Below are 144179 nucleotides of genomic sequence, written 5' to 3'. Positions count from 1 at the left end.
CTCTCAGCAATTATAGCCATGATGTTATGTGCTGTTTCCTTTTCTTGTGACTCCTTGAGAGTCACTAAGTCCAACATGGAGGAGTTCAGATATTGGTCAGGATCATCGTCAGGGACTTCTGACACTTGAGGAGTAAAACATCCTGAGTGTTCTTTGATGAGATCATAGGAGTGACTATACATAGGGTTTATCATAAATGGGAAAACTGTAGGAATAGAGGAGGAGTCAGGAGTGGGTAAGGTGGTAGAAGGCGTGAAATAGTGATGCTCTGGGATAATTTCAAGGATAATAACGAAGTGGGAGTTATGTTAATGTTGGGAGAATGAGACGATTGTTCGATCGCCATTAGATGAGTACTTGGTAAACGAGTAGAGAGAGATGAGGAGAAGATCTCAGCTATACAAAGGAGATGAAGGTTCATGAATTACTGTGAGAGAGAAAGGAAATTTTATTGGAAGAAGGGCTAATGATGAGTGGAGAGAGAGAGAAACAGGTTCTGAATAGTTCTGAAAACGGCGATAGGTTTGTAGGGAAGTGTTATCATGCAAAGGGGATGAAAGGATTTGAAAGACAAGACAAGATATGCAGACTTGAAAAGTCGGATGATGTGGCAACTGAGTTAATCTTGTTAAGCACAATTTCTTTTGTTTGAGAGGGCATACAGAATAAGCACATTACTACTAACCTAAGGTACATGAACCTGATGCCAGATCAAGTTTTTAAAAGGTTTTATCAACTCCTTTCTTTGCAGTTCATAACTGTACCTTTAGTTTTTATGATCATCATGTGTGTTTACCTACATCGGTATTGATGTGAGTTAGGTTTGGTCATAAAATACTTTAGCTTCCTTTACCTGACGGTGTCTTACATAGTCAACTGATGGGGAATCAGGTTCTTCATTAGACTTTTGTGACCCCATCTTCACCTTGATTGATCCTCAGAAGATGATCTCACTCTTCAATGTGCTTGATCCTCTTGTTTTTGAAATTCTTCTTCAGTTGTTGATGAGTCCATTGAGTTTTGTTTCCTTGTCTCCCAAAGGATGAGGCGTGAATCATGACAAGTGAACTATTCCAGAAGTGCTTTACCTTTCCATAGAAAAACCTGCATAGGTAACATCATCATATCCAACAGGATTAAAAGCACTGTCACCTGAGGGATAACACAAGACCAGGTCCTGAGTTCCTTTAAGGTATTTCAAACCTTTTGTGGGCAGTCTTCAAGTAAGATTCCTACCGACTTACACTTTGGATTCTATTTTGGAGTGGAGATACAGAAAGGAAAAAAATTACATGCTTATCTAACTCTGGAATAAAAGAGAGTGATTGACGTGTCACGCAAATGGGAGCCTCTAGTTTTCCAATTTGAGACAGAAGTTTGATTGAAGAGGGAGATTTGGAGGTTAATTTGATTTCCCCCACTTTGCTTTCTGCTACTTGTAGAGTGCCATCAGCTGCATCTCTACTCTTCCTTCAGCTTCAGTGGTAGTAGGTGACGTACCAGGTTCTTTGTGGGACGTGGAAGATGATATTGTGTTGTCTTTCGCTAGTCTCTTTCGTCTTACTCATTTTATCATCCTACCTGTTTGAAGCCTTAGATATTTCCCAGAGACTAGAGTTGGTTCATCATATTGATCATCACCGTTTCTTTCTTGGAAATAGAAGGTGTCTTGTTGAGTACCCTATAAGCACATCCTACCATTTTGTGTGCCCTTTGTTGGAGACTTTGAGGCCTTGTTTTGTGGATTGTACCCCAGAAGGATTCCTTCGCTCGTCCTTTTTGCATTGAGCTTCCCAACATGATCCTTCTTGTAGTCGAGAACATGGCATTTTCCTCCATTTGGCAACTCTTGGTGGGTTTTGATTCAGGAAGGACCTGATCCAACACCTGTTCTCCAAGTAGAAAGCAGTATTTTTTGCATTTGCCCAGAATTTCTTTGTGATTCCATAGTCGATGAGCATTGCCCATGCAGCATTTTCCAGTTCCGTTCTTTCTTTCAGCAATACAATTTTGTTGTGGAGTCCTTGATTGTTGAGAACTTGTGTGTGATCCCTTCTTCCCTCTCTTTCTTTGTATTGTAAACTCATGTTCAGGTGACACTTGAGTTTGGCAGATTACGGACCATGTCCTGCTAAGTTAATTTATTTGGAGGTGAGAAGCTTGCATATAACAATCCTTCATGCCAAGGTTGCAACTTCACTCATCTCATACCATGAGCTTGTGGAGATTCATAATTAATTCGGAGTGGATGTTCTTGTTTACTTTGTCCATTGAGACAACTTCGCTAGTTATCAGATTGGTGACTGTACTTTTCAGGCCATTCACATAGTACATATTCCCACTTGAGTGCCAAAAGAGCCTTTCCACCTTTTCATTCACTGAGAATGTACCCTTTACTTCCTTCTTAAGGATACATTCCCTTCCTGCAGAGCTTTCAGTGAGACAAGATTCATGATGTTTTCAGCTACGAGCTTTTAAGCATACACAGTCCATCACAGTCGCTTACTCTCACTGTTCCATGCTCATGCAAATTAAGGGTTAGATTTAGGAACCCAAACTAGTTTGGGTCCTTTGTTATGATAGGAAGGATGAACGAGGGCTTTCGAAGTCCATGCAGGCAACATCCGCTTTTTGCAAGTGGTACCTGGTCCTTTGTTAGTAGTCACTTCATCAGTAAACACTTTGTTTTTCTGAGTAAACTTATCCCTGGCCTGGAAATTTTCTTTAAAATGCCCATTGTTCCCACAGTGGGTATATAGCAAGTCATCAGGTACAATGACATACTTGTTGTGCGGGTTGTAGGGAGTTTTCTCCCTTTGGAACCCGATGCCCTGCTTGTTCCCAATGTTGTTGAGATACATGGTAGTGACAAAATCTGAGGACCAGGTCCACTTCAGAGATTTCTCAAGATTGTTTCTAACTTTCTCTAATTCAGCTTGAAGTTGCTGATTCCTCTCGAGCTCACTGCAGAGACTAGTTTTCACAATAGTTAACTCATTTTCAAGCATAATGTGTGTCTCACTCGTTACTTTCTTTCCTTTCCCAATACTTACATTCCTATGTTCTCTATTGAGTCCCTCAATGGTTTCCTCTAGATCAGTGAATATTACTAACAGGTCATCCCTTTCTTCTTCAATAGATGCAACCTTTTCTTCTAAGGTGTGCTTCTCATTGTTAAGGCCTTCTATTCTTTCTTTTAGATCAACAACTACTACTATCAGATCGTCTCTCTCATTTTCCACACTAGTTATTCTTTCATTCAAGTCTTCCTTTTCTTTTTCAAGATTAGCTATGGTCTCATTTAAGTCCACTACACAGACCACTAGAACATCTCTAGATTGCTCTGCCTCTCCTAGTTCTATGGTCAGGATCTCCTTATCGTTTATAAGGATATAATAGGCATCAATTAGGACATTAGATAAAGGCCTTATCTTCTTAGAAGAATAGGATTTTAGATTTCTCTGAATATCCCTGAAGTTTACCTCATCATCTTCATCGTCATCATCTAACTGAGCCATCAATGCGAATAGTGAATCGTACTTTGTTGCTTCAGTTTCCACTGCGATCATGGTACTGTTTTCTGCATCTGATTCCCTTTCGGATTTACTCGAGGATTCTCCCCAAGTAGCAAGAGCCTGCTTAACAATATTGTCTGCAGCACTTTTTCGATTGAATCTTTTATCTGTAATCAGGTTCCTTTTTCTTGCTTTGTCAGGATTTTGCTTGTATTGCTCCTGTTTCGCGAGTGGGTAGTCTTTGATGAAATGCCCTGACTTTCCACATCTGTGACAGAGATCGTTGTTCCTTGTTTTACTTGAACTACCCCACTTTGGTATACCACTATTTCTTCAAACCATCTTTTGAAATCTCTTAGTAAGATAGGCCATGTCACTATCTTCATCACTTGAATCACTGCTTTCAGCCTTAAGCACCAGGTTCTTTTCCTTATTGGGCTCTCTTCTTTCACTGTCTTTCTTTCTTTTCATCTCGTATGTCTTCAGATTAACAATCAACTCATCCATAGTCAGAGTCTGTAGATCTTTAGCTTCAGTGATGGCATTTACCTTACTTTCCCAAGACCCAGGTAGAACCCTGAGGATTTTCCTTACAATCTTGTTTCTGGGAATGAAATCTCCAAGTGAGTGAAGCTCATTTATGATGGAGGTGAATTTGGTTTGCAAATCTTGTATGGATTCATCATCCTTCATCTTGATGACATATTCAGTGGTGAGCGTGTCGATCTTGGATTGTTTGACTTGAGTAGGTCCTTCGTGTGCGGTTTGTAAAGCTTCCCATATTTCTTTGGCATTATCACAAGCTGATACTCTGTTGTACTCATCAGGTCCTTCGCCACACATCAAGATTTTCTTAGCACGATAGTTCTTTTCTACAGCTTTTGTGTCAATGTCATTGTACTCCTTTCTCCCTTTGGGCGCCATTGGTCCTGTTTCTTCAAACTTCTTCATAGGAACATGTGGACCATCACAAATGATGTCCCACAGTTTTGAATCTTTTTCCATCATAAAATCAGGCATTCGGGTCTTCCACCAGCCATAGTATTGACCATTGAATCTGGGAGGTCTATAGGTTGATTGTCCTTCTTAAAAGTTTGGTGCAGCAGCCATTGAGGATCCTTCTAGGTGTTAGCCTGATAGGAGAAACCTGCTCTGATACCAATTGTTAGTTTATATGAGTCCACCAAACTATAGGGTACCTGGTCATCTATGAGATGATGCTTAGAATGCAGTAAAGACTGAACATAAGAAGGCATGAGATTTTCTACGTGGAAAAATCCCACACAAGGGGATCAAAAACCACGAACTACTCTTGTAGGCTTTTAACTATACTAACTTGCAATCTCCCTATTACAAGCCATTTTGCAAAAACCCTATTGCAAAGACTTCAAATTAACTTGTGATGTAACCACCAAAAGCCACTCTATAACTATCCTAGTTACAAAGGCTTTAAACTTATGACTATCCCTAGTCACAACATAAACTCAGAAGTTTACAAATTTTGGTTTGTTCCTAAGACAACGTTTCTAAGAAAACAAACTAGGAATTACAATGAAGAACAAATAACAGGATTATAAGTCAACTACGAATGTACATAAACTCATTTAGAAATTGATCGATAGTGGAGTTGTCTTCTTGTTCTTGACACACCAGTGACTTCAATAGCGGATGAATGCTTTTTGTTTCTTGAGAGAATATCACTGAATGCACAAAGAATGTTGTGCCTTGAACCAGGTTGTTTTATCACAAAAGATTGCACAATGGATAGTGATGTCAACTCTTGGTGCACGCTTCTTCCGAATGAGAAGTGGTTGATGTATTGTCTGCACAACTACTTCTGGGCAGTTGCGTTCCAGCTAGATAGTAGACTTTGTACTTCTGTTAGGACATACCAACGGACCAGGTCCTAGTCATGTTCCTCTTCTGTGATAGTTTCTAGATGGTCACTTTCATCTACTATGTTCCAGTTGTGTAATTGACTTGTACTTTTGTCAGAGAACCCTAAGGGAGTAGGTCCCTGTTGTGTTTCTTTTTATATTGATTGCGTACAACTACTGAATTGTGCTTGTGTTGGAGAACTCTAATGGACTAGGTCACCAGGTCCCTATTGTGTTCCTCTCTATGGTCGTTCATCCATTCGCTGATTTTCAAACTTCGACCAGTTCACATGAAATGTATATCTAGGTTCTCTATCTAGTTCTTCGCGACAAGTTTGTTAGATCATCAAAATATAAAAAGAATTGTTTATCGTGAAAATGGTAACAACAATTAATTTTGTTGATGGGATTCTAAAATATGTGATCTATTCTCGAGCTAGTTGTTAGAGCAGTTGATGCTGATAATAAGGAGCTTAAAGATTAAATTCAAGCTAAAATAAGATAGTAATCGAACTGAGGGGCCTGTTGCCCGGGTATAAGTATGGTCGATGGGGGACCTCGGTGTCGACATCAGGGTTGAGCTCAAGCTATCGGGGATAGTCGGGGATGGGATAACAGTTGAGGATATAATTAAACAAGGCTCTTCACAGCAAATACTATGTTATATGATGAAGCACTAATAAGAAAGTAATGAATATCAAGGTGACTCCAGGCCAGTGAGAACGAAGAAGTTAGAAAGAAAAGAGAGAAAGAGATATTTTATTGCATTTATGGAGAAATGGAGTGACATCAGTTCGTTACAAGGTAGTGTGAGTCCCTTTTATATAGGAGGGGAACTCGGCTACAAGTAAGTGGAGATTAATTACAAAGTGTGGAGATGGGATGGCTTGACGCGATGCCTCAGTATAGGCTCTTTATAGGCCGGCCCTGCCAGACATAGTCGTGTGCCTTGGGAGCTTCCCCTTCTGTCCTGGCTTCGATCTTCATCTTCTCTGAGTCAGGCCTTGACGAGCCCCGAGTTAGGGAACTCGGTCGTGGCTTCCCATCCTCGGGGTCTCGAGGCGTTCTTCCGAAATGACTTGACAACGAGAAATCAAGTCCTCTGATTTTTTCGCATACAGATAGTCTCCGTATTTCCCATAACAAAGTGATGGGAAATGATTCTCACACTTGACTCCTCGAGCTTCTTACAGTGACGTCATACCGATGATGTGACTCATGGCATGAGTTTTATGATAACTGGGCATCCACGGGCTCGTGTATTTTTGACTTCATTCAATGCACTCCCGATTCCCACTCTCCGAGGTGAAGGTACCGCCGTCGATTCGGTTTTCCAAGGATGCATTAACTATGTTCGTCGGTAAATCTTTCAAGGCCTCGATGATTGTGTCGTAATCCCCTATAAATGGGGGTGTTTTGGCGTTGTTTTTCCTATCCCAGTGCCTTCTCTTGCTTGCTTGCCTATTCCTTCTTATCATTTTCTTCTATCCTTGAACATCATGCTTGGGGCTCATGGCCTCAAGGCTGTTTAGAGGAGCTCCATTAGATCATGTCGTGGCCCTTTATCGGGACTTCCCTTTGTCGAGCATAATCGCGCTGTCCCGCTATTGTTGTGGTTGTTGATATGCTAGACTTTGCTACTGCTATTGGCCCAAGGTGATGATGGACGGGGAGTCGGTTTCCACCTCATGTAGACAGTTGTTCGGATTATGCACCACTTCTCACTCTCCTACCCAGGCCCGGTGTGGCACTTTATCTCTAGGGTTTTTTCTTTCCCAAGGGATAAAGTAGCACTATCGGCCGTTGAGGCTGAGGCCTGCCAAATCTTCAACCTTTGGCTTAGGCGGGCCATGTCTCTTTTCTCCGCCTCCTCTGCATCCTCTCCTTTTCCTCTTCTTCATCTTCTCCGGTGGGGATCCCTTGGGGGATTGAGCTGGGAGCCTAGAGGAGGTGGCGGTAGAAGGAATCACCCTCGAGGGTCCGTGCTTGAGGGGACGATGCTCGAGGATGCTGATACCGAAGATGGATCTTCGAGGGCGGACCGGGCTCCCGGGTTTCATCACATGTACATCCTTCTATTCCTCCGCTTTAGGTGTAGACTTCTGTAATTGTATGTAATGACCCCTCGAGGGCTGTTGTACATGGATCTTTACGACTATGAATATATTCCATTGACTTCTGCTTTCGATTCTTGCTTTATAATTGCATGTTTTCATGCCCTTCGAGGCCTTTTGGATGTCTTCTTTTATTTGTCGGCCGTCGATATCTGACTTGGGCATCAGCGTTCAGTGTGATCCTCTGCTGATCAACATGGCTCTCTTTTGAACCCGTGGTCGTACCTCAGACCAATCCTAGATTGATTTGATAGGCCCGGGCTACCGGGGCCCTCCGAGTTGTATGGAGATAATATGCCGAATTTTGGGGCCTTCAAGGACGTTGATCTTGATGTAGATAGTCCCTTTAAAACGTATAGGATAGATTTCTGCTAAGGAGTTGCTTGTACTCAGTCGCTGCCTCGAACATTCGTGGAGCTTTTGTGATCGGAGCTTCCTGTGCTTGTTCCTCTTTTTAGAAAGGGGGAACCATGAGACCAGGTACTTGCCTTGCGTTGAGTGATGGCGTTGAAATCTTCCTAAAGTTCGACTTCTTTTGGGCGGGGATCCTCGAGATAGAATGCTGCCTCGAGATTGGAGATAGTACGGACGGTTCCTCAAGTCTTGGCTTCTCTTCGAAGGATGCTTCCTGGATCAGGTCCCACTCTATCGGTCTTTATCGAGGCTGTTGTCTTCCTGGGGCTCACTCTGGGTAGGAGAGTTGTCGCCGCTTCTTGCATATATGTGGGGTGGCTTTGGCTTCTTTGCAAGACCTCACTATTTTCCGGCAACTACCCTTCCGCTTTGGTATATGGTTCTTCATTTCCTCAGGCGCAAAAAGAGTTGGCACGCCCTTACTCTGATCTATTAGTTTTACTATAATCATGGCAAGCACTTCGGGGCCGACCCGACAGGGAGTGAAGAGTGCTGCTCCCGGCGCTCAGGAACAGCGGGAGTTCGCTCTGAAGACGGTGCCTTTGATAAGAGGGGACATCTGGAGATAGAGAGGAGATACCGTGGATGTAGCGAGGGGGTAGCGTTGCAGGTGCTTCCCCTGGATGAGAGTGTTACAGACTCTACTAATGGATTCTTGAGCATATACCTCTATCCTTTCGCATTTGGTCCCCTAGATAGGGTCGTGCTCGATTTTTGCTTGGAGTATTGGGTTACTTTGGTGCAGATACATCCGTCATTTTGGCGAGTGGTGCTGATGATGAGGTTCTTTACGGAGAAGGCTGGGCTTGAATTCATGCTTAGCCACCTCGTCAGGCTATACCGGCCCTTTCATCACCAGGGCCTACTGACCCTGAGGTGTCGTTCGTCCACACCCTTTTTAGTTGATGACAAAGAGGATGGGGATCGAGAGTGGGCTAGTTGGTTTATCCGGGTCCGGACGGTCGACATTATCCGTGTGGAGCTTTTGCCATTTCCCAAAGGGAGGAATTTCGCACGTGAAAGGAGCGTCTGGTGCCTTTTTAGATTTTTCCTAGAGCAAAAATTAGTTGAATAATAGCGTTTTCTCCTTTGTTGCAGCAACTTCATGGACTCTGTATGAGGTCCTTGACCTGCACGGCTGGCTCCGGAGGCTGGTGACCCATTCGACCTGTGATGAGCATCGGTGGCGAGCTGTATTCCATGCCAGATGGGGAGCGAAATACCAAGGTATACATGCATGTTGCCTTTGCTTTGGACTTCGTATATTTGAGGTAACATTTCCCTCCTTTCTTTTGTATCGTTTTTGCCATTTGTAGGTATTGGGCGGTTCTTAGGGATGATGCAGTGCTCTTCCGAAGGGGATAAAGAGGCGCCGACCTCTGAGCCGATGGACGATGGCGAAAAACGGGATTGGCACCCATAGTGTGATGGAGCTTTTAGTGGTGCTAAATGAGCTCGTGTTTTCAAGGAGAAGGCACTGTCCGAGTCTGCTGCTCCTGGAGTATCTGATTCCCGGTTGACAGCTCCTCCGAGTGAATATGCTTTTCCCGAGGTCGGTTCTTCTAGGGCCGAAGAGGCAGGATCGACAAGAGTATATTCTGACTTCGAGTAAGTTCGCCGGCTTCACTTTGTGGTGAGTTTAGGCGCAGTTTTCCTGTATTTCGCATCCTCCTCCCTCTATTGAACTTTTCTTGTGCAGGCCTATGATAGGCTTATGTCTGAGCTATTCTGTCAAGGGGACAGGCTTTAGAAAATTCGGAGCTCAAATTTTGAGAGCTATTAGATGGAGCAGGTAATTTTTTGCAGCTTGCGCTTTGCTCTCTTTGGCCCTAAAGGTTAGCCCCATTTTTGTTGTATTAGCTTCAGAAAAAGACGGAGGCTTTGGATTACCTCAAGGGCGACATCGACCGTGTCAAAGTTGCTTGTGGTGAGCTAAGGTCTTAGGTGCAAGCTCAAGCTTTAGAGGAGACATGCGCCTCAACCAAGGCACCTGCCTTCGAAGCCCAACTCTGCTTGGCTTGTGACAATGCCAATGTTCAAGTGGACATGATCGGGAAACTTGAATCTGATCTCTCAAAGACCAGGGCTGAGATAATTGATGCCCAGGCTGAAGTGGCACTAAGCCGAACCAAGGTTGATCAGGAGATGGCGATTCGTATGAAAGACATTGTGGATGTTCAAGCTGCACTAAAGCGAGCCCTCGACCGGGAAAAGAGGGTCGAAGAATATGTTCATTGCAGATACCGAAGAGAGGCACTCGAGGAGAGCGGTGCAAAGGGCTTCATTCTCTCGGAGGAATTGGCTCGAGCAAGGGCGGACGAGCGTGACACGCGGTCATTTTTTGCTGACGACGCGAAGAGCGAAACCGGAAAGTTGTGGCCCTTTGGAGCGGAGTGTAGATTTCACCATTTTCTTGCTTTGTATTTGATATATGTAGAGCATATCTGTAGATGGAGAGTGCACCTTTTTTGTGTATGTAAGATAAGAGGAAATTTGAAACTTTATTTCTTTTGCATCTCTTTCTGTTATTTCTTTCGACCAGGCGGGTTGGTTTCGGTGCTTGGCGGGATCCTTATAGGTTCGGAACCGATCAGACAAGCCCGGGAGTTTTCAAGCGCGATCCTTGATGCAAGTAGGTGTTGGGGCCTCTATGTTTTAGACAACTGCTTTTAGGCTCAATTTCTGAGTTAGGCCTTTATTTGAGCTTGCCTGTCCTTTTATTTTTTATGCCTGTTCAGGCGGATGGCGATTTTTCTCCTTTCTTGTCCTTGGGTATTTCATTGTTTCAGCTATTTTGGGCCCAGTCTCCGAATATCGTTGCGATTCGAGCCTTAATTGACCCTTGAGTTCTTTCCTGCCTATATGGGCGGACATTGGTGGTCTTCATTTCTCGCCCTCGAGCATTTTGTTGTTTCAACTATTTCGGGTCTAGTCTCCGAGTCGCGTTGCGATTTGAGTTTTAATTTGACCCTTAAATTCTTTGTTGCTGCATGGGCGGTCGACGATGGCCTTTTGTGTTTTTGGGTCGAAGTGACCTTACAGGCACGTGGCCCGGAGGCTCACTCGGCTAATTGATAGTGGCATTTATGTTGTGCCTTTAGGCATGTTGTAGTTTAACTATTTCGAGTCTAGTCTCCGAGTCGCGTGGCGACTCGAGCTCTAATTTGACCCTAAAGTTCTTTCCTACCTGCATGGGCGGGCAACGATGGCCTTTTGTGCCTCGGGTCGAAGTGACCTTACAGGCGCGTGGGCCGGAGGCTCACTTGGCTGGTTAATAGTGGCATTTATGTCGTGCCTTTAGGCATGTTGTAGGTTAACTATTTCGGGTCCAGTCTCCGAGTCGCATTGCAATTCGAGCTTTAATTGACCCTCAAGTATTTTCAGACCGGAGGTAGTGCCTCTTACGCTGTTTTGGTCATTGAGACCATTCAATATGTGGCCCGGAGGCTTGCATAGTTAACTATTTTGGATCCGGTCTCCGAATTGGGTTACTATTCGAGCTCATTTTAATTCTCAAGTTAACAATTTTATAGCTGGCGACAATGGCTCTTACGCTGTTTGGTCGTAGAGACATTTTAATATGTGGCCTGGAGGCTTGCTTAGCTGGCGACAATGGCTCTTACACTGTTTTTGCCCGTGGGCTTTTTGTAGCCTTTGTTTTCTGCTCGTTAGGGTCTTTTTGAAAGATTTTAACCTGACCCGTCGTCGATTCTGGAAGAACCTCGATTTCAAGTTGTTATCGGCAATGTTTCGAGCACCTCGGAAGGTTCAAAGCTCGTAGGCTGAGTAGGTCGAAGCCTTGTGATTTGGAGCTGACATGGTCGAAGCTCGGTTTTGCCTGTTGAGGTAAGCATATTTTAACCGGTTCTTTACGAAGTATATTCGAAGTAGTGGCCTGCGATTTTTGTTTAGCGACGGTCAGGCGTCCCCGAGTCATGTTTGTTTGGCTGTATCATCCATTTTGACCGTAGTCATATGTGTTTGGATGGAGCCATTTTGAACCCGAGTGATAGTTCAGGCGTCAACACTGAGGTATGCCTTTTCAAGATTCTTACAAATGCGACGTGTAGCCCAAACTTTGAGTTTTTCATGCTTGTTGAGGTCTTATAGTTTGTCATGCATGTTGAGGCCTTACAGTTTGTCATGCCTGTTGAGGTCTTACAGTTTTTGCAATGTAGAATAGATCTAGTTACGCCGAGTCTGCCCGCTAGGGGTCTTATATTTTGGGGTTTGCAAACGCGTGGCGATTGGCGATGAATGACAGTCTCCTAGTCATCAAATTTGTTTAAGCGTGAAGACTGCTTTTCTTGAGCTCGGAGTTGCCTTGTAGGGGCTTTATAAGCCCGGAGTTCCAACCCTGGGGTTGTGCAAGTGCCAAATTGTTGATGTTAAGTCTCTGAGTATTTCGGGATGCATTTGGTGGAGTGGTCCCCGTCGGGAGTATATTCGATATTCCTTTGTTTGGAGAATAAGATGCTAAAAACATGTTCTTTTATTCCTTGGTGTAATCATACATTGTTTCATTGTAGTGAGCTCGGCCCGCGCGGGCGTGGCTACTCGAACCATTTGATCTGGTAAAAAATTCCCGATTGGGTCATAGTCTGCTATTTACTGGTCCTCCCGAGGGGATGGTGCCCTTAGAAGAAGATTATTGCTTGTTGTTGGATTGTAGAAGAAGGCCTGCGACTTTATCGGATCCTCCTTTGGAGGTACATTGCTCCGCTAATAATCTTGCTGACGAGGTCCTCTTCGGGGCGAAAGCCCGATTGAGGGGAAAGGGCACGGCCGGCCCTTTTTCAAGGCCTATGGATCTCCGGGTAGAGTTAGAACTTTTGAATATCCTGGCCAGTTGTCTGCATACAGGTTAGTGAAAAAATAATGAGGGAGTAAAGCAGTTCTTCCTCACCGCGGGATGTGTAGGCGACATTTTCAAATTTGGTATGTTCCTACCCTTTAGAGGCATGAGTCATGATACAGCCCCCTGCTGTGTCTTATATGGCTTGGCCGAAGATGTGGTTTGCTTACCCTTTGATCCTTCCGAGGGTGGGGGCATTGATGCCAGCAATGCGCCAGATAGTGAAGAATTCCTCTTGTCGCGTATTGCTTTCTGTTGACTTATTTTAGTCCTGCCCTTTGTGAGGGGTTTTATTCTTTTGTCAAAATGGGGCCGATGCTACCCTAGGTTGGTGTGCCCGTGGTCGTCTGAATAAGACGCCTGTGCTTTGCGCTTCCTTTGATGGTACAGAGCTTGACGTCCCAGCCCCAGCTCAGATGGGCCGTATCAAGAGAATGGTCTTTGTGACGATTGTCATTCGTGATTCACTAGGGATTCGGGATATGGGAGAGATTTGGTTCGTTAGTCTGGACCGCCCCACTGACTTTGGTCCGACATCGTTATTCCACATGACCGAACCACCTGAATTCATGAACACATTTTTTATTCAAAATAGATCAAATGAGGGAGAGGGGTACCAATGCGTCAGTGTGATGCCGAGGCGGAGTCTCGGCGCCTTTTTCCCTAGATATAAGGGTGTTCTCCGAAATATTTCACTGGACTCGTTTTTCCCTGACGGCGAACATTTTCACTTTCCATTTTATGAGTCCTCGGAGGGTGTCGCCGCTTCTTCACTATCGTGGTAATACATCGTGGCTCGTTCGCTTCATCCTTCCCAATTGCCTTCCTCCCTTGGGGCTGGACTCGAGCCTGACCGCTCGATGGTACTCGGTGGTGATTTTTACTAAGCAGCACGGCAGTCGCCCTTCTGAGTTGGAGGTTATTTTTGATCCCGTGGCCGCGAACGCCCTGTGGTTCCCGCACCAGGTTATAGTTCTTTTGAAGGGGTATTGGTCGAATAGGTCTGAGTCGTTCGCCGTCCCTGGCTTCGCTTATGGTGATCAGGATGTTTGGCATGGCAATGTCGAAATCATACTCTGCTGGGCGGGGTTCCTCTGCCGGTTGTGCCTCGTCAGATCTAGTTCCACTGAAGATTCCTCGAGGACGTTGCCCTCGAACTGTTTCCCTACATTGCGAGGTAGGCTGCATTTTGTAGCGTTCCTCCCATTCGCAGCGCATGGATGGTACCTCCATCTGTTGGGTGTTAGTTTCTTTGTTGGGAGCCTGCTTGGGTATACCGGGCCCGTAGAGGCTCCCGGACGGTTGTCCATGGCCCTGATTTGTGGCCGGTGCCGGGTACGGACATTCGGCTAGGTCTCGGCTGGATATCTAACTAAGCGTTGTTTGAAAATACCTAGAGTCGTTGGGAATGCTTCGTTTGATCTTCGGGCAGAGGCCTGGATTGTCCAGTCATCCAAAACCTGGAGCGACCTCATTCGTCCTATCAGGGAATGAGAAGCGACTTCTTGTGGCATTTTACTCTCTCTTTGTTTGGCCTCAGGTGTGTCGGACTCTTCCGTTACTGCTTCGATGGTATCGGTGTATGCTCCCGTGGAGGGATCTTCTGATATGGTAAGCGAGTTTGTGAGGTCAGGCGCTAGGCTACAGTGCCACATCATGGTTTCTTTCGAGGGTGTTTCCCCGAACTTCTTCGATGGGACGGACTCGAACTCATCATTTTTAAGGTCGCTACCTTTTTCCGCGCATATGTAAGTGGTGGTGAACTCATCGGGATCCGAGGCCCTGTTGAACCTAGGGAGTTCCGACGTTCCGGACTTCCGTGAAGTAGGTTCCGGGACCGCTTCCCCAGACGAGAATTGTCGCATGAACCTCCATGAACCTGACTCGATCCTTTTGGAGAGATCCCCAAGCATATTCGCTACGGCGGGGTACTCGTTTGGCGCAGGAAGTTGTTTGCTGCGCTACTTTGCTGGTAGTCTTCGGATGGCTCTGAAGCTGAGCGATAGCCAACTGCTATGCCTGCAACATTTCAAAAATAACATGAAGGTTAACTTCTTGTTCTTCCCGGTCCGAGGTTTTTTTAGCTTCATATTGAATGCTCCCATCAATGTGCAAGGCCTCGTCGACCTGCTATGCGCCTCGCGAACCTGCGTCCACTAGAATTAGCCTAGATACGTTATCAAGGTTCCATGACGTCGTGCCAACCACTGGAATAGCCTCACCGTTTTCGCCGTGATTTTTGGGGTATTCTCTCTTGGCTTCGTTTACCGAGCCAAACATTATGACCTGAAATCAAGAGATCTTTGGACAAGAAAAAGTGTGAAAGGCAATGTGCATTTGTGCAATGAAACTAGCAAGAAAATAATCACTATTATTTTTAGCCCCACGGTAGGTGCCAAACTGTTTACTATGAAAATGGTAACAATAATTAAATTTGTAGATGGGATTCTAAAAATACGTGATCTATTCCCGAACTTGTTGTTAGAGCAGTTGATGATGATAATAAGGAGTTTAAAGATTAAATGCAAGCTAAAACAAGATAGTAATCGAATCGAGGGGCCTGCTGCCCGGGTATAAGTCTGGTCGTTGGGGGACCTCGGGGTCGACGTCAGGGTCGAGCTCAAGCTATCAGGGATAGTCGGGGATGGGATAACAGTTGAGGATATAATTAAATAAGGCTCTTCATGTCCAATACTAAGCTATACGATGAAGAACTAGTAAGAAAGCAATGAATATCAAGGTGGCATCGGGCCAGTGAGAATGAAGAGGTTAGAAAGAAAAGAGAGAGAGAGAGAGAGAGAGAGAGAGAGAGAGAGAGAGAGAGAGATATTATTGCACTTGTGGAGAAATGGAGCGACATCAGTCTTTTACAAGGTAGTGTGAGTCCCCTTTATATAGGAGGGGAACTCGGCTACAAGTACGTGGAGATTAATTACAAAGTATGGAGATGGGATGGCTTGACGCGATGCCTCAGCATAGGTTCTAGATAGGTCGACCCTGCCAGACTTAGCCGTGTGCCTTGGGAGCTTCCCCTTCTGTCTTGGTTTTGATCTCCATCTTCTCTAAGTCGGGACTCGATGAGACCCGAGGCCAGGAAATCGATCGTGGCTTCCCATCCTCGGGGACTCAAGGCGTTCTTCCAAAATGACATGATAGCGAGAAATCAAGTCCTCTCATTTTGCTGCGTACAAGCATAAAGCCAAGATATTGAAAACCCATCAACAATTAATGGCTCCCGAGCCAAGAAACCCTCGATGACTCGAGGACTGCCGCTGATTGCCACCCCCATCGACTTATCAAAACCCGAGGCCACAATATCTGTAAGACCTCAAGCAAGGCATGAACCATACTTGTACCAAGTAGCCAAAACTGTAAGACCTCAAAGGGATGTAAAACTTGTAAGATCTTACTAAAGGCATAAACGCTAACTTAAACTTAAGGCTATATAGACCCCTAAAAAGGCATACCCTCTATATAGACGCTGAAATTACTTCACTTGGGTACTGAAAGGCTCCGGCCAAAAACAAATGACTATGGTCACAAGGCTATACTAGCCAAACTAACACGACTCGGGGACGGCCGACCGTTGTTATAAAATCACAGACTTTCAATTACTTTGAAAATACTTCGAAAAGAACTAGTTAAACAGGCTACCCTCGACATAGGCAAAAGATCTTCGACCATGTCAGCTCCAAAATATAAGGCTTCAAGATGCTCAACCGCCAAGCCAAACCTCTCGAGGTGCTCGATCATCGCCATATAACGACTCACAATCGAGGTTTCTATCGAACCGTCGAAGAGAGAGGCAAACACAATTCCAAAAAGTCCTTAACGAGGGAAAAATAAAGCCTATATAAAAGATCATACCGACCCAATGCATAAGAGCCACTGTCGCCAGCCCATACAAAAGGTCGTACCGACCCAACGCGTAAGAGCCCAAGGGCCAGTCTTAAATTCAAAAACTTGAGGATCGAATGAGCTCGAGTCAATACCCGACTCGGAGACTGAACCGAAATAGTTAATTAAATATGCCTAAGAGCAAAAGCATAAGAGCTCAAATGCCGGTTTATACTAAAAGGTCGTACCGACCAAGCGTAAGATCCTACGGGCTAGCTCAATGAGCCCTATGGCCATAACACAAATCTGAGGGTTCCTTTTAACTCGATGACCAATTCATTTGGCTAAAAACAAAGCAAAGAGAAATGCATGAAAAATTAAACCGCAAGGCATCCTTTTATATATGTATGCGAAAAATACAAGCTCCATCTACAAATGTCCTTTGAAAGCACTATACGCAGAAAAGGAATGCCAATTCTACGTCCCCCTCGGGGACTATGGCCGGTCAGCCTCTTTCTCGCTATCTTCGACATCAGACAGGAGGAACTTAACATCATATTCTTTCGCTTTCGCCTACTTTATCTCTTCCGAAAGATCGAAGCCCCTGTAATGAATTTCCTCGAGGGTTTCCCTACGAGATTTACACCTCACGTACTATTTATTCCTACTCTCTAGGTCGAGAGCCCTCCTTAGCTCAGCACGAGCATCAGTAGCATCCCTAAAATAAGCAACCACCTTTTCTCAGCCTTAGTTCAGATTGTTAGCCTGGGCATTTATTAATTCGTCCTTCACCTTCAAGAGCTCGGACTTGAGACAAGGAATCATGTTCGTTCGGACCAAGCTATTCTCGTGAGCATGCAAAGTTGCACTTCGAGGGCGGAAGCTTTGGCCAAAGCATCCTTCTTAGCTGATATCTAGGTGTCCACCCGAGACTTTAGCCTAGCGCGCTTGAACTTGTCTTGACCAACTTCATTCCTAAGGCGTTCCAGGTCGTCCATCTTTTTTTGTAGCTAAAGTAAACAAAACATTAGCCTCGGAGGATAGAAGAAGAAACGCGCACTCCCATGAAACAGAAGTTACCTATTCCTCGAGGTAGCTTTTGTAGTTCATACTGTGACTTGCCTCATACTGCAAGTGTGCCAACTCGTCTTCCCTTTCATCGTAAAGAAGCCTGAGGGAGTTCTCCCCATCTACGGCTTTTCACAATCTGGCCTCACGACGAAGCAGCTCAGATTTGAGCTTGTTAAAAGCCTATGGAAGAGAAACGTGGTAATAAAGTGAAAATTACAAAACTTAAAACTAGTACGAACAACCAAAATCTACCTCCGAGTAAAGCCGCTGAGCTTTGTCGAGAGTTGAGCATAGATCTACTGGTCTGGCTCCATCTACCCCGGTAGAACTGCCCCGGTGTGGGATACGGTCGCCCATTATACACGCCCCTTGGCGTCGAACATCCCTCGAAGTGCCTTCGATGGGAGAAGAAGCCAGCGAAGAGAACCCTCATTCCTCGAAGTACATTCGATGGTAATGGAAGATGGCAATAAAGGAAGGACTGTTTTGCTAAAGGCTGAGACCTCGGGTGTTGCAGGTTCGGCTAATACGCCCTCTCCGAGCCTCTGGCTGGACTCATCTTGCTACAATCGCTGTCATCCTACAAAGGCCTTTTCTGCTTATTGTTATTATTATCCCTTGATCCTAAAGCCCGCTATCCTCCTTCCTAACCCAGAGGGCGTGATTCAGCTTCAAAAAACTCCCCAACACCTGCGATGGCAGAGTTAGTACGCAGAAAGAAAAAATGTCTTTCCAAAAAAATGGTGGGCGGGGGGAGGGGGGGGGGAGAGAGCAAATCACATAGCACATACCATGGTGTTTTGCCTCCCACCTATCCTTAGACAAAGCTCACCACTTACTCTCATTATAAGTTGAATGGGTCGCCAACTTTCGAAAGGTCGGGGACCTCGCACGACATCCATGAAATTGCTGCAGAAAGGGAAAGGAAGGCGCATTTAGGGAGCCTTCCTTCGCCATAATTAAAAACTAAAAGGGCACGAGTATACCACTTACGTGTAAAATTCCACCCCTTAGGAAATGGCAGAAACTCTACAGAAATAATATCGACAGTCCGTACTCTGATGAATCGGTTCATCCACCCCCGATCTCTGTCTTCTTCATCATTAACAATAAAAGGCATGGTGGATCGGCATTGTAGGTTTAGCTGACCTCGATGGTGAAAAGGCTGATACAGCCTGATGAGATTGCTAAGAGTGAATTCAAGCCCTGCTTTCTCCACAAAGAACCTCATCATCAATACTATCTGCCAAAATGATGGATGAATTTGCGCCAAGGTAACCTGGTACTTTCGATAGAAGTCGAGCACAGACCTATCAAAGGGGCCCAGCGTAAAAGGCTATGTGTACACGTTTAAAAACCCCTCGGCATAGTTCATTATGCTCTCTCACAGGGAAGGTACCCGCAATACTACCTTTTTCCCCATCCACAATCCTTCCTCGCCGACTCAAGGTGCTCCTTTCCTATTAAAGAAGTAAACTTCGAGGCGTACTCCCAATGAGCGCCATCCACAAAGACACCGACACCAATTGTGGTCGAATTCGTGTCTCCGACAATTGCACCCGCACCATTTGAGGTTGCAGTCTTGCCATCCAAGGCACATGTTCCATTCTAAGTGAGGATAGCCGCGCCGATTCCAGTGGCGATGTCTACCATGCCACCTTTCTATACAAATCATGTACCCTAGGACTATACAACCGAGGCGAGAAGGAAAGTCAAGGTTAGGATTGAAGAAACTGTCGCAGCACAAGGTATGACAAGAACTGGTAGAGTCTATACCCATGAACATCTAGCTGAATCAAGCAACCAGACCTCCAATCGGCCACCCCTCATTGAGGCAGGTTCAGAAGACCTTTGGAGAAAATATAGGCCAAGGAATATTCGGTCATAGACCATTTAAATAAGACGCCAACACAAATATCCATTCTCTCTTTGCTGCAAAATTCTGAGACGCACAATAATGCTTTGTTAAAGGTGCTAAATGAAGCATATGTACCGATAACATCACTAGCGGGGAAATGGCTAATATGGTAGGACAAGTGCTATAAAGCCATAAGATCACCTTTTATGAGGACGAGCTACCACCTGAAGGGCTGGGGCACAACAAAGCACTACACATCATCGTGCAATGCGAAGATTATTTCATCACCAGAATCCTGATCGATGGAGGTTCCAATCTTAACATTTGTTCACTGGTAACACTTAAGAAGTTGGGTAAAGGGCTGCATGAGATAAGGGATGGAGCAATCAATGTGAAAGCCTTTGATGGTTCTCAGAGGTCCACCATCAGTGAAATTAGTCTATGCTTGCAAGTGGGACCAACATGGTTCGAGGTTGATTTTCAAGTAATAGATGTACCAGCATCTTACAACTTGTTGTTGGGACAGCCATGGATTCATGCTACTGGGGCCATAGCATCAACGCTGCATTAGGCAGTAAAGTTTGAATGGAATCACCAGGAAGTGAACATTCACGGTGACGATAGCAACCCTATATACAGTCGCTAGACCATTACGACGATCGAAGGAAGAAGGAAGCTGGGTGGAGAACCTTACCACCACATTGAACGGGTCAATGCTATCGACAAAGACAAATGGTGGGACAGCAAAATCGAGAGTATACTAAGTTGGAGTGAGTACGAGCCGGGCAAAGGGCTCGGCAAGAACCTCCAAGGAATCTCTAAACACATAAAACTCAAGAAACATAGCACTACCTTCGGTTTGGGATATAAATACACCTGGGAAGAATTCAATAGCTGGTCGCCACTATGGCGTCGTCCTTACTACCCACTAAAGCAGCCAATACCACATCTAGAGCAGACCTTCTAACAGGCCGACATTATTTATGGGTCAGATGAAGAAGAAGCACTTGTAGCAGTGAAGAACTTGTTTCTAGAGGACATTGATATGGACTATTGCGTTATTATCAAGGAGGAGGGGGAGGAAGGCCCTTTCATATAGGCTGTGAGCAGAGGAATGCATCTCAAGAATTAGACCATCAGGACATCCAAAGCCTGACGAGCCTCGGGGTAGCAAGGCTAAAACAAGCATTATGCACCGTTTTATTTACTAAATAATTTTCTTTTTTGCATTTTTCAATTCCCACAATAAGATCTTCGATGTTCAAAACAGTTATTCAATTTATCAAAAGCATTTTTTTGATTATTCTGACAAATTAATATTTATTGCTATCATTTTCTCTCCTTGCTTTACCAATACAGCATTACTATTACTTGTCTTGATGAACCAATGATTGTGACATGTAATGAGACAACGCAACAAATGGACATGGATTCAGAGGAAGATGACATACTTGACGAGATTGTCAAAGAAGTTGAGAACTTTGAGAAAAGACCTAAGTCCAACCTAGACGAGACCAAAATTGTCAACCTGGGAGATGTAGAAAATGTCAAAGAAATGTGTATCAGCATTCACCTATTGCCATCATAGAAGAATACACAGAATTTCTAAAGGAGTATGAGGACATATTCGCCTAGTCGTATGATGACATGACTGGTCTGAGTATGTCTATTGTGGCTCACAAACTACCAACCGATCCATTGTGTCTACCAGTAAAGCAAAGGCTCAAAAAGTTCAAGCCTGATATGAGTTTCAAAATCAAGAAAGAAGTCACCAAGCAGATCAATGCTAAGGTTCTCAGGGTAGTAGAATACCCGACATGGTTAGCCAACATTGTGCTAGTGCCAAAGAAGGATGGAAAGGTCAGAGTCTGTTTCGACAACCGGGATCTCAATCGGGCCAGTCCGAAAGATGACTTCCCTTTGCCAAATATACACATCCTGATTGACAATTGCGCCAAGCATGAGCTACAATCATTCGTAGATTGCTTCTCTGATTATCATCAAATTTGGATGGATGAGGAAGATGCTGAGAAAATGGCTTTCATTATGTCGTGGGGAGTGTACTGTTACAAGATGATGCCATTCGGCCTGAAGAATGTATGGGCCACCTACATGAGGGCCATGACTACCATCTTCTATGATATGATACACAAGGAGATAGAGGTATATGTGGATGATGTTATTGTCAAATCCGAGAAGGCCACTGACCACATAAAAGATCTGAGGAAGTTCTTCAATAGACTGCGAAGATACAACCTGAAACTAAACCCCGCAAAATGCGCAATTGAGGTTCCTGCTGGGAAATTGCTTGGGTTTATTGTGAGCTGCCGAGGAATATAACTGGATTCATAGAAAGTTAAATCCATTCAAGAACTACCACCGCCAAAGAACAAGAAGAATGTGATGAGTTTCTTGGGAAGGCTTAACTACATCAGTCGATTCATAGCACAGTCTACAGTTATCTATGAGTCAATCTTTAAGATGTTATAGAAGGAAGCCGCCACCAAATGGACCGATGACTGCCGAAAGGCATTCAACAAAATCAAGGAGTACCTGTTAACACCACCAATCTTAGTCCCGCCCGAGCCAGGTAGACCCTTATTACTCTACCTTACAGTGTTAGATGGAGCTTTCAGCTGCATTCTAGGGCATCATGATGAAACAGAGAGGAAGGAACAAGCCATTTATTATCTCAGTAAGAAGTTCACCCCGTACGAGGCCCGGTATTCTCTATTGGAACGCACCTGTTGTGCTTTGACTTGGGTAGCTCAGAAGCTGAGACATTATTTCTATGCCTATACTACATATCTCATATCGAGAATGGATCTCTTGAAGTACATCTTTCAGAAGCCCATGCCCACTAGCAAGCTAGCCAAGTGGCAAATCCTGTTGAACGAGTTCAACATTGTTTACGTAACTCAAAAAGCGATCAAGGGACAGGCACTGACAGACCACCTTGCTGAAAACCTCGTAAATGGAGGATACGAACCCCTGAAAATGTATTTTCCTAATGAAGAGGTATCATTCATAGGAGAAGACATTGCGGAATCCTATGATGGTTGGAGAATGTTCTTTGATGGAGCAGCAAACTTCAAAGGAGTTGGTATAGGAGCAGTCCTAATATCGGAAACCGGTCAGCATTATCCGATGTCTACCAAACTTAGGTTACCCTGCACCAATAATATGGCCGAGTATGAAGCCTGCATCTTAGGACTCAAAATGGCCATTGACATGAACGTTCAAGAGCTGCTAGTGATTGGAGATTCAGACTTGCTTATACATCAAGTAGAGGAGAATGGATGACCAAGAACTCCAAGATACTCCTGTATCTACATCATGTACGGGAATTGAGAAAGAGGTTCACGAAGATGAAATTCCAGCATATTCCTAGAATCCAGAATGAGTTCGTCGATGCATTGGCTACCCTATCATCTATGATACAACATCCCGACAAGAATTTCATTGATCCCATTCCAGTGAAAATCCACAATCAACCAACTTACTTTGCCCATGTTGAAGAGGAAGTAGACGGAAAGCCTTGGTTTCATGATATCAAGGAATATTTCACAAATGAGAGTACTCAGAGCTTGCTAATCCTACTAAGAAGCGCACACTTCGGAGATTGTCACACCTCCTTTTTGCGCTTCCGCCCCGAAGGGTAAAATGCGCGAGGGGAGTTTTTCCAATTTAAGTGACAATATTCGAAATGGGATTATTTATTTAATTCAGAGTCGCCACTTGGGAAAGGTTTGGCTTTTGGTGTGTCCCAAGTCACCGGTTTATCTTGAATCCCAAATTGAGGAAAATATTCGACTTTCCAAATGAAGTCTGCGAACCAGAAATTCTAAGTAAGGAATTCTGTTGACCCGAGGGAAGGTGTTAGGCACCCCCGAACCCCGTGGTTCTAGCACGGTCGCTTAAATTGTTATAATGGCTAAATATCTGATTTAAATACATGTTGTGGCTTATGTGCTTTTATTAAGTTTAAACCGCTTTTATTATTATCATTTATTTTTATAGAATTGCAACGTCGTGAAAATACATCTCGAACCACGTCACAATCAATGCACCCGTAGTTGTTAACACATTTCGACTCCGTTGAGATTTGAATTTGGGTCACATAAATGCGCACCCGAATTTAAGAATGTAAATTAATTAAGTCGCGCCTAAAGAGTCTAATGCATTATTATCTTTGAGGAAGACCGTGAAATTCGCTAAACGGCTCGTCCCAAATTCTAAGTATTCTTAATATGTACATTTATGAGGGCCCGCAGTTTGTGCATTTTATTTGGCGAGGCGCAATTCATTTATTTTTTAAGGATATCCTAAAATGACTACATTTCTATTAAACTAGTCTCTAAAAAAGGGGGAAAAAATCCTAGTTCATTGCATGCTAAAGAAACGTGACAAATTAATGGCTAGATCAATACAAGTGTTAATAGAAAAGAATATTACAAAGATTGAAATTTTAAGCAAGACCGGGGTTAACAAGATGATACATTCGAATAAGATTAATTATCCTAGAACTAGGCTAACTCCACAAACCAATAATTACCTGGGACTATTTACAACTAAAATTACCCTTAATTATTGATGCTTATCCGCAAATCTATTAGATCTAAATGCTAAACCTTCTTTCTAAATTCATGCTTATTAGATTAATGCTCTTAAATTGTTACATCAATTCGTGCTCCCAAAAATGTAAACCTACTGATTCTATTAATAGCCGCTTTGTTTAATTGACGGGCCAATGCCAGTATTAATTACTACTTTACGTTATTGAGACTGTATTGAAGCAAAGAATCCAACAAGAGAGCTGACGTATATCGCTAATCAGTTGGTCTTAACTAACACAATATGAAAATTTTATGTGAGATACATATTTCTTAAAGTCAAACTGAACCGGGCCATAACAAATTTAAACAGTCCAAAGATCCGACAGGGTACATACAGACACCTATTAGATTATGCGTTATGCCATCATCGTCAGCTAAGTTAAACTAAATTGCTAAACACATGGTACACATCTAATCAATATAACAACATACTACTTAACAGTCCACATTGGTTCGGGTACGCCCCAATTTATACAAAACAAATACGATTAGAATGAGCCCAAGCAAATACGAACTAATTGAATCATTTTATCCTATTGCTACATCTTAAACACAGATATTGTGAAAGCAGGTGAACGTTTCATTTCTTTGTTTATTTCAACTCAACTTCCAATTCAAGCTTACATCAACCCATAGTTTCAGAAGTGTGTACCTGGAAACGTTTACAATTAAAGAGAAAAGAAGTCAGCAAAGCAGTAGCAGTACAGGCAATAGCAAAGGCAGCAGTTCCAACAGCACCAAATACCCCAGAAATATACTTAAAGGAGGCTCGAAGTGATTTGTGAAACCCGACAGCAACTAAACGAACCAAACCGACTCAATTGGACTTAAATTTTAGACCAAAACTGGACCAATAGATAGCCAATAGGTTCCAAAAATTGAAATCAGTCGAGCAGACCAATGTTAGCTAACTGGGACTTGACACTAACCCGGAAACTCACTGAAGTAGTGTTTTGTTGCTTTCGCTATCAACTATTTTCAAAGCCTCTCTTCGATGCTATGTGAACTCTATCTACTTCTTCCAACTCAACCCTCGCTCACTCTTTCTTCTCTTCTGTTTTTCAGTCTTTTTAGCTTGTGTATCTCTGTATCCCTGTGTATTCAGTGTATCTCTCTATGTCTATTTCTGTTTTTCTTCTTTCTGATTTTTCAGAACTCTTTTTGATTTTCAGAACTCTCTCCCTTTGAACTCTCTACTGTCTGCCCCCCCTTCAGCACTATTTTTTCTCCTCCTTTATAGAAGGAAAACTGCCCTTTTGACAGGCTGCCCAGGGTTTAAAATAAACCTTAAAGGCTGTCATCTCCACTTAGCCTTGTCTAGGCATGGGGTTTCTTCTATTTAAACTGCTGAAATTTAGAAAAGCAGTGGATACCCTGCTGTTCAGCAGGTTCCACTACCATTCTCATGTGCATCTTCAACCTTTTTATTATTAAACTCAGTTTACACCTGACTCCTCATCTGTAAAGATGTTAGCCAAGTTGTGTCTGCACTATGGATTATTCTAAAGGTTCAACCATACTCGAACTGGCAGTCCACTCAACTTATATTCTGAGATTCCATCAAAATTACAGCTATAACTAATCCTACAGTGGTTTCTGATTCAACTTAAAAGGCTAACATACAATGTAATCAGTTCTCAATTGATTTGAATAAGATTAAACCAACATGGGTCAAATTACTATCATTCCCAACTAAAGCTAATCGACGACGTATATGTGAATTACAATACGCATAATCAATAGCAAATGAATCCAAGTCAAACAACATTAACAGGTGGTTCAAATTGCACTGACAAAACAAAGGATTACCTTGGGGACTAATTAATCGACCAAAACTCATTCCAATCAATTATACAATTCAAACACATACGCTTATCAGTGAACAGACGAAAATTTCGACCAAATAAAAGGTCTGATTTGGAAAAACCAAAAGAACAAAGCGAAGGAATTGGAAATAGAATTATTCTAAACAATAGACGAACAACAAAAACAAACCAAAAACAATAGATCAAACAGAAAGGGAAAAAATACCTCGAGCAAACTAGGTGAAACGGGCATGAACTCAGATTCGACCTTTTTGAGGTCGAACGGACCTTAATCAAGTGTACTCAATAGAGAACACTTTGACTAAGGTCTATTAGACCCTCAAACCTATGTTAATTAGGACAAAATCCTGATTTCTGGATTTCTAGGGTTCTTGGGGCTCAGATTAAGGGTTCGGGTTTTCCTGGTTAGATTCGGACCAAACCAAGCCTGGTTTGGTCACGAGGGAGGTCAGGGGAGTGCCTGGTGTGAATCTGGTGTGGGTTGGTGTAGATCGGGATTTTGCTCGAACCTTCAAACAAAGATTCGAGGCGATGAGGAATGATTCGAGGCAAGGGGGTAACAGATCCGTGTTCAGGGTGGTGAGGTGTACTAGGGGTGTTAAGATGGTGGTCACCGGCATTGTTGCCGCCGGTTTTACGGTGAAGGGAAAGGGGGCGGCGCTAGGATTCTAAGGGATTTGGGGTTTGGGTGAGGGAGACGACCTAAGGGCAAGGGGGGGGGGTCTGGCTTAGGGCGCGGGGTGAAGGGATTGGGGTTATATAGTTAGAGGGACATTTGATCTGGACCGTTGGATCAAGAATGATCCACTGCCCAGATCCTTCACTGGGGTGAAACAGCGTCGTATGATTTAAGTGAGGCTGGGTCGGTCTCTGGGGTTAAGTGGGTCGGGTTAAATGAGGAGTAGTGGAGGCCGTAGGATTGAATGATATGGACGGCTCTGATTGAACACCCTTATATGGCGTCGTTTGGTTTTAAAACGGGAGTTGAATTGGACTGTTAGATATGTCAGATCAACGGTCCAGATCTGGTAGGCCTTGGACGACGTCGTTTGATGAGGCCGAACTGGACTGGGTCATGAAAAATATATTGGGCCTGATTCTTGGTCTCAATTTTAAGCCCAAGTCCGAATTCTTTTAATTTTAAACCCCTTTCTTTTCTTCTTTTAATTTCTAAAAATCCCAACTAAATTGTAAAATAAAACTATACAAACATTAAACAACAATTATCACACATATTAACATTTAATTAAAATAACATCACTTAATGACAACAAATAGAATAAAAGATGCATATTTTGTGATTTTCCTTTTAATAACCGAATTATGGTTAGATTAATTCCTAATAGTAGAACGATATCCTAAACTTACACACGACATATATTTTGTATTTTTGTTTGTTAAGACTAAATAAACACAGACAAAACCACAAATAACTACCAAAAATGCCACGTAAATTCCAAAAAATTGTACAGCAAGACCATTTGTTATTATTTTCGATTTCTTTTGGAGTAATTGTCGTGTAAACAAAAAATCACGTGCTCACAGCTGCCCCTCTTTGTCCGAAAACACGAAGAGTTTTCGGGAAAAGATAAAGTGAGCGGATATGAGCGATTTTGCCCATTGGACTACTCCGTGTGAAGCACATTTTGAAAGATTTGACCGAATCTTTGCTTCAAAGATTTCCTACATATCCTGGGCTAAACAGGAATCAGGTCAATGTAGTTCGGGAAACTTTGGTAGCTGGGGCTACCATGGGATTGCAATGCTTGTTGTTACTGCTGTTGCTGTTGCTACTGTTGCTTTACTGACCTGCCTTATTACAACCAAAAGGAAAATTGAAATTGAACTGACTACTTATGCCTGTCAATTGCTAGTTACAAGATTCCTATCTATAATTCTTTTGCAACTTAATCTTGGGTCTTAGCTGATTCTGCCTGTAGACTTCGATCTGAATCTTGATGCTTGCAAGTTGTAGGCGCCTGTTTATTTCTGCGGTATTGAGTGAGACGGGATTGGCGGAACTCGGGACTTTGATCAAATTTTGGAGCGACCCGCCGTTTGTTTGTTCCAGTATTTGGGGACATCTTCTCCTTTTGTCCTTTTCTTCTTTTCTTTATTCAAGATTGAGGCTCATCCCGTGGGTCATCTCGATCCATGCGCCTCGAGGTCAAACCTGCTGAGACAAACAAAACAAACGAACGAAATTTTTCTGCCCCAGTTTCACTAGGAAAATTTCGTGAGTTAATGGCAATAATAATCTACAGCACTGATGCGGGGATTTGAAAAATCCCTAGTCTACGAAGCGCAACTCAGGGATTGGAGCCCTAATGTCGGCTTAATAGAAAAACGCTCAGTTCAGGGATTGGAGCCCTAAATTGGGAGGATTGCCAGGTTATGTTGGAAACTGTCTGGGTTATGTCGGAAAGATTCATCGGGTTATGCCGGAAAAGGGAAAGAGTTCTCGGGTTATGCCGGAAAGATTCATCGGGTCATGCCGGAAAGATTCATCGGGTCATGCCGGGAAGATTCATCGGGTTATGCCGAGAAGATTCATCGGGTTATGCCGGAAAAGGTCCATGGGTTATGCCAGGAAGATTCATCGGGTTATGCCGGGGAAGTCATCGGGTTATGCCAAAAACGGTCCACGGGTTATGCCGAAAAAGTCATCGAGTTATGGTGGAAAAGGGAGAGAGTCCTCAGGTTATGCCGGGGAAATCATCCGGTTATGCCGGAAAAGGGAGAGAGTCCTCGGGTTATGCTGGGAAATCATTGGGTTATGCCGGAAAAGGGAAAGAGTCCTCGGGTTATGCCGGGGAAGTCATCGGGTTATGCCGGAAAAGGGAAAAAGTCCTCGGGTTATGCCGTGGAAGTCATCGAATTATGCCGGAAAAGGGAGAGAGTCCTTGGGTTATGCCGGGGAAATCATCGGGTTATGCCGGAAAAGGGAAAGAGTGCTCGGGTTATGCCGGGGAAGTCATCGGGTTATGCCGGAAAAGGGAGAGAGTCCTCGGGTTAAGCCGGGGAAATCATCGGGTTATGCCGGAAAAGGGAGAGAGTCCTCGGGTTATGCTGGGAAATCATCGGGTTATGCCGGAAAAGGGAAAGAGTCCTTGTGTTATGCAGGGGAAGTCATCGGGTTATGCCGGAAAAGGGAAAAAGTCCTCGGGTTATGCCGGGGAAGTTATCGGGGTTATGCCGGAAAAGGGAGAGAGTCCTCGGGTTATGCTGGGGAAATCATTGGGTTATGCCGGAAAAGGGAAAGAGTCCTCGGGTTATGCCGGGGAAGTCATCGGGTTATGCAGAAAAAGGGAAAGGGTCCTCGGGTTATGCCGGGGAAGTCATCGGGTTATGCCGGAAAAGGGAGAGAGTCCTCGGGTTATGCCGGGGAAGTCATCGGGTTATGCCAGAAAAGGGAAAAAGTCCTCGGGTTATGTCGGGGAAGTCATCGGGTTATGCCGGAAAAAGGAAAAGAATCCTCAGGTTATGCCGGGGAAATCATTTATCGGGTTATGCCGAAAAAGGGAGAGAGTCCTCGGGTTATGCTGGGGAAGTCATCGGGTTATGCCGGAAAAGGGAAAGAGTCCTCGGGTTAGGAAAAAAATGTAGGAAAGAATCGGGAGGAGACTTCCCTTTTGGGTTGATTATTGCAGCATAGCTATTTCTAATCTTTGCGCATTTCCTTTTGGCTGCACCTGCCTCTCGCAGGGTTGTACCTGCTTCCTGCTTAGTTCGTTTTGTATTGCAACTGCTTCAACTTCAAACAAAGGAAAATTGTTAGTTTGAAATTGTGGTCGGTTTTGTGGCTTTCATTGTTTTTCTTGGTCCCAAGCCTCATTTCTGTTGAGAAAATTCGCCATTGATTGGCTTCCAAGGCGACCTCCTTTAAAACTGATAGACTCAATATTTCAAGATTTCACGATGATTTGTGCGTGTAAGGCTCTGTTTCTTCTGTCTCAAACTCTGCTTGGGGATTTTGAGGTAATCAGACGTCACGATCAGTCGGGATTGGACTGACGCATCACTGAGGCCGGGTATGTTCTCCACCTCTTGCCAGACAGAGCCCTGTGAAACCGGTCCTGCCACCTTTTCTTTCTAGCATGTTTTGGGGCTTAGGGTTAAACCGAAAAGGAATCTAAAGAAAGGTAAACAAAGAGCGAGGAAATGAATTTAAAATAGAAGCGTCCTTTTCGGGGAAAAGAAAGATTTATCTGAGGTGCATGCTGGCTTTAAATTGACATGACCTGCTTTTTGGACTGGATGCCCGACTCTCATGAACCTACATTTTCTCACGAACCAAACGGATCTATGTTTCCAAACCAGGGAACCTTGCCAGAACCTGCTATGGTGAAATCCTCTATTCGGTCGACAGCGCCCTTTCCGAGTTTTCGCTAGCCGACCTCTCTCATTTCTCTTCTTACCGTCGCCTTATAGTGCTCGTCATGAGTTTTCACTAACAAGACTCTCTCATTTTGATTTCTCTGCTCGCCATCGCCTTATGGTGCCTGTAGGTTTTTACCAATAAGACTTTCTCATTTTATTTCTCTCATCTTGACTGCGTCAGATCCGAGCAACTGCGTCTTTTGATTTTGAAGAAACTTTTGCCGATTGATCGGAAGGACTTGCAACAGGTTTGGGGTCAAAAGAACTTGGATCGAATTAAAACTTTGGAACCGTCCAGGCGGGATTATCGCCGAATTATTATAATGCCTGCCCCAATTTAAATTTTTGGGGAAAAACTGGATTTTTGTTTTGGTGTGACTGAACCCCATAGAGAGGCTGCCTACGTATCCTTTCGGAATCAAGTCAAACGTAGTTCAGGAAAAATTTTATTTTTTTTAACTAGCACTTCCGGGTTCCAAAGAGGGTAATGAAAGAAAGGTAAACGGCTCAAAGGGTTAGCAAAAGGATTTGAGTGTTTGGGTAGCAGGAATGAAAGCCTTCGTCCTCTCAATTGTGCAAAAATATCGTCAGAGCAAGTTCAGACATAGTATCGTTTTACTGCATCCGCATTCACGGCTGTGTCGAGATCGTTTCCTTCAATATCACCTAGATATAATGCTCCCCTGGGCAATATCTTCCTGATGATGTATGGACCTTTCCAATTAGAAGCAAATTTTCCTTTCGCTTCCTGGTGATGTGGAAGAATGCGCCTTAACACCAGTTGACCTACTTCAAAATTCCTGGGTCGCACTTTCTTGTTGTAAGCACGGGCCATTCTTTGTTGGTACAACTGCCCGTGACAGACCGCAGCCATTCGCTTTTCATTAATCAGCGTTAACTGTTCTAAATGGGTTTTGACCCACTCACTGTCTTCAATTTCAGCTTCAACAATGATCCGGAGAGAAGGGATTTCTACCTCTGCCGGTATCACAGCCTCGGTCCCGTAACCCAACAAGTATGCGGTTGCCCCTACTGATGTGCGTATTGTAGTGCAATATCCCAGCAGGGCGAAAGGTAACTGCTCATGCCATTGTCTGGAACTCTGGGTTGTCTTCCTCAAAATATTCTTGATGTTTTTGTTCGCCGCTTCAACAACGTCGTTGGCCTTGGGCCGATAAGGAGTGGAATTCCTATGCGCTATTTTGAACTGTTCGCATACATCCCCCATCAAGTGACTATTCAGGTTTGCCGCATTATCTGTGATGATAGTTGCAGGAATACCAAAACAACAAATAAGATTTGAATGCACAAAATCCACTACAGCCTTTTTAGTGACCGACTTGAGAGTGACAGCCTCTACCCATTTCGTGAAGTAATCGATTGCAACCAATATAAATCTGTGTCCATTTGAGGCCTTCGGCTCGATAGGACCAATGACGTCCATGCCCCAAGCAACAAATGGCCAAGGTGCAGACATGGGATGCAGTTTTGTGGGAGGCGCATGAATCAAATCATCGTGCACCTGACACTGATGACACTTTCGAACGAAGCTAAAACAGTCCTTTTCCATGGTCATCCAGTAATAACCTGCTCGAAGGATTTTCTTTGCCAAAACATCCCATTCACGTGGGGCCCGCACACTCCTGCGTGTACTTCATGCATGATCCTTCCCGCCTCTTCGGCGTCAACACATCTTAGCAGATTGAGGTCCGGGGTCCTTTTATACAATAACTCGCCGCTCAAAAAGAAACCACCTGCATGCCGCCTAATGGTTCTCTTTTGATCTCCAGTAGCATGTTCGGGGTATTCTTGTGTCTTCAAGAACCTCTTGATATCATGGTACCATGGCTGTGTACACGATCCTGCCTCGATTACGTTGTAGTAACCGTGTCTTTCCCTGATTTGGATTTCCAAGGGATCGACGTGGGCGTTGCCTGGGTAGGGTAGCATTGAAGCCAAGGTAGCAAGTGCATCCGCTAGTTCGTTGTGACACCGCGGGATGTACCTGAACTCCATTGACTTGAAACGCTTGCTGAGGTCTTTCACGTGCTGTCGGTAATGAATAAGCTTGACATCCCGAGTTTCCCATTCACCTTGGGCTTGCCAGATAATCAGGTCGGAATCCCCCATAATCAATAAATCTTCAACATCCTGATCGATCGCCATATTCATGCCCATGATGCAGGCTTCATATTCAGTTGTATTGTTCATGCAAAAGAAACGAAGCCTAGCTGTAGCCGGATAATGTTGACCAGCAGGTGAGATCAAGATTGCCCCTATTCCTACACCTTTGGCGTTTACGGCCCCATCAAAGAACATCTTCCAAACATGAGCGTTTTCCGAGGTTACTTCTATGGTGTTGATTTCTTCATCCGGAAAATAAGTACTCAACGGTTGGTATTCCTCATCAACCGGGTTTTCGGCCAAATGATCCGCTAATGCCTGGGCCTTTATTGTCGTGCGGGTGACATAGACTATGTCAAATTCAGTAAGCAAGATTTGCCACTTGGCTAGTCTTCCAGTAGGCATCGGTTTCTGAAATATGTATTTCAGAGGATCCAACCTGCTTATGAGGTAAGTAGTGTGAGCTTGGAGATAATGTCTCAATTTTTGAGCAACCCATGTCAAAGCACAACACGTTCTTTCCAGCAGAGTGTACTTGGCCTCATAGCCGGTGAATTTCTTGCTCAAGTAGTAGATCGCCTGCTCTTTCTTTCCGGTTATGTCATGTTGACCGAGGACGCAACCAAAAGCATTTTCCAAGACTGTCAGATATAAGAACAGGGGTCTTTCTGGCTCTGGCGGGACCAAAACTGGGGGATTTAAAAGATATTCCTTGATCTTGTCAAAAGCTTCTTGACACTCAGCCGTCCATTTGATCGCTGCATCCTTCCTTAACAGCTTAAATATGGGTTCACACGTGCTAGTCAGCTGGGCAATGAATCGACTAATATAGTTTAACCTTCCCAACAGACTCATCACGTCTTTCTTCGTTCTTGGGGGAGGTAGATCTCTGATAGATTTTATCTTTGTTGGATCTAATTCGATACCTCTCCTGCTTACTATGAAACCCAAAAGCTTGCCTGATGGGACCCCGAAAGCGCATTTGGCTAGGTTCAGCTTCAAGTCATACTTCCTCAGTCTCTCGAAGAATTTCCTCAAATCTTGGATATGATTGTCCTGCGTCCTGGACTTGACTATCACGTCGTCCACATACACCTCTATTTCTTTATGCATCATGTCATGAAAAATGGCAGTCATGGCCCTCATGTAAGTTGCCCCAGCATTCTTCAGACCAAATGGCATAACCCGGTAACAATAAGTGCCCCATGGTGTAGTGAAAGAAGTCTTCTCGGCGTCTTCTTCATCCATCAACACCTGATGATACCCAGTGTAACAATCTACGAAAGACTGGATCTCATGTTTGGCGCAATTATCAACAAGGATGTGGATGTTGGGCAATGGCAAATTGTCTTTGGGACTCGCTCTGTTCAAATCTCGATAATCCACATATACCCGAGTCTTCCCATCTTTTTTCGGCACTGGAACTACATTCGCCAACCACGTGGTGTACTGTACTACCCGAATTACTCCCGTTTTCAGCTGCTTGGTGATTTCTTCTTTAATATTGTCACTGACATCAGTTTTGAACTTTCTTTGCTTTTGTTAAACTGGAGGACAATCAGGGTGAATTGGCAATTTATGCACCACTAGATCAACGCCTAATCCTGGTATGTCATCGTATGACCAAGCAAACACATCTTTAAATTCAAAAAGGAGTTGAATTATCGCGTCTCGCGTTCTCTCGTCCGTGTGAATGCTTATTTTGGTCTCTCGGATTTCCTCAGGAGTTCCCAAATTAACCGGTTCGGTGTTATTCAGATTTGGCTTAGGTTTGTTCTCAAAGTGTTCCAATTCTCGATTTATTTCCTTAAAAGCCTCTTCTTCATCGTATTCCATTTCTTGGTTCATTATTTCGCAGCTAGACTGCATGTTTGGATCTGGGCATGAAGTCCGCAAGCATGTCATGTTATTTAAAATCGCATTATTAGAACTGAAAGAAATAAAACAAAAAAAATAAAAAAATCAGAGAGAATAAATAAGATGAAAGATGAAATATTAATTTCATTTCATTGAATTTTGAAGATAATAGGGTTTACATCAGAATTTAAGGACAGGAAACTAAAAGGAAATCATTCGAGTTACACCCCAAAATAACTCGTGATGCAGAAAAGGTGGCAAGACTGGTCTACCAGGATTCCCGCTTGATCGGAAATGGAGTAGCCTTCCAGTTTTACAATTTGGCACCAGGCCCCATGTGAAGCACCTCAGCGGTGCTCGAGCCTTCCCCCGGCTGAACCATATGGGTTTCATACAGCATTTGCCTCATAACCCCACATATTTCTTCAATTTCCTCGGTCGTGAAGGTCTCATCCTCTCTTTCTTCAATGTACTTGGGTCTGACGAATGTTCTGTAAAGATGCGGAATTGGCTGAGATAGAACCCAACCATTGCTCTTCCGTTGGTTTGCCCACATTACGTCAGCTTCTTCGGCGTAAAAACCAACACCGAAGAACTTTTCGGTGGGAGGTAAGGTGATAGGCTTGGTGATACCTTGCAATGATGCCCCGAGTCCCTTCCCCGGTTTATAACCATGCCTGATCATTTCCTTGGCAACCATAACTGACGCTTTTGAGAGAAAAGGTTGAGGGTAAGGGCTTCCTTATTGGTCTGCGACCACAACCTCGAAAACATGATAGACTATGTGTTCACTACCCTCCTTAAGCTTCGAGGCATGGAACCGACGGGTCTCGATAAATTGAATGCTCATCCTCTCCGTGGACTATAATCTCTTGATTTTCATATACAAATTTTACCATCTGGTGGAGAGTAGAAGGTATGGCTTCCGCCGCATGAATCCAAGGCCTTCCTAGAAGGAAATTGTAAGAAGTATCCATATCTAGGACCTGAAAGGTCACCTCAAAATCCACAGGTCCAATAGTCAAAATCAAATCGATCTCGCCTAGGGTGTCCCTTTTGATGCCGTCAAAGGCATGAACACATACGCTGTTGGGCCTGATTCTCCCTGTCTCGATCTCCATTCTTTGTAGAGTCGAAAGGGGATAGATATCTACTCCGGACCCGCCATCCAGCATGACCCTCTTCACATAGTACCCTTCACATTTAACTGTTAGGTGGAGGGCCTTGTTGTGAGCGGCCCCTTCCGGGGGCAGATCATTTTTGCTGAAGGAAATCTGATTGATCATGAAGAATCTTTCTGCCATCCTCTCTACCTGTTCCATGGTAGTTTCAATTGGGACGTAAGCTTCGTTGAGGGTCTTGATCAACACTTTTTGATGCTCAGTTAAATACATTAATAGAGACAACAACGAGACCTGAGCGGGATACTTTCGGAGTTGGTCAATTATCTCATAGTCCGCAGTTTTCATTTTCCTGAAAAACTCTTCCGCTTCCTCGGCACTAACTGGTTTCTTGAGTGGGAAACGCCTCTTTGTAGAATCATTCAACTCCTCCATGTTGAGGTATTTCTCAGTTGGGTTAGTTTCATTTACTTCTCCCAGGATTTCTTTTCCTTTGTAGGTTACTACCGCCTTGTTATAATTCCACAGGACGGTAGTAGGATCTATCATGGGACTCTACGGCGCGCGTCCAATAATCACGGGCTCATTCAGCCTTGGTGAAATTATTGGCCCCCGTTCCGCATAGGTCCCTTTGGGCACATACATTTTAGATCCTTTGTTCGGCTCTAACCTTCTTGGAGGGCTCAATGTCACTTGTCCTTTCTTCGAACCTCAGGGGACATAAAGGACGACATCTTTCGAGGGTACTACCTCAGTTTTGGTTTCCACTGCTTTTTCTGTGTTTTGAGGGGGGTTTTACTCTTCTTGTCCCCCTTTTTTTGCTTTGCATACGTCTTGGGCTTTTTCTCAATGTCGACGATTGCAATGATGGCTTTCAAGACAGGATCAAACTCTTTATCTTCGCAGATCATCCCAATAATCGGTCCATTGTTATGAGCCGGTAACGAGTTGTTGGTCACATTAGGAATGTCTTCGTCCTTTAACACTATCCGCTTTTGTTCTATGAGGTTTTCAATAACCCTTTTCAAAGTCCAACAGCTCTCAGTGTCATGCCCTTCCACTCCAGAATGATAGGCACATCGGGCACCAGGTTGGTAAGAGGGTGACTCTGGGTTTTGCCTATTTGGGGGTACGGGTCGTAACAAACCCATTTGGACCAATTTAGGGAAAAGGTTGAAATATGACTCACCAATAGGTGTGAAGTCCATTTTCCTGGGCGGCTCTCGAGTGCGGGCGTTGTAGGGGAGATTATTTTGTGGAGGTCGGGGATTATACTAAGCTTGGTGAGAAGGTTGATTTCTTGGAAATTGAGCTCGCTTTTGGTGAAATTGTTGTTGTGGCCTAATATATGGTTGTGCATTCATTACTGTGTAGGGCCGAAGGTTCATATCATAGGCCACATCTTGATGGGGGTAGTAGTGTTGCGGGGCTCTTTCAGAGAAATGAAATCTGGACGGATGGGGTTTTCTTACACTCGAAGTTGCCATTGTTGCTTCTTCCTTCTTCTTTCGGTTTGCTCCTCCTCCAGACCCGCCTTGGATTGTTTGGGAGGTGGCTTTTATAGCAGACTGACTCAAGATTCGCCCTGTTTTTAACCCATTCTCCACCATTTCACCGATTTTGATGGCTTCAGCAAACGGTTTTCCCAATGCAAACATCATGTTTTGATAATAATCAGCCTCTTGGGCTTGAAGGAAAACACTGACCATTTCTGTTTCATCCATCGGAGGTTTGACTCTGGCCGCTTGTTCGCGCCATTTGACAGCATATTCTCGGAAGTTCTCTGAAGGTTTCTTCTTTAGATTCGACAATGAATTCCTGTCGGGGGCAATGTCGATGTTATATTGAAACTGCATGACAAAATCCCAAACCAAGTCGTCCCAAATGTGCCAACGAGATACTTCCTGATCCGTATACCATTCAGAAGCAATGCCGATCAAAGTTTCTCCAAAGTAAGCCATAAGAAGCTCTTCTTTTCCGCCCGCTCCCCGCAACTAGTTGCAGTACCTTTTGAGGTGGACTATGGGGTCCCCATGCCCGTCATATTTCTCAAACTATGGGGTTTTGAAACCCAAGGGCAGATGTACGTGCGGGAACATGCGCAGTTCAATGTAAGATACGCTCTTTTGCCCGCTCAGACCCTGTATATTTTAGAGAGTTTGATCCATGCTTCTCATTTTTCTAGTCATTTCCTCTTGTTCAGGTGTTTTATCGGCTTTCTTCTGCCCTGCGATAAACTCGTACCGAGACGGCTGAGGGTAAGCGTTGGTAGTGAACTGGCTAAGTTCCAATGGAAGAGGTGGTGCTTGAAATGTGAAGGATGATGAATCGAAGTTAGGCCTGGGTAAAACAGGTTGTGTCGTGGCTGAACAAGGTGGAGTAGTGAATATGTTTGAAGCCGCACCGAAAGCTAACACCTGGGGGCGAGACTCAGATGGTGTTCCAGCAAAGTACGCTGAGATGGTAGGAAATCCCAGTGGGGTATTTGGATAACTTATGGGGATGTTGGAGGTCCCACTTGCCCTATGAAAAAGCTTAGGGAATCCAGGGATCGCACTTGGCGGCTCTTTTCCATTGGCCCAGGCGTCCCACATTTCCATCATGCGGAGACGTAGAATTCTATTTTCCTCGACCGTTGCTGACTCAGGAGTTGGGATGGCTGAGATTGAACTTTCCTCCAAAATAGGAATCGTTGGCAGAGGAACTTCTGAAGACATTTTGACACTTCCTTTCGACCTTGTGAAGTATGTATGAACACTTCCTCTTGATTTAGCGCCGGGTGGCTGAACACTTCCTTTTGATCTCATGAAGTACGAATGTGAGGCCAGATTACCACAAAACCAAACCACTTTTCTAGGAACCTACTTATCAACGAACAAATGGTTAGTTTGAAATAAATAACAGACAGGTAATCTCACATTGGGGTGTAATGCACCTATACAGTTAGGTGAGTTTCTACATGCTTGCAACAAAGACATGCGTCATTCCGGCTTCTCTTTAGGCTTTCCTTTTATTTATCACCATTTTTTTATTATTATTATTATTTGCAGTTAAAAATGTGACCGAATCCGATGAGGATTGCCTTCGTATCACAATGTCGCGTGAATCAGATCATTATGTAGTTCAAAACAGATGAGTGTAAAAGAAGCACACATTTATTACTGAAACAATCTATTACAACCAAGTAAGTACAAGGGACTCAATCTAGTACAAGGGAAAATAACAAACCTTGAAAATAAGTACAAACTCAAACGGACTAATGCACCCTGATGCGAAAAGATGGACAGAAGATGCTAAGATACAGACTCGACCTATGAATGCATTAAGGTTTCGAAAATTGGTGCCCGCGGGGCATCGTTCGGCCTCGCCGCGGTCTTAGGTGTGAGATCCCTTTCAAGTTGTTCCAGCTCATGCATGGTCTGCTTGACATAAACCATCACTGCCGAGAGAATAGTAATGTTTGGTCATGTTTTCACACCGTAGACACCTTCTGATGATGGCATGGGCAATGGTCCTAATCTTATCCCTGGTTTGCCTCTTTTCTATAAACAGGCGTTTTATCTGATCACTGCATGTTTTTAACGCTTGAGAATCCTGCATATGCTGATTTTTCAGTTGCCGTACTTCTACCTCCATTTGGGCCGACAAGTCGTAATAGTGTCTGCTTTCAATTTGGAAATCCTCGGCCTGCTTAACTACTTTAACCTCAAGTGCAGTCACTTTTCTCTTCATGTTGGCAACATTTTTCTCGTGGTCGTGTTTCAATTGATTCAAGTATCGGCGATGCTTATCTGCTCTTGTTCCCCACTGTACTTTGAGCTCTGCCATGACGTTTTCAGACTCTTCTAAACCATCTCGCCATTCCCTGACTTCACTTCTCATCCCTTTTATCAACTGATCGACTCCTTGGTTGTTTATCAAGAGCCATTCTCAATTTATGGATTTGGGAACTAAGTTCTTTATTTTCTTGGGCCAATCTATTCTTTTTGCCTCGATCTGCAGCGACCTGCATACTGTTATTGAATTTCAGACTTTCAACCTGTTGTTTCAACTCACCGATCTCTGCCCGATAACCTTTCTCCTTTGCTAACCAGTTCCATTGCTCCTGGGATGACTCAGCGAAATCTTTGAGATGAGGTCTTTTAGCTGGTCTCTCGCAGGACATGTCACCTCTAAACCAAGTGTGATACCCCGGGGAAACTTCTCCTTTAGCTGTATCCAACACACAAGTGTTTGCCGTCAGATGTTGACACTCACTCCAGATCTGGCGAATTTCTTCTTCGGGGAACCGACCGTCTGGACTGATTTCAACCACTTGGGTACTCAAGTCTTCATCTTTTGACACTACTTGATACCTCCCAAGTTGCCTCAAAACCCGATACGGTGCATAGGGTTGGATGCTTTTAAGTCCCATCAACAGAAAATGGGGCCTGGTTTCCGGCATGTATATGATTTCCTCAATAGGCAGCCATCCGAGCGTCCACTGAATTTGGTTGGCAGTGAGAGTTCGGAAGAATGACGTCCAAGCTGTGACTCCCTCGGGCAGACTAACCCCTTTGATTCTTGTGTAGAATTCTCCAATACAAGTCTTCTCGGGCGAACCGTAACCCAAGAGCGGGGAGCGGTGGCACAAATGATCGGTCATCCATATTTGCAACAATAGGTTACATCCTTCGAAAAAGTCGTCCCCGGCTCGGCAAATAGTGAGAGCCCAGAATATGTCAGCTATAATCATAGGCGCCAGAGTACTCTTATCATGGGTGAGCAAGGTACTGACGACCCCAACTACTTTTAGATTGATGTTTCCGTCTTTCCTTGGGAACACTATAAGACCCCAAAAAGCTATCATAAAAGCTACCAGCCTGTATTCATCCCACTTTTGTCGGTTACCTCTACTTCATAGTTTGAAGTCTGGCTTATTGAACCCACCCACGTAGCCGTATCTAGCATATATGAGGCGGAGACTGCAGAAACCTTTTGCAAAATCTGCATGATGAAATGTTCGGGGTATTTTTAGGAAATCCAAAAACCGGTGTACAGTGACGGCCCTAGGTGCAATCAAGTACTTGAACCTTAGTGGATCTTCATCACTTCCGATGTATCCCACTATTTCTTCCAATGTCGGGGTGAGCTCAAAGTCTGAGAAATGAAATACATTGTGTGCCGAATCCCAGCAAGTGACCAACGATCTGATAACATCACCCCGAGGCTGGATGTCTAGTAAATCCGGGAGATCTTTCAGATACTTCTTTACTTTATGTTGCCTTTCCTTGCCTAGGTCATTACACCATAATCGCAACTCAAAAGGGATCTTGGTCATTATTGAAAAGGGTTTGTTTTGTATTGTGCTCATCCTGCACATTTATTAGGGTGGTTAAGCAAAATGATTTGACTAAAAATGATTTGACTATATTTTAGAAAGAAAGATCCGATTTTCGAACACGACCTTTCAGCACTTCGAGGATGAAGATTTTAAGGCTGTGAGGGTCAATCGATCAAAACTTTAAAAGATGATCGAAAGTGGCCGTTTATGCAAAGTCAGCCTTCCGTCGTCCCTTTCGGGAACATTCGGCTGTTTTTGACAACAACAACATCACTTGATTTATTTATGACTCTTTTTTTTTTCAGAATGGCGACCCGACATTGGGAACATGGCCTCGCAGACCCTCGGGGACGAGGATCCTAAGGCCATTGGGCAACTTGGTCAAAAAATTTTTTTAAAAAAATGACCAAAAATGGCTGTTTATGCATAGTCAGCCTTCCGGCGTCCCTTTTTGGAACATTTGGCTATTCTTGACAAAACGGCATCACCCGACTCATAAATTAAAATTCGAGCAGTTTGGCTATTTTTTGAAAAAAAGGGGAAGTTGGACCCGATGAGGGTTGCCTACGTATCTCACACCCTGTGAGAATCAAACCGGGGTAGTTCGGGCTTCATCAAGCGTAAAGTAAATAAACTAAACCCCTTCTGAATACAATCTTTTAAAGAAAGGAAAAAAATATTTTTTGGGATTTTTATATTTTTTTTTATTATTTTTTTATTTTTTTATTTTTTTGAAAAGAGATAAAGACTAAAGAAGATCTTTTTAAGGAAGTATTTGGACTATTAGTCTGAATTTATAAAAGAGACACTACAAAAGAAACAACATTTTTTCTTTGAATTTTTCCCTTCTTTTTTTTACTTTTAAATAAATATTTTTTTTTTGGGATTTTGAAAATGATTAAAGGAAATTTTTTTATATGTTTTTTTTTAAATAATAAATCAAACTAAAAGACAAAATGTTTTTTTCTTTTTTTTTTTTTTTAGAAAATTCTGGCGAGGTTTCGACACTACTTGGACATTGGTTTTATTTTTCAAAAATAGGTAATTATCTCCCTACGCTGCTATTTTTCTTTCCCCTTTTTTTTGTAATTTTTTTTTAGAAATCGGTCAGCATGCAGATCTGAAGCAAATAAATGCGCCAAACAAACGGGATGCAGCAGGATGGTCTTTTCATTTCAGGTTGTCTGTCCTAGACGGATCCAACCCCTGTGTTGAGTCCCCTATGTCAAATGCAACATGATGCAAATAAGCGTTCCTACTAGGGATCCGGCATGAGGTTTCATTATACTAGGTTTATAACCTGGGTATATGTTCTAGACTGTGTACCCGAGTGGACAACTCGAGTCGAGGAGGGGACAACTTACCGGGAACCAAAAGGCCATCCGACTTCGTAACTTGTCCGAGCCTCTTTTTTATTTCAGGGTATTGACACTAACAGAATAGGGAGTCTCAACCAGTAAGCACATCCCCGGAGGTGAAGAGAGAAGGGTTTCGGCACAGTTTATATACAGTTCAAATAATATCAAAGTGGTAAAAGACAACATTTAGCACGTTATGCCAAAACATGTAATAAAGATCATATAATAAAGCCAAATGTAACAATTATTCTAAGCTCGAATTCTTGAACCCTGAACCAGTGGTTCTGGGTTGCTATTCCCCAGCAGAGTCGCCAGAGCTGTCACACCTCCTTTTTGCGCTCCCGCCCCGAAGGGTAAAATGCGCGAGGGGAGTTTTTCCAATTTAAGTGACAATATTCGAAATGGGATTATTTATTTAATTCAGAGTCGCCACTTGGGAAAGGTTTGGCTTTTGGGTGTCCCAATTCACCGGTTTATCTTGAATCCCAAATCGAGGAAAATATTCGACTTTCCAAATGAAGTCTGCGAACCAGAAATTCTAAGTAAGGAATTTTGTTGACCCGAGGGAAGGTGTTAGGAACTCCCGAACCCCGTGGTTCTAGCACGGTCGCTTAAATTGTTATAATGGCTAAATATCTGATTTAAATACATGTTGTGACTTATGTGCTTTTATTTAGTTTAAACCGCTTTTATTATTATCATTTATTTTTATAGAATTGCAACGTCGTGAAAATGCATCTCGAACCACGTCACAATCAATGCACCCGTAGTTGTTAACACATTTCGACTCCGTTGAGATTTGAATTTGGGTCACATAAATGCGCACCCGAATTTAAGAATGTAATTTAATTAAGTCGCGCCTAAAGAGTCTAACGCATTATTATCTTTGAGGAAGACCGTGAAATTCGCTAAATGGCTCGTCCCAAATTCTAAGTATTTTTAATATGTACATTTATGAGGCCCCGCAGTTTGTGCATTTTATTTGGCAAAAAAGGGGAAAAAATCCTAGTTCATTGCATGCTAAAGAAACGTGACATATTAATGGCTAGATCAATACAAGTGTTAATGGAAAATAATATTACAAAGATTGAAATTTTAAGCAAGATCGGGGTTGACAAGATGATACATTCGAATAAGATTAATTATCCTAGAACTAGGCTAACTCCACAAACCAATAATTACCTGGGACTATTTACAACTAAAATTACCCTTAATTATTGATGACCTTCTTGCTAAATTCATGCTTATTAGATTAATGCTCTTAAATTGTTACATCGATTCGTGCTCCCAAAAATGTAAACCTACTGATTCTATTAATAGCCGCTTTGTTTAAATGACGGGCCAATGCCAGTATTAATTACTACTTTACGTTATTGAGACTGTATTGAAGCAAGGAATCCAACAAGAGAGCTGACGTATATCGCTAATCAGTTGGTCTTAACTAACACAATATGAAAATTTTATGTGAGATACATATTTCTTAAAGTCAAACTGAACCGGGCCATAACAAATTTAAACAGTCCAAAGATCCGACAGGGTACATACAGACACCTATTAGATTATGCGTTATGCCATCATCGTCAGCTAAGTTAAACTAAATTGCTAAACACATGGTACACATCTAATCAATATAACGACATACTACTTAACAGTCCACATTGGTTCGGGTACGCCCCAATTTATACAAAACAAATACGATTAGAATGAGCCCAAGCAAATACGAACTAATTGAATCATTTTATCCTATTGCTACATCTTAAACACAGATATTGTGAAAGCAGGTGAACGTTTCATTTCTTTTTTTATTTCAACTCAACTTCCAATTCAAGCTTACATCAACCCATAGTTTCAGAAGTGTGTACCTGGAAACGTTTACAATTGAAGAGAAAAGAAGTCAGCAAAGCCGCAGTAGTACAGGCAATAGCAAAGGCAGCAATTCCAACAGCACCAAATACCCCAGAAATATACTTAAAGGAGGCTCGAAGTGATTTGTGAAACCCGACAGCAACTAAACGAACCAAACCGACTCAATTGGACTTGAATTTTAGACCAAAACTGGACCAATAGATAGCCAATAGGTTCCAAAATTTGAAATCAGTCGAGCAGACCAATGTTAGCTAACTGGGACTTGACACTAACCCAGAAACTCACTGAAGTAGTGTTTTGTTGCTTTCGCTGTCAACTATTTACAAAGCCTCTCTTCGATGCTATGTGAACTCTATCTACTTCTTCCAACTCAACCCTCGCTCACTCTTTCTTCTCTTCTGTTTTTCAGTCTTTTAGCTTGTGTATCTCTGTATCCCTGTGTATTCAGTGTATCTCTCTATGTCTATTTCTGTTTTTCTTCTTTCTGATTTTTCAGAACTCTTTTTGATTTTTAGAACTTTCTCCCTTTGAACTCTCTACTGTCTGCCCCCCCCCCCCTTCAGCACTATTTTTTCTCCTCCTTTATAAAAGGAAAACTGCCCCTTTGACAGGCTGCCCAAGGTTTAAAATAAACCTTAAAGGCTGTCATCTCCACTTAGCCTTGTCTAGGTATGGGGTTTCTTCTATTTAAACTGCTGAAATTTAGAAAAGCAGTGGATACCCTACTGTTCAGCAGGTTCCACTACCATTCTCATGTGCATCTTCAACCTTTTTATTATTAAACTCAGTTTACACCTGACTCCTCATCTGTAAAGATGTCAGCCAAGGTGTGTTTGCACTATGGATTATTCTAAAGGTTCAACCATACTCGAACTGGCAGTCCACTCAACTTATATTCTGAGATTCCATCAAAATTACAGCTATAACTAATCCTACAGTGGTTTCTGATTCAACTTAAAAGGCTAACATACAATGTAATCAGTTCTCAACTGATTTGAATAAGACTAAACCAACAGGGGTCAAATTACTATCATTCCCAACTAAAGCTAATCGACGACATATATGTGAATTACAATACGCATAATCAATAGCAATTGAATCCAAGTCAAACAACATTAACAGGTGGTTCAAATTGCACTGAAAAAACAAAGGATTACCTTGGGGGCTAATTAATCGACCAAAACTCATTCCAATCAATTATACAGTTCAAACACATACGCTTATCAGTGAACAGACGAAAATTTCGACCAAATAAAAGGTCTGATTTGGAAAAACCAAAAGAACAAAGCGAAGGAATTGAAAATAGAATTATTCTAAACAATAGACAAACAACAAAAACAAACCAAAAACAATAGATCAAACAGAAAGGGAAAAAAATACCTCGAGCAAACTAGGTGAAAAGGGCCTGAACTCAGGTTCGACCTTTTTGAGGTCGAACGGACCTTAATCAAGTGTACTCAACAGAGAACACTTTGAATAAGGTCTATTAGACCCTCAAACCTCTGTTAATTAGGACAAAATCCTGATTTCTGGATTTCTAGGGTTCTTGGGGCTCAGATTAAGGGTTCGGGTTTTCCTGGTTAGATTCGGACCAAACCAAGCCTGGTTTGGTCACGAGGGAGGTCAGGGGAGTGCCTGGTGTGAATCTGGTGTGGGTTGGTGTAGATCTGGATTTTGCTCGAACCTTCAAACGAAGATTCGAGGCGATGGGGAATGATTCGAGGCAAGGGGGTAACAGATCCGTGTTCAGGGTGGTGAGGTGTATTAGGGGTGTTAAGATGGTGGTCACCGGCGTTGTTGCCGCCGGTTTTACGATGAAAGGAAAGAGGGGCGGCGCTAGGGTTCTAAGGGATTTGGGGTTTGGGTAAGGGAGACGACCTAAAGGTAAGGGGGTCTGGCTTAGGGTGCGGGGTGAAGGGATTTGGTTTATATAGTTAGGGGGACATTTGATCTGGACCGTTGGATCAAGAATGATCCACGACCCAGATCCTTCACTGGGGTGAAACGGCATCGTGTGATTTAAGTGAGGCTGGGTCGGTCTCTGGGGTTAAGTGGGTCGGGTTAAATGAGGAGTAGTGGAGGCCGTAGGATTGAATGAGATGGACGGCTCTGATTGAACACCCTTATACGACGTCGTTTGGTTTTAAAACGGGAGTTGAATTGGACCGTTAGATATGTCAGATCAACGGTCAAGATCTGGTAGGCCTTGGACGACGTCGTTTGATGAGGCCGAACTGGACTGGGTCATGAAAAATATATTGGGCCTGATTCTTGGTCTCAATTTTAAGCCCAAGTCCGAATTCTTTTAATTTTAAACCCCTTTCTTTTCTTCTTTTAATTTCTAAAAATCCCAACTAAATTGTAAAATAAAACTATACAAACATTAAACCACAATTATCATACATATTAACATTTAATTAAAATAACATCACTTAATGACAACAAATAGAATAAAAGATGCATATTTTGTGATTTTTCTTTTAATAACCGAATTATGGTTTGATTAATTCCTAATAGTAGAACGATATCCTAAACTTACACGCGACATATATTTTGTATTTTTGTTTGATAAGACTAAATAAACACGGACAAAACCACAAATAACTACCAAAAATGCCACGTAAATTCCAAAAAATTGTACAGCAAGACCATTTGTTATTATTTTCGATTTCTTTTGGAGTAATTGTCATGTAAACAAAAAATCACGTGCTCACAGAGATTATCCAACAACTTCTTTCATAGCGGAGGATGCTTGTATAAGAGGACTCCCGATTTAGGATTATTAAGATGTGTCGACGCAAAGGAAGCATCCAGGCTACTAGAGGAGATTCATGCTGGGACCTACGGTCTACATATGAATGGTTTTGTCTTAGCAAAGAAGATACTCCAGGCTAGCTACTTTAGGATGACTATGGAGGCGAACTGCATCCAATATGTCCAGAAATGCCACCGTTGTCAAATACATGCAGACATGATAAAGGTACCTCCAAGCGATCTTAACACAACAAGCTCACCGTGGCCATTCGCCGCCTGGGGAATGGACGTTATTGGACCAATCGAGCATGCTGCTTCCAATGGACACAAGTTTATCCTAGTAGCCATCGACAATTTAACCAAATGGGTCAAAGCAGCATCCTACAAAGTAGTGACTAAGAAAGTCATGGTAGACTTTGTCTGCGACCGCATTGTTTGTCGATTTGGAATTCCAGAGTCAATCGTTACTGATAATGGATCCAACCTCAACAGTGACTTGATGAAAGCTATGTGCGAAACCTTCAAGATCAAACACAAGAACTCCACAGCCTACAGACCTCAGATGAATGAAGTTGTAGAAGCCGCCTACAAGATATCAAGAAGATATTGAGGAAAATGATAAAGAATCACAGACAGTGGCACGAGCTATTATCATTTGCTCTATTATGGTATCGCACCATAGCCCGCACATTAATCGGGGCAACCCCATATATGCTGGTTTACGGTACATAGGCTGTCATTCTCGCTGAGGTAGAAATTCCTTCCCTAACGATCATACTAGAAGCTGAGCTCGATGACGCAGAGTGGGTAAAAAGTCGTTATGAGCAACTAGCCCTTATAGACGGAAAGAGAATGAATGCAGTCTGTCATGGTCAACTCTATCAGAACAGAATATCCATAGCCTTCAACAAAAGAGTCAAGCCAAGACAATTCATACTGGGGCAGCTGGTGTTAAAGAAAATTTTTCCGCATCAAGATGAATCCAAAGGGAAGTTCTCTCCTAACTGGCAGGGTCCATACATGGTTCGCTGGGTTTTGACAGGAGGATCCCTCATACTTGCAGAAATGGACGGGGGAAATCTGGCCAAAACCAATCAATTCAGATGCAGTCAAGCTTTACTATGTGTAATCATTATGCTTTTCTTATATGATGTAAATTGAACTACGCCTGACCTAATTCATGTTTAAGAGGGGATACATAGGCAGCCCTATGGGTTGGGTCACAATTCAATAAATTTCATTTCCCCCCCAATTGGAAACTGGGGCAGAATTTTAAGGAGGACCCTCAAAATTCTGAAGTAATTTCAGCAGATCGCCACACGAGCAACAATCAGAAACGTCAACCCATCAAACTGGGGCAGAATTTTGAGGAGGACCCTAAAAATTCCGTAGCAGGGGAGGTTGCAATGTCCTTAACTACGTCACAGTCATTGGTTCATCTAAAAGCTATTTTTAATTTATGTCATACTTTTACAAAATCATGCATGTTATTATTGAAACTTCTTTGTTTAGCAACACTACCCCAATAATACATACGGTATCACCAGATCAAAGCTGAACGATTCAGGCAAAGCCAGCAGGGATACGAGCTAACCTTCCCCCTTACAAAACTCACGATATTTCTTTGAATGCAGGCACTAGGATTGTGAAATCACTAGAAATACTGTACGCCCACGGGATAAACATTATTCAAAATACGATTCTCAGAACTGTTGCACTTACCAACATTTGCTATCAGCACAAACCAGTGATGTTCTATATGTCACAATGTTCCCAGTAATCACAACGCCGCAATCTACTATTAGCTAAAAAAAACTCTACTGTCATTTGTTATCTTATTTCTTGCATAAGGATACCATTCTGCCTTTCGAGGTTAAGCTCTACCTCCATCTGCATCTGCATTGCATAAGGCTGCTATTCTGCCTTCCAAACTGGATAAGGCTACCATTCTACCTTCAGAGGTTAAGCTCTACCTCCATCTATATCTGCATTGCATAAGGCTACTATTCTGCCTTCCAATGTGCATAAGGCTACTATTCTGCCTTCCAATGTGCATAAGGCTACCATTCTGCCTTCTGAGGTTAAGCTCTACCTCCATCTGCATCTGCATTGCATAAGGCTACTATTCTACCTTCCAATCTACATAAAGATATCATTATGCCTTCCAAGGTTAAGCTCTACCTCCATCTGCATTTGCATTGCATAAGGCTACTATTCTTCCTTCTAATCTGCATAAGGCTACCATTCTGCCTTCTAAGGTTAAGCTCTACCTCTATCTGAATGTACATTGCATAAGGCTACTATTCTGCCTTCCAATATGCATAAAGCTACCATTCTGCCTTTCGAGGTTAAGCTCTACCCCCATCAGCATCTGCATTGCATAAGGCTACTATTCTGCCTTCCAATGTGCATAAGGCTACCATTCTGCCTTATGAGGTTAAACTCTACCTCCATGTGCATCTACATTGCATAAGGCTACTATTCTGCCTTCCGAGGTTAAGCTCTACCTCCATCTGTATCTGCATTGCATAAGGCTACGATTCTGCCTTCCAAACTGCATAAAGCTACCATTCTTCCTTCCGAGGTTAAGCTCTACCTCCATCTGCATCTGCTTTGCATAAGGCTACTATTCAGCCTTCCAATTTTTATAAGGCTACCATTCTGCCTTTCGAGGTTAAGCTCTACCTCCATCTGCATCTACATTGCATAAGGCTACTATTTTGCCTTCCAATTTGCATAAGGCTACCATTCTGCCTTCCGAGGCTAAGCTCTGCCTCTAATTTTCTTCGAAACTTAGCGCTATCCCAAACATTATTTATCTCAATTCTCGTACGGGCTAAGTTCCGCCCTTCAATTCACAAGATTGGGATTTGTCTTGTCCACATCATACTACTGCATCCTTCATGTGCTGAAATATCGCCAACTCATCCAAAGGCGTCATCGTTCGGAGGCACCATCTTCATAGCCCGAGAACACCATATCATGGCCTGAGAATATCTTTCAATATTTTGCATATCATTATCCAAAAGCATCATAGTTCAGAGGCACCATCCTCATATCCCGAGAATATCATTTCATGGCCTGCAAATCCTGCATCAAACAACCCATGGCCCAGGACATCAAGATCTGAAGACGCCATTCCTAACCATCCAAAGACAACATTCATGGTCCGACGAGAATTTGCATCATGTTTAAATTTATGTACAGTATACGATTGTGTTGCTTGTATTTGTAGGTAATACGGCGAGCAACGACTATCCCAGCAGGAATGATCCCGCTCCAATTCCCACAAGCCATATCAAACCTAACCTTTCCCGTAAACCGTTCACTCACCCAGCCCTAGATGTTGCGTCCGTTCTTGAAATGGCTTCATCGGTATACTCCACCGATGGATCCTGAACTACATATGGACTGATTCCTGTAAAACCAAGGATATGTAGGCAACTCAGATAACAGGGTGCAGCCTAAACCTCTTCAAACCGTTTCGCTCGGTGAAAATTGACCATCATATCTTTACCCGACAACTCTTTCATCCTTCCCGGGTAAAGAGGGGCAGCTGTTGATACCCAATTTTTCCTCAAACTATTTTTAAATTTGCATATATACCTTCAAAATCGCTTTTTATAATAATTGGTATTTTTCCATAATTTTCCATATTATTAATTATTTTTTTAATTTATTCAGTATTTTATATCCAATAATTATTCATAAATTACATTACAAGTAATTTCAATGTATTTATTAGCTCAATATGTCATTTTTAATCCTATTAGGATTTAATTATTTCACAAATTAGCCAATTTGGCATTGTTTGGCTATAATTACAATGATTTTGCAATTATAGCCTAATTGTACACTTTATGCAATTTTGATTCAATAATCAGTCATTTTGCATTTTAAATATTAGTTAATTATCTTAATTTCACCTATTTAGCTTTAATTTCACTTTATCTAATTATTAGCTATTTTTATTAATTATTTATCTAATTTTGATGGGTATTTAACGATTTGCCATTCTTATTCAAATTATAGCCTAATTAAACATGGTCCTAATTAAATAACCCACTAGACCCAAGCCAATGCATCATACCACCCAGCCCAATCCCTCACTCAATCTGAACTGTTGATTAATTTCAATCAACGGTCCAGATCCCCCTTACCATAATTAAACCCTAAGACTACCCCCTCTCCCTCTCTCATTCTCTCTCAACCGGTCTATCTATCTCCCTCTCTCTATCTCTGGTTCTCTCTAGAACTTTCTCTTCTACCCTCCTCTCCGATGGACCCTGTCCACCTTTTTCGTCCACCTCCCTTGCCGGAAACCATGGCTTCTCATCATCTCCTGGCCTCTGCTTCACCCCACGCCGGTTTGACACTACCCTGAGGTCCTCAGGTGAACCTGGAGCGGTTGAACTCCTACCCATGGTCCTTCATGACATTTTTTGGCCATCTCTGGCCGTTCGAATAAGATCTATGACTTTTCCGGCTAAAACTAGTAACATTTTAAGGTTTTCTCATCTTCTCTGGTGTTACATCTCGCATTTTCGTACGTTAAAATTTCGTTTTTAGTTAACTGACGTAGACTCGGGGATGAGATCATCTTGATGTTAATGTACTTTCGTTATTACAACAAGTGATCAATAAGTGTTATGAAGGATAAAGGGGTATACGGATTAAAGAAAACAAGTTTTGTTGAAAGCGGTCAATTTGGAATAAAATATGGGTCGAGCGATAATACCCGATTATTATGAACTAGTACCATGCAAGGTACCATATGACCATGGTAGTATAATATAAAAAGTATATATAAAGTATTTTAAAAATAAATAAAATTATAAGTATTTGTGATAATTTTTAAATTATACGGGTAATTGGTTAATTACCGGGTAATGGGACATTACCCGGTTAACTAATAAGTGGATAAAAAATTAATAAAATAACCTACCCCTACCCCCACATGGCAGTGTGCCACCATTCAACATATGAGTCATAGTCATATGTGTTGCATGACAAAGTAACGTGTAAAGTTGAATTAGTCATTTAATAGAAAGACTTATTGACTTAAGATAAGTCTTGAATGATATAACATTTAAATATCCATTGGATACTTTTTGAATATATGAAAAACGAGAATCAGAAGCTTCAATTCATTCTTTGAATTGAAATCAGTACCTTAAAAACAGAAGCTTCAACAAAGTTTCAAAAAACATTGGAGTCAAGTGTTGGTTTAAAACCATTCTTTAGTTCAAAAAGCAAGAAACAAAAATGTTTTCTATCAAAATCTCAAGGAACCAAATTTATTATATTTTGTTCCAAAATTTTTAAGAACCAGAAACAAGTTTTCGTCCATGAATTTCTAAGGAGTTGAGGCAAATTTCGTTCAAATAATTCAAGAGACAGGTATGTTAAGGCCTTCCCTTCTTTCTTTTGGCATAGTCTAGATTATACGAAAGAAACGAGCAAATACACGGTTTCTATAAATTATTCTATTCGTAGAAATAGTAGGGGTGTCTATTTTCTTGATTCCCCATTAGAATTATTATTTCATTCTGTTCATGGGTCTCAGAATAATACGCAGTTGGAAAAATTTATCCAGAAGGAATATTGAGATTATTACGTATTTTTCATGCATTTCGTACATGTGCATTGACCCATGACTAGATGGCGTTATATATGCGTATATATGTAAATATATGTATATGGGATATGGAAAAAAGTTACGACGTTATATACGCACCCCTACCTGATCAGTTGGTATATGATGATGATATTGCCCACAGTGGCTAAAATATGATTCAAACGGCGTTATATACGCATATATATATGTATGTATTCAAACGGCGTTATATACGCGTATATATGTATATATATATATATATGTATATGGGATATGGAAAAGGTTATGCCATTATATACGCACCACCACCTGATCAGCTGGTATATGTTGATGATATTGCCCACAGTGGCCGAGATGATATGATGGGATGCCCCCAGTGGCTTGATGATATTATGTACACCATACCTATGCATGGCATGACATTTACACGCACGTGCATGATGTTATAAACGTTTCAGTATTTACAAAGTTATTCAAATTTAAAAATGTGTTTCAGTATTCCATGTTTCATCTATATCTTTTACGTACTAATTTTCATGCCTTACATACTCAGTACATTTTTCGTACTGACGCCCTATTTCACGGGGCCTGCATTTTATGCCCGCAGGTGCAGGTAGGCAAGCTAACGGTCCCCATTCTTAGGATCCCTGATCAGCGAGAGTTGGCGTGCTCCATTTGATCCGGAGCTGCTTTTGATATTGGTACGATACGTTTATACATATATATGTATATAAGTATGACGTGGCTCAGTCCCGTCTTTGTACAGTTATGTTTCTGTTAGAGGTCTGTAGACAGTATGTCTAGTTGGGTTCTATGTGGCCTTGTCAGCTTTTAGTTTTTGATGTATAGTTGTCTATAGCAGCCTTGTCGGCTCGCCCACTGTATTCTGCTTGTATACGTACATATGCCTTGATGGCAGGCTTCTTTCACGTATGTTAATTTTGTAATGCAGCAGATGTTATTCAGGTTCATATTTTAGACGCATGCTTAGGGGTGTTTGACAGGTAAGACTCAGGCGCCCGTTGCGGCCCATCGGTTTGGGTCGTGACAAAAGTGATATCAGAGTTGTTCTGTCCTAGGGTTGTCTACAGACCGTGTCTAGTAGAGTCTTGTTTATGGGTGTGTCGTGCACCACACTTATAAATAGGAGGCTACAGGACATATAGGATGTTATCCTCTCTTTTTATCTCAAGATCGTGCAATAAAGGAATTCTTGTTCCTAACGATACGTTATATTTTCAGCAATACCTCCAAAGAGTACAGCCGCCCAGAAGGGAAAGTTCGTGGCTAGTGAGACTACTAGTCGAGCACCACGAGTTACCAGGGCTCGGGGAGAATCTCATGGTGAGGTTCCATCTCAGACTTCACATACCCCACCTTTTCCATAAGAGTTCCGAAGGGCACCAGCTCCAGCACCCGCCCCTATACATTCAGCACCTCAGCAGGATACGCCGGGTCAGGAGATGAGAGATGTTGTTCAGTTATTGACTCGATTAGTAGCCGCACAGGCTCGGTGTCAGGAAGCAGGTATTGGTCACGCAGATAGGTCCGTGAGCGCAAGGGTTCGTGACTTTATTAATTTAGACCCTCTAGTATTCACTGGAGCAGACCCGAATGAGGACCCTTAGGTATTTATTGATAGAGTACAGAGGACGTTATGGGTAATGAAGGCCACTGAGACTGAGTCAGTTGAGCTAGCTTCCTATAGACTCCGAGATGTTGCAGTTAATTGGTACGAGTCTTGGGAATTGTCCAAAGGTGAGAATGCCCCTCCAGCAGTATGGCAGGGAAACATGAGTGTTCGGGAGTACTGTCTTAAGTTTGATTTGTTGTCTAGGTATGCTTCCACTATTGTATCTAAGATAGAGGATCGGATTTACCGGTTCGTGATGGAATTAGAGCCTTACTTGCTTAACCATTGTATGTCGGTTTCACTTCATCCACACATGGATATTTCTCGTATTCAGGCGTACGCTCAGTGTGTAGAGGAGCGTAAACAGAAACAGAGGGCCAATCGTGAGCATGATAGGGCCCAGAATAAAAGAGCGAGGTCTTCGGGTCCTTCTGGTGAGTTTCGAGATGGTCAGAGGCAGCAGTATTTGAGATATCCATCCCAGTCCTCGGCTAGCGCGCCCCCTCAGTTTGGAGGAAAGAGATTTGATCATTCTACATATTCAAGGCCTGGTCAGAATTTTAGGGCCTAAGGTTCTCAGTATAGGGGTAAGTCAAATCAGATGAGGCCACCCTTGCCACGATGTACTCAATGTGGTAAGCAGCATACCGGGTAGTGCCGTATGGGACTAGATGTTTGTTATACTTGTGGTTATCTGGGCCACATTATGAGGGATTGTCCGATGAGAGATGATACAAGCATAGCTCAGCCAGCGGGATCTGTGGCTGGATCGTCATCATTAGTACGCCCCCTAGGCAAAGTACCCAAGCACCAATGAGTCGTGGTAGAGGCAGAGGCGGAGCATCTAGCTCGATCAGCCCTCAGAACCGCATTTATGCATTGGCAGGACGACAGGACCAAGAGTCATCGCCTGATGTTGTTACAGGTATATTATCAGTCTCCTCCTACGATATATATGCACTAATTGATCCAGGTTCGACCTTATCAAACGTTACTCCGTTGATTGCTAGTAAGTTTGAAATAAAACCTAAATTAGTTAAACCTTTTGAGGTGTCTACACCTGTTGGGGACTCGGTGATAGCTAAGCAGGTATATAGGGGTTGTATAATAATAGTTCATGGTCGACCTACCGTAGCATACTTAATCGAGTTAGATATGGTATAATTTGATGTTATAATGGGTATGGATTGGTTGGCTTCTTGTCATGCCAATGTTGATTGTAGATCGAAGATAGTCCGATTTCAATTTCCGGGGGAGCCTATTTTGGAGTGGAAAGGTAACACGGCATCGCCGAGAGGTAGATTTATTTCCTATATCAAGGCAAGGAAGATGATCAGAAAGGGCTGTATTTATCACTTAGTTCGGGTTCAGGATATGGAAGTTGAGTCACCAACCATTTAGTCCATCCCTGTGGTAAATGAGTTTCCAGATACCTTCCCTGATGAACTTTCGGGTCTCCCGCCAGAGTGAGAAATTGAGTTTTCTATTGACCTACTACCAGATACTCACCCAATATCTATTCCTCCCTATAGAATGGCCCCCGCAGAGCTGAAAGAGTTGAAAGAGCAACTAAAGGACTTTCTTGAAAAAGGTTTTATCAGACCTAGTACGTCACCGTGGGGAGCACCTGTGTTGTTTGTAAGGAAGAAAGATGGTTCCTTAAGAATGTGTATTGATTATAGGCAACTGAATAAGGTGACGATCAAGAATAAGTACCCGCTCCCGAGGATTGATGACTTATTTGATCAGTTGCAAGGTTCCAAGTGGTTTTCAAAGATAGACTTGAGGTCCGGGTACCATCAAGTAAGGGTTAAGGATGAAGATATTCCGAAGATAGCATTCAGGAGTAGATATGGGCATTTTGAGTTTCGGGTTATGTCATTCGGTCTGACTAATGCCCAAGCAGTATTCATGGTTTTGATGAACCGTGTGTTCAGGACTTTCTTAGATCTGTTTGTAATTGTATTTATTGACGATATATTGGTATATGCTCGTTCAGAGGATGAGCATGCTGGTCATTTGCGTACGGTGCTCAGAGTCCTACAAGAAAGGAAGTTGTATGCAAAATTTTCTAAGTGTGAATTCTGGTTGAACTCTGTAACTTTCCTTGGGCATATCATTTCACGTGAAGGCATCCTAGTGGATACACAAAAGATTGAGGCAGTAAAGACTTGTCCTAGGCCCATAACACCAACAGAGGTTCGTAGTTTTCTTGGGTTGGCAGGATATTACAGGAGATTTGTGGAAGGATTTTCTTCCCTTTCAGCACCTTTAACAAAGTTGACTCAGAAGGGAGCAAAGTTTCAATGGATTGATTCTTGTGAATGGAGTTTCCAGGCATTAAAGGACAGGTTAACTTCAGCACCGGTTCTAATGCTTCTAGGAGGGACCGATGGTTATATTATCTATTGCGATGCTTCAGGCGTTGGATTGGGTTGTGTGCTGATGCAGCATGGTAAGGTTGTGGCTTATGCTTCTAGACAACTAAGAAAGCACGAGAAGAACTACCCGACCCACGATTTAGAGTTAGCTGCGGTGATTCATGCACTAAAGATGTGGAGGCACTACTTGTATGGCATTCATGTTGATATATCATAAGAGCCTCCAGTACATCTTCAAGCAAAGGGAATTGAATCTTCGTCAAAGGAGATAGTTGGAGCTACTTAAAGACTATGACGTTAATATTTAATACCATCCGGGGAAGGCAAACGTAGTTGCCAATACTCTCAGCCATAGATCTATAGGTAGCTTGTCGTATTTGCAGCTAGAAAAGAGGGGAATAGCCCATGAGGTTCATCAACTAGCTAGTCTTGGAGTTCAGTTACTGGACTCAGGTGACATTGGAATTACTCTTCAGGATACAACAACATCATCTTTAGTAACTGAAGTAAAGGAACGCCAGTACAAGGATCCTATGCTAATTAATTATAGAGATACCACTCTTCAGAAGGAGAAGACACAGTTTGTAATTACCGAAGATGGGGTCCTCAGATATCAAGGGCGATTATGTGTGCCTAATGTTGCAGGGTTGCGTCGGCAGGTTATGGGAGAAACTCATTAATCCCATTATTCTATCCATCCAGGAATGACAAAGATGTATCATGACATCAGAGAAATATATTGGTGGGACGGAATGAAAAAGGATATAGCAGAATTTGTTGCTCAGTGCCCTAACTGTCAGTAGATTAAGATCGAGCATCAAAAACCCGGTGGATTATTGCAGGTTAAGGAGATTCCGACTTGGAAATGAGAAATAATCAATATGGACTTTATCATAGGCTTACCTCGTACCTAGTGTAAGTTCGATTCAATATGGGTGATCGTTGATAGGCTCACAAAGTCAACCCATTTTCTGCCCGTTAGAACTACGTATTCCTCAGAAGATTATGTGAGGCTTTATATTAAGGAGATAGTACGACTGCATGGTGTACCTGTATCTATTATCTCAGATAGAGGAGCTCAATTTACAGCTACTTTTGGAGGTCCTTCCAAAAGAGATTGGGGACTCAAGTAAGTCTTAGTACAATATTTCATCCCCAGACAGACGGACAGGCTAAGCGTACTATTCAAACACTGGAGGATATGTTGCGAGCTTGTGTAATAGACTTCAAAGGTAGCTGGGATGGTCATCTGCCACTTATTGAGTTCGCATATAATAATATCTACCATTCCAGCATTCATATGGCTCCATACGAAGCTATTTACGGATGAAGTGTAGGTCGCCTATAGGGTGGTTCGACATTGGAGAATCTGGATTACACGGGCCATACCTGGTTCAGCAAGCCATAAAAAAAGTAAAGCTTATCCAGGATTGACTATTCACAGCTCAGAGTCGTCATAAGTTATATTCAGATGTGCGACGTCGAGATTTAGTGTTCGGGGCTGATGACTGGGTATTCTTGAAGGTGTTGCCTATGAAGGGTGTGATGAGATTTGGCAAAAAGGGTAAACTTAGCCCACGGTATATTGGGCCTTATAGGATTATTCAGCGAGTGGACCGAGTAGCTTATGAGTTAGAATTGCCCTTGGAATTGGAGTCTGTCCATCCAGTTTTTCACATATCTATGTTACAAAAGTGCATTGGCAATCCTAACCGAGTAGTGCCCACGAATTATGTACAGGTTACAGAGGACTTGTCATACGAGGAAATTCCGGTTGTCATTCTAGACCGACAAATCCGCAAGCTGCGGAATAAGGAGGGAGCCTCCGTGAAAGTGCTTTGGAGGAACAACAATGTAGAAGAAATGACTTGGGAGGCTGAGGAAGACATGAAGTCTGGATATCCCTACCTATTTAGTCTTCCAAAGAAGGGTCTAACTGAGACGTCATAACCTCAAGGTGCGTATATAAGTTTTTCTGTTAATAATTGTCGTTGTCCTGTGTATCGTTGAATTATTAAGCTTCTACAAAGAGAATTGGTAGTAGTGCTATGACCACGCCGACCCTGCCAAAGTTATGCAGATTAAGGGGAGTTGAACATTCGAGGACGAATGTTTCTAAGCGGGGAATGATGTTACATATCGCATTTTCGTAAGTTAAAATTTTGTTTTTAGTTAACCGATGTAGACTCGGGGATTAGATCATCTTGATGTTAACGTACTAATGTTATTATAACAAACGATAAATAAGTGTTATGAAGGATAAAGGGGTATACGGATTAAAGAAAACAAGTTTTGTTGAAAGCGGTCAATTTGGAATAAAATACGGGTTGAGCGATAATACCCGATTATTATGAAGTAGTACCATGCAAGGTACCATATGAAAACGGTAGTATAATATACAAAGTATATATAATGTTTTTTAAAAATAAATAAAATTTTAAGTAATTTGTGATAATGTTTAAATTATACGGGTAATTGGTTAATTACCGGGTAACGGGACATTACCCGGTTAACTAATAAGTGGATAAAAAATTAATAAAATAACCTACCCCTACCCCCACGTGGCAGTGTGCCGCCATTCAACATATGAGTCATAGTCATATGTGTTGCATGACAAAGTAACGTGTAAAGTTGAATTAGTCAGTTAATAGAAAAACTTATTGACTTAAGATAAGTCTTGAATGATATAACATTTAAAGATCCATTGGATACTTTCTGAAAGTAGGAAAAACAAGAATCATAAGCTTTAATTCATTCTTTGAATTGAAATCAATACCTTAAAAACAGAAGCTTCAACAAAGTTTCAAAAACATTGGAGTCAAGTGTTGGTTTAAAACCATTCTTTAGTTCAAAAAGCAAGAAACAGAAACGTTTTCTGTCAAAATCTCAAGGAACCAAATTTATTATATTTCGTTCCAGAATTTTTAAGAACCAGAAACAAGTTTTCGTCCATGAATTTCTAAGGAGTTGAGGCAAATTTCGTTCAAATAATTCAAGAGACAGGTATCTTAAGGCCTTCCCTTCTTTCTTTTGGCATGGTATAGATTATACGAAGGAAACGAGCAAATACACGGTTTCTATAAATTATTCTATTCATAGAAAAAGAGGGGTTTCTATATTCTTGATTCCCCATGAGAATTATTATTTCCTTCTATTCATGGGTCTCAGAATAATACGCAGTTGGAAAAATTTATCCGGAAGGAATATTGAGATTATTACGTATTTTTCATGCATTTCGTACATGTGCATTGACCCATTACCAGATGGCGTTATATACGCGTATATATGTAAATATATGTATATGGGATATGGAAAAAAGTTACGGCGTTATATATGCACCCCCACCTGATCAGTTGGTATATGATGATAATATTGCCCACAGTGGCTAAAATATGATTCAAACAGCGTTATATACGCGTATATATGTATGTATTCAAACGGCGTTATATACGCGTATATATGTATTTATATATATGTATATGGGATATGGAAAAGGTTATGGCATTATATATGCACCAACACCTGATCAGATGGTATGTGTTGATGATATTGTCCACAGTGGCCGAGATGATATGATGGGATGTCCCCAGTGACTTGATGATATTATGTACACCATACCTATGCATGGCATGACATTTACACGCACGTGCATGACGTTATAAACGTTTCAGTATTTACAAAGTTATTCAAATTTAAAAATGTGTTTCAGTATTCCATGTTTCATCTATGTCTTTTACGTACTAATTTCCATGCCTTACATACTCAGTACATTTTTCGTACTGACGCCCTATTTCACGGGGCCTACATTTCATGCCCGCAGGTGCAGGTAGGCAATCTAACGGTCCACATTCTTAGGATCCCTGATCAACGAGAGTTGGCGTGCTCCTTTTGATCCGGAGCTACTTTTGATATTGGTACGATACGTTTATACATATATATGTATATGAGTATGACGTGGCTCAGTCCCGTCTTTGTATAGTTATATTTCTGTTAGAGGTCTGTAGATAGTATGTCTAGTTGGGTTCTATGTGGCCTTGTCGACTTTTAGTTTTTGATGTATAGTTGTCTATAGCAGCCTTGCCGGCTCGCCCACTGTATTATGCCTGTATACGTGCATATGCCTTAATGACAGGCTTCTTTCACGTATGTTAATTTTGTAATGCAGCAGTTGTTATTCAGGTTCATATTTTAGACGCATGCTTAGGGGTGTTTGACAGGTAAGAATCAGGTGCCCGTCGCGGCCCATCGGTTTGGGTCATGGCATCTGGGTTCTTTGTAATCCTAACTCTTATGTCTTTCTGATTTCTTTTAGATCTGTCTTAGATCTATGTATATTATGATCTTTTGTTGTTTTACTCAAATGTTTTTTCGATTTTTCTGAAGTAACTCTTCATCTTCAAACTAGGGTTCTTAAACACATTTCAAAAATGCTTTCTTCTGATTTTTTTCGGTATTAATCAATGACTCTCACTATGTTTAAACATTTGTTTGAGCCTTCTCCTTTATCCGAGTTATTATGTTGAAAACCCTAATTTTTGGCTTTAGTTTTGGATTCTGAGTTCGTCTTTACTGTTTGTTCATTCAATTAGTATGTATCTTTGATTCTCATGAATATGCTTTGATTAGTTAGAGTATTTTATGATTTTCACCCTAGTAATGTCTTATTAAGGTTTTCAATCTAGTTCTTCCTGTTTATACTCCGTTTATTGGTTTATTCATGGAAGTCTATATTATTTCCCTTAATATAGTACCATTTTTCGATTCGTCAATCCTTGATTTATTGTGTTGATACCCTTATACTGATTTTTGGCTATTGTTTTCCTATTTTCATAACCTTAAATTATTTTTTACCTTATTTTGTGGTTGACTGTATTACTAATTGAGTCCTACTGTTATTTCCTTAATTAGACCCTTATGTATCTATCCCTAATTACATATTATGTACCTATGTTGTTTGAATTCTTTCCTTATTTGTTACCTACTTTTTACCATTGGTAAATTACTCCTTTAATTAAGGAAAACTTGGCTGATTTTCATTCTTAATTGATTCTACAGTTCTATAACTGCTGAACAATTGATTTTTGCCTTATTTTACCTAGCTTTCAACGAACACAATAGTTCAAAAACCCTCTCTCACACAAAGAGAAAGCATTCTTCTACTATCTCTTTTCTCAGGTTATTTGCTACTGTTCTAAGTCAGCCGGCTGCAAGCCAAGGCTGATTACTCTACTCTCTTGGCCCCTAACTTTGTGTTTACTTCTTTACCGGTATGTTCTGATTTCAATTCAAGTTTCAGAACAATGTGTTTCTTTTACTACTTCATTTCATTTTGTTTCTAGTATGTTTTCACTTATGGTCCTATTGATTCAACTTGTAATTGATATGTTTACTTCATCACTTCATCAGCATGCTTCTAAATGTCTCCCCTCCCTTAGACTCATCACATTTATAAAATTGTTATTCCCCTTCCTAATATACCCGAAAGTGGCCCTTTTTTACTTGTGTTTACCTTGATTTCTAGCATGAACCTCTCTGTGCAAAAAATAGTTGGCTATCCTCAAGATACACAATTTTGTGTTCTCTAACTCCTCAGTATATTGCTAATTCTATACTTGAGCACTCCTGCAACTGTGTGTTTACTTATGTAACCTATGTGTCCCCAAACCCCACTACCCCTGTTTGTGGTTGTGGAACCTGCCTTGGTCCTATGTTCCTTGGTTAGATAAGAACCTGTTTTTGGTATTGGGTTTGGACTATTACTCTACTCTCTTTTCAAAACTTCCCTATTGAACAACTCCCCCTGTTGTTTTACAAAACCGCTCCAAACAAGTCTTTCAAACTGTTTTCCTGCTTAAATCTTTTCAACACTATGACAAGCACTCTTACTCTACTCTTAAACTACTAAGTTCTGTCCCTTTTGTGTGAGCCTTGCCTTGGGACCCTTGAGCTCCCTCTGAACTTGGACACACAAAAACTGGCATGTCCATACTGCACTCACTCTATCTTGGCTATGAAATCTGGGTGTGAGGACTGCCCGGGATCCCTTGAGGTCCTTAGGGAACTCTGACACACCCAGATATGAGAAAGGCTATGGTACAATCTTGGCATTTGAGGTGATTTATTACATAACTCAGAGAGGAAGTCCTAATCAGGTGCTGGGAATTTGGGCTTGTTTTCAGGCTCTCTATAGTGTAACTTTTTATTTTTCTTTTTCTACTTATGAAATTCATTCCAATATTGGTCTGTAATAATCTGTTGTAAAAAAGTATTGGGGATAGCTAGTGAAAAGGGGAGGGTAGTTATATATGCTATCAACATCAATGGGGAGAAACCATGTCTTAGGTTTACATTTCCTATATGTGAATTAGAATCCATGTGCAAGATCAACCCATTCAAAGCATGTCATGCATTAGATACCATGTTCTTAGGTTTACTGTTTCAGCATCTCATTTGGCATCACTTTACCACTTAGAAATCCCGTTTTAGGCTAAACAACATCATCAACATAAAATTGTTGCTCCTGCATGTCTTGATGTCATGTTGTAACTCTTCGGACATTTAGAAATCATGCTTTAGGAATTCTGAAATCATTATGCATTTTCATAAGTGCACGTTAGATACCCTGTTTTAAGGTCTTTTTCACACTCGCTCAGTCACACCTAGTTAAACTATTGATGTATGAAAAAAGACATAAAAACAGTCTCATGTTTGATTATCCTGTTTAAGTGAAACTGGTCACAATCCCTGCATGTCTTTTCAACATTTAGAACAACATGCTTTAGGTAAAATAACTTCCAGGCCATTTTTTAATAATTCTGGTACCTACTGCATATTATTTTATTCTTAGGCAAGTCTTAGGTAATCAACTGTAAAATAAAAACCAGAACCATCTTTGTGATTAATGTTTAACTGTCAGCATGTTAAAATCAGTAGGCAAGCTTTATTAGGACTTCTTCCCTGAGTCATGTTATAAATCTGACTCTGCTGTTATCACTTAGATACCATGATTATGACCTAAATTTAGACCTTAATTATGTATGAGTCATGCTGTTTATGTGTACTGTGTGTGGAGGTATATCTGAGCCTTTCACTGGTCTTTCATGCTCCCCTTAATTGAAGTCCTACTTGTTTATTATATGTCGCCTTAGTATTTTACCTTTAAACTTGAGGGTCTGCCTAGAACCCCCTTTTATAGGATAGGAGTCCTGAATTCCTCTGGGACTGATAGGAAGGGACGGGTAACATCATGCAATAGTGGTCGAGACCAACCCTCACTTTAATTACATTCACGGGGCGGGAAAGGGTAGATATGGATATTATGACCGGTGCATTAATACCACGAGTAGAACCTCTTTGGGGAGAGTCATACCGGGTATTGCATTGATGTGATCCATATTATAAACAAACCTAGGACATCCATTTACATTCACAAATATGCTTAGATTGTAATTCTTTTCAAAATCTTGTTTTTTTTTCAAACACATGTGTATTTAAACTTAAATCCCCTACTATTTGAGTCATACTTGTTTATTTACTAATTGTACAAATTTACAAAAAACTGTCTGGCCGGGAACCATACTAGTGGATCCTGAGGGATGCCCAACACCTTCCCGTTAGGATAATTTCAAGCTCTTATCCTGTCCCTAATATTGAACGCGGTTATAAATGAACCCTATAGGTGGCCTAACGCACCTTAAATCGTTAGGTGGCAACTCTTCAAAAATGCAAACCCCCTTTCCAAAAGAAAAGAGTTGTCCTAACCAAAAATGTCATGAACCCGATTTTGCGAGAAAAAGGGGGTGCGACACACAACGGGAACAGGAGTGATGTAACCTGTGGCTTTTAACCTTTCATATAGTTGGTCGATGGGCTCAACAATAGCGGTGTACTGTCTGGGTGGCTTGCGGTCAAAATTGGTTCTTGGTCTTGGATAATTTTGGCGATTTGGTGGTGATTGGAAGTGGGATGGTTGGGAATTATAGGTGTGATGGACAATGGCTAGTTGGGAATATCTGGGAGATGAAGGTTGATATGTAGGCGGTGATGCTTGGTATGTGGGTGGAGGTGTTTGATATGTGGGTGGAGGTGTTTAATAGGTAAGTGGAGATTTTGGGCCCTGGGCTACCATTACCGCCCCAACATCTCTCTTCTTTGATATGCCACCTGATTGTAGTGCCTTATTCGTGGCTTGCAAGGCCTCGAAGTTTGTTACCATCCCACTTTTTATTCCTTCCTCGATCATTTCTCCGAGTTTGATGATGTTAGAGAACTTGGGGTTTTCAATAACCATCAACCTCTCATAATATTGTGGATCATGTGCCCTGACGAAGAATTTATTCATCTATTCTTCGTCCAAAGTGGGCCTAACCTTGGCTGCTTCCGACCTCTAACGAGTAACATACTCATGGAATGTCTCAGTAGGTTTCTTCTTAAGATTCTGAATGTAGAAGACATCCGGTGCATTCTCTATATTGAACCTGAACTGGTCCATAAAATCCGACGCCATGCTTACCCAATTTGACCATTTATTTGGATTTTGGCTGATATACCAAGATAAAGTGTCCCCAGTAAGTCTCTTCATAAAGAGAATCATCCGGATCTTTTCATCTTTCCTGACCCCTACAAGCTTGTCACAATAGGTCCTTAGATGAACCTTGGGATCACCTGTACAATCGAACATTTTGAACTTGGGAGATTTGTACCCTTTTAGCAGTTCGACATCCGGCAGTATGCACAGATCTTCATAGTTGAAACCCTTTATTCCTCTGTCGCCTTCAACACCTTGAACTCGGCTTGTCAACTTCTTGAGTTCTTCAGCCATGTTGTTAGTGAGCAGGTCCTTCTCGGAGGATTTTGGTGCACAACAGATTGGTTGGGTAGAATGAGGTATAGTTTCCACATATATGGGATTGCTTTGATTGGTGCTAGAAACTTGGGTGTAGTGATGGTCATTGGTGGAGTTTTGTGGATCGAGAATGGGTTGTGTGTTTAGGGGAGTATGGTAAGAGGTGGTTGGTGGGTACTGAATTGGTTGATGATGATGTTTTGGTGGAGTTGGAATTGGTAGCAGATTGATATTTTGGGGTGGAGTTGCGTATTGATTTAGTGCGGTAGGATTTTGTGGCTGTTGGTTTTGTGCATTCTAAGGAGGTGTTGGGTTCTTTGTGTTTTGTTGGTGGATATCTGGGACATTGAGGGTAAGCGACAGGTTTGCCAAGTTGCGAACTTGCTCAAGTTCTCCTTGCAGTTCTAGTATCTTTTGTTCAAGTGTCAAAACCAGGTCATTCGGGGCCGGAGTACTACGACCATCTGAAGTCTCTACGTTCTCAACATTTTCCTTTCAGATTCCGCTCAAGTCATCCATCTTTGTCTTTCATTTGCCCTTTGTGTTGCTTGGAGGAGGAGGAGGTGGAGGGCCTCTAAATCTGGTATGATATGCTGATGAGGCCAGTATGATTGAACCAACCTAAGGGGATGGGAATAACAATAGAAAAAATAAGCAAAAAACAAAAAGGTAACAAGTCAGTGAGGATCCTGAAACATTTGGAGTAATTAAACATATATTGCGGGAATGTAAATTCGTGTCCTACTTTAGGAACCTTGTTGTGCCAGAGGTAGGCCTAGCGACAAATAGATTCGAAGAACTTTGAATGCCAATAAATGCTTCATTTCATAATATTAAAATAGACGAATCCCAAAATGACACTAAGATAATAATAAAATAAGTTACTACTGGCACTTGGCCTTATTACATTTTAGGAAAAGCAAGTAAATCTAGCCTATTTGGTCCCAGAAGGACCTTCCCCAAATTCTATCTTCCGGACTCCATCATATAGATCCCCCAGCTCATGCAGTCCCAACAGTATGTAGGCTCTGTCCAGATGTCCTCATTCAGCTCCTTCAACGTTCTAACAATTTTCAATCCGCTCTATGACTTTGCCTTCCAGATCCACTATTCCTCGCTCCAGATATTCCAGTTTTTTGTTGGAAGTTACTGCCATTTCTTTCCACTCCTCGATCAACCTCACATTCCTCTCATGTATTTCCCAGTGCTCATTCTCGGAGTCGTGGACCCTCTTGTGCAGCCTGTTGTATTTGACTTGAGCTTCAACTTCCTCATCTATGATTCTGTTCCCTCTACCGGTCCCTGGTGTCAACATTCCTTTCAGATTGCCCTCCAACCATGCCAGGTAAAGAGGCTCGCACTCTGCATGATACCTGTATGGCTCAACGGTGCTTTTCTCCATAATGATTTTGCAGTGCCATATGTGCTGAGCTTGGCATTTGTAAGGGATGTCGTCATCTTGGAAGTCTGCCCTAAAATGACTCATTTTGACAACCCTTGGTACAACCAGTTTTCTGCCCGCTTGCATCATAACTCGCATAGGGACACATGGGTATATCCCTCTCAACCCGATCAGTACCAAGTGCGGAGCATCCCTAGACCTAATAATAAACTCGTTTACTGGGAACCATTCAAACATCCACTACACATGTTCCTCGGTCATATTGTTGAAGAACTTTACCCATTCCTTGGCACTTTCCGGTGGAGAAAATCTATCTGGAGTGTAGGTCATCTGCTTAGGGTGATGGAAGGCAATATGGTCATTCCAAGCCCTTCGCGGAAATTCTTGACGATAGCGACCCTTTTGGAAATGCTCCAACAACCATAACTGCAGCAACAAATTACCACCCTCGAAATGCTTGAACCATCTTTGACAGCGCTCCAGAGCCCTGTAGGTATCGGCTATGATCATGGGCACTATGGTATATATCTGTACATTAATCCCTTCCATCAAAGTCTTAGCGACCATGGCCAACCTAGTGTGGATTTTTCCCTTTTTCATTGGGAACACTATCAGGCCTAGAAAGCATACAATGAATACAAACACTCTGCGGTGGATATGACATAGAGAAGTGAGAGAGATCTCATCATGGTAAGTGCGGAAAGACTTTCTATGGCTATACCTCTCGTACATGTATTCGAAAGGTATGTAGGAGTCCTTCAAGCAGACTAGGTCGACATTCTTCTTCAACCCCATTATCTTCCAAAATCCCCTGCCTGTACGGTTTTCTGGTACCAATAGCCCCGGACTATCTGAAGTTAATCCTTTATGCCCTTCTATTTCCTCTAGAAGCGGTGTCATCTCTATGTCACCGAAATGAAACATAGCTCTTTCACTATCCCAGAATAAAGTGGCAGCCTCGATCAATTTGTTGTTTGGCTCAATATCTACAAGGAAGGCAGGTTACCCAGGTACTTTTTCACATGTTTCTTATCACTTGAGAAAAGGTCCTCCCACCAATCTAACAGCAATGGTGGGATGTTGCTAACCATACCGAATCTGGGGACCTCGTGCCTCATTTTCTGCAAAACAAATGGGTTAGACCTTACCCCCACCGGACTCGACTATTTATACATTTATGATCAGGGCATTTAGTTCTCCAAATTAATGTACAGAACGTGGTTGTGTCCATTGAAATTATGAAAAACCTGATGGACTTTGGATAAGGCTTATCTTAAAGGATCATTATATGGACAACATAACTGATCCGACTAGGATTTACCATGATGCATGCACAATTTTAACCAGAGTAAAGTTTCTATGGGGTTTTAGACTGGTACCCTCAAGCAGACAACTTGAGAGGGAAGGCTCGGAACCGTCAACTGCACCGTTGATCGACTAGTTTTACCGCAAATAAGTCTTTCCAAATTTAAGGGTAGTAAATAGAAAGAGCGCAACCACTACTTAAAGCGTTGCTATAGGATTTGATACGCACGAGTGGAATATGATGCGGAGCATGATTTATGCAGCAATTAATAACATGTAGTCAAGTATTTTCACGTAGGAAAAAGTAAATACAATATTTAAATAATTTAAAGATGGTTACAGGAAAAGAAACAAAGAGACAAGTCAGTTTCAGGGATAAAGAACCATATATACTTAAAAAGATAGACAATTAAATTCAAACAAGGGAGAAGGGTATGGGATAGAGAATGATTGGACTAATTAGTAAAAAGATAAGCTCGTTATGGTAAAAGCCTAAATGTATCCCCAGCGGAGTCACCATGTTGTCACGCCCCCTTTTTTTCCCTCTGCGGGGAGAGGTCCGGGTTTCGACATTCCATGGGGTATGATAGCTCATTTCCTTTTGGGAATTGGGTATTTGAAGAGTCGTCACCTAACGGATTACGGTGTGTTATGGCACCTAGAGTAATTAACTCATGGATTGGTTTGCATTAACAAAGATTTTAGGGTAGGGGGTCGAAATAACCTCGACGGGAAGGTGTTAGGCACCCCTTTTGGTCCACAACAGTAGGTCCCTACCGAACTTATATTGACAAATTAGTCCATTACAAATAAATAGTTAAATCAAATTGGTTAGCCTTTAGGATCAACCCACATAATGTCCGGTAAACACTCCTTGATGAGGGGCTACACATGACATTAGCGCGTAGTCATCATATCCCATATCTACCCTTCCCATCCCTTTAGTGGTCATTTAAAATGAGTGTTTGGTCAGCGATCTCTATTGTGTGTTGTTACCCATCCCTTCTTAATAATCCTGGAGGGATTCAGGACCTCTACCTATAGGTGGTTCCAGACAGACCCATAAGGTTTTAAAGGTGAAAATACTAAGGCGACAGGCAAGAATAATTAGGACTCTTAGCAAATAAGAACAAAAGGGAGCAATTAGAGGCTCAAAGTTTCCTCCTCAAATAAGGCACATGAATAGCACGACTCAAACACAAATAAAGGTCTTTTGTTTAAACAGTATCCTAAGGCATGATGTCTAAGTGAACATACGGAAACCAGGCAGTTTATTTTATAAACTCGGAGGTAATGACCTTATCATTGGCCTACTGATTTTAAAGCTTGTTTGAACAACATTAAGTCACAGAAACAATTTCAGAATCGCACGTTTTGAGAACACCCTACAGGCTTGTCTATACGCGGAACACTGATGACTACATTTTATATAGTAAAACAAGGCAGGTTTTGAAACGGACTCTTTAATCCCTATAGGCATGTTGTCTAATAATACATTAAGGCAGTTTTAAAGAACCCGTTTCAAGGAAATACAAACCACTTAATTAAACCAGTTCAGAAGTGAACTAAAATGTGGACTAGGTTGATTTATTAAACTAGTTTAGATCTATAGACAAAATTCTGGTGTTGTCCTCTATAGAAATGATATCTAATTGTTTAACACTGATTTTAGAAGATTGCAGACATGAACACATGTAAACACCTGTTATAACAGGATTTGGATTGCATTATATCCTATAGGCATGGCATCTACTTGTGAAGCTGATTTTAAGACTTGTAAACATGATTTCTATTATGGAATCAATTGAGACCTATAGGCATGATTTCTAACATGACAAGATACAAAAGTCCTATAGGCATCATTTCTACTTATAAAGGCAAACATAACAAATTGTAAAGTCCTATAAGCATGGTTTCTACTTATAAATTCAAACACATCAAATTGTAAAGTCCTATAGGCATGGTTTCTACCCTTATTACCCCACAAACATGTAGCTACCGACCCTTTTCACTAATTACCCCAATATTCATTTACAAGTTATTACAGACCATATGAATGAATTACATAAGTAAATAAGAAAATAAGAAGTTATTCTATAGGGAGCCTACGGATAGGCCCAGATTTTCAAAGTCTCCAATAGCCTCAAATGCCTCAATTCTATAGACAATGTCATAGTCTAGGTGCATCAAAGTTCCCTAAGGATCTCAAGGATCCCGTACAGTGCTTACACCTAGACTTGGTAACCAAAATTGAATAAGTGCAGTGTGGAAGGGCCAGCCTCAGTATGCCAGAGTTCAGAGGGTTCTCAAGATGATCCCAAGGCAGTACACATACTAGAGGGGGCAGAACCTATTGACTTAGGAGTATAGTGGGAGTGCTTGACATAGTTTGAAAGGCTTCATTATGGAAAACAGTATCAAAAGGAAGTTTTGTTTGAAATAATTTAGTAAAACAACAGAGACAGTTTGAAAACAATAGTCCAAACACAACAACCTTAAGACAGGTTCATACACAACCAGGGGTCAGAAAACCAAAGCAAGTTCAGTAGTCACAAACATGGGGTCAGGGATTTGGGGATACATAGAACACATGATTATAAACATATAACAAGCAAAGATCTTAGGAATTGGTACAGACACGCTCAAACACAACTGACCAGACATAGTCACAAAACCATACATAAAGAACAAACTAACATATAGGGGTGATAGGGATTTGGGGATACATGGAGTATATGATGGTAAGCACATAACAGGCAAAGGTAATTGGTACAGACATGCTCAGAAACAATTGATCAGACATAGAGGGGTAACATGTTTATACTGATTCTATGGAAGGGGAGTTCATAACATGCTAATCATGTGAGCATATTAACTGCATGTTTCACAGCAAAACCATAGATAAAAGCAAACTACAAACAGGATGAATTGAAGCAATAAAAGAACCATATTGTTGTTGGAACTTGAATTGAAACTAGAACATACCAGTAGAGAAGACAGTAAACAAAAGTGAAGGAGCAGGAGAACACAATAGTTAGCCTTGGCTTGCAACCGTCTAACTCAGAATAGTAGCAAGTAGCACAAAAGAGAGAGAGCAGAAAGTTTAAGTATGAGAGAGAGCTTTTGAACCAAAGTGTTAGTGTCTTTGTGCTAGTAAGAGAGTGTATATATATAGTTTGAAAGCAGGTAGCAAATAAGATAAAAATCAAAGTTCATCAGTAATTATGGGGACTCAGAATCAATCAGTCATGAAATCAAGACAAGTACTCCATTTAATTGAGGAGTCGACTTTAAACGGTAATAAACATGTGGAAAATAAGGAAGAAAATCGTATAAGGTTGAGCATAACAAATAAGGAAATATTTTCTGCATAGTACAAGTACACAACATGTAATAGAGGCTAGGTTCAGCATATTTCAATCAAGGAAAAGACTTAAAAAATAAATTAATAGCATAATTGACCGTAGAATAAGGTCAGAAAATATTTTACAAGGTTAAAAATCAGTAGAGATATCAAGCGAAATCATTGAAAGATCAATCACAAAGACTCAAGGATTCAAAAGTAGAAAATAGCACCGATTTAGCACAACTTTATAAAGACAAGCACATAGTAAGAAAAAACTAGAACTCTAAGAGGCCGAGTAGGACAAAAATCATATATAAATTAGGGGTCCATGTAGAGCATAATCTGAATTAGTAGAACAAGCATGATACAGGTAGGAGAAGTGAAGAATCAGAAACATTGGTGAACAAAATAGGGAAAAATTGGGCTACAATTGAAATATAAATCTGGCTATATTTTAAATAACTAATTTTCCCTATATAATTTATAATAAATGATAAACAATTTCTAAAAAAATAATTTCAGGTACTAAAATAGTTTAAAAATAGATATTCAATATTTTAAAAATATAGGAGATCAATTTCACGCATATAAATGTAATTATACATTAATAGGGCTAATATTGCAATTATATGCAATTTAGCTTTAAAAATACGAAATGCAATTATAAAAAATGTATAAAAATATTTTAACCATATTTTGGCATAAATATAGAAATTAAATGACTAAATTACCACAACAATAATTTGAGGGATAATTATCGGGGATTTTATGAATAAAAGGGAAGGAAATAAATCAATTTAAATCCTTAAAATTGTGGGAAAAAAAATAAAAACCTTGTGCATGCTTATATATGTATATATATGATATTTTGAAGGTATTTATGCATATAAAAATATAGAAACAAATTGGGTATCAACAGTAACAAGCTATCATTAAGCATAAAGCTTAGTGACACATAAACTTAACTAATTTTTCATAATAAAATAAAGGTAAACTATGTAATGAATACAAGGATTAAATTCTAGATATGAGCTTATTAAAATCAACATCAAGTATTTAATGAAGGTAGATTCATCTCAACAGGGCTAAATATTAAATCATAAAATAGTTCAAGATACCATTATTCAAAATCTCCCTTATCAAGAAGATTTACAACTATAATACGAGAAATTCCACCGATTAGTTGATTCTCCCAACACATGCATCATGCAATTGCATCAAAGCATAATCAAGTAACAGAAGGACTGGAGTCCTAGATCAAGTAAGGTTGTCGCCCAATTATCAAGATAATCAAGAGCCATATTGAAAGTTGCTTTCCCATCCATACTCAAAATAGACAAAGTCCATGATTAAATGGAATGTGAATCCAAAGGCATGCCAATATAAGTGGCAAAGTCACTATCACAAGAGGGACAATATCCCAACAGAAATGCAATATGCTCAAGCAATCCGTATATGTGGGCGAGTTAAATTGTCTTTCAAAAATACTTCACATGACACCCTTATGATATTTTTTAATATTCATAACTCAATTACAAAATTATACCCTCAATGAATATTAATAAATCAAAATGCCTCAAGATATTCTTTCTCAAGCAACAAAGCAAGTAAACTAGTAAAGTAGCAACAAAGTCAATATGACAACAAATTTAAAGTAAGGTAAAATTTCACCAAACCTTAACCACTTACAATATCTCAACAAATTAAATTAAAAGAAACATGCAAGTTTATATGCAATCCTTGAAGCTTTAGTGTTTCTAATGCTCAAACGAAATCAAGGGATTTAAGATCTTCTAAGCCAAGAAAAGAGCGATTTTCCTAAGGTGTGCTCCTTAGCTTGAGCAAATATCTCTGGTACCTTAAAAATGTAATCAACACTCACTTAAATTCTGAAATTTAAAATTTTTAAAACCAAATCATGATGAATATCAAAAGAGGGACTAAATGAGTCACAACTATTTTAATAAAAATTTGGCAGCAACTCAGCCCTGTATTGCAGCCCCCTTTTGTCATAGTAGATAGCATAACTGGCCATTTTGGTCTGATAACAATTGTAGATCTATATCTTATCTTTCTACAGAATTTTAAAGCACTACAATTCGAGTTTTAGAGAAAGAATAACGCTCAAAATACTAACTGCTACCCAACTCAAAAAGGAGATTAAATCTCTTACTTTCAAAATCTCAAATTCTCTAACAACAAACTTAATAATTTCACCAAATTATGTTAAACAAGACCACAAGTTAGAGAGTTTCTTCACAAATCAAAACCTAGGATTTTAAATAAGCTTAACCCATCTTTATTCTTGAAGATAACATTCCAATATATATTCAAAAGATAAAGACTAAAACTTTTATGTAACCAAATTTGATCTTGAATCTTGATGGTAGTGGGAGAATGATAACTGTGCGGATTGAGAGTTCTCCAATAAAGGGCTAGAAGAAAGGAGGAGAAGAAAATATCTTGTGAGAGAGAGAAAGAGATTTTGCTAATAAAGGGTTTATGTCCCAAATGGGTAGAAGATAGATATTATTTTTTTATCAAATGGGTCAAAAAATAGATTTTAAGGATCCAATAGGATATAATAAGTCAGTTTTTATACCCCTTTTTAAATCAAATATATTAGAAAAATTAAATTTAACAAAAGTGATAAAACATTAGCAATAAAAATAAGATCGCCTAAATACATCTAATTTATTTATTAAATTTAGGGTGTTACACTCATTGTCTCATTTGAGGCCTTACTTTATTTCAGATTAATATGATGGTCAATATATATTTCTCGATCAATTTAATTGATATTTGACACAGTTACAATGTGCATAGTAGTACGTGGGTCTTGTTGTGTAAAGGTGATTGTTATTATGGTCACGAGGTGCCAAACATGATGATTTGAAAATTGACTCATGATTCGTGGTTACGAGTTGTGGTGGCTCAGGGTAATTCTTGTTGCAAGTTCATGCATTGGGAATAATTTGATTAATTGAGCTGCCATCTAACTTCCTTATCTAAGTTCATTCATAAATCCTCGGTGTTCGGATTATGTTACTGCTTTATTCCCGTCTACTTCTTGCTGCTATTTTTGCTTTTATTATTTTATTGTTGGTTGTAAATCAATAATCTTTCTGCTGTTAGTCTTACATTGATTTTCTTTCCATTATTAACTTTTTGTTAAATCTTGCACATGTTTATATGTCTAGTAGGTATCTTGACCTGGCCTCGTCACTATTCTACCGGGGTTGGGCTTGATACTTACTGGGTACCGATGTGGTGTACTCATGCTATGCTTCTGCATATTTTTTTTGTGCAGGTACGTCTGATCGAGTTGTTTTTGAGACTTATGTCTGCGCGGCTGGAAACTCAAGATATACCTGCTTGACGTTCACAGGCCCCGGAGTCACCTTCCGTTGTCTTTCATTTCCACTATTTTTACTATTATTCCGAGACAGTGATGTACTTGGTATTCCTAATTACTCTTAGAAAAGCTTATGACTTGTACTACTGGTTTTGGTTTTGTATGATTGATGTTGGTTCAACTATGTTATTTAAATTATTAATTAATGTTTTATATCTAAGTTGGTTAAATTTTGTAAGTTCTCAGCATGTGTTAGGCTTACCAAGTCTCTGTCACTAGGTGTCATCACGACTACCTAAGGTGGTGTTTTGGCATCGTGACAGCATGATTCCTTGAATCCAGTTGGATTAGAAGTAATCAACTGATTAAGAAAAGGAAAAAAAATTATGGTTGCACCGGTTGTCTAGTAGAAGTTTGATATGAATTGAAGAATCGGTAATGTAATTTTTGGAGTGTCAATACTCCAAGATTTCCATATTTTAGCAATTTTATTATTATTAGAGTTTCTTTCAAATGTGTCACATCATGCGTTCTTTGTGTTTCCTGAACACAAAAAATAAGAAAATCAGTTGTCTTAGTGAATGAGAAAGAATTCACTTTCCTTTGAGGATTAGAAGTCTAAATATTGGCTTAAAAAATGAGAGCTACATACAAGTTGTTGCTCTCTCACTGAATAATGTGGATGGTATAATTTTATGTGGGTATTGGGTTTGATATGGTAATCCATGTTTGATAATCAAAAGCCACGTTTGACTTTGAACGAGTTCGAAACGTATTACTCAATACCCTTTTATAAAAGAGGATGTAAAGGAGCATGTTTACCTTGAAAATAGTAATTACAATTATATTTTATATTGTGGTTCTAAAAATACGTGATTTATCTTAATACTAGTTGTAAGGTGAATAATCCTAAGTTTAAGTAAAGAAAGTAAGAAATGCAAACCGGTAGGGCCACAAGACTGGGCCTCGAGTTGGCTGGAGCGGGGCCTCGAAGTCTAAACGGGCTAGTAAGGATGAACAATTGATGAAGAATCAATGATAACGAGGGCCTTAGGGATGGGCTTTTACAGTTAATAATGAGCAATAAATGAAGAACAATAAATGAACAATGACTGAATAATGAAAGAATAAGCAATAAATGCAAAGAACAATTATGTTAGCAAAGAGCAAAGAATGTTGTATTGTATTCAATATGTTGTGTATTAATCTCCCCCCGCTTTACAAAATGACAAGGGTATCCTTTATATAGGAGGGGGAATCCCAACATAGTACATGTCTAATAATGATGGGGGAACGCTATTGGTACAGCTGTATAATGATTTAGTACGGATCAGTACTATCCTTTGCAGACCTGGTCAGCTCTAACCACATGTATTTGGAAATTTTCCTGCCTCTCCATGACAATCATCGATTGTACTGCTCCAAGGTTGACCATAATGAACCTTCGATGTGCTCCCTCGAGGGACGCACCTTGGGGTTGCACCTTATGCCCCGCTTCGAGCTTCTTCGAGGTCAGGCGTGGAGCGGCATAGTAGCCCCAGAATCGAACTCACCAATTTTGGAAGTATACAGATAGTCCTCTCGTTTCTTAGAACGAAATGATAAGAAACGATCTTGAGTTCTTGCTTCTTCGATACCCCCATTATGACGTCAGCCACGTGAGGTCATTTAATGGCATAATAGAAAATTATACAAGGGTCTTATGAAACACGATTCTCGAAAGCCCACGAACCACTATTGGTCACCCTTTCAACTCCTCCTAGTGACTTATAAATACTCCAATCCTCTATCTTTCAAACCTTTGCAAAATCTTTAGGTCCTCATTAACAGTTTCCTGCCTTCACCCTTCTTCCGTGTCTAGTTCTTTATCAACTTGCTTTGAAACCTTTGTTACAACCATGGCAAACAATTCTAAAACAGTGCCTCAAAAAGGGGAAGACCCTTCCTCGTCACGCTCGTCTAAGAGCAAAAAGGTAGTGGCCCCCAGCATCGAGGAGTGCGTTCCTAGGGCCTTCGATATAGCCTCCGACTTCAAGATTGATAAACCCTCTTCGGTACCGGGCCTGTGTGAACCCATGTCTCGGTATGTTAGTCTAATAACTGACATAAAGAAGGCAAAAATAGATTGCCGCTGGGGAAAGGCGGTACAAGTGGAGATCCCTTCTCTGGAAGAGGATATAACTACGCGTAAACCTGGTTTCCTCCGCGTGTATACATATCCCTTTATGTTGGGTCCTATAAGCTCTTCTTCTCCATCAGTAGACCTAGTGATCCTCGATTTTTGTCGAGAATATCAAGTGATGCTCGGTCAGATTTATCCTTTCTTTTGGAGAATCGTCTATTAGCTTAGACATTTCTCGAACATGGTCGAGGGGATGTCTTTCACTCTGAATCACCTGATTAGATTGTATACCCCTCGCCTCTATCGAGAGGGCCTAGTCAAACTGCGACATCGATTTACCAAAGCATTTTTTGCCAATACCGATGAAGATAAGGACCGGGGGTGGATGAGCCTTTTAGTTAGGGTCAGAACTTCGGACGTAATCCCTACCGAGAAGATGCCATTCCCTGAGGAATGGAATATGAGGCATAAGTGTTGTTGCACCGAGCATGTTTTATCATCTGAATGTCCTTTTTATCCTCTTTCAAACTAAGTCCTTTGTTGTTTGAATTGATTTCTCTCTGATTGCTTAGCCATCGTGTGGTTCCCCAGCACGGTCAATGACCTCTCGGGCTTGGTTAGACTTTTAGACTCCACATATCCATATGATAAACGCGTTTGGTGTGATCTGGCCAAAAATCATGGTACGCCTTCGCCATTATCACTTCCAAATCCCTTATGAATGTATTTTTTGGCGGTGTGTTTGATATTTTACGCCTGTGTAGGCCTCGGGGAAGCTGTTTCAATGAGACCACCCCCTCTTAGCAATGATGAGACTCAAAGGTCTGCCAAAGATAGAAAGAGAAAGGAGGAGACGCTGGCGGAGTCCCCGAAACCAAAAAGAGTCAAGGCTCGAAAACCCAAAACCGATGCAACGGTCCTAACTTCGGCAGTGGCTGAGAGTCTTTATGTTGAAGACAACGATGGCTGCCCATTGATACATAGGTCAAGACGAAGCAATGATGCTTCGACGGTTGCTGGGCAGAAGACTACCGAATTAGAGGCGGCCGATGCAGTCCCACCTCGTATTGAGGAACCAAGGAGGGTTTGGGTACAGTTCCCGAGCCAATTACAGAACAGGTTTCAACTTGTGCTGATAAACACTTGTTCGATGCATTTAGAGGATCTGGCTATGAGGCCCTTCGAGGGCAAAAAGAAGCCTCGATAGAGGTTGATGTCATAGGCGATCATCAATCAGGCAGCCCATCATTTTTCCTAGACAAATACGGGATGCCCAGAACAGGGAGAACACCGATGTGGGGGCATCCCGAGGGGAGGATGAGATGTTTGGAGATATCATTGCCGGCGTCGAAGAGGATGATGATCTCGATGCCCCAGTCGGTCTCGAGGAGGCTGCAAAACTCTAAAAATTGGTGATGTTGACATAATCTTTGCACCTTGAGTTTTGACCTTCATTTTCCTTACTTCTTTCCTTCGTGCTATAGGTCATGATGTTGTATGACCAGTCCTTCCCTAAGTTAAGAGCTAAACTGACTCATCGCGAGGAGGATTTTGAGAAACTTTCCATGAAGTCGAAAGAGCTAAAAACTCTATACGCCCGAAGGGAGGGGGAACTTGTTTACCGTGAAAATAGTTATAACAATTAAATTTGCTTTTGTGGTTTTAAAAATACGTGATCTATTTTTATTCTAGTTTTTAGGCAACGGATGCTAAGTAAAAGGTTAGAAAGCAAGATTATAGCTTAGAGACGATGTGATAATCGAACCGAGCAGCTAGAAGTCGGGGCCTAGAGATTCCATATATAAGGCCTCGAGGTCGAGTCTGGAGACCGGATTGGGGCAATCAAGGGAGGACCTACAGTTATGAGAGCTAAAATGATGGCTCTTTATGATCAATGATAAGCAATAAATGATGAACAATAAATAGAATAGAATAAATATAAGTAATAAAAGGAAGCAATGATGTCAAGAGACTATGTTAGAGAGCCGAGAGAATGTTCTTGTATATTTAGTATTGAACAATATATGTCTACAAAATGACAAGGATCGCCTTTGTATATGAGGGTGAATCCTAACATAGTACAAATGCATTTATTATAAGGATAAAAGGCTGGTACTACCATTTAATGCCATGGTACGGGTTTGGACTAGCCTAATAGACCTTGTTAGCTCTAGTCGTATGCCTTGGGAACCTCACACCGGTCCAGCTCCCAAAAACGCATTGATTACGCCTGCCGATACGTCTTTCAAAGGCATTGATGGTGCCTCGGTTACGCTGCTACCCTTTCTATAAATGGGAGCCTCCTGGAACCAATTATTCATTCAAATGTTCTTCAACAACCTTTCACCCCTTTATTCTCTCTATCCTGATCCATTGTTATTTCCCATGTTTGAGGCCCGTGGCCTTAAGATTACATGGTGGCGTTCTCATCAGTTATGCCATGGCCTTTTTCTAGGGCTTTTCCTTACCGAACAAGATTGTACTGATTTGTTGTTATTGTTGTTGTTGTTGATCCGAGGTGATGAGAGAGAAATCTCAAATTATCCTCGCATTATAGGATATGAGGACTATGAACTTCTACTTATCTCTCCTGACTACCGGTGCGTTGCCTCATTCATTTTGCTTTCTGTGGAGTGAGGTGGTACTATCTACTAATTTTTGCATCCCGCACCGGTGTAATGTCTCAAGAAGTGGCTTCACAATAGTAGTGCTGGCGAAATCCATACTAGCCAGATTTTTCACCCAGCCACTTCTTCATCCCATTCGGCTTCTTCTGTGTCACTTTCCTCTTCTCCATCACTTTCCTCTTCTCCATCTTCTCCCTTGAAGATACCGTTTTGTAAGATCGGGATGAAGCCCCCGAGGAGGTGGTGCTCGCAGATACCGCTGCTAAGGATGCGCCCCGAGGATAGATTAGACTTTTGGCTTTTATTATATATGTATCTTCCTTTTTTTAGCTTCTTTGTTTCTATGTAAGGACCCCTCGTGCGCTTTTGTAATCATGTGTGAGGACCCTTCGTGGGCTTTTGTAATCATGTGCTTATGAATACAAAGATGTTTCTTTAATATGTCTCTGATTTATGCTATATTTCCTTTTATCTGCATTTGTGAAGAATCTGAATGCATGACTCTACCGATTGGTGTGAATATCGAGCCCAGGTGCAAGTATTTCTTCTAGCTCTTGATTGATTAACACGATTCCCTTTTAGAACCCTTTATTGTTCCTTGAACCAATCCCGGATTGGATTGATAAACTCGGGTCATTGGGATCCCCGACTTCGAGTTGAATGAGAGTAAGGCTTCGAACTTTCAGTTCGAGACTTAGCCTTTTAGACCCCATGATAGTCCTCGATGGGGGGATTTGCTCAGATGACTTAGAATAAAGATAGCCTTCAGGCTTTCGGGAGCAGTCCCCGAGTGGGGGTTCGCTCAAGCTCAGGTTACCTGGAAACTTGTTTTGAACTCAATGTAGTTAGCCTTAAGGCATTATAGATAGATCCCGGACGAGGTCTTACTCGGGTTTAGATGGTACCTTGAGGCCAAGCCCATATGAGTAGGTTCTTAGAGCTTATTTTCTTTATGAGAGAGGTCTTCGAGATCGGGTACCATCTTGGGACGTGTAGTGATGTTCTTGGATTTCTGGAGCTTGTCCTCTTCTTGGTGGAGGTCCTCGAGATCGGGTACCATCTCGGTACTTGTAATGATACCAATGGCTTCCTGGAGCCTATTTTATTTTTTGACGGAGGCCCTCAAGATCGGGTACCATCTCGAGGCCTGTAATGATATTGATGGCTCCTTAGAGCTTTTCTTCTGTTTGGTGGATTCCTTCGAGATCGGGTACCATCTCGAGGCTTGATTGATGCAGGGTCTCTGACCCCAAAATGTCGTATGGCGGCGTCAAGTGTATGACATGGTTATGAGATGACCGAGGCAATCCCACCAACACATCTTCCCAAAGCGATAAAAGCTTTAGCTAGTTTTTTAAATCGGCCTTTGAGGCAGGTGGATAGTCGCTACTTTTTCCATATATAGGGTTGTCTTCGCCCTTTTGAAGATTCTGCTATTCTGAGTAGCTATCCTCTTTTGTAGAGTTCTCCTTTCCTTCATTAGGTCCTCCAGCATTTTTGTTTCGACGTTCTTGCTCAAATCCTCTTTCCAAATTATCTAGTTTTACCACAGTCATGACTGCTACATCGGGGTCCGCTCGGCAAGGAGAAGGGAGTTCCACCTCTAGTTCCCGCCTAGATGGAAGTGTGCCGTCAGTGCCAGGTAAGTCATCCTCTAGGCATTTTGGTTTGAGGGGGAATCTCCCGTCAGAAAACTCTCCCAACGTTCGAGGTCTGAGTTTCGACATTCCATGGGGTGTGATGGCTCATTTCCTTTTGGGAACTGGGTATTTGAAGAGTTGCCACCTAACAGATTACGGTGTGTTAGGGCACCTAGAGTGATTAACTCTTGGATTGGTTTGCATTACCAGAAATTTTAGGGTAAGGGCTCGAAATAACCTCGAGGGAAAGGTGTTAGGCACCCCTCTTTGTCCACAACTGTGGGTCCTGGCCGAAGTTATATTCACAAATTAGTCCATTACAAATAAACAGTTGAATCAAATAGGTTGCAAGTAAAGCACGTTGGATAACTCAAACAATAAGATAAAGATTTTTTGTACAAGTTGTATAAAACAAAATTTTAAACAGAAAAAGGAATTTTGGAAAGGAGGAGTCCTAGGTTGGTTAGCCAATAGGATCACCCCATACAATGTCCGGTAAACACTCCTCGATGAGGGGCTACACGTGATATTAGCACGTAGTCATCATATCCCATATCTACTCTTCCCATCCCCTTAGTGATCATTTAAAGCGAGTGTTTGGTCAGCGATCTCTATTGCATGTTGTTACCCGTCCCTTCTTAATGGTCCTAGAGGGATTTAGGACCTCTACCTATAGGTGGTTCTAGATAGACCCTTAAGGTTTTAAAGGTGAAAATACTAAGGCGACAGGCAAGAACAATTAGGACTCTTAGCAAATAAGAATAAAAGGGAGCAATTAGAGGCTCAAAGTTTCCTCCTCAAACAAGGCACATGAACAGCACGACTCAAACACAAATAAGGGCCTTTTTGTTTAAACCGTATCCTAAGGCATGATGTCTAAGTGAACATACAGAAACCAGGCAGTTTATTTTATAAACTCGGAGGTAATCACCCTATCAGTGTCCTACTGATTTTAAAGCTTGTTTGAACAACATTAAGTTACAGAAACAGTTTCAGAATCGCAAGTTTTGAAAACGCCCTACAGGCTTGCCTATACACGGAACACTGATGATTACATTTTATATAATGAAACAATGAAGATTTTGAAATGGCCTCTTTAATGCCTATAGGCATGTTGTCTAATAATAGATTAAGGCAGTTTTAAAGAACTCGTTTCAAGGAAATACAAACCATTTAATTAAACCAGTTCAGAAGTGAACTAAAATGAAGACTGGGTTGACTTATTTAAACTAGTTTTGATCTATAGAAGGAATTCTGGTGTTTTCCCCTATAGACATGATATCTAATTGTTTAACACTGATTTTAGAAGCTTGCAGGCATGAACACATGTAAACACTTGATATAACAGTATTTGGATTGCATTATATCCTATAGGCATGGCATCTACTTGTGAAGCTGATTTTAAGACTTGTACAAATGATTTCTATTATGGAATCAATTGAGACCTATAGACATGATTTCTAACATGACAAGATACAAAAGTCCTATAGGTATGATTTCTACTTATAAAGGCAAACACAACAAATTGTAAAGTCCTATAGGCATGGTTTCTACTTATAAATTCAAACACATTAAATTGTAAAGTCCTATAGGCATGGTTTCTACCCTTATTACCTCACAAACATGTAGCTACCCACCCTTTTCACTAATTACCCCAATATTCGTTTGCAAGTTATTACAAACCATATGAACGAATTACAAAAGTAAATAAGAAAATAAGAAGTTATTCTATAGGGAGCCTACAGATAGACCCAGATTTGCAAAGCCTCAATAGCCTCAAATGCCTTAATTCCATAGACAATGCCATAGTCTAGGTGCATCAAAGTTCCCTAAGGATCTCATAGATCCCGGGCAGTGCTTACACCTAGACTTGGTAACCAATATTGAATAAGTGCAGTATGGAAGGGCCAGCCTCAGTATGCTAGAGTTTAGAGGGTTCTCAAGAGGATCCCAAGGCAGTACACATGCTGGAGAGGGCAGAACCTATTGACTTATGAGTATAGTGGGAGTGCTTGACATAGTTTGAAAGGCTTCATTAGGGAAAACAGTATCAAAAGGAAATTTTGTTTGAAATAATTTAGTGAAAACAACAGAGACAGTTTGAAAACAACAGTCCAAACACAACACCCTTAAGATAGGTTCATACACAACCAGGGGTCACAGAACCAAAACAAGTTCAGTAGTCACAAACAGGAGGTCAAGGGATTTGGGGATACATAGAACACATGATTGTAAACACATAACAAGAAAAGATCTTAGGAATTGTACAGATATGCTCAGACATAACTTACGTGACATAGTCATAGAACCAGACATAAAGAACAAACTTACATACCGGGGTGATAGGGATTTGGGGATCCATGAAGCATATGATGGTAAGCACATAACAGGCAGAGGTAATTGGTACAAATATGCTCAGAAATAGTTGATCAGACATAGAGGGGGTAACATGTTTATACTGATTCTAAGGATGGGGAGTTCATAACATGCTAATCATATAAGCATATTAACTGCATGTTTCACAGCAAAACCATAGATAAAAGCAAACTAGAAACAGGGTGAATTGAAGTAATAAAAGAACTATATTGTTGTTGGAACTTGAATTGAAACTAGAACATTCCAGTAGAAAACACAGTAAGCAAAATTGAAGGAGCATGAGAACACAATAGTTAGCCTTGGCTTACAGCCGGCTAACTCAGAATAGTAGCAAGTAGCACAAACGAGAGAGAGTAGAAAGTTTAAGTGAGAAAGAGAGAGAGAGAGAGATTTTGAACCAAAGTGTTCGTGTCTTTGTGCTAATAAGGGAGTATGTATATATAGTTTTAAAGCAGGTAGCAAATAAGGTAAAAATCAAAGTTCATCAGTAATTATGGGGACTCAGAATCAATCAGTCATGAAATCAAGGTAAGTACTCCCTTTAATTGAGGAGTCGACTTCAAACGATAATAAACATGTGGCAAATAAGGAAGGAAATCGTATAAGGCTGAGCATAACAAATAAGGAAATATTTTCTGCATAGTACAAGTATAAAACATGTAATAGAGGCTAGGTTCAGCATATTTCAATCAATGAAAAGACTTAAGAAATCAATTAATAGCATAATTGACTGTAGAATAAGGTCAGAAAATATTTTACAAGGTTAAAAATCAGTAGACATATCATGCGAAATCAGTGAAAGATCAATCACAAAGACTCAAGGATTCAAAAGTAGAAAATAGCACTGATTTAGCACAACTTTATAAGGACAAGCACATAGTAAGCAAACCAGAACTCTAAGAGGCCGAGTAGGACAAAAATCATATATAAATTAGGGGTTCATGTAGAGCATAGTCTAAATTAGTAAAATAAGCATGATACAGGTAGGAAAAGTGAAAATTAGAAACATTGGTGAACAAAATAGGGTAAAATCACACAATAGGCAGGGATAACCATAATTAGGAACCTTAACAAGCAATCATAGCGTAAAATCACAGAATCACATAAACATATAGATTAACTAAAAATGTTATCAAAACTAAACTCAGAAACCCAAGATTAGAACTAAGAAATTAGGGTTTTCATCATAGGCAAGTTGAAGAGGTAGTAAAATCACAGAATAAGTCGAAATATGCAAGAGATAGAAGTTTAACATAAAGAATTGGTTTAAACAAGGTTTTAGAAGAAGTTCTGAAAACCCTAATTTTAGAAGAAGGTGAAGACACTTTGAAATCGATGATTCTTGTAAAGAGTTACGAGAATAGTGTAAAACATCAAAGAAATAAACTCAAATCATTTAAAAATCGTACAGATCTAGGAGATGTAAGCAAAAATTAGGGTTTTAGAAGAAACCCAAGTAGAGATGAAAGAACCTCTCTAAAATCTGAAGGATCGTAACAAGTATAACATGATTTCGCTTGAAATCATACTGAAGTAGCCAAGAACAGACCAGATGGCAAACCCTAGATGCAAGTCAGCGTGGCCCAAGGCCCTTGAAGGCCTCAGAGAAGGCGAGCATGGCAATATAGGAGCCATTAGAGGCTTAGGAGTTGAAGGAAGATTACCGGAGAAGACCAGAGAAGGTAGTCGGTGGTTGAAGGAGCTAGGGTTAGGTTGAGGGGTTAAGAAAGGAGAGGAGATGAGAGAATACAAAGGCGGCGGATTTGGGAAATGAGATAGGGTTAGGGGGTCGTTGGAATTAAAAATGGCAAGAATGGATGAGGGTCGTTGATCTAAATAGAGGGTCGTTGGAATTAAAAATGGTAAGAATGGACGAGGGCCATTGATCTTTTAGATCAACGGCCAGGATTTGACGGGTCTTGGGTCGGGTAGGCGGGTTCAGGGTTTGGGTTGGGTGTTTTTAATTTGAAATTGGGCTGTTAGGTTTTAATTGGGCTACAATTGAAATGTAAATCTGGCCATATTTTAAATAGTCAATTTTCCCTATATAATTTATAATAAATGATAAACAATTTCTAAAAAAATAATTTCCGGTACTAAAATGGTTTAAAAATAGATATTAAACATTTTAAAAATATAGAAGATCAATTTCACGCATATAAATGTAATTATACATTAATGAGGCTAATATAGCAGTTATATGTAATTTAGCTTTAAAAATACGAAATGCAATTATAAAAAATGCATAGAAATAATTTAACCATATTTTGGCATAAATATAGAAATTAAATGACTAAATTACCACAACAATAATTTGAGGGATAAATATTGGGGATTTTATGAATAAAAGGGAAGGAAATAAATCAATTTAAATTCTTAAAATTATGGGGAAAATTATAAAAACCTTGTGCATGCTTATATATGCATGTATATGCTATTTTGAAGGTATTTATGTATATAAAAAATATCAGAAAAAATGTGTATCAACAGCTGCCCCTCTTTACCCGGGAAGGATGAAAGAGTTTTCGGGTAAAGAAATGATGGCCAATTTTGACCGGACGGGTTATTTTGAAAGTCAGAGGCTGAACTCCGATCTTTGAGTTGCCTACATATCCCTGGTTTTATAGGAATCAAGCCATGTGTAGTCTTGGATTCATCCGCGGATTATGCCGATGAAATTACTGCAAGAACGAACACGCAGTGCGGAAACGGCTTCGGTGAGCGGTTAAAGCTCAGAGGGTTGGAGGGAACTAGAGCGAGATTTATCCTGCTAGGATAGCAGTTGCTTACTGGTTACCTGCAGATAAAAGATGCGACAAATGTATTTGCTAAAATTTAAACATGATGCAGATTCCCTTTGGACCATGAAGGTTGTCTTTGGGCGGTTAAATATGACGTCCTTAGACCATGACGTCCTGGGCCATGAATATTATAGTGAGGGATTTGCATGCCATGAAATTATGTTCTCGGGCCATGACAATGGTGCCTCCAAACCATGACGCCTTTGAATAATGATACGCAAGTTTGAGGGATCCTCAAGCCATGGCATGGTGTCTTCCAGCTATGAGGATGATGACTTTAGACTATGACACCTTCGGATAGATTGGGTATATTTCAGCCCATGATGTGAAATAGTCATGATGTTATCAAAACAATGATTAGTCTTGTGAAATGGAGGGCAAAGCTTAGCCGGAATGAAAAACAAATAGATAGTACTAGAAATAGAGCAATATTTGTGCAAAGAGGGACAATGCTTAGTCCCATGCAAATGTGGAGGCAGGGATTAGCCTCATGCAAATATGAAGGCAAGGATTAGCCTCATGCAAGATGGAGTCAAGGATTGACTCATACACGTATAGAGGAAAGGATTAGCCTCATGCAAATATGGAGGCAGGGATTAGCCGCATGTAGATATGGAGGTAGGGATTAGCCTCATGCAAATATGGAGGCAGGGATTAGCCTCATACAAATAGAGAGGCAAGGATTAGCCTCATGCAAATAGGGAGGCAGGAATTAGCCCCATGCAAATGTAGAGTCAGGGATTAGACTCATGCAAACAGGGAGGCAAGGATTAGCCTCATGCAAATATGGAGGCAGGGATTAGCCTCATGGAGTCAAGGATTAGACTCATGCAGATATGGAGGTAGGCATTAGCCTCATGCAAGTATGGAGGCAAGGATTAACCTTATGCAAATGTGGAGGCAGGGACTAGCCTTATGGAGTCAAGGATTAGACTCATGCAAGTATGGAGGCAAGGATTAGCTTCATGCAAATGTGGAGTCATTGATTAGACTCATGCAAATAGGGAGGCATGGATTAGCCTCATGCAAGTATGGAGGCACGGATTAGCCTCATGGAGTCAAGGATTATACTCATGCAAGTATGGAGGCAAGGATTAGCCTCATGCAAATGTGGAGTCAAGTATTAGACTTATGCAAATAGGGAGGCAAGGATTAGCTTCATGTAGATAGAGAGGTAGGGATTAGCCTCATGCAAGTATGGAGGCAGGGATTAGCCTCATGGATTCAAGGATTAGACTCATGCAGATATGGAGGCAGAGATTAGCCTCATGCAAATATGGAGGCAAGGATTATCCTCATGTAGAGAGCAAGTAGTAAGTAATAGTAGCATATGTCTTAGCAGGAGAAGTATTCAATGTCTGATGGCCTGATTGATAGTGAATTATCTTTGTGTATACATGTTTTGCGAATGCTATCGTTACGTCAAACGTGCCTGCATTCAAAAGAAAATTGTAAGTTTTGTGAGGGGGAGGTTGGTTCGTGCTTCGTCCGCTGGCCTTGCTATGCTCCATTCTGAAAGCCTTTCGAATTCCCTTGGGTGACATTTGACTGTTATGGAAGTAGAGTTTTCGAAAATATGCAATATTTGAAAAAATAGAGCTGTTTTAGAAACGTATTAATACATCAAGTAATTTTGATGAACTAGTGACTATGACACATCTCAAAGACGTTGCAGCTCTCTTATGGAATTTTGAGGGTCCTCTTCAAAATTCTGCCCTAGTTTGGTAGATGATCTTTGACTGTTTGCGGATGATGGACCCTGCTGAACCCTCTCCAGAATTTTGAGAATCCTTCTCAAAATTCTACCCCAGTTCTTAACTAATTACTGACTTCCCGGCATGCGATGGCATTTGCTGGACTTGCTCCGGAATTTTGGGGGTCCTTCTCAAAATTCTACCCCTGTTTCTGCTCTTGGGGGAAATGAAAATTTTATTATGATATGACCGAACCCATAAGGCTGCCTACGTATCCCCTCTTAAACGGGAATCAGGTCAATCGTAGTTCAATTACATCAAATGAGGAAATGTAAAGTATCTAAGCATAGTATCTCTTGATCGCGTCTGAATTGATCGGTTTTGGCTAAACTTCTCCGTCCATTTTTGCAAGTATGAGTGCTCCTCCTATTACCACCCTATGGACCATGTATGGACCTTGCCAGTTGGGAGAGAATTTCTCTTTGGCCTCATCTTGATGTGGGAAGATTTTCTTCAATACCAGCAGCACTGGTGTGAACCGTCTTGGTTTGACTCTTTTGTTGAAAGCTATGGACATTCTATTCTAATAAAGTTGGCTGTGACACACTGCATTCATCCTCTTTCCATTGATAAGGTCCAATTGTCCATAGCGATTTCTTATCCACTCCGCATCGCTGAGTTCAGCTTCCTGTATGACTCTTAAAGAAGGAATCTCCACCTCAGCTAGGATGACAACCTCGGTGCCATAAACCAACATGTAGGGAGTTTTCCAGGTTGATGTGCGAACCATGGTACGGTACCCAATAGAGCAAAGGGTAACTTTTCATGCCATTGTTTGTGGTTCTCTACCATTTTCCTTAGTATCTTCTTGATGTTTTTGTTGGTGGCTTCTACGGCTCCATTCTTCTGAGGTATGTAGGCTGTGAAATGATTGTGCTTTATTTTGAAAGCTTCACATATAGCTTTCATTAGATCACTATTGAGAATGGCGGCATTGTCACTAATAATGGACTCGGGAGCTCCGAATCGGCAGACAATACGATCCTTGACAAAATCTGCGATGACTTTCTTGGTTGCAACTTTGTAAGATGCAGTTTCTACCCATTTTGTGAAGCAATCAATGGATACCAGAATAAACCTGTGTCCGTTTGAAGTAGTGGGCTCAATCGGACCAATAACATCCATTACCCAGGTGGCGAATGGCCAAGGTGAGCTTGATACATTGAGCTCATTTGGCGACACTTTTATCATATCGGCATGCACTTGACATTGAAAGCATTTGCAGACATACTGAATGCAATCTGTCTCCATGGTCATCCAAAAATAACCTGCTCTGAGTATCTTCTTATCCAAGACGAAACCATTCATGTGTGGACCACAGGTCCCAACATGCACATCCTCAAGTAGCTTAGAAGCTTCCTTTGCGTCAACACATCTTAGCAAACCCAAATCAGGAGTTCTTCTGTACAAGTTCCCTCCACTGTGGAAGAAGTGATTTGACAATCTCCAGAGCGTGCGTTTTTTAGTGTGATTTGCATGCTCCGGGTATTCTCCTTTTGATAAGTATTCTTTGATATCATGGAAGGAATGCTTTCCATCTGCTTTTTCTTAGACATAAGAACAATATGCCAGCTGATTATGGATCCTTACTGGAATAGGATCAATGTAGTTCTTATCTGGATGTTGTATCATGGATGATAAGGTGGCCAATGCATCAGCGAACTCATTCTGAATTCTGGGCACATGTTGGAATTTTATCTTTGTAAACCTCTTTCTCAATTCCTGCACATGGTGCATATATGACAATATCTTGGAATTCTTGGTGGCCCATTCTCCCTGTACCTGGTGCACAAGCAAATTTGAGTCACCGATTACCGGCAACTCCTGAATGTTCATGTCGACCGCCATGTTGAGCCCTAATATGCATGCTTCATATTATTCCAAGTTGTTACTGCAGGGAAATCTGAGTTTAGCAGATACCGGATAATGCTGACCCATTTCTGATACCAAAACTTTTCCAATGCCCACTCCTTTGAAATTTGTGGCTCCGTCAAAGAACATCCTCCAACCGTCATATGCTTCGGTAATGTCTTCTCCTATGAATGATACTTCTTCATCAGGAAAATACATTTTCAATGGTTTGTATTCTCCTCCCACCAGATTTTCAGCAAGGTGATCTGCCAATGTTTGTCCCTTGACCGACTTTTAAGTTACATAGACGATATCAAACTCGCTTTGTAGTATCTGCCACTTAGCCAACTTCCCGATCGGCATGTGTTTCTGGAATATATACTTCAGAGGATCCATCTTGGATATGAGGTATGTAGTGTAGGCACATAATTAATGCCTTAATTTCTGGGGTGTCCAGGTCAAAGCACAGCAAATGCATTCAAGCAGAGAATACCGTGTTTCATAAGGTGTGAACTTCTTACTCAAGTAGTATATGGCCTGCTCCTTTCTTCCTGTCTCATCATGTTGTTCCAAAACACATCCGAAGGCTCCATCCAATATAGATAGATAAAGTAGTAAAGGTCGTCCTGGTTCTGGCGGGACCAGAACTGGTGGCTGGACAGGTAGTCCTTGATCTTGTCAAAAGTTTTCTGGAAATCCTCGGTCCAGCTCGTTTTGGCATCCTTACTTAGCATCTTGAAGATGGGTTCACATATGACTGTGGACTGTGCTATGAAGCGACTGATATAGTTGAGACGTCCTAGGAAGCTCATCACATCCTTTTTGCTCTTAGGTGGTGGTAACTCCTGAATAGATTTGACTTTAGTTAGATCCAGTTCGATCCCTCGATGACTGACGATGAATACCAATAACTTTCCTGCGGGAACATTGAATGCACACTTTGCAGGGTTCAATTTCAAATTGTACCTCATGAGTCTATCAAAGAACTTTCTCAAGTCCACTACGTGATCTGCAACCCTCTTGGATTTGATAATGACATCATCCACATACACCTCTATTTCTTTGTGTATCATATCATGGAAGATGGTTGTCATGGCTCTCATGTAAATGGCCCTAGCATTCTTCAGACTGAATGGCATCATCTTGTAACAATATACACCCCATGGTGTAATAAAAGTTGTCTTCTCTACATCTTCTTAGTCCATCCAAATCTAATGATAACCCGCGAAGCAATTTACAAAGGGTTGGAGTTCATGCTTGGCACAATTATCGATCAGGATGTGTATATTTGGCAGTGGAAAATTATCTTTGGGACTTGCTCGATTTAAATCACGATAGTCAACACATACTCTGACCTTTCCGTCTTTCCTCAGAACTGGCACAATGTTAGCTAACCAGGTTGGATATTCGACCACCCTGAGAACCATGGCTTTGATCTACTTGGTAACTTCCTCCTTGATTTTTAGGCTTATGTCTGGTTTGAACTATCTGAGTTTCTGTTTTACTGGCGGACACATGGGATTAGTAGGCAACTTGTGAGCCACTATGGAAGTGCTCAAACCGGTTATGTCATCATATGACCATGCAAAAATGACCTCATATTCTTTTAGGAACCAAAGGTAATCCTCCTTCTCTATTGGCGACAAGTGAATGCTGATGTGTATTTCTTTGACGGTCTCGGCGTCTCCCAAATTTACTACTTCTGTCTCGTCCAAATTGGACTTAGGCTTATTTTCAAAATTTTCAACCTCCCTAACGATTTCCTCGGGTATCTCATCTTCTTCCTCTGAGTCAGTATTCTCATGTTGCATTGCCTCATTACATGTCACAGTCACTGGTTCATCAGGAAAAGTAATAATAACACTGTGGAAAGAAAAAGTGTAAAGATACTAGTGAATAATAAAGAGCAAATGCATTTGATTAAATTTTGAAAAGGAATTGTTCAGAAAAAGAATGGCTTGATGAATCGAGCATTTGTTTGAAACAAGTAAAGATTAAAACTAAACTACAGGAAATTTTAAATGCCTAGAACGGCTATAGAAGTAAATTCTACCAAGCTACCTAGGGACTCGGCGGGCTCGAGATGGTGTGGCGATCCAGTTTCTAAGAACAGCTCCCTTCGCCACAGTCTGAATAGTGAGGCCTTCTTCCTCCTTCTCAATTATGGCACTGCATTCCATATCCTCATCATCCAACAACAAATTCTTCAACCGAACTAGTGCTTCTTTTTCTGCAGTTCCCCATATTGTGTTGGCCTGGTGGAAAGCTTGTTCCAAACGTGGCACCGGTTGCTCAAGAGGGTAATATGGTCCATGCCATGGAGGCGACCAATTCCTGTACTCTTTCCATGTGTACTGGTATCTGAGCCCAAAAGTGGTACTATGACGTTTTAGCTGTATTGGCTTGGTAATACCTTGGAGGTTCTTTCCCAACCCTTTGCCAGGTTCATATCCAGACCATAATAGTATGCTTTCTATCTTGTTACTACACCATTTATCCTTCTCGACGGCATTGATCTGTTTGATGTGATGATAGGTTTCCCCTCCTAGCCTTCTTCTATGTCCAATGGTCGGGATGGTTGACTAGTGTAGATGGGGTTACTTCCATCTCTGTGAATGATTACTTCCTGGCGGTTCCATTCGAACTTCATGGCTTGATGTAGTGTAGAAGGCACGGACCCAGCAGCATGGATCCATGGTTGGCCCAACAGAAGATTATATGAGGCTGGCATGTCAAGTACATGGAATTCAATGACGAACCAAGTTGGCCCCATCTGCAAGCAAAGGTTGATTTCTCCGATCGTGGCCCTCTAGGACCCATCAAAAGCTTCACATTCATGCTTCCTGCCCGTATTTCATGGAAACCTTTGTCCATCCTTTTCAGGGTGTCTAATGGACAAATATTTAGGCTCGAACCTCTATCAACCAAAACCCTGGCAATGAACATGCCTTCAAATTGTACCGTGATATACAGTGCTCGATTGTCATTCAAACCTTCGGGCAGAAGCTCATCTTCATGGAAGATAATCTTATGGTGCTCCAGCACTTGACCGACCATGTTGGCCATTTCTCCACCAGTGATGTTATTGGGTACATAAGCCTCGCTCAGTACTTTCATCAAAGCGTTCTTGTGTGCCTCTGAATTTTGCAATAGTGACAGGATATATATCTGAGCAGGGACTTTGTTCAGGTGGTCATCAACAGAATACTCCTTTGCCTGTACTTTCCTCCACAGGTCATCCGGCCCGGTCTCAATGATAGGCTGCCTAGTATCCTCCTTACTCGAACCCCGCAGGTGTTCAGGTGCATAGACTCTTCCAGTTCTAGTCATCCCTTGTGCAGCATCAGATTCCTCTACCTTGGCTTTCCTTTTCCACCGAGCCTCAGCAACATAATCCTAGGGTATTGCTTTTGAGTTGAATGGGGGTGTAGTTGATACTGTCACAGTAAAGTTGTGACCACTTCTACTTCAAATGGAGCAGAGGTGGCTGCGGGCGGAGCCACTTTCACCTCGAATGGAACTAATGCAGTTACCTCAACATCAATTAGCGCCTGAGTTTGAACCACAATAGGAGTAAGTGTGACTACAACCGTAAAGCCATCGCCTTTCCGAATGATCTTGATCGATCCCTCGGGGTCCCATTCTACATTTATCTCTATCACATGTACACCATCACATGTGATTAGGAAGGGGATTGTTGCGGACATTGGACGCGACTTCCTTTGCTTGTATGACCTTGTTGTCAATTAGCGTCTGGATCTTATCCTTCAATGTTCGGCACTCAACAGTGGTGTTCCCTCTCATACCAGAATGGTACGCACAGGTTTTGTTCGGATTGGCCCATTGGGATGGATTTTCTAATGCCAAAGTGTTGATACCCAATTTTTCCTCAAACTATTTTTAAATTTGCATATATACCTTCAAAATCACTTTTTATAATAATTGGTATTTTGCCATAATTTTCTATATTATTAATTAATTTATTTTTTAAACAATTTATTCAGTACTTTATATTCAATAATTATTCATAAATTACATTACAAGTAATTTCGAAGTATTTCTTCGCTCAATATGTCATTTTTAATCCTATTAGGATTTAATTATTTCACAAATTAGCCAATTTGGCATTGTTTGGCTATAATTACAATGATTTTGCAATTATAGCCTAATCATGCACTTTATGCTATTTTAATTCGATAATCACTCATTTTGCATTTTAAATATTAGTTAATTGCCTTAATTTCACCTATTTAGCTTTAATTTTATTTTATCTAATTATTAGCTATTGTTATTAATTATTTATATAATTTTGATGGGTATTTAACAATTAGCCATTCTTATTTAAATTATAACCTAATTAAACCAGGTCAAAATTAAATAACCCACCAGATCCAAGCCCAATGCACCATACCACACGGCCCAATCCCTCATTCCATCTGAACCGTTGATTAATTTCAATCAACGGTCCAAATCCCCCTTACCATAATTAAACCATAAGACTACCCCCTCTCTCTCTCATTCTCTCTCAACCGCTCTCTCTATCTCTGGTTCTCTATAGAACTTTTTCTTCTCCCCTCCTCTCCGATTGACCCTGTCCACCTTCTCCGTCCACCTCCCTCGCCGGAAACCATGGCCTCTCATCATCTCCTGGCCTCTGCTTCACCCCATGCCGGTTTGACACTACCCTGAGGTCCTTAGGTGAACCTGGAGCGGTTCAACTCCTACCCATGGTCCTTCATGCCATTTTTCGGCCACCTCCGGCCGTTCGAATAAGATCTATGACTTTTCCGGCTAAAACTAGTAACATTTTAAGGTTTTCTCATCTTCTCTGGGTTCTTTGAAACCCTAACTCTTAAGACTTTCTGATTTCTTTTAGATCTGTCTTAGATCTGTGTATATTATGAGCTTTTGTTGTTTTCCTCAAAGGTTTTTCCGATTTCTCTAAAGTAACTCTTCAACTTCAAACTAGGGTTCTTAAACACCTTTTCAAAAATGTTTCTTTTGATTTTTTTTTGGTATTAATCTACGACTCTCACTATGTTTAAACGTTTGTTTAAGCCTTCTCCTTTATCCGAGTTACTATGTTGAAAACCCTAATTTTTGGCTTTAGTTTTGGATTCTGAGTTCGTCTTTACTATTTGTTCATTCGATTTATCTGTATGTTTGATTCTCATGAATATGCTTTGATTAATTAGAGTATTTTATGTTTTTCACCCTAGTAATGTCTTATTAAGGTTTCCGATTTGGTTCATCCAGTTTATACTCCGTTTATTGGTTTATTCATGGATGTCTATACTATTTCCCTTAATATAGTACCATTTTTTGATTCGTGAATCCTTGATTTACTGTGTTGATACCCTTATACTGATTTTTGGCTATTCTTTTCCTATTTTCATAACCCTTAAATTATTTTTTACCTTATTATGTGGTTGACTATATTATTAATTTATTCCTACTGATATTTCCTTAATTAGACCCTTATGTATCTACCCCTAATTACATATTATGTACCTATGTTGTTTGAATTCTTTCCTTATTTGTTACCTACTTTCTACCGTTGGTAAATTACTCCCTTAATTAAGGGAAACTTGGCTGATTTTCATTCTTAATTGATTCTGTAGTTCTATAACTGCTGAACAATTGATTCTTGCCTTATTTTACCTAACTTTCAAACTATTATATATACTCTTTTCTCTTTTCATTACACATACGAACACAGTAGTTCAAAAACCCTCTCTCACACAAAGAGAAAACATTCTTCTTCTCTCTCTTTTCTCTGGTTATTTGCTATTGTTCTAAGTCAACCGGCTGCAAGCCAAAGCTGATTACTCTACTCTCTTGCCCCCTCAATTTGTGTTTACTTCTTTAATGGTATGTTCTGATTTCAATTCAATTTTCAGAACAATGTATTTCTTTTACTGCTTCATTTTATTTTGTTTCTAGTATGTTTTCACTTATGGTCCTGTTGATTAAACTTGTAATTGATATGTTTACTTTATCACTTCATCAGCATGCTTCTGAATTTTTCCCCTCCCTTAGACTCATCACGTTTATAAAATTGTTATTCCCCTTCCTAATATACCCGAATGTGGCCCTTCTTTACTTTTGTTTACCTTGATTTCTAGCATGAACCTCTCCGTGCAAAAAATAGTTGGCTATCCTCAAGTTAAATGATTCTGTGTTCTCTAACTCCACAGCATATTGTTGATTCTATACTTGTGCACTCCTGCAACTGTGTGTTTACTTATGTAACTTATGTGTTCCCAAACCCCACTACCCCTGTTTGTGGTTGCTGAACCTGCCTTGGTCCTATGTTCTTTGGTTAGGTGTGAACTTGTTTTGGGTGCTGTGTTTGGACTATTACTCGACTCTCTTTTCAAAACTGACCTATTGAACAACTCCTCCTGTTGCTTTACAAAACCGTTTCAAACAAGTCTTTCAAACTGTTTTCCTGCTTAAATCTTTTCAACACTATGACAAGCACTCTCACTCTACTCTTAGACTACTAAGTTCTGCCCTTTTTGTGTGAGCTTGCCTTTGGACCCTTGAGCTCCCTATGAACTTGGACACATAAAATCTGGCCTTTTCACACTGCACTTACTCTATCTTAGATATGAAATCTGAGTGTGAGCACTGCCCGGGATCCTTGAGGTCCTTAGGGAACTCTGACACACCCAGATATGAGAAAGGCTATGGTACAATCTTGGCATTTGAGGTGATTTATTACATAACTCAGAGAGGAAGTCCTAATGAGGTGCTGAGAATCTAGGCCTATTTTCAGGCTCTTTATAGTGTAACTTTTTCTTTTTCTTTTTGTACTTATGAAATTCATTCCAATATTGGTGTTTAATAATCTATTGTAAACAAGTATTAGGGTTGGCTAGTGAAAAAGGGAAGGGTAGTTATATATGCTATCAACATCAATTGGTAGAAACCATGTCTTAGGTTTACATTTCCTATATGTGCATTAGAATCCATGTGCAAGATCAACCCATTCAAAGCATGTCATGCATTAGATACCATGTTCTTAGGTTTACTGTTTCAGCATCTCATTTGGCATCACTTTACCACTTAGAAATCCTGCTTTAGGTTAAACAACAGTATCAACATAAAATTGTTGCTCCTGCACGTCTTGAAGTCATGTTGTAACTCTTCGGGCATTTAGAAATCATGATTTAGGAATTCTTCAATCATTCTGCATTTTAATATATGCACGTTAGATACCCTGTTTTAGGATCTTGTTCACACTCACTCAGTCACACCTAGTTAAACTACTGATGCATGAAAAAGGACATAAAAATAGTCTCATGTTTGCTTATCCTGTTTAAGTGAAACTGGTCACAATCCCTGCATGTTTTTTCAACATTTAGAATAGTATGCTTTAGGTAAAATAACTTCCAAGCTATTTTTTAATAATTCTGGTAACTGATGCATATTATTTTATGCTTAGGCAAGTCTTAGGTAATCAACTTTAAAATAAAAACCAAAACCGTCTTTGTGATTAATGTTTAACTGTCAGCATGTTAAAATCAGTAGGTAAGCTTGATTAGGAATTCTTCCCCGAGTCATGTTATAAATCTGATTCTGCTGTTATCACTTAGATACCATGCTTAAGATCTGACTTTAGACCTTAATTATGTATGAGTCATGCTGTATATGTGTACTGTGTGTGGAGGTATATCTGAGCCTTTCACTGGTCTTTCATGCTCCCTTTAATTGAAGTCCTACTTGTTTATTACATGTCACCTTAGTATTTTACCTTTAAACTTGAGGGTCTGCCTAGAACCCCCTTTTATAGGATATGAGTCCTAAATTCCTCCGGGACTTATAGGAAGGGACGGGTAACAACATGTAATAGGGGTCGAGACCAACCCTCACTTTAATTACCTTCACGGGGCGGGAAAGGGTAGATATGGATATGATGACCAGTGCATTAATACCAAGTGTAGCCCCTCTTTGAAGAGTGTCATATCGGGTATTGCACTGATGTGATCCATATTATAAACAAACCTAGGACACCCCTTGCATTCACAAATATTCTTAGATTGTAATTCTTTTCAAAATCTTGCTTTTTTTCAAACACCTGTGTATTTAAACTTAAATCCCCTACTATTTGACTCATACTTGTTTATTTGCTAATTGTACTAATTCACAAAAAACTGTTTGGCCGGGAACCACACTAGTGGATCCTGAGGGGTGCCTAACACCTTCCCCTTAGGATAATTTCAAGTCCTTACCCTGTCTCTGGTTATCAAACGCGGTTATAAATGAACCCTATAGGTTACCTAACGCACCTTAAATCGTTAGGTAGCTACTCTTCAAAAATGCAAACCCCTTTTCCAAAAGGAAGAGTTTCCTAACCAAAAATGTCATGAACCCGATTTCACGAGAAAAAGGGGGCACGACAGCATAACGACTCTACTGGAGATATTCAGGTTTTTACCATTTCATACCGTTTTTGAATTTGTACTCTCCCTGTGTGCAATTATTTGTTTAATTCCTTTAAGCATTTAATTTCTTCTTCAAAAGCAAAACAGACATATATTTCTTGTTTTCTTCCTTTATAACTGCTTTAAATTATAAAATTGTTGTATTTATCGCTTTTTTAACGTGCAAATACATGTCAACATGCTTTAAATTATTTCATTATCATGCTCAACATCATACTCCCCTCGTGCCAAACAAATACCATAGCAACGCTTGATGAGTGGTTGCGCCCTTCCTATATCATTACCCCCATAAAATTGGACAGGCTTATTAGCGGTAAAACTAGCCGATCAGCGGTGCGGTCGATAGTTTCGTGCCTTCCCCCTTCAGTTGTCCTCTCAAGGGTACCAGTCTAAAACCCCATAGAAACCTTAATCTGTTTAAATTGCGCATGCATCATGGTCAAACCTAGCCGGGTCAGCTATGTTATCCACATAATGATCCTTTAAGATAGCCTTGTCCAAAAGTCCACTGGGTTTCCCTAAATCCAAACGGACATCATCACGTTCTATGCATTTATTTAAAGAACTAAATGTTTCATGCTAATTGTTGATGTTAAATAGTCGAGTCTGGTAGGGGTAAGGGCCTAACCTTGTTTGACTTGTAGAAATATGAGGCACGAAGTCCCCAGATTCGGCATGGTCACCAATATCGACCCAAGATTGCTGAGTTGGTGGGAAGATTTACATTCTAGTGACAAAACACTCATCAGAAAATATTTGGGTAATCTACCATCCCTCCTGGAGATCCAGCCTAACAATATGATAATAAAAGCTACTACGTTGTTTTGGGATTGTGAAAGGGCCGTGTTCCGCTTTGGGAACATTGAAATGACACCTTTGCTAGAGGAGATAGGAGGACTGGCCGGTCTAGTGTAGGAAACCCCGGGTTTGCTAATGCCCGAGAACCGCACAGATAAGGGTTTCCTAAAAATGATAGGTTTGAAGAAGAATGCATAATTGGTATGCCTAAAGGAATCGTACATCCCTTTTGACTATCTGTATGAAAGGTACAGTCACAACAAATTATATTGTACCTACCATGACAAGTTTTCCATCATGTCCTTGGGACATATCCATCGTACGATATTCGTATTCATGTTTTACTTCCTGGGTCTGATCGTGTTTCCAATGAAGAAAGGGAGAATCCATACTAGGCTGGCTATGGTAACCAAGACCCTAATGGAGGGTATTGGTGGGTAGACATTCAGCATTGTACCCCTGATCATTGTAGACATATACTAAGCCTTAGAGAAGTGTCAACAAGGAGTGAGACACTTCGAAGGCTGCAATCTACTACTTCAGCTCTGGCTCATGGAACATCTCCAAAAGGGCAAATACCGACAAGAAATTCAGCGAAGGGCCTGGGATGATCACATTGCTTTCCACCATCCAAAGCGAATGAATTACATCCCTGACATGTTCAATAAACCTGAGAATGCCAAAGAATAGGTTGAGCTCTTTGATAATCTGACTAAAGAATAGGTTCAATGGATGTTCGAGTGGTTTTTGACAGAGGATTTCATCACCCGATCCAGAGATGCACCTTTCCCGATACTGATTGGTCTAAGAGGAACATACCCTTACGTTACTCTTCGAGTTTTGAGGCAAGCAGGTAGGAAGCAAGTCATACCCAGGGTCGACAAGATGAGCCATCTTCGAGGTGACTTCCAAAATGATAATAGTCCCCACAAGTGCCAAGCCCAACACATGTGGCACTGCAAGATCGTAATGGAGAAATACACAATCGAGCCAGACAAATATCATACCGGTTGTACCTCTTTCTATTCTGGTTGGTTGGAAGATAATTGGGATGATCTGGGCCAGCCAGGGTTCATTCGAGGTCATAGAATTATAGATGAGAAGGTCGAGGCACAAGTTAAGTACAACCAGCTGCGCAAAAGGATCCGAGAATATGAGAGCGAACACCGCGAGATATAGGAGTCAAACAAGAAGATGATTGAGGAATGGAAAGACATGGCTACCAGTGCCAACAAAAGGCTAGGATACTTGGAGCGAGGCATAGTAGAACTAGAGGGAAAATTTCTCAAAAGGGTTGAAGACTGTCAAAAGGCTGAAGGGACCGAAGGTGGACATCTAGCCAGAGCATACATGTTGTTGGGACTTCGCGAATTGGGGAAGTTGTTCGACGAAACCAAGGATGTCGAATCTGGGGAAGGTCCTTCTGGGACCAAATAGATAGGAATTTGTTTTTTCGCGTTATGAATGTAATAAGGCCAATGGCCATTAATGACTTTTATTTCTTGCTTATTTAGTGTCGTTTTGGGATTCGCCTATCTTTATCAATAAAATGAGGCATTTATCATTAAAAGTTCTCCAAGTCTATTTGTCGCTAGGCCTACCTCGGGCACAAAGAGGTTCCCAAATTAAGACACACTTTACATTCCCGCACTATTTGTTTATTATTCCCCTCCGCAAAGGTTAGTTCGTGCACTCTGGCATCATCATCTTATTTCACAAGATCCAAGGGCCCTCCACCCACTCCTCCTTTTAGTCCCTCTAAAGGCAAGAACAAAGGCAAGTATAAAATGGAAGATTTAAACAACATCAGGAAGGGGAACACAGCTGAACGGGTAGAGGTCACTGATGGCCAGGGAATTCGGGTTCCTAACGAGAATGTGTCACAACTTGAACATAAACTATTGAAATTCCAGGAAGAGCTAGATCAGGTTCGAAATTTGGCAAACCTGTCATTTTTCCTCAACACCCCAGATATCAACTTCCCCAATGCTCAAAACCCTACACCTCCTCTAAATATCACAAAACAGCAGAATCATCTTGCGCCTCATCATCACGCGGCTCCACTAAATAACCAATGCAACACCTGCCATACCCCAAACAACACTCAACTACACATCCTAGAACCTCAGAACTCTACAAACGACCATTTCCACACCCATACACCAGGCCACCATAACACTTCTATCTACGTGGAGACCATGCCACACTCCACCCAACCTATCTCATGCACACCTAAATCTGATGAAAAGGATCTTCTTATCAGGAACTTGGCCGAGGAACTTAAGAAACTGACCAACCGGATTCAGGGCGTTGAGGGAAGCAAAGGAATCGAGGGTCTAAACTATGAGGACCTTTGCATACAGCCTGATGTCGAACTGCCTGAGGTGTACAAACCTCATAAGTTCAAAATGTTTGATGGTACGGGTGATCCAAGGGTCCATCTGAGGATATATTACGACAAGTTGGTTGGGTAGGGAAGGATGAAATGATCCGCATAAAGTTGTTCATGAGGAGTTTGAAAGGAGATGCATTATCTTGGTACATCAACCAAGATCCCAAGAATTGGTCAAGCTGGGTAGGCATGGCATCTGACTTTATGGACAGATTTAGGTTTAATACAGAGAACACACCAGACGTGTTCTATATCTATAATTTGAATAAGAAGCCCAAAGAGAAGTTTTGCGAGTATGCTACTCGGTGGAGGTCCGAAGCTGCTAAGGTCAGACCCGCCTTAGAAGAGGAGAAAATGAACAAGTTCTTTGTTCGAGCTCAGGACCCGCAGTACTATGAACAGCTATGATGATTGAGAACCACAAGTTTTCCGACATTATCAAATTAGATGAAATAATTGCAAAAGGTATTAAAAGTGGTATGGTTACAAATTTTGAAGCCTTGCAAGCTACGAATAAGGCCTTACAGTCTGGTGGTGTGTCTAAGAAAAGGGACGTAGGGGCCGTGATGGTTGCAAAAAGGACTAAGTCTCCCCTTAAATACCAAGCTTACCCAACACCTCCACTCCCATACCAGCCAACCCCAAATTACCAAGCACCCTCATACCAAGCTCCGCCACCAACTTATCAGTCATCTCCACCTACTACATATCAACCTACTTTACCCTGATACTCCTAACCCGCTCATGTCTACCAAACTTATAATGCTCAACCATCCTATTATCAATCACCCCCTGCACGCCAAACTTTCCCTATACCCCGACCTAATTTTGATTGTAGACCTCCAAAACAATATATAACCATCGCTGAGAATGCCGCTCCAGCATGAAAGGGCACCCCTAAGAATCTTTCTCAGTGGGATAACCCAAACAAGTCCTGTGCATACCACTCCGGCATGAAAGGGAACACCATCGATGAATGCCGCTCCTTGAAAGACAAGATACAGTCTTTGATTGATAACAAAATCATTGTAGCAAAGGAACCCGCTCCTAACGTCCGCAACAACCATTTGCCAGGCCATAAGGGTGGTGGTATCCACATGATTGAAGTAGAAGATGACTGGGATCCCGAAGGATCAATCGGGTTGATCGCAAAAGGTGATGACCCAAAGAAACCAACAATTACTCTCAATCCAATCATAGTCCAGATCCAACCGTTTGAGGACGCTGAGCTGAATATGTCTATACCTCTTGAGTTTGATGCGGAGGAAAGAAAAAGGGGGCGCGACAGTTACTATTATAGGTGATGTGTGCCACGACCCAAAATTCAATAAAGGTCATGATGGCGCCAGACACAGTTGTCAGGCAAGCCAACCATAAATACTTAATTTAGTTCTCGGTTTAGCAATTTCAAAATCATGATTTTTCTTCAATTTAATAGTAAAAAGACAAAATTTCAGGATGAATAGTATTATTTTTTAACATGTCAAAAATGAATAATCCATAATCATCCCAGAATGCAGTGTCACAAGCGCATGAGCATCAACTAGGAAAAATAAAATAAATACAACATTTGTCTGGAATACAATTTGGACAGGAATAGAAAATACAACTACTCTGAAAGAGACGCTACCGGCTACGGATTGTGACACAAGATACCACTCACCTAAATCCCCATATCAACCATGCCGCTACAACACAAGGCCACTAAATGCATATGCATGTACAATAAAATGTACAACAAGTATAGTATGAGTACGAAAACAACACGTACCCAGTAAGTATCCAGTCTAATCTCGAAGAAGTAGCGATGAGAGGTCGACTCCGACACTTACTAGTGAACCAACAGTAATTTACTAATAATATAATTAGTCGTGGGTTTTATTAAAATCGGCGGTGAACTCAAGAAAATCATTAAGAAAGTAAACAACCCTTTCGTTAAATAGGAGATTTCCAAATTTATTTTTATCATTTATCAATTTATCTCAGGTCGGAGAGGCAATATCATTATTTATAAATTTCAAGGTAAGCAATACAAGCATGCACAAATCATGCCGAGGTCGTTCGGTCCGATCAAACATAATATTTAATCTGTATACTGTCAGAGGGTCGAATGGCGCAAACCATATATGCATCTATTTAATCTATTGAGGCGTTCGGTCCGTTCCACAAAATATAAATACATTCAAACGATCAATCAGGAACTCAACAAGGGGAAATTATCCAAGGAAAAGGCAATTTCTCTTTTAAAAATCAAGAAAATGTTGTTTAGTCTTTTAAAAATTTATTTACCAAGTTCGATATGATTTAAGCATTTTAAATTGACAATAAGGTTGCAAATATTGCAAGTAAAGCATGCTTTTGGGTCCTTGACAACCCGGACGTAAGCATAATAGTAGCTACGCACGAACACTCGTCACCTTGAGCGTACGTAGCCCCCACAAATAGGAGCACATATTGATTTTATTCACCTATGGGGTAAATTCCCTCTTACAAGGTTAGAAAGGAGACTTACCTTGCTCCGAAGTTCCATAACTGGCTTCCGGGCCCTTCAAACAACTCGAATAGATGCCCAACACTCCAAAACTAGCCAATAATTATGCAAACCCATTAATATATACTCAAATACTCATTATAATCCAATTTATAACAATTTCTAACACCGATCGAAAAGTCGATAAAAATTATCCTAGGGCCCACACACCCAGATTCCAAATTTTTTCGAAGGTAAACTTTACCCATAACTTCAAGAACTCAAATATATAATTTACTCTAAATTCCATTCCCAGATTCATGGTAAAAATCCAAAAATACCAAGTTCTAAGTTTTTCTTCAAAATCCCAAATTTCTACTAGTTTTCATGCCCAAATTCATATAATCCAAGTATTTAACTTGCAATAGGTGGGAATCACTTACCTTGACATAGATGATGAAAATCTCCCTTCCAAGAGCTCCATCTCCCAAACAAACAAAAAATGGAGGAGAAAGGGTCAAATCCCTCCTTTAAAACAATCTGCCCAGCACTGCCCTTCTTCGCGATCACGGGAATGCCTTCGCGATCGAGAAGGCTAAACTCACTTCCTCCATATTTTCTTCTACGTGTTCACGTGAACCTGCCCGTGTTCGCGTAGGCTCCCATAGTCACAACTCCGCGTTCGCGATGAGCATTTTCCTCTCCAGCTCCAGTTCCACTTCGCGTTCGCGAAGAAGGAAACCAGATACCAGAATCAGCAGTTCCAAAATAGCTCCAAATGGTCTGAAACCACCACGAAAGACAGCCGAGGCTCCCGGGACCTTAACCAATTATACCAACACATCCCAAAACATATTACGAACTTAGTCAAGCCTTCAAATCACATCAAACAACGTCGAATTCATGGATTGCACCCCATTCTAAGCTTAATGAACTTTAGAATTTCAAACTTCTACCTTCGATGCTAAAACCTATCAAATCACATCCGATTAACCTAAAATTTTGCACACAAGTCACGTTCGATATTACAGACCTACTCTAATTTCTAGAATCGAGATCCAACCCCAATATCAAAAAGTCCACTTCCGGTCAAACTTCTCAAAAACCTTCAAAGTTCTAACTTTCACCAAATGACCCCCAAAATGACGTACGAGCCTCTGAATCCACTTCTGGATGCGCTCCCAGTGCCAGAATTACCGTATGGACATATTCCCAGACTCGGAATCCCAAACAGACATCGATAGCATTGAAATGCACTTTAACCTAAATTTATGAAATTCTTCCAAAAATGCTAACATCCACAATAGGCGCTGAAACGCTCCCAGGTCATCCAAAACCCAATCCGAACATACGCCTAAATCCGAAATAATCATACAAACCTATTGGAACCCTCAAATTCCAATTCCGAGGTCATTTACTCAAAAATCCAACCTTAGTCCATTCTTTCAATTTATAGTTTTCGAAATGAGAATTTTCTTCCCAATCAACTCCGAACATCCCGAAATTCAACTCTGACCACACGTACAAGTCATAATACCTGAAGTGAAACTAATCATGGCCTCAAACTGCCGAACAACACGCCAGAGCTCAAAATGACCCGTCGGGTCATTACATTCTCTCTCACTTAAACAGATGTTCGTCTTCGAACATGCTAAGAACTGCACTAGAGTTGTCTGAAATCATTGTTTAGCACCTCCTTCACCTACCCGTGCTGCCACTACTTAGTTGATCACATTAGCTTGAGCAAATCTGAAGATATTCTCTTTTATTTAAGCAAATATGCCTTAGAGCCCAATTTCAAGACCCTGAATTCTCTGCCAGGCCTACTTCCACAAACGAACACCGTATCAATTGTCGCGCCCCTTTTTCTCGCAAAATCAGGTTTTGACATTGACAACTTTTTAAAAGGAAGGTGTTTTAAAAAAGAGAGTCACCACATAACAAATTAAGGTGCATTAGGGCACCTATTTGCAGATAACTCTGTTTAACCAGTTTGTGCCACTAGAGGTCGTGTAAGGGCTCAAATTACCTCGAGAGGAAGGTGTTAGGCACCCCTCGAGGTCCACAATGGTGGGTCCCGACCGAACTTAACTTACGTGAATTAGTCGAATAAAGAAAGCGAAGGAATCATTTAATAGGGATAGGGGGTCCTATGTTTTTTAGCCTATAGGATCACCCCGTGCAACATAAATAATACTTCGTAAATCCTCCAATGTGGGAGTGTTACTCATATTATTCAGCAGGCACAGACTATTATCTCCTGCTACCCGATTACTATCTTTTAGTTTTTACCTAAAGTGCTCTAATCAATTCTAACTCGTGCCCTATGCGTGCACTACCCATCCCTTGCCTATGGTCCTGGAGGCATTGGGACCTTTATTTTTTGGATGGTTCTAAACTCAACCTAGGTTGCTCAAAATTATAAAACTAAGCGACAGACAAAACATATTGGAATTTTCATTCAGAAGAAGATAAAGGCTCACTTCAGCCTCCACACATAAGGCAACAAATGAATGCAAAACGTATTTGGCGTATTGACAGTTTTCATAATTAAAGGCATTAGATCCTATAGACATGACTTCTACGTGACTCTGGATTTTAAATATGTTGACTGTTTATGCAAAGTATCTCTAGGTAATTTTATAGTTGACTACTGATTTCAATAGAGCATTTGAACCTATAGGGAGGTTATCTAAGTGATTTAATCGACAGCGGTCAACAGAGAAACTCAAAATTATTACTTACTCCTATAGTCATGCTTTCTAGTGGTATGTAGATTTCCAGTTTTAGCGGTTGACATAAATAATAGTTATCCCTATGAGTTCTACTTTTAGTGATTGAGTCTGTTTATTAATTCCGAAAGACATATATATTAACTAGGCAATTGTGAAAATTGATTAAAGCCTATAAACATGATTTCCAAAGAAATAGATCTGAGTATGCTGTAATGTAAACTAATTACTGCATTACCTATAGGCATGGTATCTAATTATGCGAAACAAAGAAGACAATATACATGTAGAATTTATTTGAACCAAAATAAAATCCCTATAGGCAGGTTTTCTAACATGCAATGGCACACATAAGCGCTTAGACAAATTTCAGCATATAATTTCTGGGCATAAAATAAAACCTATGGACAAGTTATCTAACATAATGATAGCAGAAAAACCTATAGGCATGTTATCTACCCACATAAGATCAAATAAACCCATGTCCCAATATCATTATCACCCCCAATTGTTATTACAAATAATTATTACAAGCCAGAATCAACTGAATAAATTACAAAGTGTGTAAACTATAGGAAGCCTTCAACAGGCCTAAAACAACATCTAGATGGGCCAGGCCCTTCAATCCACAACTTCTCCAAAAGCCGATGTTCATAGAACCACAAAGTGATTGACTCACTTCTGTTTTAAAAGCACAAGCATACCAAGCCCTATCCTCTAGTGTGTCAGAGTTCCCAAGTGCTTTATGAACCCTAGGCAGTGCTCACACTAGAGTGAAAAATCAGAACCAATTCAAGGGACGATTAGAGACCAAATCCTGGTGTATCTCACGAGGGTCTCATAGGAACCCTGAGCAGTGATCACACCAAGAAGTCCAAGGACAATATTTTGATTAACAAGGATTAGGGTTCAGAAGAGTGCAGGACAGGATTAGGAATCATACTTAGGGATAGAGTCACACACAGAAACAGAGACAAACACTTCGAAACTAATAAGATTTTGAAATTAACAAGTTTGAAACTTTAGCAAGGGATCAAGACATACTTCACAATAACAGTAAAGAATTTAGATTAAGATAAGTTATAGAAGAAAGTCACTGATCAATCATGAATAAAATAGCATACTAATTATTTGTGAACTAAGAGCATAATGAGCACAAAATCAGTGGAATAACATGCTAACGGATTCGACAACAAACTAAGGGATGCATTATGAGCTACTTTTAAGGAAAGATATTAGACATACTCAAAAATAGCCTTCAAGAAACACAATTAAACAGGTTTAATCAACTAGTTTACATGTCTACAACACATAGAACAATGAGTCTAATAACAATAGCATATTGAACAATTGAAATGGTAAAGAAGTTTCAGTGACTTACCAGTTCAGATGAAACAGAAAGAAGCTAAGTAATGCAGCAATGATCATCAACAGCAACAAACAACAAGAAGATTTCTGGCCTTGGCATCCAGCCAGCCAGGAATCAAAGCAAAATAGAATAATAGTATAGAGTATAGAGTTTTAATATTGAGAATAGTTTCGAGTTCTCAGTCTTCCCCTAGGGGAAAGAGGGGAGGGGCTTAAATAGCATTAGACTAGGGTCCATAAATAAGGTAACAATCAAACAAGGAAAGTTAACAATTAATTAAAGAAGTAAAACTTCGAACATTATTTAAGTTAAGCCTGCAATAACAGTACATAGACGCGTGAAATATGCAATCACAGTAATTTAGGGAATCAAACAGGTCTGGGGATCAAAGACTCTTAGGTAACAATCAAAGGCAAGAGTCATGAATAGATAGACAGAATCAGTAAGGAAGTAAAGAATCGGAACCCTAATTTTAGGGTAAGTAAAATAGTCAAAAATAACCAAAGGAATAACACAAATGCACATAGATACACGAGAACATTAAAGAGAAAATACTCAGAATTAAGGAATCATAACAAACTAGAAAAGATCTGAGCCTTAATTCTGGGCAAGTAGAATCGCAATAGCATGCACATAGACAAGTATACGGAATATTAAGAAGGTACTTAACAAAAACAGAACCATAACAGATCTTTGAAAAGATCTGGGCCCTAATTTTAGGGCAAGTAAATTAGGCAGAAAACTTTTAACGAAAAATAGAGGTTGTCGCTTATAAATAGAGAATTAGATGAAATTAAATGATAAAAGATATTGCTAAATAATTTGTGATGCAATTAATGAATATTTATATAGTAAAATGTAGGAATAAATTGATTTAAAACCCCTTTAAATTATAGAAAATTATGGGGAAAAAATGCTTGTATATGTCTAAAAATCAATTGATGATGCATATGCACTATTTTGGAAGTATATATGTATATTTTAAAAAATATGAGGAAAAAATTAGGTATAAACATCAATCACTACACAGTGTACCAGAACATGACTGCATAATTTTGCTGAATTCACACCATGCACCACATCATTCACAGGACCACAACAACAGTCTCTGATCATAATAGCCAACATTCCCCGAATCTGATGCTCGCAATGCACCTCATTACAGATATAAGTCCTGTTTTAACTCCTGCAATACCGCCACAATGGAAGAGTTGTTTAGAAACCCATAATCAACTGCCATGTCAACAAATCATCGAGTCTATTCCCTTGACAAGAAACATTACCTCATTCTGAACCACACAACGATAATTGCTCTTCGATACACTTCACATAAACCTGATCGTATTGATCCCAGGTCCAATAATCTCATCTCACCCAGTATAAGCTGCCCAGGCAATAAGCCACCACAGACACAACCAAAAGTCTCGTATGATGCCACAATATGCCAACAAGCTACAAACCCGAACGTGATACATAAGGAAAACAAACTCTGGAAAGAGCTACTCAACCCACATACTAATTAGACAACCGAAAAGGTTTTATGAACCTTCCTCGAAAAATGGGAAACAAAACACGCAAAAATAGATATAGGGAGTTGTACTCAACATCACACTGTTGTGGCGTTCAACCCGATCCAAACAACATACTCGTGGTTCGTGCCACCCGATCCATACATAAAATCTATAAAAAGAGATACTTACCGAGCTAAAATGCTCATTACTATGAAATACCTAATATCAGCCACAAGTACGCTAAGTGAATAATACCATCCCTAGGGAGACCGATAGCGCCATATGATAAAAAACTCAAGCACAACTAAGGTCCGATATATGATCTGAATCTCGAGAGCCATCCTACTCACATACACCATCGCTACACGGAACATCAACACATAAGAAATTTATCAAGTCGTTTCACAACCCACACGATACAATGTAGTATTACATGAAATAGCCGATGACGAAATAACATCCAACGTCCGAATACTCCTCCATAAGGAGCGCTATGCTGAAATGAACACATCCGGCCTGATATAGAGACCATATTCATATTCAAATCCATCCACAAAGCTCAAGCCGATTCTAATCGCACCGTACTATGCTAATAACCTTTCAAGGGTCCATAATAACCCCCTTTTCCCATAACACACATGAACATCCATCATATCCGGAACAAACCCCCACAGTCCACAACCAAATGAATCGAGCGCCCTCCAGGCATAAATTCTCGATTTAGCGATGTTACCACAATCCTCGTACTTGGTTTAAATCATCAATCAATCAAGTGACTACATGTCACATTAATCTTCTCGTTAGATACGCTCCCACGACCTTCCGCACCATGTAACAAGACTACATATCCATACCACCGGCCGTAGTAATGCTTGTAAAGCGAATCAAGGATTTGAAAGTCAATACATGAAGCCTCTTGAATAAGGCATTGATCTCAGGTGGCGCTGAAGACAATACCAGCTTACTCTAAGCATCTAAATTCTTTTCCTGCTCATCCGAGCTCGTGACATCCTTGTCAACATCAAACTGCAACCTTACTCCTTAACTTTCAAATTTCATGTCGCTCACCGCACCTATCTTACCAATACGCGAGAACCCAAGAATTTCATCATAACTCCTAAACCACTAATAGGATACATACTTCACTTTGTAGAAACCTTTCACTTTACTCGTTTCAAGAGAATCATTGCCTTACATGAATGAATTATCATAACTGTAGAACACATAAATCCTTAAGTAGTGGTCTAAACCACCATAACCCTTCCAGCATCCGCCTACACATAACAGGCCATAATACTCGAATGCATCCAAATACAATCAATTATGGGGGCTGGCAAGCCTCGCACGTACCGCCACAAATCACATTCATAATCAAATCACACTAGAGGAACTGATCACTGCCACCATCATGTCAATTCAACCATGGCTAACTGTTCTGACTTCTTCTAACTTATCCTTAACTTGTCATAGAAATAATAATAACTCCAGTCAACAAATAACGAACTCAATTTGCACTCATCCTGAGTGGCCTTGTATCAAGAGACCATGTCGTCTCAAATCCCACGAACCATCTCATACCCTCTTTGTGCGCATATTCGCATCCTCAACTGGTACACCCATTCTGATAATTCCTCTACGAATTTGAAATCATTTTCTCTCATTCCTCCAAATGCTACACTGCAAGCCAAAGATATCATAGAACACTCCAAGCCCCCTTTCATAATCTGCTGTAAAAGCTCGATTCTTAACCATACTGCGGGCTTGAAATCCTTAGGCACCACAATTTAACATTTGAATCCACTAGGACCATTATTGAGAGTCACCCACTCTAGCTTGGACCCGAATATAGTAAACTCCAAGCTGTTCTAGCACATGGACACCCTTTTCTTGTAAATCACTTCTCCACAAAGCATAAATCCTGAGTCTTCCCAAGGTCTGAACATAAATTAATAAGGCCAATTATAGCACACATTTCTCAAATCCTTTGCTCAATTACCATTGATGTTATCTTTCCTTAGCCGTAATAACCCGCAAATATGCCGATGACCAGAAACCTCACAAGTAGACAACCATACATTCCAATCGTAGGTGGTGGGGATCTCCTACTTAGCTTGAAGCTACCTTTGTGGAGATTACATGTCGACTTGTGGAGATTACATGTCGCCATCTTCCAATGTCGTTGCACGAGGAACAATCACTACGACATCACTAACCCATCCTGAGCCCGTTCTCATTCACCAGTTGTACCAGTCTGTTCACTCCTCATGGACATCATCTAAATGTGGAATAATATCTTCCAATTCAAAGTCATGTTGCATCCTTCTTCATATCAAGAAACTCCTTTCTGTTGCATCAAATCTCCTGCCGTATAATAGCCAATATTTAAAATTAAGTTTGTAGGCCCAATCACTGTCCACCATAAATCCCAAATCACTCTAAACTCTTCTCATGGCGTGTAGTCATCCTACTACAGACCCCATGTGCTACTCTGCCACTCTCCTACTTTGGTCAAACTCACTTCTTTAAGCAACTATTCGACTCCCGTTCCTCACTCTTGGCCTTCTAGAAAATTTAACCACCGCAAGGCACTTCCCACATGTACTTCTCCATCCTTCGTTGTTCAGTTGTTGCCTTAAATGAAAATCTATCTCTGTAGCACTTGAACCAACAGATCGCTACAAACTTTAAACCTCTTAGAAGATCATCTTTCTTGAGCCATCAATACTAGAAGTACCAATTCGATTCCAAAATTGCTACACTCCGTTGACAACCGCATCTCAAGCACTATTTCACAATACCATGCCCCGAAGGCAAATTGAAGAAGTCCATAACATCGGGCGAATCTTAACGCGTTCAACAAGAATGATGACACCATATCAAAATTTGAGAACTCTACAATGCTCAAAAATACCAAGCCTCGTTACTCCATTAACCCAAAGTTGGACATTCATGGGCCAATTGATTTTCCTCCGCCGGAAATAAGATATTGAATCTCAGAACCATGCACGAAGTAAACCTCCTTTAAAGTCATTCACTGCCCCGACATATAGGCAAGCTGTTACGCCCTGCAATATTATATTGATATTTCGTCCCGCAGTACTATATTACGATGATGTTACGCTTTGCAGTATTAAATTACGACGATATTGCACCATGTAGTATTGTATGTTGAATTTGTCGTAAGGTAATTGCTATTAGTCCAAGGAAAAAGATTATTCGGAGATTAAACGTATTTTACTATTTCAAACAAATGATAAGCAAATTCATGGAGGTAAGAAGATGAGTGAATCGAAGAAAATGAATTTCGTCGAAATTTGACATTTTGGGGTAAAATACGGTATAAGTTATAATAACCCATATTTAGGGACCAGTATCATACAAGGTACCATATGACTACAGTAGTATAATGTATAAAGTATATTCAAAATGAGTAGTATTTTTAGGTAATTTGAGATAATTCTTAATTATAGGGGTAATTGATTAATTATCGGATAACGGGACATTACCTAGATAATTAAAAAGAAATGAGATAAAGATTAAATCCCCCCCCCCCAAACATGGCAAACAGCCACAAAGCTAAGAAATGACTCTTAGTCATTGTATGATGAGGTAGCTATCTAGGAAATGAAGACTTTAATGTGTAAAAGTCTTAGTCTTTTTGGTCTCTTAGGAATAAGACATAAAATCTCTTAGAAATAGTGATAGAAATCATAGAACCCTTCTTTCCAATTCACAAAACATTCAAGAATGGAAATAGTAATAGAAATCATAGAGCCCTTCTTTCCAATTCAACAAGCATTCAATAACAGAAGCTTTAATCCAACATGTTTCAACAGAAATTCTTACAACCAAGCAAATTCCAACGAAAAATTGTTAGAACAGTTCAACGTAAAAAATTTGCAGTGTTAAAGTAGTACGGTGCAATCGTTTTCAAGAAATATTATACGAATTTTCCCCTACTTCAGGTATATTAAAGCTATTCCTTCTTTCTATTTGGCATGATCCATACGATACAAACAAAACGAGAAAATGCACAACTTTCAAAAATTACTCAATTCGTAGAAATGCTAGAGATATATATATTCTTATTTTCCCATGTGTCATATTATTCTATCATCTATTCATGGGTCTCAAAAATATGTAAGTTGGTAAAGTTTATTTCATGATATTAATCAAAGGCATAATGGTCCTATGACGTACCGAGAGATTTTATTAACGTATTTCATATGCATTTCATGCATTTATACATGCACACTGACCCACGACTAGATGGCATTATATACGCGTATATATATATATATATATACGCGTATATATATATATATATATATATATGGGATATAGGAAAGGTTATGGCGTTATATACGCACCACCACCTGATCAGCTGGTATACGTTGATGATTTTGCCCATAGTGGCCAATATAATATGATGGGATGTCCTCAGAGGCCTAATGATGTTATGAAATATATGCCTATGCACGACATGACATTCATACGCATATGCATGACACTATAATTATTTCATGATTTATAGAGTTATCCAAACTTACAGGTTGAGTCATTTACTCTATATTTCTTCCATATCTGTTATGTACTTATTTATGTGCCTTACATACTCGGTATATTATTCATATTGATGTCCCTTTTGCTTGGGGACGCTGCATTTCATGGTCGCAAGTTCCGATACACACGTCGAGAGCCCTCCAAGTAGGCTATCAGCCCAGCGGAAGATGTTGGTGTGCTCCAATTTCTTTGGAGTTGCTTATTTGGTTAGTATAATTTAGATGTGTATTGCTTGGTATGGCGTGACTCTGTCCCGACCTTTATAAAAATTATGTATTCTTAGAGGCTTGTAGACAGATGTCATGTATGTAAAAGGTTGTATGGCCTTTTCGGCATATGTTCAGCATACGAATGGTTATTTTGGTCTTATAGGCATGTATGTCTTATGTATAAGTTGATATCACATGTTTTATTCTACTTATTTCACGGCAGCCTTCTAGCTCAGTTATTTATGATAAGTACAACATGGAAAGATACGTTATGTTGGTACTCGTTTAAGTAAGGTATCGAGTGCCCATAGGTTTGGGTCGTGACAAAAGTGGTATCAGAGCAGTTCTGTCCTAGGGAATGTACAAGCCGTGTCTAGTAGAGTCTTGTTTATGGGTGTGTCGTGCACCACATTTATAAGCAGGAGGCTACAGGGCATTTAGGACTGTCACTCTTTCTTCTTACTCTAGATCGTGTGGTAGAGCTCACTTATAAGAATTCAAATCCCAAACTTCTATTCATAATAAGACGATGCCTACTTTCAGAAAGACGATCGATAAGAGATATAACTGTGGAAGTGTTGAGTTAAAGGAACTCAATTTTGCCTCTTACCTATGATGAGTAAATGAGAGGTCTTTAGCAGATCATGTGTGTACTAAAAGGTGTATGGTTCTTGATAAGGAGCTTTTAGGGTAGAATACTTATGCACTCTTGCTGTAAAAAAAAAGGAGAATAATGGAATCGAAAGTTAGACACGAGTTGGAGCAAGTAAAAGAAGCAAGGTGAAGAAGGGTACGAGGTACCCAGTTAATAAAGATTATCCTTATTTACCATTCAGGAAGAGAGATGTAAACATTTTGAGTTACCTTCAACAGTAACAAAGGTATGTATAATTGGCCACACTGATCTGAGTTATGCTCTATGTGAACTAACAAATATGGTTTAAGAGAAGGACATAATATCACGATTCGACTGGGTTAGAGTGAGCCAAAATGGTGGATGAATTGTTTGAATTAGTTGACATTCCCGAAGGACATTACAAATGTACTAATAGATCTTCTTGTGAGATACCCAAAGGGTGCATTCTAAAATAGTACATCTAGATATGAGTAATACAAAGATAGGCACTGGAAGCCTTGAAGGGATAAATATTACCTTAGTAAGTCTCTCGTCTCTAGTAGAGAAAGAATGTTAGACAACTCGAAGAGCCAGTAGATGGAGCAAGGGGAGCTAAAAGCAAAGGAATGTCTTGTTCGAGTAACCAAGAATAAAGTGATAGACGTAAATGCTAGTGGGAAATAAGAAGAGAGTTAATGAAGTATTATGAGGAAGGCGTGATACATGGATGACGAAGGCAAATTAAGAAGATGACAATATTACAGAATTTATATTCAAGTAAGGAAAAGATGAGAGGTTACAGGCCTTGAGACAACAAAAAGAGTATATGCCATAAAGTAATATCCTCATTTCGAGAAATAAGTTCGTGACTCCAGTACAACTACCGGAAGGAAAAGTTGGACACAGATTAATAGAAATAGGTATGGTCTGGTGAACAAAATAAACTAAACATGAATTAGGGACTGATTGATTTGATAATAGTTGACATCGTGAGAATTTCAGATTTCTTTCCGACAATAATGGAACAGATAACAGAAGAAGATTTATGAGAGATTAGGAGAATGGTCATTCGGGAAGATACTTCCCTAAAGAAAGCATTATGAGCAAAGTTAATCTTAAGGGACTATATGTGCTAGTTACACTAAGTGTCACCCTCGCGAGTAAGGAAATTTGTTATCATTGGTACAGAAGGATTATCACCAGGCGAGTAAGGGTCATTGATGATGTGAAAAGACGACAAAGATAAAGGGGTAAAACATCTATTCATAGATCATCGTAGCGCTAAATCTTAGTACTCCCCTACAGGGGAGAATATGGAGTGATGTGGCATTAAATCGCAATTAAGTGGTTCTAGTGACTATGGAATGGTAAAGGAAGAATGCGATAAAAAATTAAAAAGGAATGAGATGTGCCTATCCAAATCCTATAGATAAGCTACAATTCCAGAACATTATGCAAGCATGACATCAAGGAGAGGAAGTAGATGTTCATGACTGAGTTGTTATCAATAAATAAGAAGCCAGTGCGAGACGTAAGTTAAGATAAAAGAAATAACCCAAAAAAGATTACGCAAAATATTGATGCGATAATGGGCCAACGAATAGTTAGTAATTGATCATGAAGAGCCCAGTTATGGCTAAATAGGAGGTTAGCAGATCGTGTAAGATAAACATAGTAAAACCCAACATGTAGAATTCAGCCTCGTAGTAATGTCATCATAACACTTGAAATATATTCAAATAGGAGTCGGGGTAGTTAAATGTAATGTATGAGTGTTACGGGGATAAAAGAAAGTGCCACTGGGAAGGCAGTCAAAATATCAGTTCAGAAGCAACCCTATAAGCACAAGAGCACGACGGTAAACAATTACGGATGATTATAGGCAAGGAAGAACATCAAAAAGGTCTATAATAAGATCATAGCTTTACAAGAGTCAAGAGTTCTCCCTAAGTACTAAAATGGAAGACTAGCTGAGGAGATAAGAAAGAAGGCTTCAACCTAAGCAAAACGACCTAAAGAGGGAAATGGTCATGTAACAACAGTTTCGCAACAACATTGTAAGCACTCCAAAGGAAAGTGGCACCTATTGTGGCTAATGAACGGGAAGTAGAATTAAAAGTAATACTCGAGATCATATGAGTTGTATGAAAACTCTGGAAAATGTGGGCACTAAGATAATCTAAGTATGGACGCAACAAGGGGGCAGAAAGACCAGGAAAAGTAATAGCCTATGTTGAAAGAAAGTTAAGATGGAACGAAAGAAGTTATTCGATCAATGATCCAGAGTTAGTTACGCTATGAATGCACTCAAGATTTAAGAGTATTATCCATGCAGCATATATGTATATTCCATAGTGTCCATGAAAGGCTAAAGCAACACCATAAGCCACAGATCAGAAGATAACTTAAGCATAAAGGCTAATCAAATGGAGAAGGAAACTAAAGAATTACATCAACAAAGTAAATTAGGAATTGATTACTGAACCCAAAAAATTATAGACATAGTGATTGAGAATATTGCAGGATTACTATTAAATATTAGAGGTACAAGAAAGACAGTACAATAGCAATATTCTATAATGACTCTACAATAAAGCCCGTTAAAAGGGTACTAGCCTCATAAGGTGTCAGTATGAAGCTCTCACCGGATTGTGTATGCACCGAAGGTGCAAGTATTATAATAGAGCTTTAAGTTGTGAATATGAATTACACCTAGGTAGAAAAGAGGTCATGAAAGGGATAGAAGATGTGATGCGGGTTTTTAAGGTAAGAAAGGTGAAAATGAACAACATACATGATACTCAAGCGTAGGAGTTTGTGAATAGTCCATACTTTGGATAGAAGGCTAAAAGCACGGGGATTCATTATCCAAGAATGATAGCAACATCCTCAGTGGCATATCTTCTAGCCTATGGTCTAGGCATCGAAAGTCTTGACTAAGAGAATAAAAAAAGAGTTAGAGACGATGTGATTTCTCGCTTGACGTTCCCAAAATGACACAAGGAAATCTATGATGCAAGCAAGTTGAAAGGTTACAAGTAATATAAATAGAGATGTGTAGGTCGCAAGCTATAACAAAATGGATAAGTCGTCAGGATTAAGCCTATGAAAACAAGCAGAGCATATGGTTTCTCTAAGTTATACAAAGCTCACTATACCATGAATGAACTCAATGGAGTCTAAGACTAATAACATGTAGCAGAGATAGAATGATGCCCTGTTAATAGGTTGAGGGTGTAATTGTTATAGACAAAGGATGACGTTTGGGCTTTCGATTGAGTAATGATTTGGCAAGGAAAAGAAAGAGATCTCATGAATTGGACATGATTAAAATACTCACGCAAGGTGAATCACATTGGGATGTTGTAAGATACGGTTATGAAAGCATGGTATCGCCCTAGGTGGATCAATCTAATCATTTCAGATGTTCCCCGATAAAACGTGAGCCCTAGTAGTAGTGTTAAATAAGAGATCAAGTTATCAGTGGCAGATGATAGATCAACATTAAGGTGAATCAATACTGGATGGATAAAAGTCACAAAGTATGAGATGAGATTGGACCATCAGTCTTAAGGATAAGCAACGAGGGTAACTTGGAATTAGTTGCAGACCTTAGTAAAGGATTATGGTATAGTATGACCTACTAGATGCAGTAAAGTAATACGAATGGATAACCAGATCTATGAAATAAGATATGGGCATATTCGCAAGTTCTATAGAGTACCGATGAAGAACTTTAGTACACCTATAGAATCCCAGAGTGGCATCCTATTAAGCCATGTATATGTTTATAAAAAAAAGGCCTATATATTGGATAAAAGCTGGAGGAAAAAGGGGATAAGAGTCTCATAAGCGCACTTACAAGGTCAGTATTGTAGAGGCTGCATGAAAGAAGGTAACAACAGTTACGAGATTTGGAAGAATTCGATCACAAGTCATGGCATGGGAAAGAGGCCTAAGGGAGGAATTCCCTAGCCTTTGGATTTATTCAAGAACATCGCCTAAATGGAAAGGAGAATATTAAAGTATTCGCAAGAGCTATGAGTCGTGAGAATGATAAGTGCATCAGTCAACATTCGAGGATGAATGTTCCAAAGGGGGAAATGATGTTACGCCCTGCAATATTACGTCGATATTTCATCTCGTAGTACTACATTACGATGATGTTATGCTTTGCAGTATTAAATTACAACGATATTGCACCATGTAGTATTGTACGCTGAATTTGTCGTAAGGTAATTGACAATAGTCCAAGAAAAAAGAATATTCGGAGATTATAACTATTGTACTATTTCAAACAAGTGATAAGTAAATTCATGGAGATAAGAAGGTGAGCGAATCAAAGAAAATGAATTTCGTCGAAATTCGATATTTTGGGGTAAAATACGGTCTAAGTTATTATAACCCGTATACATGGACTAGTACCATACAAGGTACCATATGACTACGGTAGTATAATGTATAAAGTATATTAAAAATGAGTAGTATTGTTAGGTAATTTGAGATAATTCTTAATTCTACGGGTAATTGGTTAATTACCGGATAACGGAACATTACTTAGTTAATTAAAAAGAAATGAGATAAAGATTAAATCTTCCCCCCCGAAAAACGTGGCAAACAACCACAAAGCTAATGAATGACTCTTAAGTCATTGTATGATGAGGTGGCTATATAGGAAATGAAGACTTTAATGTGTAAAAGTCTTAGTCTTTTTAGTCTCTTAGGAATAAGACATAAAATCTCTTAGAAATAGTGATAGAAATTATAGAACCCTTCTTTCCAATTCACAAAACATTCAAGAACGGTAATAGTAATAGAAATCAAAAAACCCTTGTTTCCAATTCAACAAGAATTCAAGAACAGAAGCTTTAATCCAACGTGTTTCAATAGAATTTCTTACAACCAAACAAATTCCAACGAAAAATTGTTAGAACAGTACGGTGCAATCATTTCCAAGAAATATTATACGAATTTTTCCCTACTCCAGGTATGTTAAGGCTATTCCTTCTTTCTATTCGGCATGATCCATACGATACAAACGAAACAAGCAAATGCACAACTTCCATAAATTACTCTATTCGTAAAAATGATATATATATATATATATATATATTCTTATTTTCTCATGTGTCGTATTATTCTATCATCTGTTCATGGGTCTCAAAAATATGTAAGTTAGTAAAGTTTATTTCATGATATAAATCAGAGGCATAATGGTCCTATGACATACTGAGAGATTTTATTAACGTATTTCATATGCATTTCATGAATTTACATGCACATTAACCCATGACCAGATTGAATTATTTATGCGTATATATATATATATATATGGAAAAGGTTATGGCATTATATACGCACTACCACCTGATCAGCTGGTATACGTTGATGATTTGACCCACAGTGGCCGATATAATATGATGGGATGCCTTCAGAGGCTTGATGATGTTATGAAACATATACCTATACACGATATGACATTCTTATGCATATGCATGACACTACAATTATTTCATGATTTACAGAGTTATCCAGACTTACAGGTTGAGTCATTTACTCTATATTTCTTCCATGTCTGTTATGTACTTATTTATGTGCCTTACATAGTTGGTACATTATTCGTACTGACGTCCCTTTTGCCTGCGGACGCTGCATTTCATGCCCACGGGTTCTGATAGACATGTCGAGAGCCCTCCGAGTAGGCTATCATCCCAGCGGAAAATGTTGATGCGCTCCATTTACTTCGGAGTTGCTTGTTGTCACGACCCTAAACCCGGACCCGGTCCTGATGGCGCCTCTCGTGAAGACAAGGCCATCCAGTTAAACCCAATTCCATTTTTTAAACAATTAAACAATAAGAAAACAGCCTAAGCATGAATATATACACCAAAGTAGCGGATGACTTCATAAATATGGGGAAGAACAACCCAACACATCCCGATACCCGGGTGCCACTAGTCATGAGCATCTATAAGTCATAATACATGTCTGCTAAGTCTATAATCTAGTACAAATATCTGAAAAGAGATAGAAATGATAAAGGAGGAGAAATACGGGACTGCGGACATCAAGAAGCTACCTCGTGGACTCCGATATCTGCCGGGAGCTCTCAAATCGCACTAGCAAGATCCGCAATGCCTGAATCTGCATACAGGGGTACATGAAGTAAAGTGAGTGCTCCAACTCAGTGAGTAATAATCATAAATAAAGACTGAAAGTAGAAAATCGCGTAAGGCACAAAAGCATGCTATAATGAAGCAGTAAAACCATTTAAAACAGTAAACCAGTGAAAGCTAGGTAAAATCCTCTAACTCAAAACTTACTTCATGAAAAGCCTTTTTCAAGGATTAAGCATGTAATTGACAGTCAATTATCAAAATAAACACATAAAGGTTCGCCCCTCGGGCACAATATCAACAAATCCGCCCCTCGGGCAACATCTTAGAACAGTACTAGCCCCTCGGGCAATCACATAGAACAATACCAGCCCCTTGGGCTCAATCTCACATCATAATGGGTACCCGCGCTCACTGGGGGGTGTACAGACTCCTGGAGGGGCCCCTTACGGCCCAAGTGCAATATTAAGTCACCTCGTGGCGTACATATCTCAAGCCCTCGGCCTCATAATCAGTACCAAATGTTTCCTCACAACATAGACCCTCGGCCTTACCCAGTCAAAAATCCTCACAAGCCGCTCGGGCAGTAGTAAAACATGTTTCTCAGCCCAAAATATCATTTAAAAGATCATGTGAGTGTTAAATAAGAGTAAACATGGCTGAGTACGAAAAAAATAGTGAAATATAACATGACTGAGTTCAAGTAAAAAGTTAAAACAGTAAGGAAATACCAGTAAAAATCCCCGAAGGGTTCAAATAGTTGGCACAAGGCCCAAATATGGCATTCAGCCCAAATAATGATGGTAGCAAATAGATTTCAGACTAATACGCGGTAAAATAGTCATTTGGGATAGAATAAGTCACAATTCCCAACATTGAACGACCCCACGCTCGTCATCAAGCGTGTGCGTCACCTCAATATAGCACAACGATGTGCAAGTTCGGGGTTTCATACCCTCAGAACATTATTTACAATCATTACTCACCTCAAACCGGTCAAATCTCTAGCTCGTGATGCCTTTGCCCCTCGAATCGGCCTCCACTCACGTCGAATCTATCCAAAATCCGAACAAGGACGTCAAAATATGCTAAGGGAACGAAGCCCAAGCGAGAATAATCAAAATACAATACAAATTCCGAAATTACCAAAACTCGACCCCTTGGCCCACGTGTCAGAATTCAATAATTTTTACATTAATAGATTCCTTATCTCCCCACGAGTTCATACATATCAAAAGTTTTAAAATCCGACCCCAAATGGTCCTTCAAATCCCCAAGCAAAGGTCTAAGTTTCCAAGCCCTAGTTTCCCAAATTTTCACCCTTAATTTCCATGATTTCTAGCTCTAATCCGTATAATACTGGCATAGGAACGAGTTTTAGGTCCAAATTCCTTACCTCAATGAAGTTCCCTTGAAATCCCTATTTCAAATCGTCCAAAAAGCTCCAAAGCTGAGATAAAAATGGTGAAAATAGCTAAAATTCGCGAAGGCCACAATTTATGCTTTCTGCCCAGTCATTTTCGCATTTGCGGCCAAATTACCGCTTCTACGGTACCGCATATGCGGCCAAATAACCGCTTCTGCGGTTCCCCACTTAAACTCCCATTTTCGCATCTGCGATCTATTATCCGTATCTGCGACTTCGCAGATGCGGACCTTTTAGCCGCTTCTGCGGTTTCCTGCTCCTCAAGCCCTTTTCACTTCTGCAACCAAATCCTCCGCTTATGCAGCGCTGAACCTGCGGTCCCCAATCCGCAGGTGCGCAAATACCAGAAGCAGCAAATTTAGCAGCTACAACAAAGTCCAAACTTCTCCGTTAACCATCCGAAATCACCCCGAGGCCCTCGGGACCTCAACCAAAAACACAAACATATCCTAATACCTTATTCAAACTTGTACCAATCTTCAAAACACCTCAAACAACATCAAATCAACCAAAACACATCGGATTCAAGCCAAACTTTCTAAAATCTTCTGAATTCCGCTTTTGATAAAAACTCAACCAAACCACGTCCGAATGACCTAAAATTTTGCACACACATCCCAAATGACACAGCGAAACTAATGCAACTCTCGGAATTCCATTTCGACCCCTATATCAAAATCTCGCCTATCAACCGGAAATCGCCAAAATATTAACTTCGCCAATTCAATCCTAAATCTACTCCGAACCTCCAAAACACATTTCAATCACGCTCCTAAGTCACAAATCACCTCGCGAAGCTAACAGAGCCATCAGAACTCATATCTGAGCCCTCTAACACATAAGTCAACATCCAGTTGACTTTTTCAACTTAAACTTACTCTAAAGAGACTAAGTGTCTCAAACCTTACCAAATCCTTTCTGAACTCGATCTGACCAACCCGATACAACAAAACGCGGATAAACAAAGCATAAAGAAGAAGAAATAGCGAAAACAGAGTGGTAACTCATGAGACGACTGGTCGGGTCGTCACATACTCCCCAACTTAAACAAACTTCCGTCCGCGAACGAATCAAGAAATATACCTGAAGCCTCAAAGAGGTGAGGATATCTGCTCTGCATCTCCCGCTCGGTCTCCCAGGTAGCCTCCTTCATGGGCCGACCTCTCCACTGCACTTTCACTGAAGCTATATCCTTTGACCTCAACTTTCGAACCTGACAACCCAAAAAGGCTACTGGCTCCACATCATAGGCCAAATCATCATCTAACTGAACCGTGCTGAAATCTAGAACATGAGACGGATGCTCAGTATACTTCCGGAGCATAGAAACATGAAATACCGGATGCACACTCTACAAGCTGGGTGACAAAGCAAGCTCACAATCCACCTCCCCAATCCTCCGAAGCACCTCAAAAAGCCCAATGAACCGAGGACTCAATTTTCCTTTCTTCCCAAATCTCATAACACCCTTCATGGGCGAAACCTTCAACAGAACCTTCTCGCCAACCATGTAGGACATATCTCAAACCTTTCTGTCAGCATAACTCTTTTGTGTCGACTGTGCTGTATGAAGCCTCTCTTGATTTACCTTCACCTTTTCTAATGCATCCTGCACCAAGTCTGCCCCCAATAGCCTAGCCTCACCAGGATCGAACCAATCAATTGGAGATCTACACTGCCTCCCATACAAATCCTCATATGGAGCAATCTGAATACTCGACTAGTAGCTGTTGTTATAAGCAAACTCTGCAAGAGGTAGAAACTGATCCCATGACCCTCCAAAATCAATGACACAAGCACGCAACATTTCCTCCAATATCTTGATAGTGCACTCGGACTGCCCATCTGTCTAAGGCTGAAAAGTTGTGCTCAACTCAATCTGAGTACCCAACTCTCGCTGTACAGACCTCCAAAACTACGATGTAAACTGAGTGCCCCTATTTGAAATGATGGAAACTGGAACACCATGCAAACGAACAATCTCCCGGATAAAGATCTCCGTCAGACGCTCTAAAGAATAAGTAGTACACATAGGAATGAAGTGCGGGGACTTGGTCAGCCGATCCACAATCACCCAAATAGCATCGAACTTTCTCAAAGTCCGTGGAAGTCCAACAACAAAGTCCATAGTGATCCTCTACCACTTCCACTCGGGAATATCCATCTGCTGTAGCAAGCCACGCGGTCTCTGATACTCATATTTCACCTGCTGACAATTGAGACACCGAGCTACAAATCCCACAATGTCTTTCTTCATTCTTCTCCACCAATAATGTTGTATCAGATCCTGATACATCTTCGTGGCACCCGGATGAATGGAATACCGCGAGCTATGGGCCTCAGCCAGAATCAACTCCCGAAGCCCATCCATATTGGGCACACAAATTCGGCCCTGCATCCTCAACACCCCATCATCACCAATGGTCACATCTATAGCATCATCATGCTAAACTCTGTCCTTAAGGACAAGCAAATGCCAATCATCATACTGGTGCTCTCTGATGCTATCATATAAGGAAGACCGAGAAACCACACAAGACAATACTCGACCGGGCTCCGAAATATCTAACCTCACGAACCGATTGGCCAAGGACTAAACATCAACTGCAAGAGGTCTCTCCCCAACTGGAACATATGCCAAACTCCCCATACTCAATGTCTTTCGGCTCAAAGCATCGGCCACCACATTGGCCATCCCCGGATGGTACAATATAGTAATATCATAATCCTTAAGCAACTCCACTGCCTCAAATTGAGATCATTCTATCTGAACAAGTGTTGGAGGCTACGATGATCAGTAAACACCTCACAAGACACACCATACAAGTAATGTCTCCAAATCTTCAATGCGTAAACTATGGCAGCCAACTCTAGATCATGAACGGGGTAATTCTTCTTATGGGGCTTCAACTGACGGGAAGCATAAGCAATAACTCTACCCTCCTGCATCAATACACAACCAATACCAACTCTCAAAGCATCACAATACACGATATATGAACCTAATATTGATGGACAAACCAACATTGGAGTTGTGGTCAAGGCTGTCTTGAGCTTCTAAAATCTCTCCTTACACTCGTCCGACCATACAAATGAAGCATTGTTCTGAGTCAACTAGGTCAAGGGCGATGCGATAGATGAGAATCCCTAAACAAACCAGTGATAATAGCCTACCAAACCAAGAAAACTATGAATATCTATGGCTGAGGACGGTCTGGGCCAACTCTGAACCGCCTCTATCTTCTTCGGATCAACCTGAATACCCTCGCTGGACACTACGTGCCCCAAGAAAGCCACTGAACTAAGCCAAAACTCACACTTGGAGAATTTTGCATAAAGTTTCTCCTTTCTCAATCTCTGCAACACAACTCTCAAATGCTCCGCGTGCTCCTCCTGACTACGCGAATATACCAGAATATCATCAATGAAGACTATGACAAACGAGTCATGTTAAGGCTGGAACATACTGTTTATCAAATGCATGAACGCTACTAGGGAATTGGTCAGCCCAAAAGACATCACCAAGAACTCATAATGACTGTATCGGGTCCTTAAAGTTATCTTAAGAATATCCGAGTCCCTGATCTTCAACTGGTGATAACCTGAATGGAGATCAATCTTGGAGAACACTCTCACTCCCTGAAGCTGGTCGAATAAATCATCTGTGCGAGGAAAAGGATATTTGTTCTTAATTGTCAGTTTGTTCAATAGCCTATAATCAATGCACATACTCATTGTGCCATCCTTCTTCTTCACAAATAGAACCGGCGCACCCTAAGGTGACACACTAGGCCGAATAAACCCTTTATCAAGGAGTTCCTGAAGCTACTCTTTTAATTCCTTCAACTCCGTTGGTGCCATACGATACGGCGGAATAGAAATGGGTTGAGTGCTCGACACTAGGTCAATACCAAAATCAATATCCCTGTCCAATGGTATGCCCTACAGGTTTGTAGGAAATACATCAGGAAAATCCCTCACAACTAGAATAGAATCAATACTGGGAGTCTCAGCACCGACATCCCTCACAAAAGCTAGATACGAAAGACAACCCTTCGCAACCATACACTGGGAATTCAAGAATGAGATCACTATGCTGGGAACATAATCAGTCACACCTCGCCACTCAATCCGTGGCACACCCGGTATAGCCAATGTGACTTCCTTAGCATGATTGTCCAGAATAGCACGACATGGAGATAGCCAATCCATGCATAAAATGACATCGAATTTCACCATACACAATAATAAAAGATTCACACGGGTCTCTAGTGTTACAACCCATATCCACATGTGTTAGTTCATGCCATATATTAGTTAACATAAATCCAAGAAGGAATTATCTTTGAGATGATAAGAAGTCAATCCTATTGGTCTTAAGTGATACAAGAGTGTATAAGGGTGATTAACCAGTATTAGAAGTTAAACGAATCAAGGATGTTGTAACTTGTATTTTCAGGTAATCTAGCGGTGCTTAATACACTCAAGAGGTCATTTATTAAGGTATTTTAATCATATATTATCCGTATCACAAGTCTTGAAGTCAAACGAGTTATGAAACAAAAGTCGACAAAAGTTGTCGCAACTTAGGTTCATAATTTTACTTAAACATTAGGTCAAATATTTCTAATCTTTTCTCATAATTTACAAGGAATTACGGGGTGATCTACTAATCAAATCAAATATCTATGAGTCTAGTTTCCAACGCATTAAACCGTTCATCGATACTATCTCGTAGTAGAGAGATATTCGCGTTTTTGCGAGACTGCGCCAAGCACCTCTCTATGGGGCCCACTAAGGCGGTTTAAGATATTTGGACCTATATAGGATGCCTCCAACCCGTTTTAAGTCATTTATTCTCACTATTTTCAGACCTTAGAACCCTAGGAACATCCTCTCAAGGTTCTCTCAAGATTCAAGACCCAAAAAAGGGCAAACAACACAAATCAAGTGTCGGGAATTCCGTGGCGCTAGTAAGTCTCTTGTTCTTCTTGTTGTTGCTCATTTTTGTGTCGTTCCAGCTCGTGTGGGAGGTTTTTTTAAAGGTTTTATGTTTTATAAATACTCCCTAATGTTCTTAATATCAATCCTAGGTGATTTCAAGCCTTCTAAAGTGATTCTAGTGCTGAAAAACACTAATTGATCGCTAGTTTCATTTTTTTGTTGTTGTGGCAGCATTGGAGGGATATTTCTTGGAAATTTAAGGTCAAATTGGAGTTGTTCTTTCTGCGTGGCTCGGTAGAGTAAAATAGATACATATATATAATGCATGCTCGACTCATGGAATCACATTCTAAACCTTTCGGAGTGACGTAAGGTCGGTATCCTCTGTACACGTTATTAGGACTAACTCTTCACTATGAACCTTATAAGAATCAGGAAGTACCAACAACATTGATAACATAAGACTAAGAGAAGCAACATTAACATCAATCGTTCCATAAGAGGGAAAACAATGTAAGTACTGCTAGCTTCTAAGAGTAGAGTATCTTGGAAGATCGTTCATTACATTATGTACAATCGGAGTCGTGCAAAAGAAGGAAAGGGATAGCCTCACATACCTTGTATATACTGCCCCAATCTCAAGCTATGCAATTGTCAAAACTCCTTAGTCTACAATAAGAGAAACGATACTATCATTATCATTTAAGCGTCATAACTATTATGTATCGACCACAACCTATTTTACGATGAAACGGACAGCACCTCCCCTATATATATGACCTCACACCATTCAAAACAGTCACCAAACAGCCCAAACAACATCAATAATAAACATATTGAGCCTCCCAAAATAGTCCACACACAGCCTAATCACTCCATACATACGACGACCACCGTAGTCGTGTCAAACAACCTGGAAATGTTACGAATAACTATCAGCCCATAACCCTACATATATATGGTGTTTCTCCACACCCTTCCTCCTCCAAAACTCCACAAGATAGTAGTAAAATATGCAGCCCAACAACAACGCAAAACAGTCCACAAAACAATAACATTACTACCAAGCCTTTCGATATATATCTCACAAGTTCTAGCTTCAATGGCTTAGCCGCAACTTGGATAATCTTAAATACATATAGAGTAAGAGGTTCCTTACCTTTATACAGAAAGAACGGGTACGACACCTATTGTGCAACCACTGATCAGTTGGGTTTTACCGAGCTCCACGTGGCCGGGTACGATTCTACCGAGCCTATTATGGCCGGGTACGATATGATGATGATGATGCCCATAGAGGCGAATGCTTTAAAGGTTTATGTATTTATACATATGTATCATGCATTTCATGTAAGTAGCCCTCAGAGGTACTAAGATGTTACAGGTTGTATATTCTTTATCCTTGCTTACATTACTGATCGTATTTATGGTTCCTTGCCTTACATACTCAGTACTTTATTCGTACTGACGTCCTTTTATTTGTGGACGCTGCATGTCGTGCTGCAGGTCCTGATAGACAGGCAGGTGCAGCTCCCCCACCACAGTAGACTGTCCAGTTCAGCGGTGATTGGCGAGATCCCTTCTCCGGACTTGCCTTGGTCTTGGTATGCAATTTTTGTTATAGACATTATGGGTATGTCGGGGCCCTGTTCCGGCTATGTTGCAACACTTATGTTCTTTTAGAGGCTCATAGACAGGTGTCGGCTCATGTATAGTTTGGTATGCCTTGTCGGCTAGTTTTTGTTGTATAGTCTTTCATAGTAGCGTGGTAGCTCATACCTTATATGTAGTTTCTTGATTGTCTGGTCATCCCCTGCTATGTATGTTCATGCCGTCATATTTTATTGCTGGTTGTCCATGATCTAGGTCTACCATTTATATTGATCTCGTCAGCCCTAAAAGATAATAATGAAGGTTAGATGAAATGTACGTTGGTGCTCGGCAAGTGTGGTCGGGTGCTAGTCATGGCCCTTCAGTTTGGGTCGTGACAAACTTGGTATCAGAGCAAGTCTGTCCTAGGGGTTGTCTATGAGCCGTGTCTAGTAGAGTCTTGATTATGGATGTGTAGCGCGCCACATTTATAATCAGGAGGCTACATGACATCTAGGGTTGTTACCTTCTTCCTGAATCTAGATCGTGCGTAGAGTTGAGTCGTAAGTGTTTGTCTCTAATATTCACCTTGTTTTTTTTCAGTGATGCCTTCGACTAGGAAGCAAACGATTAGTAGACGGCTTGATACAGCAGCGGGAGAGGGTACCAGTCAGGTTCCCCAAGTCAGAGCAGGACAAAGTGAGGCTCAAAGTGAGATGCCCTCTCATACCTCATCTACTCCATCTCCTCCAGAGGATATTAGAAGGCACCCAGCGCCTCCAGTTCCTCCGTCTGGCACTCCAGACCAGGATATGCGGAGTGCTTTGCAGTTATTGACTAGCTTGGTAGCTGCTCAGGCTCAGAGGCAGAATACAGGTGCTGCTGAGAAACCAGTTAGTACAAGAGTTCGTGATTTTATTAATTTAGACCCTCCAGTGTTTACCGGATCAGACCCCAAGGAGGACCCACAGACTTTTATTGACCAGGTTCATCGTACACTTCGGGTTATGCATGTTAGTGATACAGAGGCAGTAGAGTTGGCTTCTTATCGGCTACGGGATTTAGCGGTTCTCTGGTATGATAGTTGGGAGAGATCCAGGGGTCCGAACCCTCCTCCAGCTGTGTGGAAGGAATTTTCTGAGGCCTTTCTTCGTCACTACTTGCCAGTTGAGATACGACGAGCTAGAGCTGATAAGTTCTTGAACCTTAGACAAGGTAATATGAGTGTGCGAGAGTACAGTATGCAGTTTGATTCTTTGGCAAGGTATGCTCCCCATATGGTGGCCGAGATGAGTGATAGGGTGCATATGTTCGTGAATGGGTTGGGACCACATCTGATAAATGAGTGTACGACAGCCTCCTTGGTGGAGGGCATGGATATTTCCCGTATTCAAGCTTATGCCCAGACCCTAGAGGATCGTAAGCGCCAGCAGAGGGCAGTTAGGGAGCAGGATAGGGGCCAGCATAAGAGGGCGAGATTTGCAGGGTATTCTGATGACTTCAGAGGCCGCATCAGGCCACAGTTTTCGAGGAGTTCGGCGCCACCTGTAGCTAGTGCTCCTCCACAGTTTCAGAGGCCTCGATATGATCGATCCTATTCTGGTCCAGGTCAGAGTTCGCGGGCATCTGGCTCGCAACATCACAGGGATACTAGTCAGATGAGACCCCCAACACCACATTGTGATCAGTGCGGCAAGGCCCACTTTGGACTGTGTCGTCGAGGTTCTGATGCATGCTATTCGTGCGGGCAGCCTGGCCATATGATGCGGGATTGTCCTAATAGAGGAGGTGATGGTATGGCTCAGCCGACTGGATCTGTGTCTGGTTCTTCCTCATCAGTTCGACCTCCAGCACGGGGTTTTCAGCAGTCGACAGGTCGTGGTAGGGGTAGAGGTGCAGTGCCGAGTTCGAGTGGTGCTCAAAATCGAACCTATGCTCTAGTAGGTCGACAGGATCTCGAGTCGTCTCCAGATGTTGTTACAGGTATTATATCTGTGTTTTCTTATGATGTATATGCGCTGATTGATCCGGGATCTACATTATCATATGTTACACCCTTTGTGGCTAATAAGTTTGGCATTGAACCTGAATTGATAAGTAAACCCCTCGCGGTATCTACTCCGATAGGAGATTCTGTGATTGCTAGAAGGGTATATAGAGGTTGCACTGTGATGATTTGTAGTCGTCAAACCTCGGCAAATTTATTTGAGTTAGAAATGGTTGATTTTGATGTGATAATGGGAATGGACTGGTTGGCCTCATGCTATGCAAATGTTGACTGTCGTACGAAGATGGTTAGGTTCCAATTTCCGGGTGAACCCGTCATTGAATGGAAAGGGAACATTGCTACACCGAAAGGTAGGTTTATTTCCTATCTTAAGGCAAGGAAAATGATCTCAAAAGGTTACATTTATCATCTCGTTCGTGTTAGGGATGCGGAGGCGAAACCGCCTACTTTACAATCAATCCCTGTGGTTAACGAATTCCCAGATGTTTTCCCAGATGAACTCCCAGGCCTTCCCCCTGAAAGGGAGATTGAGTTTAGCATTGATGTGTTGCCTGACACTCAACCGATCTCTATTCCTCCATACAGAATGGCCCCGGCAGAGTTGCGAGAGTTGAAGGTGCAGTTGAAGGACTTGCTGGATAAGGGCTTTATTAGGCCTAGCACTTCACCTTGGGGTGCACCAGTCCTATTCGTGCGGAAGAAAGACGGGTCGTTACGGATGTGTATCGACTATCGACAGTTGAATAAGTCTACTATAAAGAACAAGTATCCACTTCCAAGAATTGATGACCTGTTTGACCAACTCCAGGGTGCCAAGTATTTCTCTAAGATTGATTTACGTTCAGGGTATCATCAGGTGAGGGTTAGGGAGAAGGATATTCCAAAGACGGCCTTCCGGACAAGATATGGGCACTTTGAGTTCTTGGTGATGTCGTTCGGGCTAACAAATGCCCCAGCAGCTTTTATGGATCTCATGAATACTATATTCAGGCCCTATCTTGATGTGTTCGTGATTGTATTCATTGATGACATTCTAGTGTATTCTCGTTCGGAGGCGGAACATGCGGGCCACTTGCGGATAGTATTACAGACGCTTCAGGATCGTAAGTTATATGCTAAGCTCTCCAAATGTGAATTCTGGCTGAACTCAGTAGCATTCCTTGGCCATGTGATATCTGATGAGGGTATTAGTGTCGACACTCAGAAGATCGATGCAGTAAAGAATTGGCCGAGACCTACAACACCATCAGAAGTCCGCAGCTTCCTAGGACTAGCAGGATATTATAGGCGGTTTGTAGAAGGATTTTCCTCTATATCATCACCATTGACTAAGTTAACACAAAAAGCTACCAAATTCCAGTGGTCTGACACTTGTGAACGTAGTTTTCAGGAGCTGAAGAATCGATTGACATCTGCACCAGTGCTCACTCTTCCTGAAGGAACAGAAGATTATGTGGTATATTGTGATGCCTCAGGTATAGGTTTGGGGTGCGTATTGATGCAGCGTGGGAATGTGATTGCTTATGCATCAAGACAATTGAAGAAGCATGAAAAGAATTATCCAACCCATGATTTGGAATTGGCTGCAGTAATATATGCTTTGAAGATATGGCGGCACTACTTATACGGCGTCCATGTTGACATCTACACAGATCACAAGAGTTTACAATACATCTTCAAGCAGAAAGAGTTGAATTTGAGGCAGCGTAGGTGGCTTGAATTATTGAAAGACTACGACGTCGAGATATTGTATCATCCCGGTAAAGCCAATGTTGTGGCAGACGCTCTCAGCCGTAAATCAATGGGAAGCTTAGTACATATTGAGGTAGGTAGATGGGGGTTGATTAAAGAGCTTCATCAGCTAGCCAATATGAGAATCAGATTGTTAGACTCTGATGACGGAGGTGTTACTGTACAGAATACATCAGAATCATCTTTGGTAGCCGAGGTAAAAGCACGACAATATGAAGATCCTATCTTAGTACGATTAAGAGAAAGCATTCAACAGTGTAAAAGTATGGCTTTTGGGATCGGAAAAGATGGGGCACTGAGATACCAGAGCCGATTGTGTGTGCCTAATGTGGCAGGGTTGCGAGAGAAGATTATGAATGAGATTCATCAATCCCGATATTCCATCCATCCCGGCTCGACAAAGATGTATCATGATGTCAAGGAGCAGTATTGGTGGGATAATATGAAGAAGTCTATTGCAGAATTTGTAGCCCAGTGTCCCAATTGTCAACAAGTAAAGATAGAACATCAGAAACCCGGTGGATTGCTTCAAAATATAGAGATTCCGACCTGGAAGTGGGAGGTGATTAATATGGACTTCATTATTGGATTACCTCGCTCTTATCATAAGTTTGACTCCATCTGGGTGATAATTGATCGACTTACAAAATGTGCCCATTTTCTGCCAGTGAAGACAACTTACACGGCTGAAGATTATGCAAAGTTGTATATCAAGGAGATTGTTAGGCTTCATGGTGTGCCCATATCTATTATATCAGACCGAGGAGCTCAATTTACGGCTAACTTTTGGAGGTCTTTCCAGAAGGGTTTAGGCACACAGGTAAATCTCAGCACTGCATTTCATCCGCAGACTGACGGACAGGCTGAACGTACCATTCAGACACTGGAAGATATGCTGCGAGCATGTGTTCTAGATTTTAAGGGGAATTGGGATGATCATCTTCCACTCATAGAATTCGCCTATAATAATAGCTACCATTCCAGTATTAAAATGGCCCCATACGAGGCACTATACGGGAGGAGATGTAGATCACCAGTTGGATGGTTCGAAGTCGGTGAAACAGAATTATATGGGCCAGATTTGATTCACCAAGCTATTGAGAAGGTGAAAGTGATACAGGAGCGATTGAGGACGGCACAAAGCAGGCAAAAATCTTATTCTGATGTCCGACGTCGTGATCTAGAGTTTGAGGTTGGTGATTGGGTTTTCCTGAGGATCTCACCAATGAAGGGTATTATGCGTTTTGGGAAGAAAGGTAAGCTGAGTCCAAGGTATATCGGGCCGTATAAAATTCTTCGACGGATTGGACAGGTTGCTTATGAGTTAGAATTGCCATCCGAATTGGAATTTGTCCACCCGGTATTCCATGTATCTATGTTGAGAAAATGTATTGGAGACCCTTCTCGAGTCGTCCCTATCAAAGATGTACAAGTTACAGAGGACCTATCATATGAAGAAGTGCCAGTGGCGATATTAGATCGGCAAGTCCGCAAGCTGAGAACAAAAGATGTAGCTTCCGTCAAAGTATTGTGGAGGAACAAAAATATGGAAGAAATGACATGGGAAGCAGAAGAGGAGATGAAGTCTAAATACCCTTACTTATTCCAGAATGAAGATAACAAGGATGCTGGTGGAAGACAGGATACATTGGAAGGTGAAACGGCTCTATGAGGTAAGCAATAATTTGAGAATACTCCTCCTTAATACAAAATGGTGATATGTAGATAATGTAAATATGCATAATGCTTTGTGTAGCCTTGTGAAGCCATATGTTGGGCTTAATTACTTGCAAGTTTTGCTAGTGACCATTTTATAGGGGAAAATTGATCGGAAATTTCCATTGGAATCCACGATGATTTAAACTCCCCATAAACCCTTACATTCGAGGACGAATGTTCCTAAGGGGGGAGGGTGTTACAACCCATATCCACATGTGTTAGTTCATGCCATATATTAGTTAACATAAATCCAAGAAGGAATTATCTTTGAGATGATAAGAAGTCAATCCTATTGGTCTTAAGTGATACAAGAGTGTATAAGGGTGATTAACCAGTATTAGAAGTTAAACGAATCAAGGATGTTGTAACTTGTATTTTCAGGTAATCTAGCGGTGCTTAATACACTCAAGAGGTCATTTATTAAGATATTTTAATCATATAATATCCGTATCATAAGTCTTGAAGTCAAACGAGTTATGAAACAAAAGTCGACAAAAGTTGTCGCAACTTAGGTTCATAATTTTACTTAAACATTAGGTCAAATGTTTCTAATCTTTTCTCATAATTTACAAGTAATTACGGGGTGATCTACCAACCAAATTAAATATCTATGAGTCTAGTTTCCAACGCATTAAACCGTTCATCGATACGATCTCGTAGTAGAGAGATATTTGCGTTTTCGCGAGACTGCGCCAAACACCTCTCTATGGGGCCCACTAAGGCGGTTTAAGATATTTGGACCTATATAGGATGCCTCCAACCCGTTTTAAGTCATTTATTCTCACTATGTTCAGACCTTAGAACCCTAGGAACATCCTCTCAAGGTTCTCTCAAGATTCAAGACCCAAAAAGGGCAAACAACACAAATCAAGTGTCGGGAATTCCGTGGCGCTAGTAAGTCTCTTGCTCTTCTTGTTGTTGCTCATTTTTGTGTCGTTCCAGCTCGTGTGGGAGGTTTTGTTAAAGGGTTTATGTTCTATAAATACTCCCTAATGTTCTTAATATCAATCCTAGGTGATTTCAAGCCTTCTAAAGTGATTCTAGTGCTGAAAAACACTAATTGATCGCTAGTTTCATTTTTTTGTTGTTGTGGCAGCATTGGAGGGATATTTCTTGGAAATTTAAGGTCAAATTGGAGTTTTTCTTTCTGTATAAAGGTAAGGAACCTCTTACTCTATATGTATTTAAGATTATCCAAGTTGCGGCTAAGCCATTGAAGCTAGAACTTGTGAGATATATATCGAAAGGCTTGGTAGTAATGTTATTGTTTTGTGGACTGTTTTGCGTTGTTGTTGGGCTGCATATTTTACTACTATCTTGTGGAGTTTTGGAGGAGGAAGGGTGTGGAGAAACACCATATATATGTAGGGTTATGGGCTGATAGTTATTCGTAACATTTCCAGGTTGTTTGACACGACTACGGTGGTCGTCGTATGTATGGAGTGATTAGGCTGTGTGTGGACTATTTTGGGAGGCTCAATATGTTTATTATTGATGTTGTTTGGGCTGTTTGGTGACTGTTTTGAATGGTGTGAGGTCATATATATAGGGGAGGTGCTGTCCGTTTCATCGTAAAATAGGTTGTGGTCGATACATAATAGTTATGACGCTTAAATGATAACGATAGTATCGTTTCTCTTATTGTAGACTAAGGAGTTTTGACAATTGCATAGCTTGAGATTGGGGCAGTATATACAAGGTATGTTAGGCTATCCCTTTCCTTCTTTTGCACGACTCCGATTGTACATAATGTAATGAACGATCTTCCAAGATACTCTACTCTTAGAAGCTAGCAGTACTTACATTGTTTTCCCTCTTATGGAACGATTGATGTTAATGTTGCTTCTCTTAGTCTTATGTTATCAATGTTATTGGTACTTCCTGATTCTTATAAGGTTCATAGTGAAGAGTTAGTCCTAATAACGTGTACAGAGGATACCAACCTTACGTCACTCCGAAAGGTTTAGAATGTGATTCCATGAGTCGAGCATGCATTATATATATGTATCTATTTTACTCTACCGAGCCACGCTATAGTTGGCCGGGTATGGCACCTATTGTGCAACCACTGATCAGTTGGGTTTTACCGAGCTCCACGTGGCCGGGTACGATTCTACCGAGCCTATTATGGCTGGGTACGATATGATGATGATGATGCCCATAGAGGCGAATGCTTTAAAGGTTTATGTATTTATACATATGTATCATGAATTTCATGTAAGTAGCCCTCAAAGGTACTAAGATGTTACAGGTTGTATATTCTCTATCCTTGCTTACATTACTGATCGTATTTATGGTTCCTTGCCTTACATACTCAGTACTTTATTCGTACTGACGTCCTTTTATTTGTGGACGCTGCATGTCGTGCTGCAGGTCCTGATAGACAGGCAGGTGCAGCTCCCCCACCACAGTAGACTGTCCAGTTCAGCGGTGATTGGCGAGATCCCTTCTCCGGACTTGCCTTGGTCTTGGTATGCAATTTTTGTTATAGACATTATGGGTATGTCGGGGCCCTGTTCCGGCTATGTTGCAGCACTTATGTTCTTTTAGAGGCTCATAGACAGGTGTCGGCTCATGTATAGTTTGGTATGCCTTGTCGGCTAGTTTTTGTTGTATAGTCTTTCATAGTAGCGTGGTAGCTCATACCTTATATGTAGTTTCTTGATTGTCTGGTCATCCCTTGCTATGTATGTTCATGCCGTCATATTTTATTGCTGGTTGTCCATGATCTAGGTCTACCAGTTATATTGATCTCGTCAGCCCTAAAAGATAATAATGAAGGTTAGATGAAATATACGTTGGTGCTCGGCAAGTGTGGTCGGGTGCTAGTCATGGCCCTTCAGTTTGGGTCGTGACATCTAGACCCCCAATAGTCACCACACACGATCGATACACACGGTCTACAATATTAGTATCATCCACCAGGGTAGATACATGAATAGGTGAAGCAAGAAACTCACAGGGCGTACCCAAATAACGAGCAAAGTATGATGACACATATGAAAAGGTGGAACTAGGATCAAATAATACAGAGGCGTCTCTGTGGCAGACTGAAAAAATACATGTAATAACAGCATCTAAAGCAATACCATCGGGTCTGCCTGGAAGTGCATAGAAACGGGCATGACCACCACCTGATCGACCTCCCCCTCTAGGACGACCCCTAGCTGAATGGGCGGGTGGTGGTGAAGTAACTGGCACTGAAACCGATGACTGATTCACTCGCACGCCTCAAACTGGAACCAACATAGCACATAACCGTGCAATCGACTAATTGATAGTGGACTCCCCCACTTGGCTTGAAGCCATAGACCAAAACATACACAATAACTCATAACGCATATACTTTATTGCTTCCATAATACCATAGTGATATTAAACTCAACCCTTCATAAGCTCGTGGAACACAAAACATCTGGTACTTTATATTTTCTGCAAATCTCGCATTCACTCACGTAGTAGTCAAGCCTACTCTCTTGAGCAACCCAAATTCAAATTGTAAAACATATATTTCTCTGGTAACAGAGATCTTCCAATAAATGACACAAGGGATTATGCAAACTTCAGAGCAATCCCCAGGAGATAACCCCACTTGCTTTGCCTCAAACTAACATTTCTGTATACCTTCCACCGTCATGAACATTATGTAGTCACTTAAACTTCCTGAGTCTAAACGCAGACCACAACATGCAATTTACTCCACTCCCAACTAGGAAATGTGGAAAGATTCTTCACACACCCATAACTCGGGGCTATACCTCAAATCAAGATGAAAATCGAGCACCTAATAGTCCTTCTATCCTCCAGCAGACCCTTCTCATCGCTTCCAAATCACATGAATACATCTCGTAGTCAGATCACCCTCATCATGTAACTATCCAGTCATCACCTCCCGTAATAGGGACACAACAGAACATATGGATCCAGAAACACGCGCTCACAAAATCAACAGCTCAGGGCTCAAGCTATAGGCAAAAACCCGGCCTTGAGTCCTCCAGACTGGCCCAACATCAACACATAGAGATCATATCTCTCCTTTCAATAAGGGAACCACAAGCCATCGATACATATCTGATACCGAGCGCTCATGCGCATACAAACGCGTGGAAGGAATTCAAAGAGTTACTTTTCAAGCTGAATCAAGGACGCACGATAAGAATTCAAGAATGTGAAATTTTTCCTAAAGGTTCTGCAGCCTCTCGAGGATAAATACAAATGTCTCTGTACTGATCCGCAAGACTCTACTAAACCTGCTCATGACTTGTGAGACCTATGTAACCTAGGCTCTGTTGCTTATTGTCACGACCCTAAACCTAGACCCGGTCGTGATGGCGCCTCTCGTGAAGACATGGCCAGTAAATTAAACCCAATTCCATTTTTTTAAACAGTTAAATAATAAGAAAACAGCCTAAGCATGAATAAATACACCAAAGTAGCGGATGACATTATAAATATGCGGAAGAACAACCCAACACAGCCCGATACTGGGGTGTCACTAATCATGAGCATCTATAAGTCATAATCCAAGTCTGCTAAGTCTATAAGCTAGTACAAATATCTAAAAAGATATAGAAATGATAAAGGAGGAGAAACACGGGACTGTGGATGTCAAGCAGCTACTTTGTGGACTCTGATATCTGCTGGGAGCTATCAACTCGCACTAGCAGGATCCGCAATGTCTGAATCTGCACACAGGGGTGCAGGAAGAAAAGTGAGTACTCCAACTTAGTGAGTAATAATCATAAATAAAGACTGAAAGTAGGAAATCACGTAAGGCACAAAAGCATGCTATAATGAAGCAGTAAAACCATTTAAAACTTTAAAGTAGTGAAAGCTAGGTAAAATCCTTTAACTCAAAACTTACTTCATGAAAAGCCTTTTTCAACGATTAAGCAGGTAATTGACAGTCAACTATCAAAATAAACACATAAAGGTTCACCCCTCAGGCACAATATCAACAAATCCGCCCCTCGGGCAATATCTCAGAACAGTACCAGCCCCTTGGGCAATCACATAGAACAATACCAGCCCCTCGAGCTCAATCTCACATCACAATGGGTACCCGCGCTCACTGGGGATGTACAAACTCCTGGATGGGCCCCTTACAGCCCAAGAGCAATATCAAGCCACCTCATGGCATCATCACTAGGCCCTCAGCCTCATATCAATCAAGCCACCTTGTGGCGTACATATCTCATGCCCTCAGCCTCATAATCAGTACCAAATGTTTCCTCACAACATAGTCCCTCAGTCTTACTCAGTCAAAAATCCTCATCAGCCACTCGGGCAGTAGTAAAACATGTTTCTCAGCCCAAAATTTCATTTAAAAGATCATGCAAGTGTTAAAAAAGAGTAAACATGGTTGAGTACGGAAAAAATAGTGAAATATAACATGATTGAGTTCACGTATAAAGTCAAAAGAGTGAGGAAATACCAGTAAAAATCCTCGAAGGGTTCAAATAGTTGGCACAAGGCACAATATGGCATTTAGCCCAAATAATGATGGTAGGAAATAGATTTCAGTAAAATACGCGGTGAAATAGTCATTCGGGATAAACTAAGTCACAATCCCCAACAGTGCACGACCCCATGCTCATCACCAAGCGTGTGCGTCACCTCAATATAGCACAACGATGTGCAAGTCTGGGGTTTCATACCATCAGAACATCATTTTCAATCATTACTCACCTCGAACCGGTCAAATCTCTTGCTCGCGATGCCCTTGCCCCTCGAATCGGCCTCCACTCACGTCGAATCTATCCAAAATAAGAATGAGAACGCTAAAATATGCTAAGGGAACGAAGCCCAAGCGAAAATAATCAAAATACGACACAAATCCCGAAATTACCAAAACCCGACCCCCGGGCCCACATCTCGGAATTCGATAATTTTTACATCAATATATTCCTTATCTCCCCACGAGTTCATACATATTAAAAGTTCTAAAATCCGACCCCAAATGGTCTTTCAAATCCCCAAGCAAAGGTCTAAGTTTCCAAGCCCTAGTTTTCCAATTTTCACCCTTAATTTCCATGATTTCTAGATCTAATCCGTGTAATACTAGCATAGGAATGAGTTTTAGGTTCAAATTCCTTACCTCAATGAAGTTCCCTTGAAATCCCTCTTTCAAATCGTCCAAAAAGCTCCAAAATCGAGATAAAATGGTGAAAATAGCTAAAATTCGCGAAGGCCACAATTTATACTTTCTGCCCAGTCATTTTCGCATCTGCGGCCAAATCATCACTTCGTTTGTACCGCATATGTGGCCAACTAACCGTGTATGTGATTCCTCACTTAAACTCCCATTTCTGTATCTGCGATCCATTATCCGCATCTGCGACTTCGCAGATGCGGTCCTCTTAGCCGCTTCTGCGGTTTCCTTCTCCTCAAGCCCTTTTCCCTTCAGCGACCAAATCCTCCGCTTATGCGGTGCCGCACCTACGGTCCCCAATCCGCAGGTGCAGAAATACTAGAAGCTGCATATTCAGAAGCTGCAACACAGTCCAAACTTCTCCGTTAACCATCCGAAATCACCCCGAGGCCCCCCAGACCTCAACCAAAAACAGAAACATATCCTAATACCTTATTAAAACTTGTACCTATCTTCAAAACACCTCAAACAACATCAAATCAACCAAAACATATTGGATTCAAGCCAAACTTTCTAAAATCTTCCGAATTCCGCTTTTGATCAAAAATCCAACCAAACCATGTCCGAATGACCTGAAATTTTGCACACACATCCCAAATGACACAACAAACTACTAAAACTCTCAGAATTCCATTCCGACCCCTATATCAAAATCTCGCCTATCAACCGAAAATCGCCAAAATATCAACTTGGCCAATTCAAGCCTAAATCTACTCCGAACCTCCAAATCTCATTCCGATCAAACACCTAAGTCACAAATCACCTCCCAAAACTAACTGAACCATCAAAACTCATATTTGAGCCCTCTAACACATAAGCCAACATCTGGTTGACTTTTTCAACTTAAACTCACTCTAAAGAGACTAAGTGTCTCAAACCTTATCAAATCCTTTCCGAACTCGATCCGACCAACCCAATACCACATAACGCGGATAAACAAAGCATAAAGAAGCAGAAATAGGGAAAATAGAGTGGTAACTCATGAGACGACTGACCGGGTCATCACACTTATTTGGTTAGTATGATTTAGACGTGTATTGTTTGGTATGGCGAGACTCTGTCCCGGCCTTTATAAAAATTATGTATTCTTAGAGGCTTGTAGATAGATGTCATGTACGTAAAAGGTTGTATGGCCCTGTCGGCCTATGTTTAACATACCGGTGGTTATTTTGGTCTTATAGGCCCGTATGTCTTATGTATAAGTTTGTAGCACATGTTGTATTCTACTTATTTCATGGTAGCCTTCTGAATCAGTTATATATTATAAGTATGACATGGAAAGATACGTTATGTTTGTACTTGGTTAAGTAAGGTACCAGGTGCCCGTTACGGCCTATAGGTTTGGGTCGTGACACAAGCATCATACCATCATATCAATACTGTGCCACAGCTCCTGAGCACCATAGCAACCTGTGCGTAGCCTCCAAGCTTTCATATGTATAGCAACTGATCTGAAAAGACATAATATTCTTTCACAAGGTGATGACAATATCCCAATCAACTACACAGGGAGAAACATCTCGCATCACATCTGTAGTACCACTACAATTCCTTGATTCCCGATTTATAACCAGCGTTTCACGGCACATAAGATTGAATGGGAAGGAAATGAAGGCATAAGTCTCAAAGGAATCAAATCGCACGATGAGGAATCAAGAAGGGAAGTGCTCCTAATAGCATGTAGCCTCTTGAAGATAAGTACAAGCGTCTCCGTACCGATCCACAAGACTCGACTAGACTTGCTCATGACTTATGAGACCTAAGTGAACCTAGTACTCTGATACCATGTTGTCACGACCCAAAATCCAATAAAGGTCGTGATGGCACTGGACACAGTTGTCGGGCAAGACAACAATAAATACTTAATTTAGTTCTCGTTTTTGTATTTTTCATATCATGATTTTTCTTCAATTTAATAGTAAATAGACGAAATTTTAGGATGAATAATATTTGATAGATTACAAGTGCTTTGGTCATAAGTACTTTGCTTTATGTTTTGATGATCTAATAAACTTACTATACAAGAACCAGATAAGGAACTTGTCACACATTTACAATACCTTAAGATCACAAGAACATGTTCTAGTTAGGGATCTAGCTTGCGTTATGATTCAAATCTTCAGAGTGGAAGGAACAGTTGAGGGAACAAGTCCCTACCAGTTCCCGAGGAAACTGTACGAAGTCAACTTTCTAGTTGGAAAGCTGCTGCCTGCACACGCTACAGTGCAGGAGTAGTGTTGCAGTCAACTTTTCAGAGAAGACTTTTTACCTACCTTGCTTACATCATTGTAAGTGATGTCGCACATGTATATATACAATCAAGGAAGGTAAAACACTTCACTTGAACTTTTCAGAAGCTCACTAACGTGACTATTCAGTAAGCAAGTTTCAAGTGCTTCAAGAACAAAGAACAAATCAATTATGGACCAGTTACCATATCAAGTCATTATATGTCCTTAGTTGAGTTGTAACTTTGTAATAGTTCTTCAATTGTAATTCCTAATTAGCTTGTTTAGAAGCATTCAGTAGGAAACCCTTGTAAACCTTAAACCTGTGTGTTTAAGTCTTGGCTAGAGTTAGTCAAGTTGCAAAGTCTTTGTAATAGAGTTATTACAAAGTGGCTTGTAATAGAGTATTACATGTTAGTGAGGGATTAAGAGTTTAATTCCTAGGTTGCATAGGTTGTAATCTAAAAGTTTCTTAGTAGTGAAGTTGAAATCCTACAAGGATAGGTCGTGGTTTTTAATCCCTTTACACTGGGAATTTTCATATAAAATTCCACTTATCATTTATCTACTGCTCTGTGTGTGTGTACTGTCGAATCTGATAAAGAACATGGTTCTTTATTGATTTTGGTGGACCCTTATATTCTATCAATTGGTATAAGAGTAGGTTCTTTCTATCAAGTTAACCCCTAGAAATGATCTTTATGGTTACTCCTCCAAACATCGAAGAAGGCCAGTCTACTTATAGACCTCCAAATTTCAATGGGCAATATTATTGATGGTGGAAAACGAGGATACACGACTTCATCATGGCTGAAAATACTGAGCTATAGGGTGTTATATGTGACGAACCCTTTGTCCCTACTAAGAACCTTGGCAAATTAGGTTTTGTCATCCCCAAGACCATGAAGGAATTCAATGAGCTGATAGAAAGGCCATAGAAAAGAACTTTTGTGCCAAGAAAATTCTTGTTTGTGGCATTGGTCCTGATGAATATAACAGGATATCATCATGTCAATTAGCAAAAGAGATCTAGGAGGCTCTTCAGACAGCTCACACGGGAACAACCCAGGTGAAGCAATCCAAGATTGATATACTCACAACTGAATATGAGCTCTTCAGAATGAAATATGATGAATTCATCCAAGATATGCATACTCAATTCACCTCCATTATCAATGAGCTTCACTCTCTTGGTGAAAGTATTCCGAAAAACAAGCTTGTCAGAAAAATCCTTAGTGTACTATCCAGTTCTTGGGAAAGCAAAGTTTATGCCATTATAGAGGCTAAGGACTTATAGACACTAACAATGGATGA

Source organism: Nicotiana sylvestris, chromosome 12 (genome assembly GCF_000393655.2).
Source record: "Nicotiana sylvestris chromosome 12, ASM39365v2, whole genome shotgun sequence".
Classification (NCBI taxonomy): Eukaryota; Viridiplantae; Streptophyta; class Magnoliopsida; order Solanales; family Solanaceae; genus Nicotiana; species Nicotiana sylvestris.
This window is presented reverse-complemented; position numbering follows the sequence as displayed.